This window comes from Balaenoptera musculus, chromosome 9, assembly GCF_009873245.2.
Source record: "Balaenoptera musculus isolate JJ_BM4_2016_0621 chromosome 9, mBalMus1.pri.v3, whole genome shotgun sequence".
Taxonomy (NCBI): Eukaryota; Metazoa; Chordata; class Mammalia; order Artiodactyla; family Balaenopteridae; genus Balaenoptera; species Balaenoptera musculus.
In genome coordinates this window covers 49,624,140-49,768,318 of record NC_045793.1, presented here as the reverse complement: position 1 = coordinate 49,768,318, position 144,179 = coordinate 49,624,140, and the positions used below count along the sequence as shown (strand labels likewise).

The 144,179-nt window shown below is 39.0% G+C and overlaps 1 protein-coding gene across 2 annotated transcripts; it reads right to left on the bottom strand.

Annotated features, from left to right (window-relative positions):
* Nucleotides 1-36,465: 36,465 nt before the first annotated feature.
* HIBADH (3-hydroxyisobutyrate dehydrogenase) lies at nucleotides 36,466-142,344 on the bottom strand. 2 transcript variants are annotated; one of them, XM_036863137.1, is made up of 8 exons: nucleotides 142,147-142,341; nucleotides 132,093-132,253; nucleotides 121,194-121,303; nucleotides 118,598-118,719; nucleotides 51,116-51,249; nucleotides 49,467-49,543; nucleotides 41,831-41,987; nucleotides 36,466-37,426 (listed from the first exon to the last, which is right to left on the bottom strand). In XM_036863137.1, exons 1-8 carry the CDS (start codon nucleotides 142,235-142,237, stop codon nucleotides 37,268-37,270), a joined length of 1,011 nt encoding a protein of 336 aa, XP_036719032.1. In that variant the 5' UTR covers nucleotides 142,238-142,341; the 3' UTR covers nucleotides 36,466-37,267. The 2 variants fall into 2 exon arrangements, with proteins under 2 accessions (XP_036719032.1, XP_036719033.1); XM_036863138.1 differs by lacking the exon at nucleotides 36,466-37,426 and adding an exon at nucleotides 37,469-37,754 and having other exon boundaries at nucleotides 142,147-142,344.
* Nucleotides 142,345-144,179: the final 1,835 nt, after the last annotated feature.

Here is a 144,179-nt window from a genome sequence, read left to right as displayed (position 1 = left end):
AGTTGGCCTGGCAGTTGCAGCAGGATGGGTGAATGTCGCTCCTGCAGGAAAACTATGAATTAAAATATCATTGTACCTACCTCACTGATCAATAAAACAAAATTAAAAATCTAGCTTCTCCACCTGAATGAGAGGCAATTTTCTGTGGCTTCTCACATTTGCTAGAATTTTACAAATATGTTTCCCCCAAACCACCAGATGAGAAAAATCAGTACAATACTAGTTATTTTTATGTGCTGCCTCATCCTTTATACAAAGTATCTCAGATCACTTTAAAGTGAGAGGGAAGAATGGAGAGTGTGATTTACGGAGCCTGAGGGACCAGGGCTAATGCTGCAGAAGTAGGGGATGGCCCACGGAGGACTCAGGAAGGAAGGAAGTCTAAGAGTCGGATATGAACCACAGTTACTGGCCCTTGCAGGGACAGGGAAAGAATTGTAGCAGGAGTCACAACTCTACTCTCAGAGTTGAGGAGGTCATCATGGAGGGATGGTCAGAACTAGAAGACAGGTGAACACTAACAAGGGTTGAAATGCTTATAAATCTCTCTTCACACTAATTATTTTTTAGAAAGAGCTTTATTGAGATATAATTTACCCTTCATGCAATTCACTCACTTAAAATGTAAAATTCAATGGTTTTTAATATATTTAGGGAGTTATGTAAGCATCAATCAATTTGAGAACATTTTCATCACCTCCCAATAAAACCCATACCCCTTAGCGGTCACTGTCCTGTCTCCCTCCCTGCCTGACATACAGTCGTACGCAACCACTATTCTACCTTCTGTCTCTATGGAGTTGCCTTTTCTGAACATCTCATATAAACAAAATCATACAATATGTGGTCTTCTGTGACTGGCTTCTTTAATGTAGCATAATTCTTTCAAGGTTCATCCATGTTGTAGCATGTATCAGTATTTCATTCCTTTTTATGGCAGAATAATATTACATTGTATGTATGTACCACATTTACTTGCCCATTCATCAGTTGGACATTTGGATTGTTTACACTTTTTGGCTACTATCACTAATACTTTAGAGAACGTTTATGTATCAATTTTAGTGTGAATGTGTTTTCAATTCTCTTGGATACATCTCTAGGAGAGGAATTTCTGGGTTATATGATAACTCTATGTTAAACATTCTGAGGAACTGCCAAATTTTCAAAAGCACCGTTTCACATTTCCATCAGCAACGTATGAAGTTTCTAATTTTTCCACATCCTCATCAACACTTGTTTTTACCTGTCTTTTTAATTATAGCCATCCTAATGGGTATGAAGTGGTATCTCCTTGTCCCAATAATTTCTCATCTTTAATTTCGTTCCTACACTCTCATGATATGCGGGCTTTAATGGCCAGTGGCTGTTTTATTAAAATTCCAAAATGGAAAGAAAAGGATCAATAAAGAACTCTTGAACTTCAGTGCACCTCTTAAAATTGTCCACAGACCCCAATGTTTGGAAGAAAAATTACCCCAATGCTTGGAAAGGGTAAACACAGATATTAAATAAACTATACATTATCACTATTCATTACCATCATTACTTACTGAGGACATATATACCATGAAAGGACCATGCCAAGTGCCTTAGAGGAAATGAAAAACACACAGGCTCCTGACCACCAAGGATTTGCAGAATTCTGGAACTCATAATGATGGCAATAATACTGATTGCACACAACTTAACAGATTATAAAGGGCTTTGAGATCTTAACTCTGGGTTGTTTTGGGTTTTTTCCTCAGAAGTTGAAAGTTAAAGCAGCCAGGGTCTCTGTGACCCCTCTACTCCCACAAGACAAGGGATCAGGGAGGGGCTTATCAGGAGGTAGATGTGCCATGGGGCAGCATGGCAGAGGAAATGTATCTGACAATGGCTCTGACAAGGAGCCCCACATGCAGGGAGCATGAAGAGCCAAGAAGGGCTGGTAGCCTGGGAAGGAAGTCCGATCATGTTATGACACCATGGGCAGGAGAAACCATGGGGTACAGAGACATGCACTGGGGGGCCGAGGCGCCCAGACAGGAGATTGGGGACCAAAGGGGGGGTGCCTGGGCACACATCTGCAATGGCCTCGTGAGCTGCCACTGGCTTTCCCAGGCCACCTCCACTTCCCTAGCAATACTGGCCCATTTGTGAATTTTCGAATGTGCCACCGATTCTTATCTTTGTGTGTTTCTTCTACAGGTTGTTTCCTGAAACACGTCCTCCAATTCCTACACAACCTTGCCAAAGACATTACCATTCGAGACAGCATCGGTTGCTTATTAAAAACCTTTTGCTCCCTCACCACTACTTATGTAAACGTGACCAAAACGTGGCATTCAATGCTGTTCCCAATCTGCCCCAGTCCCCCTTTCCCAGCTCCTCTGCTGCCCCTTCCCCTGGCATTTCCCGCTCTCCCCACACACTCCGCAAAGCCTTCCCTGAGGCAGAAGTGATTGCCTCTCCTAGGCAGAAGTGATTGCCCTTTGCCTGTGTTCCCTCATCCTTTGCTTTACACCATCATTGGCCTCATCATCATCTAGCGCGCTACAGACAAAGTTGTGTACGTTTCACTTCCACAGATTGTGGGGTCACTGCAAGCAGGGGCTCCGCCTCATTTATCCTTGTAGCAACAGTGCCAAAGTGGGTTATCCAAGTGGACATGTCCAAAAGGTAACGTGTGAATGAATGATGGATGAATTAATGAATAAATGAATTTACACAAAATGTTAGACCAAACCTGGCAATATTTAGGAAAAAAAGTTGCCTTGGACAAATGTTATGGTTAAGAGTTAATCTCAACATCAGATCAGAACAACTGGCAAACTGTGTTTTTGCTTATACCTTTGTTCTTAAGAAAACCGATATAAACCTGCTTTGATTAGAGCTCCTTTTTTTTTTTTTAAACAAATTTATTTATTTATTAATTTATTTTTCCCCACCAGGGAAGCCCTAGAGCTCTTTTTTGATTCGAGTTCATAAAGGATATAGAAGTGGGCTTCCCTGGTGGCACAGTGGTTGAGAATCCGCCTGCCAATGCAGAGGACACGGGTTCGAGCCCTGGGCTGGGAAGATCCCACATGCCTGCCGTGGAGCAACTAAGCCCGTGGGCCACAACTACTGAGCCTGCACTCTAGAGCCCACGAGCCACAATTACTGAAGCCCGCGAGCCTAGAGCCCGTGCTCCGCAACAAGAGAAGCTACCGCAATGAGAAGACTCCGCGCCATAATGAAGAGTAGCCCCCGCTCGCCGCAACTAGAGAAAGCAGGAGTGCAGCAATGAAGACCCAATGCAGCCAACAATAAATAAATTAATTTTTAAAAATAGGATATAGAAGTATTATTCAACCAAAAATGCAAAATGACAAAATATAAATGAAAAAGTGAAATGCAAGCATGCTTTTATTTAACAGTGGTCATTCATATCAGTGAGCTAGAAGAGTAAACAGAAGCATAGTTCCTGGGCCTGATTATTCTCCATCGTAGTAAGATGTGTATAAAAAAGGAGGGGATGGTGCTGGCCTTTGAGTTGATTTTCTAAGAAATGTAGTAGGACTTGTACATTTGTGAAACAGTTGGGCAATGTCAGAGATACATTTTGTGGTATACTGTGTCCTCAGCAAGCAAATTGATCTCTAGAGGAGAAAATACCTATAGTGCATTAAACATGGCTGCAAGTTCTTTGCCACTCCTCTCATTAAGAGGTGGATCTATAGCCTTTCACCTTGAGTCTGCGCTGGCCCTCTGACTTTCTTCATCCAATAGAAAGCAGCAGAAGTGACACTGTGTAACTTCCCAGGCTGAGCCTAGAGAGGCCTGCAGTTTCTCTTGTGTGCTAGAAATGCTCCCTTTTGGAATCCAGACTATGCTATGAGACACTCAAGCCATGTAGAAAAACCGAATGGAGAAGAACTAAGGTGCTCTGGTCAACAGTCCCAGATGAGCTTCCAGCCACCAGCCAGTGCCAACTGCCAAGCACATTGGTGAGGCAACTTAGAAGTTCCACCCTGGTGAAGTCCCCAGATGACTGCAGTCCCACCCAACACCACACAGAGCAGAAGAAACATCCAGCTGAGCCTGGTTAACTCTCAGAAATGTGAAAGACAATAAATGGCTGTTGTTATTTTAAGCCACTAAGTTCTGGTGTGGTTTGTTTTCCAGCAATAGATAACCAGAACAAACCCTGATTCGGAACCAGGCAGGCTGAATTTACTGGAAAGTGAGACCAATTCAAAATTCTGCTCAGCCCTAGGAATACCAAAGTGGGACAGAAATAAGACTTTCTGCCTCCCAGGCAATTCCTAAGAGAAAGAGCTTAGTTGGCTGTGGAAGAATTAATAAGAACAATGCAGTAAAGTGAGATAAACTGTGCTTTGTCAGCAGTGTCAGTGGCAAAGTGTACAAAACCTATCATGCCATTAAAGTAAGCAATCTAATTACTACAATATGTATGAAGTGAAATAATCAACTTGCAGTTTGATGAGAAGAGTATATAAAATCAGTAGCTGTAAACAGCACGGTGGAATCAATAAAGTTTATGAAAATGGGATTTGTTTTGTGTGAATGTGAGTAACAAATGCACATGTCTTGTTCTTAGGAAATGAGGAGAGGGCCCTCTGTGGTCTGAGGCCACATTCAGGATAAAGGGTTGATGTATACCTATCTACTGCTTGATTTATTTTGATTACATCCAGGACTGTTGGGTTTATTCTAATTTTTTAGGTTTCGCATTTGCCTAGACACCTGTCACTTGCCCGTTTTGCCTCCAACCCAGTGGACTCCTACTTATCAATGTCCAGTTAATACCACCTCTGTGAAGCCTTCCTTTATTCCTCCTACCAATAACTAATCATTTTCCTCAGTGTGTCCCAATGACACCTTTTACAAATTGTTAAAACAGCACATATCACCTTGTTTCAATTTCTCATTATGTGAGCTTATTGGGGGCGGGACTAAGCCTTATTCAGGTTGGTGTGCCCTCTAATGGGTAAGACCTGGTCCTGGGCATGTAGAAAGGCTACACAGTGGGTATTCAGTATACAAATGGATGTGGAAGGACAGAAAGAAGGTTAAATGGGGGGGTGGATTCCCCTTAAATGGTGACTTATGGAAAATCCTAAGAGTTGAAAAGATAGGAAAGGAAATTATGCGATGGCTTGAGAATTTCTCTACAGGAAGGGCCTAAGCATGAGAGTACTGTTGGAAGGAGAGGTTAGAGAGTCTGCTTAGAAGCACACATTCTTTTAAATTAGATTTCATGTTTATTTGGGGTGGATTTGGGGCTCTGTTTGAGGCTATGGAAAAGCTAAAGCCACCCCTTGGTACAACCACTGAAAAAGGTGCTTGCAAAATAAGTTTGATTGATTCTCAAGAGCTTACTGGTTGGTGGCAATATCTAATGTGCCCAAAGAAGGCAACTGGGACTGAGAACAAAATTACCTGATTGGGGTTTGAAGCTTGACCACTGGGGCAACAGCAAGAAAGCATCATCATTTCACAGCACCGGGCATAGAGGTCTCTGTAGATGGGGTCTCTGTCTTCCAAAACTGTTTCTCAACCATGCCTGGGCTTGCCCCATTCCTTGGAGACTTTGATTTGATTGATTTGAGGACAGACCCTTCAGCATTTTCTAAAATCTTTCTGGGTGTTTCTAATGGACAGTGAGGATTAGAAACCATTCATTGCTCTAGGAGCTTACATTCAGATCCAAATACAATGACAAGGACCACAGTGTTTTCAGGATACTCTGGCAACAGAATAAAAACATTGCCTGCATATGAAGAGAGCCACATTGTATATACATTAATTGAGCTGACATTTATTGAGTGACTATGATGTGCCAGGCCCCATGCCAGGGGCTGGGAAACAACCATGTGCAGCGTTCATGGCATTTACATAAGTCTATTTGGGGTATTAGACATTAAATAATAAACACATATGTAATTACGAATTGTGATAAATGTTCTGGAGGAAAGGACAAGATGCTGCGATACAGAATAATCCAATTTAGGTGGAGTGGGGCAGGAAAGGAAAGCAGAGAGCAAGTCCCATTTAGGTTGAAACCTCAGAATACAATTCAGTGATAGATGTGTTTGAGGAGATGGAGGTTAGCATTAGGTTGAACCACATGAAATTGCTGAGATTTAACCATTTATGACCTACAAAATGGCAATTTCATACGGTTCAGCCTAATATAAGCATGTAATCTGAGCAGGGACCGGGGAGAGAAGGCATGGGGTGTTCTATTTTCATCGTAGCAGGTACAGATGGCTGCAAGATTAGATACAACTGCAGCAAAGGAAGGAAAACCTGCAACCCCACATTATAAAAGTAGCACTGGAATTTGAGCAGTATATTGAATGTTTATAGCATCCTTTGATTTTAAATACCCATACTTGTTCTCAAATCACTGATTCGATGTTTGGAGAAAAATCCAAACTTCCGTTATCTCCCCTCCTTCTAAAATAGAAGTGGAGAGGGGCTGTTGTTTAAAGTTTGGTTCTTGGGGGCTGTGCATTTCTGAACAAATCAGCTGCTCCCATCACCAGGTAACCAACCACACGGCAGCACACAACGTGGTTCAGTTACCATGACTGCATAACAAACCTCCCTGAACTTAGTGGTGTAAAACAACAATCATGTAGTATGCTCATGGATCCCAGGGATCAAGTATTGGAAAGGCCACAGTGGGGATGGCTCTTCTCTGCTCTACAATGTCTGGGGCCTCATCTGGGAAGATGTGGACTACGAGGGGCTGGAATTGCTGGAATTGGAGGATCTATCTCCCACATGGGCTCTTCACTCCCTTGTCTGCTACCTGAGCTGGGATAGGTGGAAGGCTGGCTCAACTGGGACTGTGGGCTGGGCTACTGCCCTTGGGCTTCTCACAGCCTGCTAGCTAAGTTCTGAGAGGAAGGGTCCCAAGAGGGGACCTTTGAAGAGTGAGCATTTCAAGAAGACCAGATCAAAGCCAACTGTTTCAGAAGTCACAACGAATCCTTTCTGCCACACTCCATCGATGGAAACAACAACAAGCTTACTCAGATCCAAGCAGGGGGAGAGAGGGACAAAAATCCCACCTCTTGATGGGAAGACTGTCAAGGTCACATTGCAGAAGAGCATGGGGGATGGGAGATATTACTGCATCCATCTTTGAAAATACAATCTGCTGTGAAGTGATTAGACAGTAACACCCAGAGAAGCCTTCATGAAGGGCCAGGTAATGGCTTTGCATAGGATAGTTGTGCCTGGACAAAGTGAAGGTGAGGGTGAGCTACCTCTGTTACAAGAAAGAAGTGATTCCAGCAAAAGGAGTTTCCACAAACAACACTTCTATTGTCATAGTGTGCAGAGCAATGCTGGTTCTTCCTGAGAGGATGGAGACACGCACACCCAGTTTAGAGAGAGACAGAGGCCTTCTGCTGGCAGAGTCAGAATTTTGCAGAGCATGTTAGAGGGAAACAGAGTCTTCCAAAGAAATCAAAGGCTCAGTTTGAAAAGACCTCTTAAAGAGAACTGCAGAAGCAATATCTGAGATTTAGTGACTGGAGGCAAGAAGCAGATGTCAAGATTTAAGACGTCCTAGACTGCAGCCTGGAAGGAAGGAGCCAGGGGGATAAATACCCTGACCTTTCTCAACTCCTGCCCTTTGATCTCCTGCCAGTACCTCCCTTTGGCCAAAGCAAACCAGAAGCCAGAGGGCAGGAAGCCTGGGCCAGGCAGCCCCTGGAGGCCCGCTTTTCGAGGTACACAGCAGTGTGGAGAGCGGTGGAGGTGGATCCAGAGCACAAGCCCTGAATGAAAGAACACACTCAGAGTCTGTAACCCACACTATATGGACACCTGGACCTGGGAGGTCCAATCTGTAGGCCTAACCTAACTATTACATTCAAGGTTTGGCCACCAGGATGAGCAAAACTGGGATAAGCATTGTCCTTATTTTGTGTTACTGAGGCTGAACTCTGTTCACATACGGTATTTGTTGGAATGCTCCTGCAGCGTTAGTACACACAGACAGAGTGAGTGTCTTTGTGTCCCACGTTATTTATTATAAGGCAGGGCAGCGAGGGGGTTGAGATCCAAGCTCTGGAGTCACACAGCCTGGGTTCAAATCCTTGCTCTGCCACATATTAGTGTGGTAGGTGAGTTACTTAACTTCTCTGTGCTTTAGTCCCCTCATCCTGAAAGGAGGGATGAAGATTACTCTGCATGGGGTAGTCTAAGGGTAAAATGAAATCATGTGTATCAAGCACAATGCTTGACATGTAGTTTAAGGATTTGATAAATGCTGTTATTGTTTTCTTGCAACAGAAGCTTTCTGAGGGTAGTTTACATGCGGAAAGCTCCATACTTCTTCAATGCAGTGTAAAGTTGCTTTAACACCCTTTTCAATGCTATTTTAATAACATGTCTCTTAGTCATACTTTAACCCTTACCCCCGATACACTGTCAGGTGGACAAACACGTAGAACATTACAGTCACAATTTAAAATACGTATGCCTTTTGACTCAGCAATCTAAGAGTAGGATTTTAACTCACAGATATAATCACAGATACGTCTATTGTACCCAAAGAACTATGCGCAAGAATATTCTCTATAGTTTATATTTCAAAAGATTATAACACAGTTTAATCTTCTAAAAAACATCTTTAAAAACATTTAAAAAAATCTTTTACTGCTGAAAAACTGTGAGACCAACACAGTTTTTCAGCAGTAGGGGACTGGTTAAATTATGGCACACAGAATGAGGCAGATCATTCTGATATGAAACAAACTCCAAGATATACTATTGAGTGAAAAAATTAATATGCAAAAACAATGCTTACAGTGTACCACCTCTTGAGGTTCAAAAAGGATACGGTGTATATACATGCATGCGGACACACACACACACACACACACACACAAACACACACACACACACAGGCTGGTATATATGTAGACTAGCTCTGGGAGGACACAGGAAAACTAGTAACTGGGGTTGCTCCTTGTGCAGGGGAAACAAAGGCCTGGGTGGGAGAGGGGCAGAGGAAGGGAGCCTATTCTTTGTCATACATTGTTTTGGACATGTTCAGTTTCTAACTATGTGCATGTATTACTTGGTAAAATTGATTAAAAATCCCAACACAGTAAATACACAGCAAAGGATACTGCTCTATACAGTATACAGCAATGACACATTTGGGGGCTGAAGGAATAATGTGAGCACATTATTGAAAATGTAATACTTAGGTATCACATTTCTAATGATGTACAGCTAGGATTTCTAGGGATGTGGAGGAAATAGGGAGGGAGGATCCACATGAGGGAAGGTGGGCTGCAGGGGAACATTACCTTGGTTTCCTCAGCTAGGAGACGTGGCTCCGTGGTGAGGGCTCTGACGATGAGGAGGGGCCTCTCTCCGGGTGGCTTGGCCAACTGTCCACGTCAAATATCATTCTCACTCCTGCCGTCTGGCAAACTGGATGTGAATTTTAAGAGGCAAAGCATCAAACTCTGACTTGTCCCATTCATTCTTTTCCAAGATGTCAGTTGCTAACATATTTTTAGCAAAATGGGACTATCTTAAGGATGCAGAGAGAGTGAGGAAGCCTGGCAAATGCTGGGAAAGTGAAGGCCTTGCCTGGAGAGCAGGAGAGGTTTCTGAGTGACCTTCAAAAGCATGATTTACCGCCCTGCACCCAAAACCCTCCCTGTTTCTGAAGGGGAAGGCTGCCCATGCAAAAGCAATGCCTATACCGCACGGGGCTCTGTGAGCTCCACCACCGGGTTGCTGCCGGTGCAATTTAACCTTAGCCTAGGACCCAGGAGCCAACCAGAAGTGGCAGCCTTCCCGTGAGGCTCAATGGCCTCCAAGACCACACTGTATCCTTAGCAATGGCCCATCTGCAAATGACCAGGGCTCTCGGTGACCCCCCTGAAGAAGTCACAGCCCTGGACCCCCTTCCCCTTCCACCCACTCTGATGGACTGAGCCAGCACCTCCATGGCACAGGGGCAGTACTCATGCTAGAGGCTGGTCACCTAGTGGACCGTGATTAGACCCTGAATCAGGCAAAATTAAAGCACAGGCTTCTAAATTCTGGTGTGCAGAGCTTGGTGGAGTGGAAAGTTCCCTTGACTGAAATCGTGTGGACAAATAAATATATCCCATCTCGGTGCCTACATAATTGTTCACAGGCTTCCCACATAGGCCAGAATTACCACGACAGTACACACGTTTGATGCAGAGAAAATCAAGGAAACAAAGGCCTGAACCAGAGCAGCAGGGCACTAAGTAGCTGATAAAATCCAGCTCCTCTGATTTCTCTGGGGTCTGGCTTCCTCTGTTGGATACTCACCTGGCCTGGGAGTCCTACAGATGACTGCACGCTTCTCTTACCTCTGAATCCCACTTCATACTGGGCATATTTGCCCAGAAGGAATTCATCTGTCCTACATAATTTTTTTTTAAAAGAAATATATTTTTCTTTTAATGAGAAGCCTGTAATTTTCACTTGACCCCTGACTGCAGTGGAGGTCCCAACCCAGGTAGCCTTTCCCCTGGAATGTGGAGTGTGAATAAGTCCTATTTGCCCTCACTTCCTCTGGGCCAGGCCCCTACTAGATGGTGAACAGCATCAACTCACCTAATCCTCACAACAGTTTCTGAGCTGTGTTTTATTTTTAGCCCCATTTTACAGAGAGGAGACAGGTTCAAAGAGGAAAAGCAAGTCGCCTATAGTCACCTGGGCAGTGTGACTATCACTCAATACACCTCATGCTTAGTAGTTTAACAAACAACAAAAACTCGAAAGTTAAAAATCCAAGATTCCATTTCTTGACTCCCAAAGTCCTGCTTTTGAATCCAGTGACATGGCCCTGAAGTCCAGGCCACGCAGGGTGGAGATCGGGGTCAAAACCCGGCGGCCGCGCAGTACTCAGGCGCATGCAGGGAAAGGGCACCGCTGCCCGCCACTATCCCAGGGATGGCACCTTTTCCTCTGCCAGGCCAGATGCATTCCCAGGTGATCTGCCCCAGTGAGAAGCGGCTGCTTCCAGGCAGGCGGGGCGGGTGTGTGTAGGCAACTGCGGGGTCTGACTAGGCGGGCTCCTGGGAGTGGGGTCTGCCCTGGCAGCCGTCATTGGGCATCCCCTGGGGCTCAGGACGCCCAGCTGCGGGTCCCAGCGGGCGCGCATGGGGCGTCCCCTCAGGGGCAGTACTGCGCAGGTCTCCACTCAGGCTTCCTTGCACCTTCTCCCAGCGGGGAGACCGCCTGTTTTCATCAACCTCTAATGAGGTCCCTACCTGATTTAACAAGAGCCAGCGCTGTCTCGGCTATTCCTGGAGTCTTTACAAATCTTTACTTTGAAATCCCTGGAAAGAAAGAAAGGTGCCCTAAACATCTTTCTGCCTCACCTTTAAAGGGGTTCCCATCCCACACCCTCTCCACTCCCCCACTTCCCTAAACCAAATGAAAAGCATTCTTTGCAATCCCTCTAATTAACAGTTTGTTTTTATTTTTCAACATTTGGTGGCCAATTTAGTTTAAGGTCCTTGGGGAATTTAAACTACATAGATTAAATAAAAGCAGCTGAAAAATGGAGAATGTTTCAGCAGAGTTTCTTTTCTCTCTCTTTTTAATTGGTAGCAGCACAATCTGTAACAAGGTGAGTCTAATTCCGTTCTGCTGAAAGAAGAAGAAAGTTTTATTTTATTATCCTTCCAAGAATATCTAGCAAATTGGCAGTGTTGGTGGGGTTTTTTTTTTCTCCCCTAATATAATCAAAGGGAGAAAAGCCCCAATTTCTTTCCATTTCTGAGGAATCATCAAGTATGGGAGTCAAATGAGGACACGGATACATCCCTTGCATCAAGACTTTGCCTTACTCTAGAGCCCTGACCCTGGTACCCATTTTATCCAGTCCAGCACGGGCTGGCTGCCCCGCCCCCAGCCATTAAAGCCAGCCTGCTCCTGCTCCACTTGGCAGCACAAAGTGCCTTCTCCCCTCCAGCCACTCTGAGACATCTCCCCACTGGGGACAGGCGGGCCTCTGCTTCACATCAGCTGTTTCCTTGCCCTCTGGACCAGTCAATTACCTGCTTTCAAGCCTCACCTCCTCCATGAAGCTTCCCCAGACTAACACAAACTCATCAGACTACTCCCTTTCTGTGAATTCCACACAATCCTGCACTGTTGGGCATAATTCTCTAGCATGGACAGCAAGCTTCAAGCTTTCACAGACATTGTTAAAAACTATTATTTATATATTCTCAGTACTCTTATACTGGTCAATTAAAAAGCAACTAGATACAGCCTTAATGAAAGGCAGCTTAGTAATATGAATCAAAAAACTTAATATTTCATCGGCCCTTTGACCCCAATTATACCTCTAGGAATATAACCTCAGGAAAATACATGTATGAAGGAATGCTCATTAGAAATATTTATTACTTCTAAAATTTGGAAATAATCCAAGTGTCCAACAATAGGAAAATGGTTAAATAAATTATAGAGCAGCTATACAATGGACTATTCTACAGCCATTAAAAATATTATATAATAGTACTTAATGACAGGGAAAGTTATTCAGGTTATATTTTTAAGTGGAAAAACAGGCTTTAAATTAATGGCAAATTTTACTTTTAATCATCTAGCTTTAGCTCAGAAGAGCTAAAAAGGGAAATAGACAAGTCATAAGATTACAAGGCTCCCTTTATTCTCCCTTCTTCACATGTTAGATGAAGAAAAATTTAAATATAGACAAGCAAGGAAAAAATTAACCAGGTTGTTTCTATCCACATATAACCACAATTAACATTTTGATGGACCGTCCTATCTTTTTGCTATGTGTGCATGCATGTATGCATGGGGGTGATTGCATGTATCACGTTATACACTCTTTTACTATTCTTAGAGTCATTAAGAGAGACTATAATATACATCTTTGATTTTAAAAAGTCTAATGTTATTTTGTATTTTTACTCTCTTCTGATAATACAAGAACCTTAGGTCACTACTTTACCCCTCTTCCACTTCTGATCTCATGTGATATTGTTGACATGTATTTTAATTCTATATGTATTATAAATTCCACAAAGCACCTTCATAATCAATATTTATTTATGTTCCCTACATACTTACACTTTCCATTGCTCTTTATTCCTTTCTACACCTCTTATTTCCATATGTGATCATTTTCCTTATGAGTAAAGAACACTCTTTAGTATTTCCTTTAGTACATGTGACAAACTCATCCATTTTTGGCTGAAAAATCACCTTCATTCTTGACGGATATTTTCACTGAGTATAGGATTCTAAACTGGCAGTGATTTTCTGTCAATTCTTTGAAGATGTTTTGAACAATTTTACTCTGATTTGCCTAGGTCTGGTTTTTCTTGTATTAGTCCTGCTTGGAGTTTGTAGTGATTCTTGAATCTGTGGCTTGATGTCTTTCATCAATTTTTTTCAAATTCCCAGCAACTATCACTGCAATTGCTTCTGCTCAATTTCTCTCCTCCACTTTTGGGATTCCACTTACACATTATGTTAGACCTTCTCACAGATTCTCCATGTCTCTTATTCCTTCTTCTGTTTTTTCCTCATCCTTCAAAATATCATTCCAAATATTTTTTAGTGACCTTTCAGCTCATTAATTTTCTATACAGCTATGTCTAATTTTCTATTAAACCCATCCAATGAGTTCTTCAGTTCAGTTACTGAAATTTTCAGTTCTACAGTTTCCATTTCATTTTTCTCTGCCCAAAATCTCAATTTTATCTTTTATATCTTTGAACATATCAAGCATGATTATTTTAAAATCTTCATTAATACCTCTATTGTCTGGATAATACCATTGTTTCTGTGGGTCTGTTGTTTCTCTGGATTTTTATATGTGTGTTTTCTTTCCTTGTGTGTCTGGTTATTTTTGATTGAGAGTCTGAAATTGGATAGGAAAAACAGTGGAAAGGATTTGAAGTCTAGGGTGATGTTATCATTCCTTCAGAAAGGATTTATCTTTGCTTCTGGATGATAATTAGGGACATAGCAATCCAAATTAAGATATGAGAGGATCTGAAACCGGGGTTCAGACTCTTTGAGAGTTAGTTTACTTCTGGTCACCTTTACTTCCAAAATATAGATATTTAGGGGTATCACCCAAATTATGGGATGCTTACTAGGCTCCCTCACCTTGGGAAGCCTTAGACTCCAATTTTTGTCTCCCCATGTCCTACAAGGCTACCAGAGCCCTGCTTAGCTTCTCAACCTCCCAACCACCTCTTCTGTAATTGGCAGATGCGACCCTACATGCCACTGGGTTTCCATTGCTCTGGGTGTCTATCTTCTCCCAAATCTTAACCTGGTAATTCTTTTCTGCCTTATTCATTCTCTAATGCCTTCAAGTGGATTTTTTAAAAAATGAGTTGGCCCAGCTTTTCTAATTGTTCTCAACAAATAAGTTGATCCAAGTTTCCTTATCTGCCACTACTGAAAGTAAAAGTCTGTCACCTATTATGAAATTCAGTTTTTAAAGGGCTCCTATAAATATGTTTAACCCTTGTTATTGGATAATTGGCCACTGTCTGTTTCTTGTCATTATTATTGAGTTAGTTGTTCTTTGTTCCTTTGAGTATCAAAAGAATTGCCAAAAAAAAACTGTAGAAAATCACTTCTGCCTGGGGTAAAGTTGGGGTAGATAGCCATTCAAGGATCCTTTCTTTGTGGTTTATCTACTTTCCCCCACTTTACTGGTCAGAGACTGATCCATGATGTTGCCTATTTCCTAGCAAACCAAGGCCCAAGTGAGACTAAATCCTGATGTCTGAGTACACACCACACTGTCTTTTCCTCCCTGAGGTCTAATTCTGGCCGAGGGGTGGAAGCCTGTAGTGAGTCAGTTCTACTGTCCCAATTCTATTGCATGGGGCTGTGGAGAAGAAGGAAAATACAGTCTGCAATTCCACACACCAAATACCTGGGAAACCAAGCTGATGCATCCACAAGATAACATTTTAATTGCCTTTTGCCCCCCTCACTTGAATTGGTGAGATCTGCAGCTACTGGCCCCTTTTCTGAGTGACTCACACACTTCTGTGGCTAGTGCTTTCCCAGCTACCAGAAAGAGAATCTAATGTTTCTTTTTCAAAGGTCAAGTATATCAGTGTTATTAATTTCCTGTTTAAGCTAATTTTAAGAACAGCCTTTGGAAGGAGAGAGGATGAGGTGGTATTCTATAATAGCGCTTCCCTCTCCAAGGCTCCTGATGAACAGAAGTGGGTCTCGGGAGGAGGTGAGTGTAGTGGTGTTGAGGACCTCAGGGCATGGTGCTTCATGGTTTCTGGCTTCTTAAGGAAGCATCAGAAACAATGGGTTTTCTGTGCCCCATAAAGCTTATGTCAGTTAGTGACCTTTGGACACCGATTAAGGATGAGTACCATAGAAATCATGCCTTTTAGAGAACTGGGAGGTTTCTTTTTTTTTTTTTTTGCCATGCCACATGGCTCACAGTATCTCAGTTCCCTGACCAGGGATTTAACCCGGGCCATGGCAGTGAAATCTCAGAATCTTAACCACTAGGCTACCAGGGAACTCCCTAGACAACTGGGGGTTTCTAAGCCTGGCAGGGAGGGATCTATCCTAGTTCTATCACATTCCTTTCATCTTTCTATGAGAGGAAGATCTGCCAGACTCCACCTGCTCATGTGAGCACCAGCTCCCCTCATGGCTCATGCAAGATTTTAACAACACTGCTAGCCCCTCTCCCTCAGGCAAGTTCTTAGTAGCTCTTTCCCCATCCTAACCCGGCTTCCAAACCCATGGGATCTAAAGTAATAAAGGCTCTGGGTGAGCAAACTTTAGAAATTGAATTCAATTCAAATCACCTTTGTTGAATTCTTGGGGCTGAGGATATGACCAGAACACTGCATCTTTTAAAGAAACAACAGTCTTTAGTATTGATATAGTGACCTCAAGATGTCTATCATATGCTTTTGTGGGGAAAATATTTGATACTACCATTTTAGACATATAGACACATCTACATATAAGTAAATGATAGTATATACATTTAAAAAATCTAAAAGAACACAAAACATGCTGTTAATATAATTACAAAGGGAAGACTTAGTTTTTTACTTTATATACTTTTTTCCTTTTTTTTTTTTACAAGCAAGAATTACTTCTTAATAAAGATTTAAATTTTTTAAAAATAGAGGTTTTGGAAGAGTTTCTGGAAAAATAAAATTATAACAAAATACACTGGAATACTCAGAACTTTAAGTTATTTTAGATTTAAAATTCTTTTCAGTAATTGATTCATTTTTTATTCATTCCACACATATTTTTGAACATCTCTGTTCTTTGCATTTTATTACTAGGTGATTTTTAAGCTTAAAATGGATTGGGTTGGGGAGGGTAGAGGGAGCAGAAAAGAACCATGAAAGGAAGACCAAAGAACTAGAAAACAAGGTCCTCATGCTTAAACTTACATAATTTATTCATCTCATCCAAGCATCCATCCATCCATCCCCTCAATGAATATATACTCATCAGATACTTACTTCTTGCAGGACTCTATGCTAAGTACTTCAGGGGATAAAGAGATTAGAAAAATCACTCCCACCTGTAATGATTCCACAGTCATGGCCCTAGAATGTTTGTACTATGTCTTGGACATAGTAATGCACCTCCCAGATCCACCTTAAACAAAAGATCTGCTAACCCAGCTGCTGGGAGTGTTGGACAGGCAGCCTTCAGTTGTCAGTTCCTTCAGGGATGGCCTCAGCTCCAGAGAGCCACCTGGCCCAAGGTGTGGCCCCTTCCCAAGTGGCCGATATCCAATGACTGATTGTTACAGGAGCATAAAGGCCCAGACATCTCAGTACAACTTGGGAACACTCTGAGGGGATATTCTACGTCCAGAGCTCCTGTGGAATTGGCTGAGTCTATTGCTGGGCCTGCATCACAGCTTGGCTTCTCTATCTACTCCAACTCCCCCCTCCCCCATTTTCCACAGGTGATGATACCAAAGGCATTCCTTAATAAACATTCTATTCATTGAACTCCCTCTCAGAGTCTGCTTCCTAGGGAATTCAATCTGCAACACACTAGCCCTAGAAAATCGAATGGTTACAGAAAATGTTAGAATAAGTCAGGTTCATCTACTTCTTGGCATTAGTCCAGCCAGGGCTACAGAAGCAGTATTGCATAGGGCAGGGGTTGGCAAACTTTTCTGTAAAGGGCCAGATAGTCGGGCTTTGCAGGCCACATAAAGTTTCTGTTGCATATTTCGTGTGTGTGTGTCTGTGTAAGTGTTTAAGATGTAAAAATCATTCTTAGTAGATTGGCAGTAGAAAAACACAGGCAGGAGAAAACACAAGCTGCATGCCGTTGGGTCATAGTTTACTGACCCTGGTGTAGGGTATTAAGAGCAGAGACTTGTTAGGAGACCATTTTCCGTGGGTCACTCATATTTCTGCACATCTAGCAAAGCAGAGGCAGGAATAACATTGTCCCACACTACCTTTTTAAGTATTTTGTATAGCCTACAGCCTAGGAAGATACAGCCTCTCCCTCCACAGAAGAGGTCAGGCATGCTCTCTGCCCACTGTAAAAGATTGCCACTTAGGTAACATGGGAGATAGAGCCCATCTAAGTCTCTCTTGGCATCAAGCCTATTTCATGATTTTTCCAAAGTATACTGTGCCTCCTTCTCTACTCGCTTTCTGATGTGCCTTCATGAGGGAACATGTTTCCTTCCCGCCCCCACTGAGAATCTCTGATTTAATGTCAGTGGAACCTCAACAGGGTAAAGAAGTATAGACCAAGTACTGTAGAGTGTGTTCAATTTTTATTACTTAAGTGAATTCTCTGTCATTTGTAAAGTGTAGGCCTACAAATACAGAGAAAGGACGACTTTGCTAAGGGCTGAGTGCTGTACACGCCTTCCCTCAATTAACTACACAACAGCTTTCACGGACGGCAGCATCAGCACCACCCCTTTGCTGATTAAAGAAATCAAGGACCCAGGAGGTGGGGCCTCTGCCTGAGGAACTGGCAGCTGATCAGTGGTCCGGGGGGAGCCCCACGTCTGCTGGACCCCAAGGCCTGTGCTCTCTTTCATATCATGCGGTGCCCTCGCTGTTCGTTTCTGTTCGTGGGTCTCTAGTCAGGCCGAACCAGGATCACCTGGGAGTTTTAAAAAATACGGCTGCCCAGGCCCCAACCCAGACCAATTCAATAAGAAACCCCGGGGATGGAGTCTGGGCAACTGTATTTTTAAAAAACACCTCCCCGGGGCTTCCCTGGTGGCGCAGTGGTTGAGAATCTGCCTGCTAATGCAGGGGACACGGGTTCGAGCCCTGGTCTGGGAAGATCCCACATGCCACGGAGCAGCTGGGCCCGTGAGCCACAACTACTGAGCCTGCGCGTCTGGAGCCTGTGCCCCGCAACGGGAGGGGCCGCGATAGTGAAAGGCCCGCGCACCGCGATGAAGAGCGGTCCCCGCACCGCGATGAAGAGTGGCTCCCACTTGCCTCAACTAGAGAAAGCCCTCGCATGAACCGAAGACCCAACACAGCCAAAAATAAAATAAAATAAATAAATAAAGTAGCTATAAAAAAGAAAAGTGCTTTAAAAAAAAAAAAAAAAAAAACACCTCCCCGGGTGGTTCTCACGTGCAGCAGTGTTGAGAGCCACTGACCTCTCTGCCCCTGGTGGGGGGGGCGCCTGTCCCTTCAAGGCCCCGCGCTCGCCTGTGGGTTGAGGGGAGGGGAAGGCTCACTGAAGCCCGCCTGTTCCGCTTTTCCCCACACACAGAGCGAGGTCACTGGCTTCTTGGGTGCCTGGGAAGCTGCCAGCCCTGGGCCTGCCTGCTCTGGCCATGGCCCTGGAACAGAAGACTGGAGTCCCTGCACCGCCGATGGCACTCTTAGTCTGCCACTTGCCAGGAACATTCTGTGGCTGAATATTTCTGTCAAGAAGGTGATCAATAAAAATGGTACCTGCTCGAGAGAAAGAGCAGCTATTAAAACACCGGGATGCCTGGGGTGGAGGCTGGGGGCTGGGAGCTTACTCACAGGGCCAGACAGAGAGAGGAGTGACCTGGGCTTCTTTCCAGAACTCCTCCAGGACCAGAACTGCTGCTCTGACCCTGCACAGTTATTTTCTTCTCGGTGCCAGGTGGGACGGAGCACGGGGCTCCGGGATGTTAGGTTTGGCAGATTCCAGAGCTGATCATCTAGCAGAGGGTTGTCCAAGCTCCTTGCCTGCTTCTGCCTCCGCCTCCCTTACAGCCCACCTGGTGGTCATTTCACTGCTCATTAGCACCTCCTCCAGAAGGTGAGGGGTTGGGGAGGAGGTGAAGCTCAAACCCAGCAATCCTGCCTGCTAGCAGCGCTTATAAAAGCCTTGACGCTTATAAAAGCCTTCACGGAGGAGCAGGTGAATGCAGTTGGCTAGAACCCGAGCCTCCGGCATCCTGGTGCCCAGCTGCCTGGGGCCTGGCATTTGCTGAGCATCTCCTGTAACCACCAGAGCAGCAGCTGATGGTGTGAGAGGCGCCTGGGAATCTGGGAGGTGCTTCAGAAGTGAGCCTCCGCCAAGCCTGTGAGGTGGGTACAATTCTTGTCTTCCCTGACAGATCTGGAAGCTGCGTCTGGGAGAGGCCAGTGACTTGTGCAAAGCCACGCAAACCACAGCGAGTAAGTCCACCAGGAGTGTGAATTCTGGCAGAAGTCGGAGTCCGGATGCTACAGGCCTTACTCTACCCCTCTGGTTTCCTACCATGTGCGCTCCATGTGAGGCTTAAGGTCCCCACTCTGAAGGGACTTCTGACCCAACAGGAAAGGAATGTCATTTTTTTGAGTTAAAATTGAACAACCCACAAAACCCAAAAGGGAAGTGACGTGTGAGAGTCACAGCTGCTGAGAGGAAGAGAACCAGGAGGGGGATCCTAAAGGGGCAGCATCGGAGACCCACTTTGAAAGGGGGCAGCATTTGGGTAGATGAAGATCAGAGGAGATTCTAGGCAGGGACATGCGACTGGAAGCCCTTCAGAATGACAGGGGCTGTGGTCAGGTGAGCGGATGTGGGATCGCGGCTGGCCTGGGGCAGTGGAAACGCCTGCTGCTGCCTGGTAACCTCTGAAGGCTGAGAAGGTCAGGTCCCAGTTGCGGCTGTGCTCCAGGAAGGCTGTGCTCCAGGAAGGCCGCAGGGGCAACCGTGGGTGGGACAGGCGGAGGGGAGAGCGCACAGGAAGCAGGATCGGTTCTGCTGCCATCCTGGTCCAGGCTGAGCCAGGAGGGAGGAGGGGCCCGACCAGCAGAGAGATGCCCCACAAACCGAATCATCCCCGTTTTTGGAGCCTGTAACCAACTCCAGGCGGTGCCTTTAAAATGAGACTGCGGGGCTTCCACGAAGTCAGGTTACCTTGTTACGGCGTCAAATGGGTTAGTTTTTGGTCCCCAGATGGCTGATGTATCTGCTCTGGGATTTACAATTTTTCTAGAAATACTCAAGTTCCTGGAATTCTTAAAGATTTCAAATCCTTCAGTAATAATTTTTAAACATTAAAATTTTCTCCAGCAATTTCTTCCAGGCTTCATAAAGTCAGCTATGCTATTAGGCTCTTGGAAGAGATATAAGGGGGTGGCCTGTCTTCTGAATAATCACCCAGCAAATCTCAACCAGTGCGACTGTCTCTCACCAGGCTCCCATGTACATAGTTTTGTATCTTGTCGTGATATGTCTCTAAAATGAACTGGCCCACAGAAGATCTTAAAATTAATGTTCAGGGGGCTTCCCTGGTGGCACAGTGGTTGAGAGTCTGCCTGCCAATGCAGGGGACGCGGGTTTGCGCCCTGGTCTGGGAGGATCCCATATGCCGCGGAGCAACTAGGCCTGTGAGCCACAACTACTGAGCCTGCACATCTGGAGCCTGTGCCTCGCAACGAGAGAGGCCGCGACGGTGAAAGGCCAGCGCACTGCGATGAAGAGTGGCCCCGCTTGCCACAACTGGAGAAAGCCCTCGCACAGAAACGAAGACCCAACACAGCCAAAAATAAATAAATAAATAAAATGCTGGCTTAACTCCTAGAGAGTTTCATTAAAAAAAAAAAAACAAAACTAATGTTCAGTTCCCCATACACATCTTTCCCTCCTTCCTACCCTAGAACAGGTCTGGCAACAGATGAATTTAGGAAAGTTTTCTATTGTCTTGGTTCAGACTGACATTTGCCTTGGGAAGCAGGTAAGTGCTTTTTCCCAAGATGCATTCAGAATTTCATGCTGTGTTTCTTAAAATCTGTGATTAGATTGATGGGTGGTCAGGAGCCCACCTCTCAGGACTCTCTCCCTGCCTGCCGGTCAAGGAGCAGCCTTTATGCAGACCATTTGCCTCCCATTGAGCTGATCAAAGAGTCCAGTCCATAGGCTGGCCAGTGGCTATGGGTGGCTGGGAGCAGAACACTGAACTGGGCCCATCAGATTCTAGCTCTTGAGAATTTGATCTGGCAAATATGGAGGAAATCAGGCACCAATATGAGCTGAAGTTGAAAGGACGTGATGATGGAACAAAGTATTCGGAGAGGGACCATGATGGCCCAAGTGGAAGACAAAGTTATGAGGCAGAAGAAGCAGCGGGCAACCCATTCCCTAGAGCTGCCTTGGATCTTGATTTCAGATTCCAGCTCAGGTCCATGTATATCCCATCAGTAAACCTTCTGCTTTTGGAAGTGCTCTCAGTCTGTGTTTTCTGCTCCCAAAGAATACCCCTTCAAACTAAAAACTTACTAATTATAACCTAACACAGTATCCCCTAACACAGCATGGGCTGAGCCCTACTCAGTCACCAGCTCTTCTCAGACCTGAATGTGAAAAGATCCTATTATTTTGCAGATTCTGATTCAGCAGGTCTGGGCTGGGTGCGGCTGGGGTTCTGCTCCCAGGTGATGCCATTCCTGCTGGTCCTAGGTCCACAAGAGCCAGATGATAGGTAACTGTTGTTACGTACTTGGAAAGAAAGAAAAACCTAAACTAAACAAAGCCAACAAAGACTAGGTTTCCAACCTGTCCAAAAGATAGGCAGTAAAGAAGCAAAATCAGTGATACTTTCTAGCCCTTTTCCTTTCTACGGCATTTAGAAAGAGAGTGGATGTAGATGGTCAAAACTGACATGACTAAGGGCCTCTGAAGTTTCAGGATACTGTAATATTTGAGGCAATCTTTTTTTCTTTAATTTTTTTTTAGAGCAGAACTCTTGGCATCAATAAATTCCATCATTTGCTAAACGGATTGGTTTTGAATAATGTCTATGACTCTTACAAGAAACTGTTACATTTCACTAGAAGGTAGTATGATGGAAGTTGGTAATCATTCTCAACTCAGTAAGTTTCCTGCTGCGTCATTTCCAACAATGCTGCTTTCCAGTGCTGCTGAAGTTTGGGATGCATATTTTGCTATTGCAATTCGAAGGCTAATTCTTGACTGAATGCAAACATCATCTTCCTCACATGTATTTTCCTGTTCTAACTGCAAGATGGATCGAACTGCACACCCTCTTCCAACACCAAAAAGCCCCGCTGGGGTAGAGGTAATAGTGAGATGGGAAATAAAGGGAAGACAAGGGGTACGTTACTGCAAACATGAAAGCCAACCTTGGAGCTGGTTTAATGAAATCAAAAAGCATAATATAAAAGTGTGAGCTCTAAAAATATCCAGTAGACTACACACTTATCTTAAGGGAAAAAAAGGGGCTTTGCCTCGGTGGTATCTTGGGCAATGGCTCTTTTAGTCCATTACAGTTTGTGAGCCTTTACTGCCTGTGATAAGCTGGAGCCTCACCATGAATTTTTAGTGCTTCAGGTAGGGTGATCACAGCTTTCCAAACTGTAAATTACTTTAGCAAATACTCTGGACAGAAGGAAGTAAAACAGAAAACTCAAGCTGAGAGGACCGTTTTTTATACTCCCTTGACCCTGCTGCTTATCTGCATGGGACATTTGGGTAAAAGCAGGTTTTATGCCACCCCCAATCCCTAATCTGAGCAGCCTTTTTAGCTGGATTTTGAGTAAACTTCAAAGCCCTCTGTCAGTCATGCAATAGATGTGAACACAACTCACCATGATGATAAACACAAGTGCATATTGCAGGCCTAAGCACCACCTTTCATGAGATCACATTTTTAAAATGTTTCTCTTGGCCTTACTAATCTACTTCTTCACTATTCAACCAACTTCTTCTTGAATCAATCAACAACAGGGTCTTTAATCGACAAGGTTAGTACAAGGGTAAATGCTTTAAAATCTCACTAAGATAATGAAAAGTATGCAAACTATATAAACCAGACCAATCACATCTGGGACATAAAATAATTTTAAAGATGTTACACTGATCATGTCCTCTGAATTTGAAATCAACACACATTGTACAGCACACAGTTTTCTTGAGGGGACAACAGGACAAAATATTTGAAAGTGGAACTGAGTTTTATCGAGTATCTTCCATGGGTCAGATGCTTTATATATACTCTTTCATCTCATTTATTTCTCCTGAAAGCTCTATGAACTGCTTTTCCATTTCAAAGATAAGAAAACTAAACTTTAGAAATGTTAGTGTGCTAATGCCATGCTGGTGTTCAAATATAAGTCTGCCATACTCCAAAGTCACTATTCTTTCCCCTGTCTCTCTAGCTGCCAAATAAAGGCAGCTCTCTCTTTACCTCTCTCTTCTCCCCTATTCCTGACCCCGTCTTCTCCTGGCTGCGCACAGTAGCTCTATTTTATTTTCTATGGCTCTGTTATTTATCCTAGGATCATATTTGTCTGCCTATGCACAATCATTTGTACTCCCTCTCCAATAACTAGGAGGGCTATAGGTAGCTAGAAGCAAGGATGGATGGATAATTTTCACTGGCCATGCTGTGCCTCCATTGACAATTTAACAGATGTAGGGAGCATTCCGGGGTTCCTATAGTCCTGTGGTAGCTCTTCATACCTTTCTCCCGCCTCCAAAGCCAAACCTCTTCACCAGCTGACTCTGGGCCTGACAAAGCTTGGCTGGAAAGAGCCCGAGAAGGAGGCTTAAAGCGCAGAAAAGGCACCGAACCACATGTCAATACTATAAAACAAGCTAAGATGAAGGAGTACACTTGTAAATATATCTCTGTGTGCTGAATTACAAACAAATGTTTCATTATTTCTTTAAGATGCATTGCTAGGAATGAAATGACTGGGTCAAAGTGTTTACTCTGTGGCAGGCACTGTGCCACGCGCTGCACATATATTGTCTTTTTAAAGCCTTTCAACTCCCCCGTAAGGTAGGTAATGTTATCATCCCTATTTTAAGATGAGAAAACTGAGACTGAGGGAGGCTGTCACCTGTCCAAGGTCACACACTAGGAGATGGTAAAGCAGGGATTCACACTCAGGCCTGACCTCTTTATGGCCCAACGATCCTGCTTCAACGTTGCCATGTTAAAAGATGCAGGAGGTGAGTGAGGGAATGAAGGATGGCTTTCATCATTATTTTCAAAAGTTTGATTATAAGTTTGTAAAATAAAGGTGGGTTTTTAAAACTATGTCGCTCATGTATATGAACCCAGGAAAACGAGATTAAGCAAAGCTTCTGGCTTTCTGCTACGATGGGTTTCTATGTTCCCTAAGCTTGGTGATTAGCCAAGCAGCATTTCAACGAAACGGGCCTGTGAGTCCAGTCGAAGCTTTTACCTGCCAGCATCCAGATACAGCCGTACTGGGACAGGGACGTTTATTGAGCATCTGCTACAGGTCAGAGGCTGGGCTAGTGGTTTTACATGTGTAATCCTGATGCCTTGGAATTGGCCTTGGGGCCCTTAATAACAGGGGCTAAGTGTTGTTGCTAACTCAGGAGAGCTTCCAAAGCTTGGGGCAGCACCCAGATGGCGCCCCCTCAGGCTTCCTGAGACCTGGCAAACCTGCCCCACCACAGCCAGTCGCCTTCCCTCCAACCCCTCCAATCCCTCCTGCTCAGAGTCCATGGCAGCAGAGCCCACAGGAGCTTTGGCTTTGGCTCTGTTCCTGGTGTTCCAAAGGAGGGGGAGTGTCAGAGTATTACTAATAAAAACTGGGGATGCTTATAACAGAAAACTGGTATCTCATTAATTAATTCATTTATGCATTCATTCTCCCAACAAATGCAGTATCTAGTGAGTCTGTACTATGTGTCAGGCACTGCGCTGGGTGCTTGGGACACATGTAACCACAACAGACCTTGCCCGCATGGAGCTCCATCTGGACGTCTGCTCGGGGACTGGTCTTGCTGATCTGCCTCAGGCTGGCCTGAGCTGGGAAGAAGCGAGCTGGAGAGAGATGTCTATAGAAAGAGGGGGAGGAGGTGGAACAGCCAGGATTCCCACTGTTGTGCGTCTAGGAGGCAGGTGTTGCCATGTGTCGAAGACTCCTGAAAGGCAGGTTGGAGCCTTCTTGTCAGTACTCACGTAGAGGGCTCCTCCCAGGCAAGTGCACCTGCCTGAAAGACGCTGTCGGGTATATTCCCCCGTGGAAGCTGAGAGACATGTAGAAAAGGGCAAGTTGGAGGGGGATCTCGCTATGAGGAAATACTGTGTGTGTGTATGTGTGCAGGTGCGGGGGGATGGGAGTCTCAGAAAAGGGACCTGTAAAGCCCTCCAAGGCCTCATGTATGTTCCCTTGAGAGATACAGAATGCACGTGACCCGGCTTTCCTAAGGAGTACAGGTGTCTTGCCTGGTCGCAAATGGATTTCACTGGAACCCTCTCCCTAGCAATCTTCACAAGCAGGCAACTCAACAAGACCTCCTCTTCCTCCTCAGCCTAATCAAACCCATCTGGAGAAACAGAGGGCACGGCCTCCCTTTACACCCCCTATCCATCTGAATTACCTGGACAGGACCTGGAGTCCTGGCCAAGTCAGTAGGAAATTGTCCCCGGCCTTTTTTCTAACACTTACCAGAGCTGGAACTTTTTTTTTTTCAGAGTGGAATGTCTCCAAGGTGACATTTATAGGAGTGTGCTGATTTGATCTGGCTTCTAGGAAGCAGGGTAAGGTTGAGGTCCTTGGCCTTGACAAGGCCAGACACAGAGGCTGAAGGTTATTATTTAAACCCAAGTTCCCAAATGAGCAAGTTAGTGTCACCAATGTTGACAATACTTAAAAGCATCTCTCATAAGGAGAACGGTGCTGCTGCAAGCCAAAGAAATAGACCACTGCCCACCATCAATTCACTGCCCTTTTGGAAGGTCAGAGTTGAAAACTTCCGATATCATTTCATTTTCTTTAGAAACTGTTTATTTTCAAAGTTCTCAGTTGTCTCTACTGAGCTGCCCATTTGTTATCTATTCAAGGATCAGAGTAAGCAAAGGGTTTCTTTTGACATTTTCTTCACTCCAAAATTTAAGGAGAGAAGATATTCTTGATTTCTGATAGCAAGTCAATGACTAGGTATTCTGAAAATCAAAAACAAAAGTGCAGTTAGACTGATCAGAGGATCTTTTCTCTCTGGGAATACTGGTCTTGCCATCTCTCCAGCAAAGGGCTGCTGACTAGCAGAGATTTTAGAACGTGTGCTTCCCTTCCTCTGCTGTTCCCATTTCTCCATAATGGTAGGCTCTAGAAGGTAGGCTCTGTGAGGGCAAGGCTTCTGTCTGCCTTGAGCGCTGAGGGAGGGAAGCCCGGCCCATAGAACACAGCCTGGCTCCAAAGAGGTCCTCCAGAAAGTTTTGAAGGTAAATAAATATTTGTGGTCTGAGTCTGCAGCTCCATGTTACCTTTTCTGTGATAATTCAGATTAATCCTCCTTTATCTCTCAAATAACATAGAAAGGGAGGAAAGCCTTTTTGTAACCTAATTTTAAACTCATAACCTACGTCCTTCATTATATCCTTCACCATTTGGAGCAAGCAAAACAAGTCATCATTTTCCCATTAGCTGCAGACAGCAAGGGTTCACTTTATATGAATATTCTTTCCCTTTCCCACAAAGTAATTACTTAAGATTTCTAGCTAGAAAAAAAAAATGGTGTAATTTCTAACCTGAAACGGCATCGCTCATTAAGGTTGAAAAAGTGACTGGGGCTTGCTGAATCCTATGCAAATCAGTCCTGATGAGCCCTTAACTAATCTGTTTACAAACCAGACCTGCTAGACAGGCCTCAGTGATTTTCTATCAAAGCAAAGCACTGCTCTTTATGGGCATCTGGCTGTCCCTGAATGGGGAGTTTAAACATAGACTCTTTCCTTCAAAGTAAGATCAAAGGCTTTATTACTCTTAAATGAGTGCATTATTTCCACTTACTACCTTCTTGTTTGTAATCTGTGTTTATTAACAGCACTGTCTCAGGTTTACTTTGTGAATTACTAGTTTCTGAAAACAGTATGGCAGTTTTATGGACCACAGTATACATTGGTGGAGATTATGTAGCATATAATACGTAGAATGGCCCATCAGATAGGACATTACGCAAAGAAAATTCTCTGCAAAGATGACAATACCTGACCATGCAGAATTCATTTATGATTTCTTTTTTTAAGAGGAAACCATCTGGGGACTTCCCTGGTGATGCACTGGTTAAGAATCCACCTGCCAATGCAGGGGACATGGGTTCGATCCCTGGTCTGGGAAGATCCCACATGCCGCGGAGCAACTAAGCCCGTGCGCCACAACTACTGAGCCCGCGTTCTGCAACTACTGAAGCCTGTGCACCTAGAGCCCGTGCTCTGCAACAAGAGAAGCCACAGCAATAAGAAGCCCACACACTGCAACGAAGAGTAGCCCCTGCTCGTTGCAACTAGAGAAAGCCCGCGCACAGCAACGAAGACCCAACACAGCCAAAAATCAATCAATCAATCAATAAAATTAAAAAAAAAAAAAAAGAGGAAACCATCTGGCATAATAGGGCTAACATAAGAAAAGATTCCCCAACTCTAAAGAGCTGGAGATTAGGTAACTCTTTGACTGCCTTGAGGAGAATTTTCTTTGAAGTTTTATTTCTTCCGAAGAGAGCAAGTACGCCAAGGTGTACCATGGATGAGGGATACTATCAGTACTGTTCCAGGAGAAGCACAACCAGGTGTTTTCAAAAGATAACACGCAGATTGTTTTTAAAAACCAAAAATGCCAGCGTGTGACTAATATCACTAATGGAATCCTTCTTTCAGAGTCCTTCAAGCCAGCACTCTCCCCAGGGCCCGAGTGCAGGACGACAGAGGCGTCTGCCCTCCCTGGTCTTAACACGGAGATTAGAACCCTGTCCTTCACTCCCACCCTCCAATTTATCTTAGGAGAATGAAGCTGCCAAGAAAATTGCATCTTTTAAGATTTGTGGTGACACAGGTATACAAGCTCGAGGGTGTCACTGACCTACAAAAGGGACCAGACTAAACTGCTACGAGCACAGTGCAACTCAGGGAACATGCAATGTCGGAAGAGGCAGCTTTTAATGCCGCTAGTTGGACCAGCCAGAAATTAAATGGGATGGCCGGGAAAGGCCATAATCAGGGATCAAGCCACTGTTCAAAGTCATATCAGTTTTTAATAGTGTTTTGTTTTGGACACTGAAGCAAGCATAAATTCACAAGGATAAAAATACATTTGTCAGAACCCCATGGTCAGACCCCTACCAACCCAAAATGAGTTGGGCTGAAAGTGGAGAGGTGGACAACAGGGAAACTAAACCTATCGTAAATCTCTTTAAAAGTCTCTTCCTGCTTATCACTTTCTAAGCATCCTTGATGGCCCAGGTATGCCATTGCAAAATTGAAAAAAATAAAAATCAGATAATATGTATTAAAAACCATGTCAAAAAAGCATTCCTGCACACACAAACAGGATCAGAAATTACGTTACAGAGGCTGGAGAAATAAGACATTCAGACTGCAAAGTCGCAAGCACAAAAATATTTAACCTGGAGACATTATGACTCCTACAACTCAGAAGAAGAAAGTGGTTCTGCGAAACAGCACATTAGAGCATAACTGTACAATAAAATATATTCTTAATGAACGTTTGTACTGTTATCTATAACATGGTACACATATTTGTGTGCAGAGGCACAGAATACAAAGACTCTCTCCTTCTCGAGCAGTTTGCTTTATCTTTCATTCCTGGGTAGTGTCTGTCTCCTGACTGGCTTGTTAACTGTTTGCATCTCCTTTGTCTAAAATATGGACTTTTCATCTCTGAGACAAAGGGTCAATTCTAGGCAAAAGTAAAAGCCAAATAAATGAGTTAGGAGTTAACTAGTGGAGCATACTTATATTAGCACAAATAAGCTATCAGGTCTCCCCTGGTCATCTTGGCTCATTAAAGGGACAAAACTAAATCAAGCAAGGAGAATGAATCATGTTTGGCACTTATAGAGAGCAGGCTTGGGGTCAGGGTTAAGGTCATTAAGAGGAGAGAGGGATTAAAGCTACATTTGCTCTTAGGGTCTCTGAGATTGGAACTCTAATGTGAAATTTCTGGAGAAAGGCTTCAAATTGTCTAAAATTACCATAGACTATTTCAAGTTCTATCCATAAATGGAATGAAAATTAAGTTCAACAGGCATAAAACAAATGTAAAAGAATAGCGAAATTGATATCATCTGAGCTCTGCTCAGAGGGGCTGAGAAGCTCCATCTGGAGGTGAGTTAACCCTTTCAGGGCACAAAGCTATCTCTTCTTGGAGTCAGGAGGAGTAATCCACCTCCAAAAGGGCCAGACCGTACATTTTTATAAGGAGAACTGGTGACAATTATGCCCAATTTCCTATGATTTAAAGGGAAAATAATGAAGGATTTTTTATTTTCTGAGTTGACAGTGTCAGTGAGAAGTTTTCTACTGTAGGATAGCGTTTGGTCCTGAAACAATATTTGTTCTAACCTACAATAATCCCAACTCTCAAGCATTTTAGGCATTTATCATTTTTAATGACTATAGCAAATGCCAAATTTTGTCCTTTTGAAGATAAAATGCTACACTCAAAAAGTCATGGGATTTGCATATACAGCCAAGGCTGAGAAACACACCCCAAACCTGCCCTTTGATTTTATGAGTCTGGCTGTGAGGAAGGTTTCCATAGTCTCTTCCTCTGCCAATGTCATTATTTTACAGAGAGGCCTGCCAAAATGCAGCTCGGAGCTAAGCGTGTGTGTCAGGTTTATTCAAGTGGCTCATTCTAGATGAGCTCTCTTGCCATCTCTTTACCAGGCATGACGGACTATCATTAATAAAAATGTATTGATCTCTGAATCTATTCCCAGCTATATAAAAAAAAAAAACCCTAATACATGAAATGGCTATATGAGCAATAAATAATCCCTAACCAGACAGAGTCCAAAAACTGTCAGAAGCACATGCCTCACATTTTCTTAAACCCTTAACTAAGAGGAATAAGAATTTTAAGCTAAAACAAACCTCGGAGATCAGTGCAACGTCCTCATTTTAAACAGAAGGAAACTGACCCATGATATTGGACAGGTGAGTGCTGACCCAGGGCTAGAACGCAGGTCTCCTGTCTCCCAGCCAGGGGCAACTCTGGGAACCAAGACACTTGAAGTCACTCCCCACAGGCTGCTTGCAAAGTGCTTCACCTTTACTGTATTTTCCTATTAACATTCTGAGAGAGTCAAATTCTAGTCTGAATGAAAAAGTCTTCATCCCTTTTAGGTATTCTTGAATTATTAAATGATGAATACAATTAAATAGTAAAAGGTCATCTTCAATCTCTCTGCCACCGACGAGAGACGATTCCCCGTGCACATCGGCGCGATGGACGTGCTGGTTTATGGGCCTGACACCTTGCACGGAACGTTACAAATCCCTATGATGTCCTTAAGCTCCCTCTTCAATTGAACTGAAAGATGGCTAAAAACCCTACTCAGGCAGATGACTCCCCATTGGCTGGCCATCTGAGAATGCTCAAGGGGGCAGTTACTGCAGCTGAGGCTGGTGGTAACCTGTGCGCTTTTCCTGAGCAGCAGCAGGCTTTTGACAGTAGCCTGGGTAGGATTTATGCACCTGGATAACACCGCCCCCCATTCTCTGCCCGGGTTTGCCTTTCTCTCCCACCCCACCCCCACCCCCCATAGGAAGCAGACAGATCGCACACATTTCTGAGTGCTTAGAAAACAAGTCAAGATCAAAATCCCTGCAATGAGAAGAATGGCCAAAGAGTAGCCCCAAACCATTTGGGGTTCACTTAAATATGCACCCAGCTGTGCCTGAGTATATGCTCCATCAACATGGTGTCAGATCACTAGGATAGCAAAAGAGTCTCTCAAACACCTAACTATTCACAGAACCCCTTGAATAAATCAAACTTGTGTTATTATGAAATTTACCTTATGCCTCAAGGCCTAGGCAGCACGGTATAAAAGATCCCATTCGGAACTGCTGTGCTCCTTAAAGGGGAATATGTGTGCTTTATCTGCATGCAAGTTGACGTTTAAAGTACATAAAAACATGAGACTAAAGCTTGCTATCAAAAATGCATATTTTCACCCCATAAGTTTCTTCAAACAGCATAAGCTAAACTTTTGACTAAGAAACCTTTGTAAAAGATCCACACTCTGCAAGACTTCTGTGTCTAGCAAACTGCATCATTTATAACCCAAAGGAAAATAAACTTGATCTGCTAAGGAAGAATCTTTCAGGGAAAAGTTCATGCAGTTTGTAGTTGACCTAACACAAATGCAATGCCACCGCTTCCACTCACTTGGTCGTTTATTGAGCTCTTATTCAATGCCAGGTGCTGTCCTCAACAGGGAGGACTCAAAGCTGAATAAGACACATTCTGTGCCCTCAAAGAGCTCACAGTCTGTTGTAGAAGACAGATGAACATAATGCAAACATAATATAAGAAGTCCTATGATGCAGGCTGTATCAACAAAGAGCTATGGAAACACAGGGGAAGTGACTCAGCCTGAGGTGGCCGAAGAAGGCCTTTCAGATGATATGGTGCCTGAGCCAGTCGGCCAGGAGTGGAGGAGAAGGGCATTTCAGGTGAAGGAAGCAGCACGTGCAAAGGTCCTGAGGTGTGAGGAGCATGGCATGCTTGGGAAATGGCAAGTGCTGTGATTCACAACCTGTTGCCCACAGGGTACCACAGAGGAAGCAAAGGGCGACAGCGTTGGTGAAGTAAAATAGGAGCCAGAGCATGAAATTGAGGGGTTCACACTGCACCCGAGGCTAAACAGTTTCATGCAGGTGAATTTCAGCCTTCCACTTCCCTTGCAGTGGGGTGAAAAATGAATTGCGGAAGAACCAGATTGGTGCTCAAGAAGCAGCTGCGAATCTACAGAGGCAGAAAGGTCAGTGGTTGCCTGTAGCTTCGGGGTTGGGGGAGGGAGAGGATGCGAGTGACTAAATGAGACTCTTCAGGGAGGGGGTGGCAGTGATGGAAAACTGGATTGTGGTGATGACTGAAAGTCACTAAATCATACATTTAAAACAAGCAAATTTTACTGTATGTAAAACTATACCTCAGCGCAGCTCTTAGGAAAAAAAGAGAAGCAACAACAGAGACAGAAGTATTCTAGACAGGAATCCATGAGGGTGTGAAGGCACCAGAGATTTAGAATTCGCTTTGGAGAGTGGGTGGAGGAGAGAGCGGAGTCAGGGATGGCTCCTGGGAACCTGGATGGGACAGGGACCAGGAGAAGCAGGTCTGCTGGGGAGGATGCAGAGCTTGGGTTCTGATACACTGAGTTTGAGATACTTGTGGAATATACACCTGAGCAAGGTTTCTCAAACTCCCTGTTACTGACATCTGGGGCAGGATTATTCTGATTGAGGGGGCCTGTCGTGTGCACTGTAGGATGTTTAGCTCCATCCCTGGCTTCTACCCACTAGATGCCAGGAGAATCCCCTCCCCCAATGTCTCCAGACATTGCTGTATGTCACCCAGGGCAAAACCTGGTTGAGAACCACTTATCAATAGAGAAGGATCTTAACTCATGACTTTTCCTTAGCTTTTCTTTTTCAAAGTTATTTCACACACCATAAAACTCACCATTTAAAGTGTACAATTGCGTGGTTTTCAATGCATTCGCTAAGTTGTGCAACCATCACTACTAATTCCAGAACATTTTCATCACCCCAGAAACCCCATACCTAGTAGCAGTCACTTACATTTCCCCCTCTCCCCTAGTCCCTGGAAACCACTAATCTACTTTGTCCCTGCAGATTCGCCTTTTCCCGACAGTTCATATAGAATCACTGTGTGTGGCCTTTTGTGACTGGCTTCTTTCACTGGGCATCTGTTTTCACAGTTGATCCATGTTGTAGCGTGTATCAGTACTTCAACAGATTTATTTATTTATCTATTTATTTTATTTTTGGCTGCGGTGGGCCTTTGTTGCTGAGCGCGGCCTTTCTCTAGTTGTGGTGAGCGGGGGCTACTCTTCGTTGCAGTGTATGGGCTTCTCATTGTGGTGGCTTCTCTTGTTGAGGAGCATGGGCTCTAGGCTAGCGGGCTTCAGTAGTTGTGGCACGCGGGCTTAGTAGTTGTGGCGCATGGGCTTAGTTGCTCCGCGGCATGTGGGATCTTCCCAGACCAGGGCTCGAACCTGTGTCCCCTGCACTGGCAGGCGGATTCTTAACCACTGCGCCACCAGGGAAGTCCCTTCATTCCTTTTTATGGCCAACCTTCCATTGTATGGATATACCACGGTTTGTTTATGCAATCGTCAGTTGAGGGATGTTTGGATTGGTTTCCACTTTTTGGCTATTTTGAATAATGCTGCTATAAACATTCATGTACAAGTTTTTGTGCAGATGTATATTTTCATTTTTCTTGAGCACTTTCTAGGAGCAGGACTGCTGGATCATATGGTAACTCCATGTTTAACCTTTCGACGAACTGCCAAACTATTTTCCAAAGTGGATGCACCGTTTTACATTCCTGGCAGCAATGTATGAGGGTTCCACTTTCTCCACATGCTTGCCAACACCTGTGATTGTCTTTGACTCATGTTTTGTTTCAAGTTTCCAAAAGAGCACTTAATATTAGGCTACACTGTTTATGATAACTTTATAGATGAGAAAACTAATGGTCAGGAGGGTGACTTACAGGGGTAAGGCTTAGAGGTCAGTAAAGTACTTTCCAGCACTAAGATTTATTATTCTCTGTTGAAAAACTGTATAATTAATTACAATACTACTCTATCCTTCATATAAGATGCTGGCAGCTTGACACATGATGTCTGTGCTGGGTTTTAGTTTTTAAAGCTCCATCCATGCTTCTACCCTTCCTCTCTCAACTACTCAAAGATACCACTTACCAAGTATCCTCTTGTGCATCATTACTTTTTCCCTCTATGTGATCATTCCACCTCCATCATCATAACCCCATAACATCTCCCATACTAAAAATATAATTAAACTTCCCTTGACCCCAGGTTCCCTACCAGTATCTATCCCATTTGTCTGTGTTTTTTTACAGCAAAACTTGAAATTTGTCTCTCTTCACTTCTTCCAATTTCTCTCCTCCCAGTCCCAATCTCATTTCTAACACTCCACCAAAGCACCTGTCAGAGTCAACAACTATTTCACCAAATCCAAATGACTAATTCTCAGCCCTTATATTACTCAACTTATCAGTAGCTTTTGATACAAATTTGCATTCTCTCCTTAAAGAGTGTCTTAATTTGGCTTCTAGGACACTGTTCCCATTTTTTACCTACCTAACTGGTCACTGAGTCTCATCTGCTGGTTCTGCCTCATGTTCCCAACCATTAAGAGCTAGAGTAACACAGGGCTTGGTCCTTGGACCTGTTTTTCTCTACTCACATGTCTTTTAGGCACCTCAAATAAACTCCTGATTTTTTTCTCCTATACCTCCCCCAATCCTCCCTCAATTCTTCTCCTACAATCTTGCTCTCACAGAAGATGGTCACTCCTTTCTTCCACCTTCTCCACTAACCTTGGAGTCATCCTTGACTCCTCCTTTTCTCTCTCTCCCCATCCATCAGTTAGTGGCTCTATCTTTTATGTTCAGAATCTGACGACTTCTTGCCTCCCCCATCTTTATCATTCTGGTCTCAGTCACCATCACGTCTCACCTAGATTATTATAACTGCCTCCTACCTGGCCTCCTTGCTTCCACCCTTGCCCCAGGGTCTATTCTCCACACCACAGCCAGAGTGATCCCTCTAAAAAGTAGCTCAGAGCACATCAATCCTCTGAACAAAATCTTCCATGGGCTGGCTGTGATATTACGGTGTTTGCAAAACGGCCCCCCCTACTGCCCCTCTCTGTGTCCACACTCTTACGTAGTCCCCGTCCCATGCTAACTCTGGGCTTGGCTAGGTGACTTACTTTGACCAACGGGACAATACAGCCATAAAGCAAGCAGAGGCTTAAAAAGCACTTGTTCATTTGGTCTTGTCCTATGTTGCTGCTGGGAACCTTCTGCCACCAGGTCAGCAAACTTGGGTTAGCTTCCTGAAGGATGGGTGACCATGTGGACAGAAGCCCCAACCATTCCAGCTGTCCCTGCTGAGTGAGGCCAAACTAGACCCCCCCAGCTCCACATGAGTTAGCCCAGTCAGATGAATAACATAGCCCACCTTGAGAATCTTGAAAAATAATAAACGTTTGTTGTTTTAAACCACCAAACTTGGGGGTGGCAGTGTATCAGTTAGCTTTTGCTTTTGGTAACTGACACACTGCCTGTTTCACTCAGAATAAAAGCCAGCATCCTAACATGGCCTCCCTCATTTTATGACACTTCACTTACAGCCTCGTTAGTCCTCATATCTGGTGTTATCCTACCTCAGTGCCTTTGTACTTTCTGTTCCCTATGCCTACAATGTTCTTTCCCCAGGTATCTACATGGCTTGTTCCCTCACTTCCTTCCTATCTCTGCTCAAATGCCACCTTACAAAGATAACTTCCCTTACCACCCTAATAAAATACCCCAGGACCCCCCATCCATCTCCCTTACCCTGCTTTATTTCTCCTTTTAGTCCTTATTATCACCTGACATACACATTAAACATTTATTTCTTGTCTGTCACACCTCCTCACATACACACATACGAGACACCAGAATTTATGGTCTACAAGGGCAGGATTTTATCTGTTTTGCTTATCACTGCAGCCCCAGCACTTATAATAACACCTGTAATTTTTGATCACCAGGAAAATGATGGACGTAGCAGTCCTTCTGCTAAATCTGGTATCTAGGCCTATCACCTGAAGTATTTCTAGGGGCTGTGGTGGGGAAAGTGGCAACTATGCTCCCTACTGGGACATATTTCATTTTTTGCAGGCCAAATTCCTATAGCACCCACAACCCAGAAAACACTCAAACAAATTCTTGTTAACGATGCAGGCAGAGCAGCAGGATGAGGGCTGGCCACCGGTCAGTTCACACTCAGTTCCTCTTGACCGCCCCCCCTTCCCTTTCTTCTCATCCTTTCCCCATTAGTCTGCAGCACCCGTTTGTCAGATCATTTGACTGTTCACCAAATGGTTAGGAAGACACAAAAACTCCAAGAAAGTATTATCAGCATAGAAATTTATTTGAATTCAAAATAATATGGTTATATTTAGGATAATATAATAATTATCTAAAGCACGTATCATCGTAGGCTCTGAAACAGTTCTAAAGATGTCATTCTTTTGAAGTCAAAAAATATGTAGTAAGAATGTACAAGGAAGCAAAAATATAAAAAATAAGTTTGCTGAGTACTGGGAGTTGTTACAAGAGGGGCACACCAAGGTAACGTAACAGAGTCCAAATTACACAGCATGCAAGGAGTTCTCTTGCTTTATCAAGTCCTGGAAAATAAACCGGTGACCTCAGAATGCAAGAATACCACCACTGGGTTAACAGGACAAACTTTCTGAGGGACACAGGGAGTAATTCACTATACTTCCCCCTTCTCTAACTCCTTTCCTCACACCGATTTCTTTTCTTTCCTCCAGGATAGGTTTTATCCTGTGCAAAAAAAATTTGGTTTTATTTGTAAAGTGGAGTAAATAATATCCTGATTGAAGTAGGCAATGTTTTAGCTAATGATGCTCAGGAATGAAACTTTTGAAAAAGGTCAATCAGCTAGCTACTAGCAGAGACCATCAGTGGCTTGCAGAAAAAAAAAAAGTCAGATAATATGTGTTTGCTAAATAGATAAAAAGAATAAGCAGTTAAAAATGGGTGAAAAATCCCAGGGTTTATTGTGAACTAGACAAACAAAAGCAGACAGGTGACCTTTGATTCAGCCCATTTACTTGTGGAGTGAGCTATAAGAGGCTCCAAGATAGAGTTTGGTTCCCAACAGTGTCCACAGCCAAAGGGCAAACTCAGAATGTCTCCTCCTCTCGTAGAAACTGGAACACAGATGAGAAGTCTTTTTTGGAGTAGCCCTTCGCACACATAATCCTGTAGATCTGATGGGCCTGACTGCCCAGAAGGATTGGGCTCTTCGTGCTGGTAGCAGAGTCTTGTGCTAATCCCAGATCCTAAATCAAACAAGGGCGGAGGGGATACATTGAGGTTGGTAGTTAAGGCTCACTTCAGGACTGTGGCTCCTAATGCTTGGGTTTCAAAGAAGAAAAAATGAAGCCTGAAAAAATAAGATACTTACGAGCGCGATGTTAAGTTATATATATATTTTATATGTGCTTTCTTATAGCTGCAAAACTGCTCCAGAGAGAAACCTTGATTTCTGAGTGGCCTCTCCACTCCTCCACAAAACCTATTTGTTTTGTTTTGACTTCGGCCAGGTGTTCCTATCCAGGTGAGATCACACAGAGAAATGCTTTTTCAAATCTACAGAAGCCTGTAAGCCTAAGACAAACCCCATTATGAAATTAAGCATGATGAAATTATCAGTGATGAAAATATCCATTCAATCTCTTAGTCAACACATATTTAACAACTGCTGTATGCTGGGCACTGTTCTAAGTCCTGGTGATATGCAGTCATGATAATAAAACCAAGTCACTGTTCTCAGGAACTTACTATCCAGTGTGGAAGACAGACAGTAAAACAAATACTAAACTTCCAGACAATGACAAGTGCTCTGAAGAAAAATAAAGCAGGGTAAGGGGTCAGAAAGTCATACATAGCAAGGGGTGGGGTGGAAGGAAGAGAGTTCTGAGAGTTCTGATCGATGGGAAGACCTCCCGAGGCAAAGACACTTGACCGAAGATCTGAATGTGAGGGGGCACTGAGTTCTTTGGAGAGCTGGGGGAAGAGAGTTTCAGGCAGGTGGAAGAGCAAGGGAAAGGCCCCCTGGTGGGGGGGCATGGCTTGGATGCTCAAGAAACAGTAAGAAGGCCAATGAGGCTGAACTAGAGTAAGCAAGGGGCTGGGGAGGGAAATGAGACTGGGGATGGGCAGAGGTGGAACACGGAAGCTTTATGATGTCTGGAGAGGAAGTTGGATTTTCTTTCAAGTGCAACAGACAATCAGCTTCACAACAACACTTTAACATCTCCGAGAGCTAACGTTTCATTCAGAGAGTTTTGGAAAACTTATGGTTGTTTAAAAATAGACAAAAGTTAACATTATAAATCTTTTATAGTTAAACTGTAGTTAATGGTATCCTCTACTATAAGAATGGAATCTTGTCCAACCTTGAGATATCTGGGGGTAGATGGAAGACAATGAAGGCATGGTTAACTGAAACAATATTCCCCACATTTCATTTTATTTGTGATTAAATAAGTGCTGCAAACAAGTGGCAAAACCAAGACTTCCTTCTTACCATTACCATCTTCATTTCCTCCATCAATGGAAAAGCCAACAAGCAATGAAAGAGGAAGACAAGAAGCGAGAAGAGGACTATTTGTATTCTTTGAGGAACGCCCTTGATAACGGAGCAGTTATTGATTCCATCCACTCAAAGAAGGAAATGATTCAAGGAAAAAATAAGCAAAGTTTAAAGAATGGATTAAATCTCTAGCCTCTTGGATATCTATGATGCTATAGGTGTTAAGAGTATTTTGTGCTTACTTGTATAATTTTCACATGTAAACGCACAGATTTGGAAAATCTACTTAACCTTAAAGTCTTCTATAGCTTCCACTAAAAAGCAAGTTGAATTATTACCCACACACTTCACAAATGTGGACAGCTACATTATTGCTTATACCCAGACAAGAAGATAAGCCTCTTTTGTCAACATCATTTTGCTGCACATCTGCAAGATGCATTTATTTAAAAACGACAGAAAATCTACATAGAAAGACTGCCTATAATTTTTAACCTAGTAGTATAACTAGAATATAAGAACTTAGAGTAAACACAACATATCGAGGAGAAGACACTATTGAGAAGAAAAGGCTATTAGAGGTTTTCAAAGGGGCAAGTAAATATCCCAAATAAGAGCTAATAAAACCAAAAAGGGGAAGCTAAAATAGCTTTGGTGGCTGCTACCTTAAAGGGTGGACATTCTAAAAAGAGAAAGATGATTTAGTCTATAAAATCCTAAGTGGCTTGTCAATCCTGAAATGTTAGAAAAGAAGGTATCCTTTGAAGCTTGTAACATATAATTTAAAATAAACAAACACCCCACTTCACTAATCAAATACAAATATTTATGAATTCATGTGCTCAGTGGGTGGTTCAGGAAGAAAATATAAAACAATTGCAAAAGGTTTCAACAAATTAATGGAGGACCAAATTGTTACATATTACAAGGACACAGGTACGTTGGGTGAGTAATAAGAGTGGTCATAATTTTCCATAATTTGTTCCTTAGTGGCCATCAGAAACAGACTTCTAGGTTGGGGGGTTTAGAAGAATGATCTAGTTTTTGTATTGATTATGTTCTGATTATATATACACAATATATTAGAATTTTATGATGTTAAGACCTAGAAATAAATGTACAAGCCTCTATTTCAAGGACACATTAACATCATCTCCCCCAACACAATGAGATCTAATGGCAGTTGAGCAAAATATCTCCTAGTTAAGTAAAGGCCTGATCTGCCCAAGCAGGTATGATTGCTTTAATCAATGTAGCACTGATGGGGACTTCTTTAATCTCTATCAATTTCTCTACACAAGTCTAATTAGTTATGGTGGGTTTTGCTAACAGCTATCTGAGGTGATGAAAGCATTTTTTAAAAGTTCCTTTCTAAATGCTTTCATTCTAAGCAAAATTCAGAAATCTTGCTCTTTATAAGGGAAATGACAACTTATAAAGAGCAAAAGAGAACAGGAATGTCCGTATGTTTTACCACTGTACTGTCTTATGCTATCTTTTATTACCAAGAAAATAATTTTAAGGGACCTCAATAGGAGCAGATTCTTCCTGGGCAGGGACACTGGAGAAAATGATGGAAGTAAACCTGCTTACAGGTTACTTCTTAGCTGCTTCCTCTGTTGGAGCCATAAGCAGCATTTTAGGAACCAAATAAGCTAACAGGTCACAACCCACTTCACACATGTACATAAAGCAAACTGGGCATAAACGCGATTCTTTCACTCTTCTGTGTGCCCTAATAAACGACCCTGCAGCTTTGTGAAAACAATCCACTTAAGGACCTACTTTCTGTTTCCAACAAGAGCAACACAGCACAACTATAAAAGCCTGTGTGGAGGATATGCAAACCTAAATATAAGGTACAGATTGGCATTAAAATAAATATTTTCTTAAATGAAACACGAGGAGAAATAAAACTACAAAATAAGAAACATAGTTTCAAACATTGCTTCATCCAATAAATATTTAAAGTGAGCCAACCATGTGCCAGGGGCCCGGCTGGAGAGGCAACGAAGAATGAGGCAGGCTGAGGGAAGAGCGGGCGTGGAGGGCTGCCAGGGAGAGGGAACAAGAGGCCGAAACGAGTTTGGTGTGGCTGAAGCAAAGGAGGGGGGTAGGAAGGCAGAAATGAGCTGGTGAGGAGAGCAAAGGCCTTTAAGACAATGTGCAGAGATGGACTTTAATCTACAAGTAACTGGAAACCATGAAAGAGACTTAATAGGAGAGATGACATAATCAGGTTTTTACATTTTAGGAAGTCCACTCTTAACCACAGAAAATGAACTGGAGAAGAAGATGAGAATGAAAGGCAAGGAGATCAGTTAAGGGCAGATGTGGTAGAATCTAAACAAGGTTCAGCCAAGGTACTGGTAGTGGTAGAGAGGGCAAGTGGGTGAATTCAAGGCACAGTCGAGAAGTAGAATGGACGAAACATCATGGGAAATGAAGGAGAGTAAGCTGAATACGGTATACAACTGTACATAGTGTTACTTTTGTCAAAAAGTAAATGGCAGGGGTGTGGGGAGTGGGGTAGGGAACAAGCGCTACACAAGAATCTGAAAGTCTGTTTGTCTAAAAAGTATTTTCTAACGTTGAGATCGCAAATGAGAGGAGGCCAACAATTTGCTTTTCAAATGACTTTATACATAAATATATATATATATATATTCTTAAAGTAGCAAGATGTATTTAGAAATCTAGCATCATGCGAAAGGTCCTCTCTTCTTTTGTGACATGTATATCCAATGTCATTATATTATTAACCGTCAGAAAATGCTTGTTACTGCTTTCATTCTAAGGGCTTGGTAAATTAATGTAAATTTATGATGAAGAACAACATTTTACCGGCTCACGTTACAAACAAACCCAAGCACAAAAGAAAAATCCCAGCCTATTCTTCTCATCTGAAAGGCCAGGATTAAAAGTGAACAAGATAAAAGGTTTTTATCCAAGCTAAGTTTTAAATAATTTCCAGTGACTGGGTCACTATTTTAGTAACCTTGCCTTCTAGGATAGACGTATGCTTTGTTACGAGAGGAGAGAAGTGGGAGTGGGGTGAGGTGGGGGGAGAGAGAGAAGGGAGGGAAGGAGAAGAATGAGACTAAACATTTCCCCCCGCTCTCTTGGGTAGTCTCTGCATTTACCATACCTTAGCCATGAGTGTTGTTCCGAATCCACCCTGATAGTTATTAGCCGAGGGAACTCCATCCATCACTCCAGGTACAGGATTATAGGTGTCACTTGACCAACATCGTCCTGAGCTCATGTTTAGGATTTTAGCCAAGAGTTTTGGGTCAAGCCCTAACCTGTCAAAGAAGGTCAAAGAAAAGAAGTGTTAAATGTCAAGATGTACAAGCCATGCGTGACTTTTTTACGTGTGAGGATGCTCCATCTTCTCTCTCCATTTATGACATGTCTTCAAATATCTAAGCAGCCTGATGAGGGTGAAGAATCCAATCTTAAATTATAGGGTATTAAAAGCTAGTGATTAAACATTTCTGAGCCAGGACATTCTGCACTGAGAGAAAACCTTCTGCACTACCTTGCTTTTAAGAAATAACATACGACTGCATAAAAGTATTGTTGGTTTATCACACACATGGGTTTTCTAGTCTTCTGGACATTATTGCATTTATGTGTCGCATAAGAACCTTAAGCCAAGATGATCATCTAAATTCTACAGTCTTTACTCACAAGTGATGTATTTCAGAAAGAAATATTGACAGTTAAATTATGTACCATGGGAGTCCATGTGGATGCATTTATATGTATGTTTATTCCTTTAGCTCTTATGAGAGAATAAATGCAAGAGATGAGCCACGAGCAGTAAAACGAGCTTAAGGGAAGTTATCATTATAAAAGAAGACATTTCTTGCTGTAAACTTTTCCTTATTTATTAAATCTTCATTAGACATTCTTGCTTATGAAGCAAGTCTGCACAGAGTTGTGACATATGCTATCTATTCAGAGACATGCATTATAGTTCTGGGTCAACTGCTGATAAGGTTACTGATCCTGATAAAACAAAGCTTGCCCAAGCGGAAACATCATTTGTTCTATCACTGAGCTGATGGCATAAACGGCTGTTCAGTGTGGACCCAGAAAAAAAGTAGAATTAAAATGCTCTATTACTTTATTCCAAGTATCTTAGTGCAGCCTGGGAAGCACAGTTTTGCTATGTATCTTTGAATCAAGTTTCAAATAAAACTTTCTGCTTTTTCTTAAAACCAATCCCTTCCAGAATTAAAAAAAAAGATTAAACAGAGACACATGTAAATATTAAATGAACTGTGCATTTTGGGGTGCTGCTTATTACTTGTGTGTTCAAAATTGTCTGTCTATTTCCAGATCAGAATATAATGACCAGTAAAACCTTTTTCCAATGCTCGAGCAGGGTCTAGGGCTAACAGCCAGGATGTGTACGGACTTACCACATAATACAAATGTTATGTAATCAGGCTTTCAAGGAGCAGCTGTGGTTCAAGGAATACTATATGGCATGCCATGAAGATGAACTCACATGGTAGCCTGTGTTATAATGAGCAGTTTTTACTAAAGATTATAACAGATAAAGATTCCATCTAAATCAGATGTCATACATTCTGTTCAATTGTACACTGCTGGAAAGAAACCTGATGGTTTCATTCATTCTTTTATAAGGATCCAAGTTTGTTACATGTATAATTTGCTACTGATGCTTCCTTTCCCCTTTCAAATATAATTAGGCTATCAGGATGCTACGGTAACAGATGACGTAGGAAAAGATAAAGCCAATGCACTTAGGGAAAAATTGTGAAAAGTAAAATCACAAATGAACAACTAGTTAATCTGCTATAACTGCAAATATATTGTCTAAGCACAGATATGCAAGAATGTATATGTCTAATGTGCTCTATGAGCAGGGGATATTTTTAAAGACCCCAAAACACTGTCTTAACCTTCCATTTGGAATATAATTCAGGCTTCCTAATTTAGATTTTCTTTTAAAATGGCTCATCACATTCAAAGAAGCAGAGATACTCCCCCTCCTTATAACCTACCAGGTTAGACTCAACAGTGCCTCACAACACTCTTTATTGCTAAAGAACTTCATACTCTGTCTGTAATACCAAAATGGGAGCAAAGCTTATTATCCTTTGTAAAACCCTACATTTCATTTTTCTTGAATGTTCAAGGAAAAATACTGGGGCTGATTTATGGAACCCTTTTTGGTGAACATATTACTATTTAGAAGCATCCTGAGGGGCACACACAAAAATGAGGTGGCAGTTGTTATGTGCTCACTTTTCAAATCTGATGCTTCCCCACCATGCTGATTCTCTTTAGGAGATAGCTACTCCCTCTCCAGTCCTCCCCAACCCCCCAACAGCAAAGTGTATCATTAAAAAGAGCAAGTTAGAAGTGTTTTGCATTTCATCTTTCTGAGGATTCTTTCCCTGGCATATATATAACTGACAGTTAAAATTAGACATGATATTAAAATCAGTTACTGAAGTCCTCTGTCTTCCACTGTGCCCAAGGCTTGTAATGGTCTGAAACCAGCTAGAATACACAGTAATTGTCATTCAGGGAGTCTATCCTAGAACGTCATGCTTCACTGGAGAAGACTGAGTTTCATTTGAAATCAACAAATTAATCCAAGACAGGTATCTGAAAGGGCAAGTTTAATAGGAAGCAGCTACTGGGCTCTCAACCATGATAAAATGTTATTGCTGTTTCCCTGTAAATTGGCTGGGAACATATGATACTTTCTGCATAAGAGCCCCATTGCTGTTCAGGAGATATACAGCTCAAGCCATCAAAAGGATGACAGTCTGTCAGTCCCCATAATAACTTGCCACTGGATGTGGTTCGAGAGTGTGCGCATGCATGCATGTGGCTTTACAATTGCTGGAATGTTCTCTGATATAAACAGAATGAATTCATTGCTCTGACCGCATATATAATGCAATTCAAATAAACGTCACTGTGTCAAATCTACTCACCTTTAAAACACACGAATTTTAAATGAACTTTTGGGAGAAGTAAAAATGATGCATAAACTATAAGAAAAATTAAAGAGAAGCCAAGTGTTTGCCTTCACTGTAACCAAGGCTTTTAAGGGCCAAAGAAGTTTGTTCACTTTATTGTCTCTGTAAGTATCTATACTGTCTGGTTTTATGTAAGAACAAAGCAAACAATGTCCCTAAGCTGAGATGTCTGTATCACAGAAACCGATCTGGAAATGAAACATCTAAGACTATGTCAACTTAAATCAATCATTCCGTTATTCACCAATGTTTATGCAGACCTGCCATCTAAGAACAGGCTGTGCCTGCCCTCCAGCAGTGGGCCAGTTAAGACACCGCCCAGTAACGTTTACCTGAGGCAGGGGAAGAGCCCCCCGGCTCCCACCTCATTCGTCTGACAAATCTTCATTGAGTGCCTACTACGTGCCAGGGATGTTCTTAAGATACAGTGGTGAGGGACTTCCCTGGTGGCGCAGTGGTTAAGAATCCGCCTGCCAATGCAGGGGACATGGGTTCGAGGCCTGGTCCGGGAAGATCCCACATGAAGTGGAGCAACTAAGCTAGTGTGCCACACCTACTGAGCCTGCGCTCTAGAGCCCGCGAGCCACAACTACTGAGCCAGCGTGCCACAACTACTGAAGCCCGCACACCTAGAGCCTGTGCTCTGCAACACGAGAAGCCACCACAGTGAGAAGCCTAAACACCTCAACGAAGAGTAGCCCCCATTCTCCGCAACTAGAGAAAGCCCACGTGCAGCAAAGAAGAAGACCCAATGCAGCCAAAAATAAATAAATAAATTTATTTATTTAAAAAAAAAAAGATACAGTGGTGAGCAGACAAAGCTCATAGAGCCTGTATTCTAGTTGGGAAGACAGACAATAAACAAATAAATATATAATGTTAGCCAGTGAGAAGTGTTATAAAGAAAAAAACATTAACGTACAATTCAATTCAAATACAAACCACCACCACCATCACATCAATAACTACCATGTATTGAGCACCTACTGTGTATCAGGCACTGTTTTAAAAGATTTACATAGATGACTTAATTTACTCTTCACAACAGATACTACTGCTACTGTGGATAGATACTATTATTTTTGTCATTTTACAGATGAGAAAAGCTTAAGTCTGTGGCAGAGCTGGGATGTGGTCATCAAGAGACACCCACACTCACTGCCCTGAGTCTCACTGGGTCATATGGGTAGTCACTTAATCAGCCAACATGATGGCATCCTATCAGTTTAATAAGAAATTTGGCCAAACCTTTATTACAAACCTTTTCCCATATGTTATATCTACCAGGGTATATAACTAAGAGGTTTCAGTCATCACCTAAATGAAACGACAACACCTTCTTAGGGAAGTAACCAGGAAGCTAAAATTATGCTTGTGGGAAAGTTCTCATCTTGAACGGCCTTCCAGAAGTTTGACTGTTTTAAGCTTCTTTTGGTGGAAGGAGACAATACGGCTATTGCTAGAGGGGCCTGGGCCCTGTTGGCAATGCAAATAACTTGTTATACCACCCATATTGAAAAAAAAGCAAACCAAACAAAAAGCATAATTTCCGGCAGAACAAAAATGAAAACAAAAAAAACAAAACTCACATTACCAATGTTATTCTTATGTGGTGCACGGGAATAAAACCTCTCTAATGGGGCTTCCCTGGTGGTGCAGTGGTTGAGAATCCGCCTGCCAATGCAGGGGACACGGGTTCGAGCCCTGGTCTGGGAAGATCCCACATGCCGCGGAGCAACTGGGCCCGTGAGCCACAACTACTGAGCCTGCGCGTCTGGAGCCTGTGCTCCGCAACAAGAGAGGCCGCGATAGCGAGAGGCCCGCGCACCGCGATGAAGAGTGGCCCGCGCACCGCGATGAAGAGTGGCCCGCACTTGCCGCAACTAAAGAAAGCCCTCGCACAGAAACGGAGACCCAACACAGCAAGCAATCAATCAATCAATCAATCAATCAATCAATAAATGGGAAAAGATGGTTCAATTAAAAAACAAAAACCCTAACGCAAGTAAGGCCCTTTCAGTACCATAAAACTATGTTCTGAGTCCTAAATAGATCCCAATTAGAAGGCAGAAAGGTCTAGTAAAAAAGAATTTCCAGATATGTTATATACCAATATTTTTTATGCTTTACTTTTTTACAGCATTTAAAAATCTCACTAACATCCATAAACACTCATTGTAAAAGATCATAGGGTCAACAGGAGTTTAAAACTATAAGGTTTTATTCTTCTATTTAAAAAAAGGGAAACGTCAGTGTTCAAGAAAAGACACTGACTTATGAGAATGAAATTAATCAGAAACGATCACTTCATAGGAATAGGTAACTCAATTTGTAAATGTTGACATTAATTCGCTAAAAAAATTTTTACTTCAGAGTGAACAGAATATAAATGTGGCTGAACCACTTTGATGCTATACTACTTTGTGGGAATTTACTACTTGGGAATTTATGCTTGCTGATGCCAATTTTCTCTTTCACCTTGCAATGCTCAATAAATCGTGGCTGCTCTCTATACTCTATTAGAGAACATTCCTGTCATTTTAAACTATGTCTGTAAACCATGGAGAAAAGACAATAGCAGAAGCAATCATTTTTAGGACTTTCAAACCACTGAGAATCTCTGTAAGATAAACTGATAAAATCCTAATGTCATGAAAATAAGCAATTCATTAGTACAATGTAGAGCACCACAAACTTACAAATTATTGTAACAGTTAAGTAAAAACAATGAGTTCCTGCTTTGTGTTCAGACATATATATATATGTGTGTGTGTGTGTGTGTGTAAATATTTCATTTACACACATACATCAGTAACAGTAATATATAGAGTTTTGGAAAAATTAAACATTGAAAGTTTCATATTTCTAAATATTGTTTTTGCCATAGTGGATCAAGGCCAACAATAAGGGAAAATCTATTTATTGCTTCTGCTCTTAATATTGCTGTTTGGAATTTTATCACTTTCTTTTCTCTTTGATAATAAACTTACTCTAGTAGCCAATGTATACATTTCATTGTATACATTTTATTCATTTGATTCAACTGATTCTCATACTATTCTTTATTAGCTGGCTTTTGGAGTTAGACTTCCATAAGCACTTATTGTATAAAAACTTCATTTTAGAATGATCATCTAATAAGACTTTTGCTAGGAAAATTATTTGAGGAATGCTAGAGGATGCCTAAGGAACATTCTGATCCAGTGACGTTTAAAGTAAGAAGCAGAATATAAAATAAACTGGCAATACAGAGGGAAATTTCAGTATAGTATAACCTAGGCTTTTACTTTTTTTATTATATACTCATTTATATCCAGAAAAATGAAAATAAAATTCTAAAGATGCAAATGCATACTAATGCTCTAATCCTACTGTCAACACCAATTAATTTTGTATGCAATTTTGGTTCCAGAAATTTACATTTTCCTCCTCCATAACATTAACCTAGAGGATGAACATAAAAACAAGTTACTAGTAACCGGTTTTTCAATTATGATAAGTGACCCATAGCCTAAACTGGCTACAATACAGACATAACACTCTGAACAGCTTCTTATATACCACCAGTTTTATTAAGGCTTTGTACAAATATGCCTTACCATCTTACAGACATTCAATTTTAAAATGTAAATGGTACAGGATATTGATAAACCAATTAGCGCTGATGCAAAGCAAATTCCTCTTTTGTCTCAATTACAACATGACAACTTAATAGGTCAAGACAGTTTAACATCTGAGACAAGGGCAATTCAATAAAACAACAGCATCTTGATATGGTAATTAAGAGGAAATGTGAATCCATTACTGTGTTTTAAAAAATATCTCAAGCACTTTGGCTCTTTTTATTGCTTTCATCAAAAGCTATGGTATGAAACACTACTCTGATTTGTGATATATTTGGCAAGCAGTTTGGGGACGTGTGAAGAACACACCTCAGTAAAAGCATCTTTCTCATTAAGCATTTTCTAAAGTAAGAAATGTGTATTTATTATATTCATGAAATGCAAAACATCCAAAAAATTAATTAGGTGATTAATCATATGTAGCATTCCTAACCCAAAAGATTAAAGGCTAAAATTAAGACATTAACCTTAAGCATTCTAAAGGATGATCACCATCGTAGGAAAAACTGAATTCCTGAATCACTTTCAGCAGAGTATGAATGCCATTTTATTTCAATGAAAAGATATATCCTTAATGTAAAGTAACAGAACCCTAGGGAAGTTAAAATGAAAAGAGTTATGCATACGAGTTGCAGCTTTATGAATGCCATCCAGTTTATCCTGAGAATAAACAACCAAGAACCCTTTTAGTGTAGATTTTGGGGACTATATTTAAAATAGATACATAAAACCAGTCACATGGTAGCATAACACCTGAATTCATTATACATTAAAACTGTATTTTATACAAATTTGTCCTACACTGCCAGAGATTGTTTAAATTTTATAGTAATAGTGTCTCTTGCATTTCGACACAATAGAAGAAATGGAGCTCCCATATAAAAAGGATAATGTAACTTCAAATATAAAGCACAATACATTTTATGGCTTATGGCAGAGAGCATTCATGCTCTCCAGGGTCCTATTGGTCATCCAATAAGCAAAGTCTATTAAAGTTCAATAATGAAATACTTTCAAAATGTTCCTGGATCAACTGATTTATCTCTCATGAACATTTGTTTTCAACATCAGAAAATCAAAACGGAAAGCTCATAAAAACTGTTAGTATATGAAAATGTACTGTTCAACAAACCTGATTCCCAGATTCATAGCTTCAGCAGTTCCAATCATACTAATAGCTAACAGCAAGTTGTTGCAGATCTTCGCAGCCTGAAAATAAATTGAGTACATATTAAATATCTTTATTTTCAAGCTATAACTCACAGGAAGATTTCTTCACCCTATTCCACGTTTCTAAAAGTAAGAGCATTCAACTGTTGATTCTTTCAAAGGAGGAAAGGCACTTGGTGCTGCAAGCCTCCCTCTGAGCCTAACACAAGATCCCAGAGCAGACTGGGAGGGGGTCCTCTTCCCCTAGGGAAGAGCTCTGCAGTGTGGCGACTGAGCTACTCCTATGGGCGCAAGCACAACAGGGAATACTGATTGATGTGGCACAACTGCTCCTTCAGGAATGAGGCTGACATTCTAACTGGGGAAACAGGAGTAACACACCAAATGAAAAGGCAGTGAACAAGCAAACACAACTAAGTGGTAAACTGTATGGTAGAAACTGTAAGACAGAGACAGTAGGCGTTCAGAGAAACCAGATCACTGAGGGCAGGTGCAGAGAGGAAGCAGAACCTGAAACCATCTCTCAGAAGGCCAGGCAGGATTTAAATAGGCGAGAGAGGGAAAGAAGGAGAGCAGGGAAAAAAATAAATACACAAGGGCATGGGATATTCCTGAGAACAGTAAGAAAATGGACTCAAGTGCAGTGGTTTTAAGGAATGAGGAGAAGTTTGATAGTTAAGACTGGGTCAAGAGCTACGGAAGCTAGTGTCCAAATTTGACGTGGTAGGAAATAGGGATCTATGCTAAGTGTCAGAACTGGGAAACCTATGATGATACAAGCATCTTGATGGAGTTGGTTTTGGTTACAATGTTGGCAAAGTGGTAAACCTGGTATCCAGAGATCTACTAGGCCCTGTGAGCAGTAAACAAGGTGTGACATAATGAAAGACTGAACCAGGTAATGTGTGGAATGAACAAGATAGCCAACAATGAGAGCCACTGAAGCAAAAATCAATAGAACCTGGAGACTGACTGGACAAGGGAATGGAGACAACAGATATATCTAAGATCATACCAAAGTCCTGAATAAGATAAAGCTGGTACCAGTGACCAGGACAAAGCATGAAGAGGAGTGAGTGATAGTGTGTGTGTTGGGTGGGAGGGGAACAACCAGTTTGATTTCAGAGTTCATTGTAGTCATTCACCTCTACCTGATTAGAGAATCGATATAACACATTTCTTAATGAAAATGATCTGGTTTTTTAAGGAAAAGATTAAAGTGCATAGGTTACTTCTACCTGACAGTACTACAAATAGAGCTGTGGCGAGCAGTTACAAAATTAGAGGGAAGATAACAGCAAATCAGATAACACGAGCACTTCATATAGAAGCTGTTTTAAGGATAATTTCTGTGGTCACTGGGATAAATATGTCAAAGTCTGAAATGATGGAACTTTTGATGTCTTTTTAAATTATTGGCTTATCTCTGCTTACTTCCAACAGGAATGATGGAAAACTAACTCATTTCAAATTAATTTAAGAAAATCTGAGCAAACAAAGAATCCACAGATTGAACAGAGTAAGGAGGAATCAAATTGTGGTCAGAAAAGAAAAATGAACATTAGCTGATTCTACATCATCAAGTCAGTGTCACTGCTGTGCAAACATTACCTGCCCAGTCCCGACGGCTCCACAATGCACCACATTGGAGCCCATGCACCCCAGAAGCTCTTGGGCAGCAGCAAATTCTTCTTCGACTCCTCCCACCATAAACGTGAGGTTCCCAGACCGAGCAGCTCCCACACCTGAATAGTTTGGGGGGTAAAGGGATAGAAGAAGAGGGATACATTTCTTCAAGTGTTTAAGTATATCATAAAATTAGAGAAAATCCTCAAACCAAATGAAAACACCTTGCCTCCAAGTTATATTTATATCAGGCATAAGCCTCTCTTGGAATATTTTAATTGTCAAGTATCATGCAGGTTACTTATAAGCCGAAGGGGACATACAGATTCAGTCAAACTCTGCATTCATCTCAAATATTTTGGCACGATCATGGAGTACCATGGGGATTTAAAATGTGAATTTTATTATTCCCATGCATCTCTTATTCTCTTGAGAAACCTATTCAGTAATAGAAAGTATATGAAAAAGATGACCTGTGCCCTGACCAGCATGGGAGCAGCCAGAGGGGTCAGCTGCCCGAGTCTGGATCTGGGGTCTGTGGCTCACTCGCTCGCTCTCTGCACACTATGTACAGATGAGATCTACAAAGAGAGGGACTTGTCTCTTTCTCCCATAAACAAGTAGGCATTTCAGATGGAAAGATTCTTTGTAGGTAAAGAAAGATTCTTTGTAGGTAAAGATTCTTTAAGGTAAAGAAAACAGTTGCTTAGCTAGACTGATTATTCTGATGTGCACTTTCTAATATTATTTGATTTTTCTTTTCCCTCCTGCTATAAAGGCATGCATAGCTTGAAGATTTTGTGGGGTCAGTTCCAGACCACCCCCATAAGGTGAATACTGCAATAAGGTGAGAGTCACATGCATATTGTAGTCTATTACATGGGCAATAGCATTATGTCTATAAAAACAATGTATACACCTTAATTTAAAAATTCTTTACTGCTAAAAATGCTAAGCATCATCTGACACCTCAAGGTTACCACAATATTTGTCTTTTTAAAATAAATTATTGAAGTATAGTTGATTTACAATGTCATGTTAATTTCCGCTGTATAGCAAAGTGATTCAGTTATACATATATACATTCTTTTTAAAATTCTTTTCCATTATGGTTTATCACAGGATATTAAATATAGTTCCCTGTGCTATACAGTAGGACCTTGTTGTTTATCCATTCTATATACAATATAATGGAAAAACCCAATATTTGTGAAGAGCAATAAAATGAGGTATGCCTGTACACCTTTTGGGCAATTCATTCTTAGTGATATGTCAGGAAGAAGAAATAAACTTTAACATTGGTTTGGCCACTCCTTAGCAAAGGTTTGATGTATGTTCACTAACGGAAATGATTGGAGAAGCAACTTCTACTTCAGCACAGAAAATATGGCCTAGACTTGTCTTAAAAAGGAAGTGGGGGGTAACTTCACTCATCTAAATTTTTATTAACTATAAAACAAAACCGAGAGCATTATTACTACTTTTAGCATTAGAGAAATCTTCATTCATAATTTTCAAGTTAGGTTTTGTTGTTCACACCAGGAAAGTATGTGAAAGAGCTATATAACTACAATTTTTGCCTTTACAACTTATTTCTAGTACAGCTAGGAATAAAGAAACCATAATTGTACTATGTATCAAACCTGGCCATTCGAATATAGACAGCTGCAAGTAATGGCCTACTTTTGAATTTAATTTATTCAATGAAATACTCAGTTTTTAATACATAAAAAGCCAAATGAGGAGATCCTTATTTCATTCAAATTGTGAATATTTTGCTACTACCAAACCAAGTAGCCTTTCTATTTTACAGTTCATGCTATTTTTAACTAATTATTAAAAGCAAAAGAAGTCAGCATTATGTTAGCCGAACAGTGTTGGTAGAGGAAGTGCCCACATGTTATGAAAGCCTGAGATGCTTACATATGGTTAAATCACATTATTTCACAATATTTTCAGACACTGTGGAACTGATTATGTACAAAAACCCAATTATAAGAAATGCTTTTAATTAACTCATCTGTGTCATTTGAACATTCTGATAATGTTGACGTTTAAGTGACTGTCATTTCATTAGTTTCTAATTTACTTCACCAAGATGGTGGGATCATTAATGTTTTACAATTATTTTTGCTCAATTTCTATGGCCATTTTAATTCGAACCACATAACCAACCTTACTCTAAATCCTGTTGCTCTGACCTGGAGAAATTACGTAGACGACGTAAGTCAAAGCTTACAAACAAATCCAGCACTATCCATCATAGGTCAATAGCTTTGTATCTAGATTACAGGCTGCTAAATAGCTTCAGAGAGTCATTTACTAAAGGAAAATTAATGCTGACAATGGTTCTCAGCTGGTTAATCTTTTGACAGGTGTACCTTCTCACGTGTTCAAACATGTACTTCAGAAAGAAGAAATAAGTTACTTAAGAGAAGACCACAAAAGAAAGAATAATTCATCTTTTAATTCAGAAGTCTGTGGTATTTCCACTCCTTCCTCCTCTCATTATGGTGGTGTAATTATTTCCAACTTTATCATAATCTACATTCAAATGTAAGGGTCTGACTCAACTGGGTAATTCTAAAGTTTTGGCATTCCCTGGGACCAAATTCTAACTTTCCATGCATATTCAACCATATGACACTATCAAGGCTAGTCCCACTGCAAAGGCAAAATTAAGACCTAAGTTATCCCAAAATAAATGCAACAATTTTGAGTTTTGAAATAACATATAGAAAACTAGAACTCTAAAGCTGTGTAAGACATCTCATGGATTTCAGAAGACACTGTATATAAATATTTTGATGTCTATGAATAAGAAACAATAAATTACATTGCCATGCCATTTTAATTCAGGTCCACTCCCCAAAATAGGAAAATATGGAATATATAATTAGGCAGCTGAAAGAATATTGCGAGAAGTATTTATTTTACCTTATATTTTAGTAATTGTACATACAAAACCAAAATATGTCCTGTGCTTAATTTTATTACAGCATTTATACACCTTATTAAATTAAAATCTTTGACTTTCTTACCCAATTCCTCTGTGACACCATAAAGCACTCACAAGGTGAGCACTGGGTCGTGTTTATGTCAGCATTCCCTTATCTGTCTCAGTGCGTGATACATTCAATAAATAGTTGTTCAGTAAATTAATTTATGAGCATGGAACAAACAGTAAAGGATCTGGAGATGAAATATCTGGTCTTGGGATGTGCTGGCTATGTTATTTGTTATTATAAACAAATTATATTATAAACAAATTACATAACTTCTCTGAGTTTCGGTGTATAAAATAGGAAAAGCATTAATAACTTCTTCATAGAGTGGCTGTGAATATATGATGCTGTAAAATATAAAATGCTATTTAAATGTAAGGCCTTACTACTTTATAACCTGAATCTGCAAAGTGGGAGTTTTATCCTCACCTATATAATGCCTTGAGTCCTTTCCTATTTGGTTACCTAAGCCACTGTCTTTTCTAGGATAATTTCAGCCTCTCTGGCTAAACATTGGCTGGCTTGAGCCAATCCTATAAATAATGGAAGCAGGCTGGTCCAGATTAAGAAATACGGGACTTCCCTGGTGGCACAGTGGTTAAGAATCCGCCTGCCAATGAAGGGGACATGGGTTCTAGCCCTGGTCCGGAAGGATCCCACATGCCGCGGAGCAACTAAGCCCGTGCACCACAACTACTGAGCCTGCACTCTAGAGCCCGCAAGCCACATCTACTGAGCTCGCATGCTGTAACTACTGAAGCTCACGTGCCTAGAGCCCGTGCTCCGAAACAAGAGAAGCCACTGTAATGAGAAGCCCGCGCACCGCAACAAAGAGTAGCCCCCGCTCAACACAACTAGAGAAAGCCTGAGCGCAGCAGTGAAGACCCAGTGCAGCCAAAAATAAATAAATAAATCTTAAAAAAAAAAAAAGAAATACTAAAGTGGTCCATAGCCAGTGATATTAAGATTACAGTGAAGACCTCTTGTAAAACCTTTCAAAAGCATCATAGCATGGGAAAATGACAAGAATGCTGCATTTGTTTGGTTTTATTCATTCAGCAAAATTAATCTACTAAGAATCAAGCCCATGGTAAGCCCTAGGGTTACAGATGAATAACATATGTCCCTGATCCTTAAGTTACACATCTGTGATCCAGCCCCTTCTCTCCTTAGCCATCACTACCACCTGGGCTGAGCCATCACCATCTCTCACCTGAATTACTGCAATAGCCTCCTACCTGATCTCCCTTTAGCTCTTGCCTCCAAAGTCTATTCTCCATACAGCAGCCAGAAGGATCCTTTTAAAATACAGCTGACCCTTGAACAATGCAGGGGTGAGGGGCACTGACCCCCCCGCACAGGTGAAAATCTGAGTCTATTTATGGTCAGCCCTCTGCAGCTGCAGATTCAACCAACCATGGATCGTGTAGTACAGTAATATTTACTATTGAAAAAAATCTGCACGTAAGTGGATCTCCTGTTGTTCAAGGGTCAACTGTATAAATCTAGTTCATGTTCCTTCCCTACTCTCCAGACTCCAAAGTGTCCCATCACTCTCATATAAAATCCAAAGTCCTACAAATCGGTGCATGATGTGGCCCTTGGCTACCTCTCCTATCTCATTTCATACTATTCTCTTCATTGCTCTCTGCTTTCCAGCCACCCTGGCCTCCTTGCTGTTCCTGAAACAGGTCAAGTAAGTTCCCATCTCAAAGCCTTGCACTTGCTATTCCTTCTGCCTGGAATGTTCTTCTCCTAGATATTTATGACTTGTTTCCTCTATTTCATTCAGGTTTCTTCTCAAAATTCACCTCTTCAGAGAGGCCTTCCCTGACCCCTCAACCTAACAATCTAAAATGGCATCCTGCCACTCTCTATCCCCTTTTCCTGATTTAATTTTATTCACAGCATTGATTACCACCTGTTTATATTAACACCTCTATTTATTTGTTTCTGGTCTGTACTCCCTACATGAAAATTAGCTCCATGAGAGCAGTGACTCTGGCTTATTCACCCCATATTCCCAGTGTCAGGTACATAAGAGATGCTCAGTAAATACAGTATGCATTCCAAGAGAGAAGAGGAGGCAATGGTGAAGGGAAGAGCAAGGAAATGAGTGACTGCAGTATGTGCGAGAGCTGCTCTCCTAGAGACACGAACAAAGCATTTGTCGTTCTAGCAAGTTTTTTCACCTATAAAGTGAGATGATTAGACAAGATTATCACTGAGCTACTTTTAACCTTTTGAAATTCTGTAATTTGCGATTCTCAAGTTCACATACATACACTTTCCCACATCATATTAATACACAAAACTGCAGCATGTTTCATTTTATGCAAATAATATATATAAAAAGTTCCAGATTAGAGAAAAGAGATAGAAAATGAATTTTCTCATGTAATGACGGTAATTAAATCTGACAAGCCTAAAGACTTGTGGTTGCCTTTAATGTTTTATCTAACACTTTCCTGTGATGATGTCTCCTGTGTTTCTCTCCCATGACCCTAGAATCAGAAAAACTGAACTCATTTGTACAGACAAGTGAAAAGGCAAATGCCCAAACTGTTCAAAATGGGTGGCGGACTACCCTGCTTTTAAAGTGATAGACAACTATCACTTCCCTTGGTAGCAGTTTGATTTCAATCAACCTTACAGTGGAGAAGCACTTTAAATCTAATCCAAGTCTCTAAGTCTCTCCTCCCCTTTATAGAAAAGATATCACAGGGAGCCTCCATTATCTAAACTACCTTCCTTCTTTCTTTCCTGCCACTCCTACTAATAGTTGACATAAAAAATGTTGACCATTCGAAATCCATTCCTTAGTGGTTCTCAACCCTGAGAATGACAAAGAAACAGTCCTTGCCCTCAAGGAGGTTGACAACTAGTGTTTGTGGTGGTGGCAGTGTGTGGGTGTGTGTGTATGGAGATGGGAAAAGAGATAAGGAAAACACACAAATATGATGAATAATAAAAGACTGTTAATGCATGCTACAGGAGAGGTATACACATAGTTGTAAGGAGGTTCAAAGAAGAAAATAGCAGCAGCAAGTATCTATTCAGTGCCTTTAACAACCTGCTAGATCTTTGTGCTAGGTACAATGTTTCAGGGGATAAGCATATTTTCTAAATCAAAAATTAGGACCTGTTTTCTGGTATTAGGAGACTATCTGAAATACAACTATTCCAGAAAGTCCAAAATGTAAGGTCATGATAGGTATAAAACATAGTCTTTGCCCTCAAAAAGTCTAACATATAATTAGGAAAAAGAGACATATACTCAGAAATAAATGCCAAAAGGTAGTGTCGTATACCAAGTGTCAGGTGGATGAGGACAATCACCACCATATCTCGATTCCCCCTTTCCTTCTATTTTTCAAACTCTATCATCCAAAGAATAATGATTCTCAGAAAGAGAAAGGGTGAAGAAGCAAATAAGAAATTGTTCTCAGACAGTAATGGTCTTCCTGTTAACTGTCGGTAGGTTTGTGAAAACTTTGATAAGAATACAGGTATCATGAATCCACTTGTAAATTGTGTTCACAGCAGTTTCAAATAACATGAACTGAGCAAATAATTTTGTCTATTTATACAGACACTGAGTTCTGCCTGTTATCTAAATGTACATAATACCCTACCTCTCTTTACAACAGATTTGAGTTTGCTTACTAGAACAAAACAATCAGAAAACTGAAAATCAGAATTAAGAACAAATACCAAAATGAAACCATAAGATTTCACAATGAATTTCAAATACAGATCTCAGTTTTTTGGCAAAGCCTATTTGGGAGAGAAATAAAGCAGTCTCAAGGAAAACATAACTTATCCTTGAACTAAATTACATGCTTAAAATATTATTTGGAACTTTATGCAGGAGACAGTAAATGAAGTAATGGACAACGTTCTTCATATTTTTACATCAAAAGCAGTGATAATTTTTTCAAGTTAAACTGAGCTAAAACTCAGTTCCCACTTTACATCATTTTCTAGCCAATCTTAGCCTTGTACCTGTAATATAAGTCAATATTAATATTAATAATCTCATTCTAATATTTATGTTTTTCCTAATCTTTGGCATTTTTATTTGACAGAAGAACCAAAACAGGCTTAAGTCTTAAGTTATGCATTAACATGACCGTAACCAGCTGCTGAAGACATTATTCATTATTCCTCACCATTTCTATATAGTCTCACAGTTTCTATTTTTTTCCATTAAGTAAAAGTTATTTTTTCTGAACTATTTAAATGTTTATGTTTCGGCAAAAAAGAGAACTACATAATTCACTGTATCTTCCCCCCTTTTCTTGAGTTGCAGGAAGCAATAACTTTCTCTTCTTTTTCCTTAAATGGTTTCTGATATTTTCATTTTTAATATTGTTCTCAATGAATTCCAACCACTTCTCTGGTTTCCTCATCTACCCCCTGCAACAAAACCCACTATGCAGTACATACTGGAAACCCTTTACAGTGGCTGTCATGTGCAATGACTTTTCATGCATCCATGCCTTTCCTGGGCTGTTCCCTTGTAAGAAATTCCCTTCCCCTTCTTCTTTGCCTAACTCCTGCTTATCTTTCAAGACTCAACTCACGTCAACTCTGAGAAGCAGTGCATGACCATGACCCCCTTCTTCTACTCTTATAACATTCCTAGTGATATCTCTAATAAAGCACTGATACTAATCAATGATTTTTCTGGTGTCTTGATAAGATCCTTATAGGCATGAGCTGTTTGAATCTTAGCATCCAGCATGTGTCTGATAAACATTCCTTGTCTTCTTAGGAGGTAGGCAGAGAAGAAATCAATGATTAATAAAATGACCAAGAATAGTAAGACAATGTTTTCTAGCTTATCAAAAAAGCTCAACTTTGGAGCAACATGATTCTCTACATGTGATAATGGCATTTTCACTTATTGCTGAATAAACATGCGTGAGCATAAGTGCACATGTATGGAGACATTATCATGAAGACTTAAAAAATGAACTTGTGATCTGAGTTAAGTGACCTGGAGTGAAGGTCACACCACTTGGACCAGTTACAACACCTCTCAATCTTGGTTGCTCCATCTGAAAATGGTGATATAAAAACACTTGCCATACTTCATTTGAAGCTCAAATGAAAGAATACATTGGAAAGATACTTTACACAGTTATTACCCTGGTGTTATAAAAAACTTAAATATAACAAAAAGTAGATCTACTCAGCTTGAACATGTCGAAGTCTTTAGCCTAGCAGTAGCAAAGAAATGAAATATGGAATTTAGCCTTACTGAGAAGCTGAACCAAGGGTTTTGACAGAAAAACTATTATGCAAGTGCAGGTAACTTAGAATAACCATTTATAAGTCACAAATAAGGAGATCATTTTCGATCCTATGACTCTTGAAAGAAGTCTTCAAATCCAGAGAAGGAAGAGATGGAAATCTGAAAAGTACAATCGAGTTAGATCTGTCTTTAATACTGTAAAATTCCTGCCACCAAAGCACTCTCATTGATATATAGCAAAACGTAGTAAATCACTTAATTTACTCAAAAGAACTTAAATGTTTTAACCAGTCTGCCATCAAAAGAGATCAAGAAGAGGGCCAATGGGACTTGGGCTGCAATGTGAGCCGTCTTTAAAATGCAATTGTTCTAATCATTTTCTACAGATGCAGCCTCACAAGGGGCTGCTGTCACAGGGACCATTTACGACTTGTTATGGTGTCTCTATTGTTTACCAGCGACATTCGCTGAAAAAGGCGACAGCTGGGACAGAAAGCTGCTACTCAACGAACAATATAATCCCGTGAAAGTAATCAACAAATTTAAGGGTGTTAATTAACTTTACACTTTATCATGTTCAATTAGTTGTCCTTTCTAGAAAAGATTGCCGTGCACAATCAGTTTAGAGCGTGCCATGTTTGATTTGTAAGTGATCACTGTTTCTGTTTCAGAGTCCATGTCAGATGTTCTCTTGGGTTTTGGTGACACAGATGAATGGCTCTGCACATGTTAGGGGGTGATCTGGTTTAACATAAGCCAGCATAACATAACCCCTTGTTAACACTATTTCTGGCATTATCCAAGCTGGAAACAGAAAAGCAAAAACGTTCACTGCACTATTCTGGAGCCAGATAAACAAAGTTCAGTTAGTTTTTCCTGAAATAAACATGGACACAAATACATGGAGAAATAATCAATTTTTCATCATTATTTTTCAAAATAAGACTTTTCTTTCGGGGGCATGTTTGAGATCATTTCCTCTCAGCAAGATCTTGAAGCTCTGCTGCATTATGCACAAAGCACCACTGTATCCTCAGCCTTTACATAAATGCAGATAGCCTTTTCCATGGCAGGTGAACAAATGCTAGGGATGTGTTGTTAAGTACTAGCTGGTGTTAAATTCTAGAATGTGACTTTTAAATCCAGACGCTCTATTTTATAAGTGTGGGAAATCTGCAAGGGAGTATATTAATCTATGAATGCAATGTGTTTTTCTCTTACCTTTAATACACCTGTTCCTACTTGCTAATAGCATAAGGAAAAGTTCATGATGCAGTGACAATATATTCAGTACTGCATTTTAATGAAAGTCACTGCAGTTCCTCTGAACTGATAAATAGAGCTTTGTATCAAAATATTTCATAAGTCACTGATGCAGTGAACAAAACCCAAATCTGAGGTTTGGCAAAAGGTGTCCATCTATAAGAAAACAGAAGCAACGGACATGCATCTATCTCCTTAAAAAGAAACAAAACACCCATCTACATAGGATGTTGAAACATCTTCATAAAGCTGCACTTTGCTCTTTCAGGCTAGCTGTTTCCCATATAATACAAATTAAATGCATACAAATAAACTACAGCTGGTTAGCTAGTTATAGCACACACAAGGACAAAGCTGAACTTCTTCAAAATAGAAAAGTTGTTAACTCTGAAAGCTAATAATGTCCTAAGTTAAATATTAAAGAAGGAAATTATAGGCTCTATCTGAAACAGCTGAAACCACAATACACAGCAGCAGAAAACATTAGTTTTCTGCAGAAGATCTGCAGGGAGAAGGGAAGTGGTCGATAGATCCTTAAATTGGAAGCAATAGCCATTCTTCTATCCCAAGTTGGCAGCTGCTACATTTGCAGACCTGGTTCATTATTTACCCATAATGACCATCAAGCTGCAGTCAAAGTCAGATCACAACAACTGTCAGCAGCTCTTTTAATTAGCCTTGTTTGAATTCAGATAAATATCACAATAGACCTGCTTATGCTGAAAGAGCAACAGAATGTTCCGCATGGAGCTGGGCTGGTTTGAGAAGGACCAGCGCAGAAAAGAAGCCATCAGAGTGGGGTTTTTAAAGGGTGGGGTAAATCAGAGAATGAAATGGTTTGCTTTTATTTTGAAAATCACTTTTAAAAACCAATTCTCTGACATCCACCCCAGATCAAGATGGTACATAACATTGGATTTGCTATGAAACTCTAGCCTCCTAAAAGCTACATATCTGGAGCCCAAGGAGAAAGTTAATGATGTCTTGGGAGAATGTAATTTTTAAAACTCCATCTTGCAGATAATGTATCTTTCAGCTGTAAAAAAATCATTTTTAAAAGCCAAATAAGAAATCTGGTATTAAACAGCTTGCAGCCTTTACGTCCTTCTATTTTACTTTCTTTACCAGTTGCATAATTTGCAACATTCTTCTGTGATAGGAGTCAGATACTTCCCTGTACATTTTCTATACATTCCTTGCATTCAACATTAACAATCACAAAGTAGAGCAAGGCTAATAAACCAAATTGAGTAATCCAGTCACTGCCATATTCCACAAACCTCTGGGGTTCCCCTCCATCTCCAGTTTGTTTGAGAAGAACATAAGCATAATGATCATCCGCCCTCTATTTTATAGAGAACTGATTGTTCACATGAGTTCTGTTATAACTTTGGGGGAAGGTAAAAGAAGTGATGGCTGACAAAGAAGGGAGGGTAGACAATAAGGAGGAGTAAGCAAAAGGCCAGGTGATAACCTGGTAGCAAATCAGAGTAAACTCAGGATAGCAAGAAACTAAAGATTATGAAGGCTGTGCTAACAAGCTACACTCAGCTAACTGGGAATTATCATCTCCAAAACCCACTGGGGAATCCCTTGAGAATCTGGACTCTGGAATTGTGGGGCAGGCATAGTTGAAGAGGTGGCACTTCCAAATGTAAGCCAGACTTAGTCCACTCTGCCATTCTTCCCAGCCCCTTAGTTAGTCAGTACCCTTTTGCCACCATTTCTATGTTGCATGATATCATATTAAGAAAGGGTAATTATCAGATCTGCATGAGGATCAAGGACACATTACTGTTTATACAGAGTTTAGATCTCACTTACTATTTCCTTATTGAGTAGAGAAACAATCCTATAGGAAGTAATAAAAAATTATTATATTTGTGGTCAACTTCAAGTACTAAAACCTACAGAACAAAACTTTTACTGAATGCTGTGAGACCAAATATGTGGTAAAGGCAACTACTGAATGTTGACGATGTAAGTGGTATGAGAACTCTTCACCTGGTTTCATGAGAATGAATCATGGCAGAAAGGAATGTTTCTTGCCCTGCCTTTTTTTCCCCTGAAAGTAAAGAATAAGCCATATACATCATCCTATCACAGATGACAGCCTTCTCCCTCCTCACCTCTTAATACAAACTACCTCCTGACTACACTCACAGCCAGCAGCTTCATTTTGTTCAGGATGCTGAGTACAAAGTCAACTTGTCAGTTCCAAGTCTGGCTCAGTGTACTTGAACCAGGATCTATCTATTCTGTAATAATACCAAAGAAAACCTCACATCCGTTAGGATGGCAACTCTAAAACAAAACAGAAATATAACAAGCAATGGCAAGAATGTGAGAAATTAGAACCCCTATGCATTGTTGGTGGGTATGTAAAATGGTGCAGAAGTACAATGGAGTATTATTCAGCCTTAAAAAGGAAAGAAATTCTAACACATGCTACAACATGGATGAAACTTGAGGACACTGTGCTAAGTGAAACAGGCCAGTCCCCAAAAGACAAATGCTGTATGAGGTACCCAGAGTAGTCAAATTCATACAGACAGAAAGTAGATGGGCTTTCCAGGGGAGAGGGGAAGAGGGAAATAGGGAGCTACTGTTTAATGGGTACAGAGTTTCAGTTTTGCAAGATGAAAAGAGTTCCGGAGATCGATGATGGTTTAGTATTTGCAACCACTGTACGTTTAAATTAAATAAGTAAATTAATTAGAATACCAAAGAAAATTAATTTTTTAATTGGTGGCATTCTGATTCTCACATACTCCAAAAGATCAGAGTATTTCAATGAGATGCTATTAACTTCAATATAATGAATTTTACAAATCATTAATGCAGTTAGGTAGAGAAAATTGAAGACTAGAGTCTTATAACCTCCATTTAAAAAATACATAACAGTTAACGGGAAATAAGTAAGTGTACACAGTAGAGCCAAATGGCTCAAAACTAGGATCCTCTAATTTTCAATATTACGCTCATTCCACTAGGCCAAGTTGCCTCCCCAAAGAAAAATGCACAAATTCTGATGAGAGGTCAGCTAGGAGTTAAGGTGAAAAAGGAGACTGATGAAAGCACAAGGTCTAGGATCAAGAACTAGTTAAACTAAAAGCATAGGCTAAAGAGAGAAGCAAATGATCTTAAGTCCATGCAGATTGGTACTTAAATTTAAACCACAAACATGGGAGCAAGGGGAAAAATCCCAATATGTTCCACATGCCATCATACATAAAAATAACACCTAGTGGCTTGACATAGTTGGGGTGAAGGGCAGGCATGTGGAACACGAGAAAATATAAAACAAAGTGAAATGGCTTCAAGATTCAAGAGAAGGCAATAATCCCAAGATAATACTACTTGGAAACAGAGTGACGGTTGTCTGATTTGCCTAATTATGAAGCCAGATTTAGGCCAATGGATTAGGGTTATTTAATCTTCTTCTAACCCAAAGGCATGAGACATGACGGTGCCTTTGTGTGAACTGTAAAAAGGTACCCTTCAGGGCAGATGACCCAGAAAAAGGCAGCCCCTTTGGGTGACCAAATCAGAAAAAAGGCTTTACCTTAAACAGACAGAAGAAGGTGAGAACACCAAGTCTGGCATGTGGAGAGTAAACTGAATTTCACCCCCAATTCAGGTCTCCTCAGCGGGGCACAACCTGCAGAGCGTAACACCTTGAGAAGGCACACCAGGCCTATGTTCCGGCTCCAGTCCTGACAGGACAGTGTTATTTTGGGCAAATCAACTGCTTTGAGCCTTAGAGCCCTCTCCTATAAAATGAATCTCATCGCCAACTGTACTAATCTGTGGAAATGACAAGTTAATCACAGGTGATCCACACATCCATTCAGCATTACTGAACTCCTACTACGATCCGCAGCACTAGGCTAGGCAACTTCAAGACAGGGTTAGGGTCCCTGGGCCCCAAAATCTTCCAATCCAAAAATGTCCAATCTAACGAGCTCAGCACGTTTTGTCCTCCCAACCCTCCTCTCACACAGACCCCCAACTGGTTCTTCCTTCTGCACATCTTTTCTCAGTTAAGACATTACTACTACCCGCATACACTAGAAACCCCACGGCAACATTTCTCAAGGCCAGTTCCTCAGAACACTACTTCTACAGGATGTTTTTGGATATTTACAGTGATGTGGTAGCTATGTTTTGTTTGTTTCTGGCCAGTAAGGTTTCCCATTCTCCTTCTGCTAACAAATCCTGCCTCTCTGGCCAAAGGGTTGCGCTCACAGACAATAAGGGTACCCCATCCTCAGGAAAACAGCACCTAGTCCATGGGGCCAAGGAAATCCAACAAAACCAAGAGTTCTGTCCTGGGTTGCTAAGCTAAGGTTACTGAAGGCCCATGTGAACAGTGTCTGCAGTAAAAGATAATGAGGTTGACAAGCAAAAGCACAGCAGAAAACTAGCAGATAATAAAGACAAAAAAAGAGTGTTTTAGCAGCATCAGGTGCTCAATTCTAGTCACTAAAACCCTGGTTCTTGAAGCTCTTCTTTCAATTTGAGAGCTACCCCAGTAATTTCCTACCCTCCTGCCCCCAGTCTGTCAAACTGATTAAAGGTTCTGTGGTCAAATACATACTGGGTTAAACAAAGTTAAACAGATATCTAAGAATTTAAGGGCTTACTTTAATATGCAAATATGCACTTTGAATAGTTCCAAAAGGGGGACAAAGAATGCATCATTTCTCAAATTTATTTGGATACAAAAAAAGAAACCTCCTCAGAATTAGTTTTCTCAGGAGCTATGTCTCAGGAAATGTTACTTCAGTCATCTGACTTCTTTTTAACTGTCTATATCCAGCTACTAATATCTGTAGATTCTGATCTGAAATTTCTATTTTGGTTAATATTTTCTCAGTGTGCTTTCTCTCCCCTTATGTTTAATCTTTTTGTGTAGCTTTTTCTTCTTACTTTCTTTCCTTTTTTTTTTTTTTTTTTGCTATGCAGCACAGCTTACGGGATCTTAGTTCTCTGACCAGGGATTGAACCTGGGCCCTTGGCAGTGAAAGCACGGATTCCTGACCACTGGACGCCAGGGAATTACCTCTTTTCTTTTCTTAAAAGATGGTTGGTACATGACTCTTTTTGAATTATGGTTTTCTCAGGGTATATGCCCAGTAGTGGGATTGCTGGGTCGTATGGTAGTTCTACTTTTTAGTTTTGTAAGGAACCTCCATACTGTTCTCCATAGTGGCTGTATCAATTTACATTCCCACCAACAGTGCAAGAGGGTTTCCTTTTCTCCACACCCTCTCCAGCATTTATTGTTTTTAGATTTTTTGATGATGGCCATTCTGACTGGTATGAGATGATATCTCATTGTAGTTTTGATTTGCATTTCTCTAATGATTAATGATGTTGAGCATTCTTTCATGTGTTTGCTGCCAATCTGTATATCTTCTTTGGAGAAATGTCTATTTAGGTCTTCTGCCCATTTTTGGATTGGGTTGTTTGTTTTTTTTTGATGTTGAGCTGCATGAGCTGCTTGTAAATTTTGGAGATTAATCCTTTGTCAGTTGCTTCATTTGCAAAATGTTCATTGCAGCTCTATTTACAATAGCCAGGACATGAAAGCAACCTAAGTGTCCATCAACAGATGAATGGATAAAGAAGATGTGGCACGTATATACAATGGAATATTACTCAGCCATAAAAAGAAATGAAACTGAGTTATTTGTAGTGAGGTGGATGGACCTAGAGTCTGTCATACAGAGTGAAGTAAGTCAGAAAGAGAAAAATAAATACCGTATGCTAACACATATATATGGAATCTAAAAAAAAAAAAGTCATGAAGAACCTAGGGGCAAGACAGGAATAAAGACACAGACCTAATAGAGAGTGGACTTGAGGATACGGGGAGGGGGGAAGGGTAAGCTGGGACAAAGGGTAAGCTGGGACTGTTTGCTTACACTACCAAACATAAAATAGATAGCTAGTGGGAAGCAGCCGCACAGCATAGGAGATCAGCTCTGTGCTTTGTGACCACCTAGAGGGGTGGGATAGGGAGGGTGGGAGGGAGGGAGATGCAAGAGGGAAGAGATATGGGGACATATGTATAACTGATTCACTTTGTTATAAAGCAGAAACTAACACACCATTGTAAAGCAATTATACTCCAATAAAGATGTTAAAAAAAAAAAAAGATGTTTTGTTATGTCTCTTATAGGGGGTAGATAGCTGAATTTTTAAATTACAATCTCATGAGAAATGAATTTGCTTGTATTTATTGTAATTAGATTTATTCCTAACACATTTTTTGTATTCACTTTCATTTTTCCTTAAGTTTTTTTTTCCTCTTCTCTTCCCTTCTGTTGGATTGAAAAATGTTTTCTAAGATCCTTTTCTTCCCCCCTGCGGGGTTTGGAAGCTATGAATCACTTTTCTATTCTTCTGATGATAGTCCTCAAAAATTTTACAGATACAAAAGTAACTATAAAATTTTCTAATAATATCTGAAGGTTTTCAGTGTTTCTATTCTCTTCTCAATTGTGAACCTTAGCATGCTTTAAGCCAGAGGACACCACTGTACTCCCCCACCACACTCACGCCTCAAATCTTAGTGTTGTCCAGTTTTAGTTTTATCTTTTTTTAACACACAAAAACAGGTTTTTTAAAGTCAGTACTTAAAGTTTGTGACTCGATTTATAAAATCATTTCGTGTTCATGGTTGTTTCTTTTTTTAAAATTAATTTTTATTGGAGTATAGTTGCTTTACAATGTTGTGTTAGTTTCTGCTGCACAGCAAAGTGAATCAGCTATACGTATACATACATCCTTATATCCCCTCTTTTTTGGATTTCCTTCCCATTTAGGTCACCACAGAGCACTGAGTAGGGTTCCCTGTACTATACAGTAGGTTCTTGTTAGTTACCTATTTTATAGATAGTGGTGTATACACGTCAATCCCAATCTCCCAATTCATCCCACCCCCAACCCTTCCATCTCTGGTATCCATACGTCCATTCTCTATGTCTGTGTCTCTATTCCTGCTCTGTAAATAAGTTCACCTGTATCATTTTTCTAGATTCCACATATAAGCGATATTATACGATATTTGTTTTTCTCTTTCTGACGTACTTCATTCTGTATGACAGTCTCTAGGTCCAATCCACGTCTCTGAAAATTGCAGTTTCGTTCCTTTTTATGGCTGAGGGTTGTTTCTTATATTTTGTGCCTTTCTCCTTAGATTCATTTTTAATTCTTACTGAAGAATATTTAAAAATAATTTCTTAGGTAAGGTTATTATTATTATTTTTTTCTTTCTTTACATGTGTAGAATTCCAGTTTGCAGGCTCACAAGAATGAGAGCTTTTTGTTTAATCCCTACTCCCCACCCTCCCACCTCTCCCTCTGGCCATCTGTGCTCACTTCTCCCTGTATATTTTATAGTTGACTCTTTTGGCCTCCCAGGCCCCCAGTTTAAGACCAGTTCTTACACAGGTGGGGGTTGGAGCTCCTGCTCTGTGGGATATTAGGGACATTCCAGAACCAGGCATGGAGTCAGCAGGTAGCTTGGTTCAGTGCCTGGTCTTACCATTGTAATTGTGTCTTCCCATGTCCTAGGTTCAGAACTTGCTTCTGGACTCAGAGCTTAGCTGGCTGATGGCTTTAGTGCCCCCTCAATGCACTATATTTCCACTCTATTTTTGGTCCATGGAGACATGTATCTTATCTTAAAGCACAACTATATCTTACTGACTTTCTCATATATTTCATTACAATATTCTATTATTTTCATGCACTTAGAACTGGTACATCAAAACATGAAGTTATTCTACCATCTTAACAAAATACATTTTATTTTTCTCTAATTGCTCTTTTCTTTCCATTATCATCTACTACGCTGGCTATGACTCTGTTCATCTCTCACCTAGAATATTGCAAAACTTAGCTGGTCTTCCTCGGTCTGCAAACACTCCCTTGAACCCAATTCTCACCAATTCCATGAGAACCATTCATCTTATTTGTCTCCTTGAAATCTTTCAATCTCTCTAACTTACCTCAAAATTGGAGTTTTCTTAGCATGGCATGCTAGGTCCTTCAAGGTCTGGTCTCGCTCACCTTTCTAGATTAATTTCTCAGCCTCTGACACCCAACACCTGACACTCTAGCCAAACCAGATGACTCTTTCTTTTCCCCACTAGAAAAGATGAACATCTTTCTTGCCTCCCACACTCATGCTGTCTCCTCTTCCTGGTATGTTGTATCCACATGCACTCCCTACTCCAGCACCCATCTCAGGTTCTGCTTAGCCAGCAAAACTCTACTTACTCCTCAAAGTTCAGCTCAAGGGCCATATCCAACCACCATCCCCTAAAGTACTCAGTAAGCCTGTCTATGCATCCTCCTCAAGTGCTTTATTCATCCCTCTGTTCTCAATCACATCACTCTGTTATACTTGTTTACCTGTTTGCTTGCCCTAGACCATGAGCTCTTTACATAATGGCCGCTTAACAAACTGACAGAAATTTTCAGCAAAGAGAGGGAGAGGAGGTCTTATAATGTAGAAAATAATGACTAAGAGAAATAATGAAGAGCATTTTATTAAAAATTTTTTTTCTTGATTTGTCAATGAAAACAGAAGGTGAGGAAAGCCATGGAAATCTGTATGATACAATGTATAAAATACTATTGAGTTCTGGTCACTGTAATATCAGAAAGAAAGTCATTATATTACTTAAAAAGAATAAAAAAAGAGGGTTTGCTCTAGCACTGTTGGTGGGAATGTAAATTGATACAGCCATTATGGAGAACAGTATGGAGGTTCCTTAAAAAACTAAAAATAGAACTACCATATGACCCAGCAATCCCACTACTAGGCAGATACCCTGAGAAAACCATAATTCAAAAAAATCATGTGCCACAATGTTCATTGCAGCTCTATTTACAGTAGCCAGGACATGGAAGCAACCTAAGTGTCCATCGACAGATGAATGGATAAAGAAGATGTGGCACATATATACAATGGAATATTACTCAGCCATAAAAAGAAACGAAATTGAGTTATTTGTAGTGAGGTGGATGGACCTAGAGTCTGTCATACAGAGTGAAGTAAGTCAGAAAGAGAAAAACAAATACCGTATGCTAACACATATATATGGAATCTAAAAAAAAAAAAAAAAAATGGTTATGAAGAACCTAGGGGCAGGACAGGAATAAAGACGAAGACGTAGAGAATGGACTTGAGGACATAGGGAGGGGGAAGGGTAAACTGGGATAAAGTGAGAAAGTGGCATGGACTTAAATATACTACCAAATGTAAAATAGATAGCTAGTGGGAAGCAGTCGCATAGCACAGGGAGATCAGCTCAGTGCTTTGTGACCACCTAGAGGGGTGGGATAGGGAGGGTGGGAGGGAGACACAAGAGGGAGGAGATATGGGGATATATGTATATGTATAGCTGATTCACTTTGTTATAAAGCAGAAACTAACACACCGCTGTAAAGCAATTATACTCCAATAAAGATGTTTAAAAAAAAAAAAAGAGGGTTTGGTGTTCAAAAACCAACAAACAGAATTTAACTGAATAAATTTTAAAAAGCTTATTGGATTTATCCAATGCTTCATCAATCAGACAGCAACCAACCTAAAAGACAGAAAGGAGTTCTAAGGAGCTATACAAAATGAAAGACTTTTACAGAAGGAAGGGAGTGGGAACAAGGAACTTATACTAGACAAAACAGCACATTGGTTTTTGGAAGGTCATTTTCCTTTAGGTGATATCAGGGGTGTACTGGGCAGATTACCTAACTAGTGCTGATTAGGCAATTCCTGATGGACTGGTTTAAGATTACATTTCTGGGAGAGCTGAAACTGTAATTAAGGTAAGCCTCAGTTGGAGATGTGGGGCTTCGCATAAGTGACTCCATTTTTGGGCCTGTTGTCTTGTTTTTAACAATTGTTAATCGAAGGATTAAAAAAAAAAAAAAGAAAAAAAGTTTTTACTGACTAAATTTAAAAATACATACACACACACACAAACACACATATATAAATATATACAACAAGAATTAAGTACACTGTTCAGGAAAATATTTTTTACCAAAGAAAAATGATAAAGAAGCCATATGTCATAAAATAATCAATTGCATGACTCCCCATCAAGCTTCCAAAAACAAAAACAAACAAACAAACAAAACACTGGATCATCAACTGAAAGGCAATTCAATAAATATTATATACCAGGAAGTATCCACTATGCCCAAATCTAGAGACTAGATTTAAGCAGTATTCACCAAAATAAAATATAAATACATCCTTGCAAAACTCATGTTTATCTTCTCAAGTCAAATACATGTGTGTATGTGTTTGTATGTCTTGAAAGCTTGACTAGAGGGTGATACCAAGAGTCACATGATCAAAGGTGTAAACTGCATTTCTTTCCTTGCCCTCTTCAGGGACTACACTAAATTAACACCAAAAATGTATTCTGAAAATAAAACTTATATTAAAGATAATCATAAATTAGAGAATATATAGTTTCAATTCAATGGAGAAAACAGTCCACTCTCCTTCTATAAGCTGCAGTATTGGAAGAAATGTCCATCAGTAAGTTAGTTCACTAATCCTAACACTCAGTTTTCTCTTTTGTTTCTTTTTTTTTAATTGGAGTATAGTTGATTTACAATGTTTTTACTTTCTGCTATACAGCAAAGTGAATCAGTTATATATATATATATATATATACACACATATATCCACTCTTTTTTACATTCTTTTCGCATATAGGTTATTACAGGGTATTAAGTAGGGTTCCCTGTGCTATACATAGGTTCTTATTAGTTATCTATTTTATATATAGTAGTGTGTATATGTCAATCCCAATCTCCCACTAACACTTGTCATTTTGTTTTTTCCATAGTACCCATTATAATGAGTGTGAAGTGGTATCTCATTGTGATTTTAATTTGCATTTCCCTAATGATTAGTGATGTTGAGCATCTTTTCATGTGCTTACTGGCAATTTGTATACCTTCTTTGGAGAAATGTCCACTCAAGTCCTTTGCCCAATTTTAAATTGGGTTGTTTTCTATTATTGTTGTTGACTTTATTTTTCAAAATGTGTTTTATTTTTGTTTTGAAAATTAAAAAAGAATTTAGGAGCTCTTTCTTATACTCAGCTTGCTTCCTTATAATATACTTTCAAAATCTATTCAAAATTTGCATTTGCATTCTCCCAGAAGTCTTACTTTAGCTGCATCCCAGTTGAATATGTATTTTTTCCATTATTGTTGAGTACTATTCTTTTTCTCTCATATGACTTCTTTGAGTAAAGAATATGAACTCTTTAGAAATGTGATTTTAAATTTCAAATGTATAGAAGGTTATAATTGTAATTAAATTGCATTGTTGTTAGACAATGCAGTCTATAAGATATAGATTCTTTGGAGTTAGAGACTTGCTTTATAGCCCACTACGTGGTCACTTTTTAGTACTTTTTCCATATGTCTTGAGAAATACATTTCTTCTTCAATTTCTGGGTATGAGGTTCTATACACGTCCTCCAGATCAAGCTTGTTAATTGTGTTACTCAAGTCTATTGCATCTTTTTTTTTAATTGATCATCAATTGCTTAAGAGAGGTATACTGAAATCCACTCTTATGGTGGACTTTTACCAATTTCTCCCTGTGGTTCTATTCTTTTTTGCTTCATAAATTTTGGACGTTATTTTATTACGTGCAGTACATAATGTTTTTAAAGTAGTTCTGCTGGAGATAAATTCTCTTAGTTTTCCTTTAGCTGAGAATGTCTCTATTTCATCTTCATTCATGAAGGATATTTTGCCATATATAGAATTCTGGTTTCAGCACTCTAAAAATGTTGTTCTACTGCCTTCTGGGCTTCATGGTTTCTCTGAAGTCATTCAAATCATTGTTCCTCTGTAATGCATCATTTTTCTCTGGCTGCTTTCAAGATAATTTTCTTTTTCTCTGATTTTCGGCAGTTTGTTTATGATATATCTGGGCATGAATCTCTTTGAGTTTCTTCTGTTTCAGGCTCACTGAGCTTACTGGATTTGTAAGTTTGTCTTTTGTCAAATTGGGGGCACTTTCAGTCATTTTTTCAGTCATTTTTTTCTTCAAATATTTTTTTCTGCACCACACTCTCTCATCTCCTTCTGGAACACCAATGGCAAAAACATTAGACCTTTTGATGTTATTTCACAGGATCCTGAGGCTCTGTTCATTGTTTTAAAGTCTTTTTTCTCTCTGTTGTTCAGAACAAATAATTTGTATTCGTGTCATTTCTATCTTTGAATTCACTGACTCTTATCTTTGTCATATCCACTCTGCTTTTGAACACTTAGTGATTTTTTTCAAATTTCTAGTTACTGGGCTTCCCCGGTGGCGCAGTGATTGGGAGTCTGCCTGCCAATGCGGGGGACATGGGTTCGAGCCCTGGTCTGGGAGGATCCCACATGCCGCGGAGCGACTGGGCCCGTGAGCCACAATTGCTGAGCCTGCGCGTCTGGAGCCTGTGCTCCGCAACGGGAGAGGCCGCGATGGTGAGAGGCCCGCGCACCGCGATGAAGAGTGGCCCCTGCTTGCCGCAGCTGGAGAGAGCCCTCGCACAGAAACGAAGACCCAACACAGCCATGGATAAATAAATAAATAAATAAATAAATGAAATTTAAAAAAAAATACATTGAAATTAAAAAAAAAATTTTTCTAGTTACTGGTTTTTTCAGTTATAAAATTTCAATTTGGTTCTTTTTTATACCTTCTATTTCTTTACTTCTTGGAACATGGTTATGATAGCTATTTTTAAGTCACTGCTTGATATGAAACATCTGGGTAATCTCAGAGTTGGCATCTTGATTGTCTTTTCACTTGAGAATTTATCAGACTTCCCTGGTTCTTTCCATGTCAAGTAATTTTTCATCATATTACAGACATTTGGAATATTATATGCTATGGGACTTTGGGTCTTGCTCAAATTCTATGAAGAATACTGTGTTTTGGTTTTTGTCTGTCTGTTTGCTTTACCAGACAATTGGCCAGGTTAGGGTCAAGATGCAAACTGCAAACCTTTTGTGGGTTGTAGTTTCAATGTCAGTTCAGCTTTCAAAGTCTCAGTGGTGCTATCTGAATTGTACTACATATGCATTAGCAGGGGCCAGTCTGATACTTAGGAGACTGTCTACTCCATAGTTAAGTTCTTAAAGCTTTTGGTATGTTGTTTAGGGTGAGATCCATGCTGTATGGCTCTGGGATGGACCCAACAGAACCGAAAGGTAGAGATTCTTGGCAGAGAAATATAGACTATTAAAAAGGACTAAAAGGGGGGGCTTCCCTGGTGGCACAGTGGTTGAGAATCCGCCTGCCAATGCGGGGGACACGGGTTCGAGCCCTGGTCCGGGAAGATCCCACATGCTGTGGAGCAACTAAGCCCATGCACCACATCTACTGAGCCTGTGCTCTAGAGCCTGCGAGCCACAACTACTGAGCCCACGTGCCACAACTACTGAACCTCATGCGCCTAGAGCCCGTGCTCTGCAACAAGAGAAGCCACTGCAATGAGAAGCCCATGCACCACAATGAAGAGTAGCCCCTGCTCACCGCAACTAGAGAAAGCCCGTGCACAGCAACAAAGACCCAATGCAGCGAGAAAAAAAAAAATTCCACATATAAGTGAGATCATATGGTATTTGTCTTTCTGTCTGACTTATTTCACTTATCATACTGCCCTCAAGGTCCATCCATGTTGTCACAATGGCAAGATTTCCTTCTTTTCTTCAGCTGAATAGTATTCCACTGTATGTATGTATGTGTGTATGTACATATGATTAGATAGGTGGATGACAGATAGAGAGAGAGAGAGATAGATCTCCACATCTACTTAATCCATTCATCCATCCATGGACACTTAGGTTACTTCCATATGTTGGTTATTGAAAATACTGTTGAAATGAACACAGGGGTACATGTATCTTTTTGAATTAATGTTTTCATTTTCTCTGGATAAATACGCAGGAGTGGAATTGCTAAGTCATACAGGAGTTCTATTTTTAACTTTCTGAAGAACCTCCATACTGCTCTCCATAGTGGCTGAACCAACTTACATTCCCACCAGCAGTGCACGAGGGTTCCCTTTCTCCACACCCTCCCCAACACTTGTTATTTCTTGTCTTTTTTACATTAGCCATACTAACAGGCATGAAGTGATGTTCTTGTGGTTTTGATTTCCATTTCCCTAGTGATTAGTGATGTTCAGCATCTTTTTATTTGCCTGTTGGCCATCTGTATGTCTTCTTTGGGAAAATGTCTATTCAGATCCTCTGCCTACTTTTTAAAAGGACTGTTTGGTTTTTTTGCTACTGAGGTATGTGAGTTCTTTTTATATATTGCATATTAGCCCCTTATTAGATATATGATTTATAAATATTTTCTCCCATTCAGTAGGTTGCCTTTTCATTTTGTTGATGATTTCCTTTGCTATGCAGAAACTTTTTAGTTTGATGTAGTCCCACTTATTTATTTTTACTTTTATTGCCTTTGCTTTTGGAGTCAGATCCAAAAAATCACCAAGACCAATGTCAAGGAGCTTACCGCCTGTGTTTTCTTCTAGGAATTTTATGGTTTCAGATCTTATATTCAAGCCTTTGATCCATTTTGAGTTGATTTTTGTGTATGGCATAAGACAGTAGTCTAGTTTCATTCTTATGCATGTGGCTGTACAGTTTTCTCAACACCATTTATTGAAGAGACTGTCCTTTCCCCATTGTATATTCTTGCCTCCTTTGTCATATATTAATTGACCATGGCTTTATTTCTGGGCTCTCTATTCTGTTCCATGGATCTAAGTGTCTGTTTTTATGCCAATACCATACTGTTTCGATTACTATGGCTTTGTAACAGTTTGAAATCAGGGAGTGTGATGTCTCCAGCTTTGTTCTTCTCAAGATTGCTGTCGCTATTTGGGGTCTTCTGTTGTTCCATACAAGTTTTAAGATTATTTGTTCTATTTCTGTGGAAAATGCCGTTGGAATTTTGACTGGAATTGAACTTAATCTATAGATTGCTTTGGGTAATATGGATATTTTAACAATATTAATTCTTGCAATCCATGAACATGAAATATTGTTCCATTTATTTGTATCTTCTTCAATTTCTTTCATTAATGTGTTAATAGTTTTCAGTGTACAGGTCTTTCACCTCTTTGATTAAATTTATTCATAGGTATTTTATTCTTTTCAAAACAATTTTAAATGGGATTGTTTTCTTAATGTGCTTTAGGTGTAAAATGAACACCAGATTTTAAAGACTTAGTGTGGAAAAAAAGGATATAAAATACTTCCATAATTTTTATATTGATTACATGTTAAAATGATAATATTTTAGGTACACTGGGTTAAATATTATTAAATTATGTTCCCATGTTTTTAATGTGACTACTAGAAAAATTTTAATTACCTATATGGCTTGCATTATATTTCTATTGGACAGTGCTGTTCTCAGAGTTTAAACCTAAAAGTTAAAAAATTTGAAACTGTAGCACACTATAAATAGAGAATCAAGAGGAAGAACTTGTTTTATAGAAAAGATGAGCTTGACTGAGAAAATGAGTTTAATTTAAGGAGTCCAATAGATTAAAATGCAGGTCTAGAAAGTAAAAAATCTGTGATGGAAATATAGAATTAGGAAACACTTCAGAGATGAGCTACTTAAACTTTGGAAGAGTAAATAAATGCTCATAGGAAAATTTAGAGCCCACAGCTTAGAAAGAAGAGGAAGAAGCAGTAGGTAGATTTTCTCAAAGAACAGGAAGGGCTGGCATCCTGGCTGGCATTCCAAGCTGGATCTCTGAAATCACTTCCCACAGAAACATGATACTAATCGTAACTTAGGAATATTCTGTGTTGACTACATTTGAGGTAGAAAATAGGGATCTAAATATATTAGAAAATGTTTCCAAGGAAAAGTATATTCCAAATTCAAACAGGTAACACTTTACCTTTTTATAAACACTCTGCAAGTTAGTGTCTATCATAATAAAGTACATACTTTATTCCTCTAATAATATGGAATTTACATATGTATTCAGTCACTGGAAATAATAATTGAAAAGAGCTGGAGAATACAGTTCAAGTTCAAAATGCACATATCCTCCAACTTTTTAAAATTTTGATAAAAACACAAGAAATTTGTAGCTGTTATAAGCAAAAGGTTATTTTTAACTAAACTCTCAAATCTCTTTATAAGTAGAGCTATGCAAATATGAGAAACATCATTTCAAAGAATAAAATACATTTTCCTCTCCCCTAGGTGATTTAATAAATAACTATTTGTACTTAATAAGAACTGCTTGTATTTTAGTACTTTAAATTTATTTGCCAAGAATCCTTGGACTCAATGGATCTGCAGTGTAGCTGAGGAGAGAACACAGGTACACAAGCCATTACAATGCAAGATGGGATAGTAAGTGCCCTATATGTTACGGTGGTTCACAGGAAGGGTGACCTCTACCTAAGGAGAGTATCACAGGAGGTGGCATCTATGTTGGGCTTAGAATTTGACAGATAGGAAATGAGGAAGAGATTAAAATCCCAGTAAAAGAAAAGTATAAACAAGAACCGGAGAGTTGAGTAAATGAAGTATACATTTAAGAAATAGTGAAGGGTCCAGTTTGGCTAGAAGTTAAGGCATGTGAAGAGAAGTAGTAAGAAACAAGCGTGGAAGAGTTAGTTGGCTCCAGACTGTGGAGGACCTTGAATGGCAGGCTGAGAAGACTGGGCTGGCCTGGGTGAACAATGTATCAGGTGCAGACAGAAGCAACCCTGACAACACTGAGTGGATACAGGTGGCACCTCCTACCTGTGAATGCGGAAACTCGGGTACTGAGGACCGACTGTTCCATGCCTTTTATATGAGACTTGGGCACAGGTGGATTATGGTAACCTCAGGGGGTCCTGGAACAAATCCCCTGTGGATACTGAGGGCTGACTGTATAAGCACCCAGCAGTTGCCTAGGAGCAGGGATAGTAAAGGCAACAAGAAGCAGAGGAAGTCTGAGCAGCAAAGCGCTGAGGTACCTGCTTTCTGAGCAGAATGCACAGAATTGTTTTCAAGAAAAGGAAACACGTGTGCACGTGTTCCGTTTTCTTCCCTGTGATTAGGAGGCCTCCTCTTGGGCAACCAGCCTAGTCTTTAAGGAAGAAAACAAATTTTTATCACATGAGCAGGGAAATCTGCCTTTTCCTTAATGGATTCCGAGCTGGACAGGCTGAGGAGAGACATCTGCTTGGAGCAGCGGCGGCGGTGGCGGCGGCAGCAGCAACACAGCACACTTGCTCACACGCATACAGTCTTCCGTTTGCTGGTTGGCTCAGTCCAAGTCGCCCACCCTGGGATGCCTTTAACATATGCAGTAAGAGTCGCATTCTACTACTCACTGAATCAAGGCTGGAAAGCTTGAGGATAAACAGTCACTGAGTAAATAAACCAGCTGATTCATATTAAAGTAGAAAAGGAGCCCAAAGGAGGGAAGAAAGAAACCAGGTGAGACAAAACAGAGAGCAGAGATGGGATCAAGAGAAACCAAGCATGAAGCATGAAGATTTGAGACAGGGGAAAGAGGGTGGAATGGATCAGAACCATTACATCTATGATCACATAAAGGGATCTTTCATTTACAGAGAAACTTTAAGTTCAAAAGAACTTTTGGTCCATGAAAGGGCTGAAGGTGATAACAAAGTTAATTACATCTCATAATTAGTAATTAAGACTAGATAACAAAGCCTTTGGCAATACTACTCTAATGATGGAGGACCAGCATCTCAGAAATAGTATATTAGCATAAGCACATATGCAAAATACATAGAATCACTGCCACAGTTAACTTGTCATTGAATGATTAAATATGAATTCATAATTAGAAAAACCCACACTGTAATTTATTGGCTTTCCTGACTGTTCTGGTTCATTAAACGTTGATTACTAAACAGTGACCTCTAGTGGCCTGTAATTTTCTAACGCTGTGTTTCTCTTTGAGTCAGCATAGTTTCCAAGAACGTATTTATTCTAAATAAGGCTGTTACTTTAAAGATGTTAATATTCCTTTTCCCTATAAAGGGAAATATTTCTTTTACCGTCCCTCCTTAAAATACATTCTGTGTGACAAATACAAAGTGCTAAATAACTTTTTCTGCTTCTGCCCAAGTGTCACATATTCATTAACAAATCGTTACTGAGCACCCATCTATATATGACCCTGAGCTGGGTGTTTGGGGTATTTTATTAATACTTGGAAACTGACTTCATTCATTCTATACTGTCCAATCAGAAACTAAATCAACATTAATACAATAGTAATGCTACTATTCATTGCCTATACACACATGGGACATGCTGAAAACACATTTTAATTTAAAACTCAAAGAGACTAGTAACTTCAGATTCACTGCATACTGAACTACTGAAGTTTATCTTAAAAGGTAGTTGATTAGCAGCTGTTCTTTAAAAATCTAGCCCATTTCTAAAGATTTTCTTTAAAAAGAGGTTTTTCTAACAATGACACTTCTCAAGAAATCTACTTCCATAGTACATAAGTGAACTTTCCAAGTATCATCTCTCCCTTAAAATGAATACATCTTTTAAAAATACCCATATGCCTAAAATTTAAAATTAAACCCAACTAACCAGACTGTAAACATACTTGCTTTTATTAGTTGCTACCCAGGTATACTCATTCTTCAGACAAGTTTTCAGAAAGGTTCACAATATGAAGAGAAGACTTTGGGTATGTTATTAAAAGAATTCTACATCCCTTTGTCCCCTCAGATCAAAGTATTGATCCCAGTTCTCTAAAGTAGTGGCAATGCTGCAGCTTCTTTAGAGAACATGATTAAGCCTCCAATAAATTTAAGATGTATCAATAAACAAAAGAAATACATACTTCCTCATCTACTATTTCTTTTTTTTTTTTTTTTTTTTAATGCTATTCTTGTCTGCTTACATTCTTTTTATTTATGTATGTATGTATGGCTGTGTTGGGTCTTCGTTTCTGTGCGAGGGCTTTCTCTAGTTGTGGCAAGCGGGGGCCACTCTTCATCGCGGTGCGGGGGCCACTCTTCATCGCGGTGCGCGGGCCTCTCACCATCGCGGCCTCTCGTTGCCGAGCACAGGCTCCAGACGCGCAGGCTCAGTAGTTGTGGCTCACGGGCCGAGTTGCTCCGCGGCATGTGGGATCTTCCCAGACCAGGGCTCGAACCCGTGTCCCCTGCATTGGCAGGCAGATTCTCAACCACTGCGCCACCAGGGAAGCCCCTCATCTACTATTTCTACAGAGCACATTGGTGTGGGATACCAGTTGTTTTCCATGATGATTTAATATAGTAGCTGGATAATGAGTTGTACCTTCTGCAACAACCGAATCACCATTTAATGCTATTATCAACAGTTCATGACCCACCAGCAAGAAATGTCAACCTGATTAATCTAAACACTGCTGACCTCAATAAAAAAAAAAAAAGGAAAAAAACTTACTCCCCACTGTTATTAACATCTACTGTTCCTCAGTATGAAAACACAGAAAACAAATCTTTAGACGAAAATAGTATTTTTAGAGAATGTGGTATGCAAGTTTTGCTAAGTGAAAGTTAATAAGAGTTCTGAAAAGGTAGAGCTGAAGACAATACTTAAATATAAACATTTGTTACAACTAAGGGAACTATTTTTTTGGAGATACCTGTTTTTATAAGTTCAATATGTTATTTAAAATATTTGCTTTACTTTCCTTAAACAGAGAACATCATAAACCAGGGTTAGAGTAAGATGTCATTTTGGTTTTAAAGTTCACTGTTTAACTCTTACTTCTTATACACAAGTTTCAAAATTAACCAGAGATAAACTCAGAATAATCTAAAAACACCGATTTTGGAATGCCATTTGCTCCCATGAGCATAAGGTATAAGAGTGCTGGTATGAAATACTCATTTTCTTGGTATTATTGTAGTATATCCGCTTGCATTTCAGCCTGTTTGTTTTACACAATGGGCATTTTTGATGGGATGTAAACCTGAAAAGCTTGCATTTCAGAAGAATTTAATGCTGCTGTTTTAAGATTTCTATGAGGTAACAGAAAAGTACACACCCTACCATGAGGTTTCAGAAAGGCTCATTAGATCACAAATTGGACAGCTGATTTTTGCTTAAAAAAAAAAACTTTCTTTACAGTATGCCAGGTTTTCAGTATCTACAAAAAAACAAATTCAACTGCTGCTTCCTTGTACCTGATTAAGACTCTAAGGAAAGCATCTGAGAACAGGCAGAACAAGTCAAGATTCTCTACAATTGAATGACAACTTTTTTTTTTTCAAATCAAGCTCTGTATGGTAACTAAAAAGGTTTAACCTGAAACCAATAATAAAGAAATAATCAGACAAATCCAGAATGAGAAAAATTTCCATAAGATGAATTATCTGGACTCCAAAAATGTCATCATGAACGTTTTTTTAAAGGAAGAATATGGGAACTGTTCTAGATTAAAGAAGGCTGACGAAACATGACAATCAAATGTAATACATGAACCTTTATTAGAAAGTGGATCACAGAAAAGGAAAAGCCAAGTTATTTGCGGGAGTAATTGAGAAAATTTGAATATGGGCTACATATTAGATGACACTGAATCAATGTTAAATTTCTTGGATATGATAGCAGTCTTGGATTTATACAGGAGAATGTCCTCATTCTCAGGAGATTTATGCTAATGGTTTTTAGATGGGAGTGAATGCTTCAGCCAAAAAGAACAAAGTATGGAGGGAAGAGTCTACAAATTGAAATTAAAAACAACAAACACAACGTCGTAAATCAACTATACTCCAATAAAATAAAAAAACTGAACAAATAAATAGCACCGATCCACATATAAATAGCATCTCTGTATACCTATAATTTAGAAATGTTTCACAAATTCACTTTTACTGTGTCTTTTAAAAAGGCAGGGGGTGAAGGAGGAAAAATTCTGACCGGAAGACCAATGGAGGTAAATACTTGCATCTTGATTTACAAAAGATACCTTCCTAAAACATCTGAGTCAAATTTCTATAAATGGAGTAATTCTTCATTAATTTACATTATTATATTGCTGAGTTACTCTGTATCTCCATTTTTACAGTCAGGTTTACATATGTGCTTTCTGTCCCTAGTAGCTCTGAGTCTGCCCTGGCAATAGCTTCCCAAGTAAATGACTAACCACACTAATGGTATTTGTTCTAGGCTATCTACCATGGCATACATATAGAAATTACCTGAGTTCCATTTTATGTTTGTTTTACAAATAAAAATTCAACTGCCAAAAAACAAGCTAGTATCTTTATCCTAATATTATCTGACTGACATCAGTAAGTAAACAGGGCTCAGGGACGATTTCTGTAACATAGTGCCATGCTGTTGAATTACAGTCCGTGAAAATCCATAATGCTTACTTGTGTACTAAACCACACACATGTACATTGCACATGTACGTTTTCAAAATACACAGAAGTCCGAATAGCCACATTTCTATAAATTAGGATTTAGGGAAAAGAGATATAGAACAAATTGAAATATGTGTGGCTGTTTTTCCTATGACTTTTCATGAAACAGAGGTGTCAGGAAAATAAACACTCTTCTTCTGATTTAAATCAAAGAAATTCAATCAATTAGATTATGGCCACAATAGAATCTGCCTCCTTAACAGGAGAGAAAAAGGATGGAGCAGGCATTTGAACCCAGGTCTTCTGAGCAGCAGATTTATACAGATCCACTCATTTGTGAAACTGCCACCAATGAAATCCATTTGAAAAGGCTTGAGCACTTAGTTATCAGAAAAACCTCAGCTCTCAGTAACCAAAAAATATCCAAATAACTAGAATTATCTGCAAACAAATTCTAGGAAAAAATTTCAGATAAGCATATTTGTAGGAACTCAGTAGAAAACTCTTTAAAACAATTATTTTTTGGTGAACAGATCTGAACTTCTAATTATAAAACATAGGGAAAGACCATTTATTAGGTATGTATGTTTTGTCCTTTTCAGAGCTTATAATTTATCTTTTTTCTTTCTAGAAAGATTCATTCATTCACTCATTTATCCATTCAACACAAGTCTGGGTGCATAACTATTATGTGTTATGTACTGTTATAAGCACTGAACAGAACTGAACAAATCTCTGCTCTCATGGAGCTTATATTCTAATAGAGTAGTTCTTAACTGCAACTGCAAAGAACAACTGCTCGAGATTCTGATTTAATTGGGGAGAAAGCAAGAGGGGGAGAAATCAGAGCAGAAGTACAGAGGTAAACTTTAGATAGAGCCCTCAAGGTTCATCCACTGCGACAGGAGGGAAGGCAGAATATATGCATAATATGTATGTAGGTTAGTAGACGTGGTGCTGGGATCACGTGGAAGTTCTTTCAGGATTGTCTATTTTCTCAGTGAAAGTTAAGAAGGAAGCTCACGAGCTGACACTGGGGAAGGGTCCCAGAAGTCTGAAGAGAGAAGAGAAGGTATGAAAGAAGTGTTTAGGTAATGGAAAGGGTGGATGAACTAAGGAAATGAAGAACTGTCAAGCAGCCTTAAGGGCCCACTTGAGATTAGTGATAATTACTCAATAATTTAAAAGTGAAACCAGGCCAACATGGGTATCCATTTACTCCAACCATGTTCAGCTCCTCAAGGGCAAGTGAAGGGCAGAACAGTTGGATTTGGCCAGGGATGGGGTAAATTCAACAGAGGGAAAGAGGAGCAAGGGAGCTGATTGTGTAAAATCATGTATCATGGCACATGAACTGAGTAGGAAAAGAAGTGAGACTTGAGGAGGACAGGGATAAAGAATAGGCTGTTTGGGCTTCCCTGGTGGCGCAGTGGTTAAGAATCTGCCTGCCAATGCAGGGGACACGGGTTCGAGCCCTGGTCTGGGAGGATCCCACATGCCACGGAGCAACTAAGCCCATGCGCCACAACTACTGACTCTGGAGCCCGCGAGCCACAACTACTGAAGCCCACGCGCCTAGAGCCTGTGCTCCGCAACAAGAGAGGCCACTGCAATGAGAAGCCCACGCACTGCAACGAGGAGTAGTCCCCGCTCGCTGCAACTAGAGAAAGTCCACGCACAGCAATGAAGACTCAACACAGCCAAAAATAAATAAATAAAATAAATTTAAAGAATAGGCTGTTTTACTATTCTGCTTCAGTTCTTGGTTCCACCAGGCACAGCCAGCAACTATATTGTTGTCTTCTCAACATCTGAAACTCCCTTCTTTTAAAATTACTCAACTCTTTTTCTTTTACAAAAGGTAAATTTCTTGAATACTACTGTTCAGGAATAACCAAACATAGCCTATAATCTTAGTCTTTTTTACAGTTCAGGAGAATTTAGTATTTGCAGGTCTTTCAGTATTTAAAGACCAAGACACAGAATATCATTCTTCCATTCTCACCAAAAAAAGACAGAGGGAGACATTTTTTTAAGGGAGACATTCTTTTAATCATCCCAGTGTGGAAAAGGTCTTTCCAACTATGACACAAAACCCAGAAGCCACAAAAATTTATTTTACTACACTAAAAAATCTGCATAGCAAAGTTAAAATGATAAACCAAAGAAAATACTTACAATTTACATCTTGAAAGGCTATTTTTCCTTATATGTGAGTCAGGTATCAAAAATGAAATGGGGGCTTCCCTGGTGGCGCAGTGGTTAAGAAGCTGCCTGCCAATGCAGGGGACACGGGTTCGAGCCCTGGTCCGGGAAGATCCCACATGCCACGGAGCAACTAAGCCCATGAGCCACAACTGCTGAGCCTGCGCTCTAGAGCCCACAAGCCACAACTACTGAAGCCTGCGTGCCTAGAGCCCGTGCTCCGCAACAAGAGAAGCCACCACAATGAGAAGCCCACACACCACAAAGAAGAATAGCCCCTGCTCACCGCAACTAGAGAAAGCCCGCGCACAGCAACCGACCCAATGCAACCAAAAATAATTAATTTTTTTTAAAAAATGAAATGGGCAAAGACAAGGACAGTTCACAAAAAAGAAGACAAAGAGCTCTTAAACGTATGAAACAATGCTTGAGCTCTTTTGAAAGAAAAAGAAATACAAATTAAGCCTTCACCAAGACACCATTTTCTACTTAGCAGTTTGGCAAACATAAAACAATCTGGTACCTCACTGATTGGTGAGTGTTCTGGAGAACAGCCTTCACATGCCCTGCGGGAGGTTGGGGGGAAGGGCAGTACAGGCATAGCCCCAACAGAGGGACATTTGTCAAAGTTCCTCAAGATGACAATTTTGACTTGACCTTTGGCTGAACAATTCTTCTAGGAATTCACTCTGCAGGTATCTTTTCATATTTGAATAATGCTGTTCTTACAAAGTCTTAGTGACTCTCTGTAGCACTGTTTGGAATAGCAGAAGTGTGGAAACAAATGCCAATCAATAAGAAAAAAGATACATTATAGTACATCCACACAGAGAAATACTATACAGCTGTCAAAAGGAATGTGCAGACAAGGAACCATGGGGGGGAGAGGGGGATGGAGAGAGGGGGGAGGGAGAGGGGGGAGGGAGAGAGAGAGGGAGAGAGAGAGGGAGAGAGAGATTCTATTATAAGAAGAAATCTGGGGCTTCCCTGGTGGCACAGTGGTTGAGAATCTGCCTGCCAATGCAGGGGACACGGGTTCGAGCCCTGGTCTGGGAGGATCCCACATGCCGCGGAGCAACTAGGCCCGTGAGCCACAATTACTGAGCCTGCGCGTCTGGAGCCTGTGCTCCGCAACAAGAGAGGCCGCGATAATGAGAGGCCCGCGCACCGCGATGAAGAGTGGCCCCCACTTGCCGCAACAAGAGAAAGCCCTCGCACAGAAACGAAGACCCAACACAGCCATAAATAAAATAAATAAATAAATAAATAAACCCAAAGTTTAAAAAAAAAAAAAAAAGCCAAATATTTAAAAAAAAAAAAAAGAAGAAATCTGGAAAGAAGAGACCAATCCAAATGGGTTTGGTTTCTTGTGGTCTTTTGATAAAGGCAGATCCTCTACATGAAATACTGTACTTGAAGCATATTTATATGAGAGAAGATAAAAGAAGTGGTGTTTGTTTTCTTCTCTTTGGATACAACTAGTATCTGAGATTAGGGGCAAAAAAGACTTACTGCCTTTGACTTAAGATGTAGGGTCTCTTTTGAACAGAACAACCACTTGACTGTTCCTCAGTTGGTAAGGAAATCTATGCTTCTTTATTCTCCTTGAAACATTATATTGTATGCTTTGAGTCCACAATCCCATCCCTACAACTCTGTTCTACAAAACCTCTAAAAGCAAAAGGTTTTTTCTTCACTCATTTGACAGCAAAACTTTACCTGAACTGACGTGAGGTTATTTATATATTTATAGTCTTTATTTATATCTCTATATATTAATGGCACATATTATGCTTAGTGTGAATATTCATATATTTCACTGCAGAAATAATTAATGTGTTTGATTACAGAGGGTGGCCCTGCCCTGCTAGGGATGTTATGTAATATATGGTTAAGTATATAGTATTATCTTCCTAAAAATTTTAAAACAAAACTCACGGTTCCAAGAGTTTCAAGTAAGGGATTATGAACTTAAAGTGATATTATTTTCTTTTCCTATTTTATGACCAGGAACCCAAATTCTGGCTTGGCCATGGAGTTATATCAATAATAATTCACTTCCATTTACTGAATGATTATTATGTACCAGGCACTGTGTTTTATCTATGTTATTTTAATTTAATTGAACACTGGGGAATAAGTCTTTAAGACCCAGAGATCTTGAAGTTTATGAACCTTAATCCAGGTTCTCCCCACCTCAGAATCTCCCAGAGTGAGGAGCTAGGCTAGCTGTTGCTTGTGTTCATCCGGTGGTTTTCATTTCTCTTTTATCAGAGGCAGCATATTATAGGGTTCAAAGCACAAACCTTATAGGTCTGAATTTACTCCACCTCCACAAACGACTGAAGACATGTTCTGTAACTTCTTTGTTCGACCATTTCCACATCAGTAAAATGGGGGTAACAACAGTCCTTACTTCACAGAGTTGTCGTGAGGATTAAATGTGATAATGTCTGTAAAGCATCCGGCTATTTTACAAAAAAGTACCTGGCTGAGGACTTACGTAACTGCAGCTCATTAAATACTAGTTTCACTTACCTATCTTTACCAAAGGCATGTGTATGATGCTATTATAGTTATTAGTCCACAGGGTTTTTTTTTCCACAAAAATAAGATGACAGTCACCTGATATGCTCTTCTTGTTTTCAAAGGACCCTTATTTTGACTTCAAAGGAAGATTTACTTGCCACTGAATGTCACAGATACGCTGCTGGCATACAGAATTTTAGAGCTCAGAGAAATGTTAGAGGGAAGTAAATACATGGGACAACTATCATATACCAGGCATTATTACCTCACTTAATTCTTTCAACAAACTTGAGAGGTAGCTATTATTGTCCTGATTTTTAAAATAAGGGGAAAAAATTTCAGGTTAGGTAACTTGGTCAGTAAAGAACAAGATGTTTTCATCAAAAGCCAGGAGGAGGGCTTCCCTGGTGGCGCAGTGGTTGAGAATCTGCCTGCCAATGCAGGGGACACGGGTTGGAGCCCTGGTCTGGGAGGATCCCACATGCCGCGGAGCAACTAGGCCCGTGTGCCACAACTACTGAGCCTGCGCATCTGGAGCCTGTGCTCCGCGACAAGAGAGGCCGCGATAGTGAGAGGCCTGCGCACCGCGATGAAGAGTGGCCCCCGCTTGCCGCAACTAGAGAAAGCCCTCGCACAGAAACGAAGACCCAACACAGCCATAAATAAATAAATAAAATAAAATATGTATGTTATCTCTTAAAATAAATAAATAAATGGAGAGCAACAATAAATGTTAAAAAAAAAAAAAAGCCAGGAGGAAACAGTACCTCATGATGCAGCCTAACATTCCTACAACTTTTTTAGACTTTTTCTACCTTCTTTCAACTGCTTAATACGTTAGTGTTACAGAATACATTTGAAATAAACATATTATATATTCATAATAATTTTTAAATGGAATATTGTATACATTGTTTTATAGCCTGCTTTTCTTACCTAACAAAATACTGTAACATTTTTTCATGTCAAATATTTAACATTTTGATTCATATTATGTAATCTCATCAATTCTCCCCTACTGGACATCTGGGTTATTTCCAAGTAATCATTATTTTAAACCAGTGATTCTTAAACTTTCTGGCCTTAAATATTATTGAGGACCCCAAAGCTTTTGCTTACATGGATTATATCTATCAGTATTTACTACATTAGAAATTAAAATTGAGAAAATTTAAAAATATTTATTCCTTAATTCACTTAAAAACAATAAACCCATTACATGTTAACTATTTTTATGAAAAATAACAAGACTTTCTAAAGCAAACAGTGAGAAGAGTAGCACCATTTTACAATTTTGCAAATTTCTTTAAATCTGCCTTATTAGAAAGCAGCTGGATTTTCATACCAGATTGAATGCAGAAGCATACATATGTTGTTTTGGTTGAGGAATACAAAGAAAAGTGGGCTTCATATAGGTATGAAGTTAAAAAAGGGAGGAGTATTTTAAGAACCTTGTCAGATAATTGTGGACATTTTTCTTTGATAGTAAACCAAAACTTTGAAAAACATTGGCAACAAATACTTGAAGTAACAGGCTCACTTTGTTCTTTTTCTGTAAAATGTCTTATCAGTCATTCTTTTAAATAAAAACGATACTCCATGGAAAAACAGATAGTTCAGCTGGCAACTCAATCACAAAAGTACTTTTCCTTAAGACAATCACAGTACCTATTATAGCAGAAGTGTTTTATGTATGCTTTCCATTTTATCACATGGAATATTAAAAAAAAAACACATGTATTCAAAGATCAGGATTTAACAAAATTAATAATTTGTATTGCTTCATCAAGGCCATTCTTATGTGAAATTGCATGCAGGTGGCAGTGAAGAACATAATGCCAGTGTCTCGATTCATGCTGAGGGCCAGTACTTCTACCCACCATTCCTTTTGCACTGTACTATTAGTATTACTACGAAAATAATTTTGACCTCATGGCCCCCCTTGGGGTCCACGGATGGCACAATGGGAACCAGTGTTCTGAACAACACTAAACGTGCATTCTCACAGCTAAATCTTTACATACATTCTGAATTCAGGGGGATATATTCTTAGAAGCAGAATAACTAGATAAATTACTTTACATAATTTTTTTAAGCTTTTGATGCATCCAGCCAAACTGTTCTCAGAATTGGTTGAAATAATTCACATCCCCAATAGCAGTCAGTGAGGCTACATATTTCCCCTGTCTTAGCTAAGAACAGACTTTTCTATCTTTGCTAATTTGAAGGTTAAAATGGTAACCTTCTGGACTGTTTTTACTGCCATAAAGTCCAAGTTGCTCCAGTATGAACGGTGTTGTTTCACTAGAATTCGGTTGTACTGAAAGTAAATGAACTTGGGGCTAGTAACAGCAAATTTCTCATTTTACTGAAAAATGCTTCTAAGTAGAGCTTTCCTGCCCTTAAAAAAAAAATTGTATTGTCTAGTTACATGATTTTTTAGAGCAGAAGTGTTATAAGACGGCAAAATTCTCAACTTAAGAACACAGATGTAAGCTTTATTAACAGCAAGCACAGAGCTGGACTTCCTCCATGCTTGTTCTAATCTGAGAAGACAGGTGGTTATATAATTCTCCCACATAAATGCAGTCCACCTGGACACAGGACGGGGGGTGGTGTGAGCAAACTAACTTCATACCAGTTCACTCACTCTCTCTGCAGCTTATTCTTGAAACATACGGTTTTTTCCTATGAGCAATAAATTCAAGATAAATCATTAAAGTATCACCAATTTCCCCCCAAACAAATATGCCCTTGTTGCAAGTGTGCAAAGACAGAGGGAAAACATAAAAAATAATATTTTCTTCCATCTCAACTGACAGTCAACACGTGCTCCCAGGAAGGTGGCCAACTTGGTTTCAAGGTTTTAAGAATACAACATAATCCAGAATGACTGCAGTCTAGAGCACATGTGTTTTTAAAAAAAGCCTGCCCTCTTTGAAAAGGAGGGGAATCGCCCTGGGAGGCGTTAGCTTTGTGGCTGCGATGGTGACCACCTCTACTTCCCTGGGACAGATTTCTTCCGCTTAACAACCCTCACTGGTGACTTGTGACATTCTCCTGCCAGTCCCTGCAGGTCCCGTACCCTGACAGGCCATTATGAAAAGGCTCTCTAACAGGGCCACTGGCTGTCAGAAGCCACCAGCTGGCCTGCCACAGCCCTGCAGTCGCCAGGGTCCAGCTGCCAGTCTGGGCGGTGCTGTCCATGCTGAGCAGCGTGCCGCCCAGCTGCCGCGTGGTCACGTCCATCTGGAGCTCGCTAGCTAGACAAATCTCTATGCCTGTCAGATCTCCTCCGCAAGCCTTATTATGCAAATTCAATTACTCAAGTGTGCCCTATTACTGCTGGCTAACTGCTCCTAGAACCAAGCTCACACTGACAGTCAGTTCACATTTTTTGCTCACCAGAAAGTACCTCATTTATTCTTGCTTTGCTATTCCCGTGTATCATTAAAGCTGAACAGCCAAAGTCCACAGTATTCTAACCTCTCTGCAGTGGGCTACCGTTCTCCACAAAAAGCTCAGAGGAAAATTAATTACAAAAGGAAACCTTCTAATCAGACATGAAGTGGTGTTAAAGCTATAGCCTCCCTACGCTTGACAAGGATGATTTTACTACTAGAAATGTGAAATTTAAATCTTAATGACTGAAAGAAAAATCTAGTATAACAAGTTATACTGGGCCAAAAAAAAAAAAGAATTATTAGGAGAAAAATGTTGTAGTAGTACTTTTACTAATATCCACTTTCAAATAAAAAGGAAAGAAGTGACAAGAAATTTCATCAGGTATAGTTCATGTTGATGGCTCGCTGCCTTGTCTGCATTCCTCCCTCCCCAGCCAGGCACCCCCCAGACATGCACACCCTCCCTCCTTTGCCTGCACCCTCTTCACCTCCCCTTTCAATTAGGTTTCTTTCTCTTTTAACACCTCTTTTTAACCAACCAATAATCTGAAGATCATTTGGGATGTGAGTATTCAAGGGCATTTAACTATTTCTAACCCGTTCAAAAAGCACCTGAGAAAATATTCCACCAGGCTAAAGCTATAGTTCAAAGAGTCTCACCCAAGTAATGTCATGATAAAATTAGACATTTTAAACAAGTGAGAAGGTAAGAGGAAAAGATGAGTGTATCAAGTAGTTGTACTTCCAAACTAGTGGTTTCTATGCTCTGAGTATAGCAGTTTAGGAGGCAGAGGGTCTAAGTAAATGTTTGTTCATGAATCATTCAATGGTACAAATACCAACAGAAACTTAGCTAAAACAGATATTGCAGAGTGACAGAATGATATTTGGACCTCAGTCCCCAAGGAATGTTTCTGGTACAGGAATGTTTAGGGTCTTTACTCTGAAAATAACAATTTACTGTTGACTGCAAAACTGAAAGAATGAAGACACTGCTGGCCAGGCACAAGCCACATTTAAAACGTATTTCAGGTTTAAAGCCTAAAGACAAGGGAGGGAGGGTTACTGGTTTGTTTTTTTTTTTGATTTTGGGTGGGGTTTTTGCTTCATTTTCTAGCTAAGTAAGGAAATAAGGAAAGACAGTCCAAGATAAATGCAAGGCAATATTTTGGTAACTACTGATACATATATAGTATTTTTAATATCAGTTATACAGTATTTTTACATCGGTATATACATTATTTTAAATATATATAATAAAATATATAGTACTTTAAAATATATCTCAAAACTATCTTGTTATCTGATAAGATGATTTAATTCATAATTCTCTAGTTTTGCTTCTAGAAATTACTAACATTTCCTTAATTATATCTGAAGAATAAACACTCTGGAAGCATATAATAGGGAATTCCCTGGTGGTCCAGTGGTTAGTTCTCCTCGCTTTCACTGCCAAGGGCCCGGGTTCAATCCCGGCTCGGGAAACTAATTCCGCAAGCCATGTGGCATGGTCAAAAAATAAAAAAAAAATTTAAATTAAAAAATAAAAGCATATTATATTCTCTAATTATTTTTACTGCTTTACCTGTTCTTGATCAAATGGGGAAAGCACAGTGCCTATATGCTTGGCCTTAAACCCCTAAAAATGTACTGCTTAAGAATCGCTTCTCAAATGCTTCATTTGTCATGATTTTAAAAATCAAGTATCTTTTAACTTTTGAGAGACAAATTTCAAAAGAAATTTACACAAGTTAAAATTGAAATGGAAAACAAACGATTTCACTGAAGTATATAAAAGTATAAATATATTATGTATGCAAATTAGAAACCATTTGTATTTGTAAGAACAAATAGCTATCCCATAGTCATGACGTTAAAAATAAACACTGTAATGGCAATATTAGGAAATAAAGGTAATACTGAAAATGTGTATTTTTATCTTATGAAATGTTTTTAACAACATGCTATATTTCTACTTATAAATTCAAATTAATAAAAAAGGGTAAGTATATTTCTGTTACATTTAGAAATCATTAAAATGTATACACTTTGATTAGGAGAAACCTAAGATTTATTTTAGTTGTTTTAATTTTTATGGTGGTGATGGGATTCGGAACACGCTATCCCAAAATATGGCACCTTGACACACTGAATATTTTAAACTGGAGGAATATGAGAACAGCAGGTATAGGAAGGACTCTCTGACCTTCCCTCTTCCCTAAAACAGATTGTAAGACCCTCATGTGAGAGGTGCCCTCCCTATATCCAGAGGAAAGGAGCATCCTCATCAAAGACAAAGACACAGAGGAGCCGGAACGAACAGGCTTTGCTACATTTACCCCAGCTTACTATCCTTAACTCACACCCTTTTGTCCTATCATGTTTCTCTACGATTTTCCACTCTTCATGAAACTTAGTATAAAAACAATCAGGTTTAAACACTTCTTCAGGTCTTCATTTCCTTATGAAGGTTCTCTATTTCACAAAACTGATATTAAAGAAATGTTTGGGACTTCCCTGGTGGCCCTGTGGTTAAGAATCCACCTTCCAATGCAGGGGACGTGGGTTCGATCCCTGGCTGGGGAACCAAGATCCCACATGCCACGGGGCAACTAAGCCCGTGTGCCACAACTAGAGAGAAGTCTGCGCACTGCAACGAAGAGCCCACGCACCTCATCGAAAGATCCCACGTGCCACAACTAAGAACGGAGACAGCCAAAATAAGTAAATAAATATTTTTTAAAACAAATAAAGAAAGAAATGCTTATGTTTTTCTCTTGTTAATCTGTCTTCTTCAGTCTCATTTGCAGGGCCCCAGCCAGAAAACCTAGGAGGGTAAAAGGGGGAAAAAAGACATTTTTTCCCTCCTCTATAAAACCGTTTCCCCCAAATCTTTGTATACAAAGTAGAAAATCAGTAACTTGGATTCACCCTTAAACTACTCTGCTCAAATTCTTATTGACTAAATGAGAACTTCACCTTTTTCTCCTTAATACAGAAAGTTCCCAGCTTAGTATGGTTCGACTTAATATTTTTCAACTTTACGATGGTGTGAAAGCAATATGCATTCAGTAGAAACCATATTTCAAATTTTGAATTTCTATCTTCTCCCTGGCTAGCGATATGCAGTATAACACTCTCGTGGTGCTGGGCAGGGCAGCAAGCTACAGCTCCCAGTGAGCCACTCGATCACGAAGGTACACTAACAACCCTGCTGTACCCAAACCACAACTGTTTTTTAACTTTTGGTATAGTACTCAATAAATTACATGAGATATCCAACACCTTATTATAAAATAGATGATTCTGCCAACTGTAGGCTAATGTAAGTGTTCTGGGGACATTTAAGGTAGGCAAGGCTAAGCCATGATGTTGGGTAGGTTAGGTGTATTAAATGCATTTCAACTTATACTTTCAACTTACAATGGGTTTAACGGGATGTAACTCCATGTAAGAAAGATCTGTGAAAGATCTATAATTCCAACGTGATTTTAATGATAATAGGAGTAACTAACACTATTGAGCTCAACTATGGACCAGGCACCTTTCTCTAGAAGCAACCCTATGTGGTAGGTATTATTTACAACATCCATTTTATACACGAAGAAACCGAGGCACAGAGATATTAAATAACTTGCTCAAGGTCATATGGCTAGTACGCAGCAGAGAAACTGACCTTAAACTTCACTACCTCCAATTTATTGTAGAAACTAAGAGAAAAACAGAAATCAACCACTTGGTGTAAGACAATCCTAAAAACGTGATCTGGGGAAATACTCCTCAGCACGTAAATTAAATTGAAAACAGTTATGTTCTCTGAGCAGTTTTCTCTATGGCAAAGATTCTATGGTTCACTTCTGGAAATGTGTGAACTTGAAGTCCAGACATCTAGTAAGCAACCTGAACTTGAATCCTGAATCCAAATCCCATGAAATTTCCATCGCACCATGCTCCCTCTTCTCAAAGCTCTAGAAGTCCTGTTTTGTGAATCGGAGTCAGATATCTGATTTAGGATACAACACACCCAAATAAATAGTAATGTGTATCCTTCCTTCCACTCTGATTACATTAGAACATTCTGGTAAACTTGACCCTGAAGTTGGAGTTTTGGTGAGGAAAAAAAAAGGAAAGACAAAAATCTCATTATTTTATTTTCACAAGAACCACAGGCCTTAAAAATGGCATTACAGAAAGGAATATGCTCACTCTGGAAATTCAATGGTTTTATTTTTATGGACCAATAAGAGTTTTCATCTCATACAATATTTCACTTAAGCCTCAAAATAAATAACATATATAGATTCAGTATTAATACTCTCACCACTTTTATATATACCCAGAAAAGCCGAGGCTCAGAGAAGTCAAGTTATTTTCCCAAAGCTACACTACAGGTGGTGGAAACAATGGAACTTGAACCTGTCTTCAGATTCCTCCTAATATGTGTTCTTTTCACTATACCCAACTCGCTTTCATACTGTATGTAATTAAATACTCTGCCGCCCCACTATAGTAAATCAGAATTTCCTTTCTATGCAAATCTGTCTACTTTACAAAGCAAAAATACTGGTCTGCAATCATCTGAATAGTTTTTTCTTGATTCTTTCATAAGCATAAAGGTTTCCCATAGAATCAAGTCAGCAAAAAACAAGCACCATTCTTAACAGACCTCTGGTTTGAAGATTTTAAAAGGAACATCTGCTATTACTTAACTACCACCCATCTGATCCCTTTAGAGCTTTACCTCTATCTATACCTCAGTTGTAGAGCATTCTGAAAGTATCTGTTAATTCCTTCAGAGTCCTAGATAAGGATCTCACTTAATTCTGTAAACTAACAATATCACTTTCCTCAAAGTCTGGGCATAATACTAGCACCTGGAATTAGAAAAGTATTTTTCTTATCACATTTAGAAGATACTACCAGAAACAGTTAAGTGAACTTATATTTCCAGCCTTTCAGTGAAGCACTCTGCTAGTATCAGTGCTTGAAGAGCTCTTTCAAGGAACAGAGAAATGGTTAACAGGAGGAGAAAATAGCTCAGGAAAAGTGCTAATACTGCAAGAGAACTGCCTTAGTTTTCCTTTTCATAAGTGACTTACATGATAACACCATCATATTTTGGTATCAAATGGTCTCATGTAAGGTTAAATTTTTTTTTTTATAAGCTTAGCTTTCATCTTTTCTGAATAGAGGCATTATCCAATTCGATTAACTGAGTAGAGTCAAAATTATCATTTAAAAGACTCTCCACAAACCTCAAGTCTCTCCAGGCCCTGAGCCCTCTCAGCTCACTCAGATATCCCTGAGCCCACTGCAAGTTCTGACTGCGTCCAGTCAACGACACAGGCACTCTCATTATTTAGTTTTATTACCTGCAAGCATTTATAGTTAACACAGCATAAGGCATTTACAAAGATGATATTTTCTACAAAATACAACGAAATGTGCCTTCTTGAAACTCAGTTTAACAACTTACTTGTTAACTAGGTAAAAAGACATTTTTAAAAATGAAATCATGAGCTTCTAAAAACAAAATATTTTGTTATGTTAATTTCTCAGCTAGCCTTTTCTACTCCCCAGTCAACACAAATGCTTTTCTGAATGCAGTGATTCTGGAAGAACCTTCACGGTGAATGTCTTGCCAATCCGGCCCATTTCATCTCTTGCCAATTCCCCCTCCATTTACAACCAGAAATGCCCAAATCCAGAAATATCAAACTGCCATATTTCAGTAAAAACACTGTGCTATTTCAAGTTTCTGTGTCCTTGCACATGCTATATTCCCTTTGCCTGTTCTCCCCTGGCAAATTTCTATTTATCTTTTAAAATGTAATTTAGACCTCACCTATTCCAAAAAGCCAACCATGAGATCCTCCCCCCCGAAAAGGATCAATAACTTCATTTTGCATGTTTTATGTTACATTTAGTACAATGTGTTGTTTTATGAATATGCATCTGCCTCATCTAATACATTATGATGACTCTGAGGGCCCACTCATCTCTTTTCCCAGCACCCAGCAGAGAACACAGCACATGAGGTGCTCAATAAATGTTTGCCGGATGAAGAATGCTGAAGAATAAAGGAGAGAAATCTGATGAAAAGAGACTGGATTTTCAAGTCAGGAAACAAAAAGAGTAAAGATGAGAAGCAATAGAAGACAAGGATAGCAAGAAAACAAACCACTGGGATGAACATGGATATTTTTTATTCAAAAGCTGCACCTCCACCTGGCTTCCCCCATCCTGAGTTATTCTTGGTGAATTTTATACACTGACTTCTTGTAATGCCTAAATCTAAGATACTTTTAGGAACGCAACCAAATAAACAATCAATTAGGTTACCATTTTCTCTAACTCCACAACCACAACTCTAGCTCAAACTGCAATCCCCCTGTGCCTGGCCTATTGCAACAGCCTCCCAATTAGTCTCCCAGCTTTTACCCTCACCCTGCCTCTAAAATATTTTCCACACTGTAGCTATTGTGATCCTTTAGAAATCCAAATCCGATCGTGCTGCCTCCCTGCTGAAAACTTTCAATGGCTTCCCATTCTCCTTAGCATAGAGAACAAAATGAGTAGCATGACTGAAAAGGTCTTGATAGTCCAACCTAACTCCTCTCTTCAGCAGTGTCCAACACCATGCTTCCCTGCAAATGTGCCACCCTCTGCTTGGAATGTTCTTCCCCTGTGCCTAGTTAATTCATTCCCTTATCGAAGATCACAAATCAGTGGCTACTTTCTCCAACAAGAAAATCTCCCTATTTATATAGTCCTATAGCCCAATGTATCCCCACTGCACCACAGGAGTAAAAATACTGTACAGCTTTTTGTGATCATATGACTAACATCCGACTCCCCTCAACTAGATTATAAATTTCGTGAGGGCAGGAACCATGCCTATTCTGACTGCTTACTTTCCAGTACCAACGTACTATCTGACCCACACTAGAAACATAATAAATATCTGTTGAGGAAATGAATAACAAAAGCACACATTAAAATAAGAATAATGGAATACTTCCCTAACATAAGTTTTTCAATCTCCCTCAAACCAAAAGCTACCATTGTATTTACGATCAAACCCATAAAAGCATTCTCATTAACGTCAGAAACATGACAGGGGCACCTGTTACCACTACTGTTACTCAAAACTGTTCTGGAAGTATTAACCACTGTAATTAGTCAAGAAAGAAATAAGAGATCTGAAATTTGGAAAAGAAGCAAAATTATTATTTTAGAATTGGAAAACCCAAAAGAACCAACTGAAAAACCACTAGAAACAGTAAGAGAATTCAAAAGGGAAGTGGAATTCAAATTAATATATAGAAATCAATACTTCTCATATTTATAAACAAGTTAGAATTATACAAAAAGAAAGGGCTCCGTGTTTGCCAACAATAACAAAGATAAAAAGACTTTGGAGGGACTTCCCTGGTGGTGCAGTGGTTAAGAATCCGCCTGCCAATGCAGGGGACACGGGTTTGAGCCCCGGTCCGGGAAGATCCCACATGCCGTGGAGCAACTAAGCCCGTGCGCCACAACTACTGAGCCTGCGCTCTAGAGCCCGCGCCTAGAGCCCGTGCTCTGCAACTATTGAGCCTGCTCTCTAGAGCCCGTGCTCCGCAACTATTGAGCCTGCTCTCTAGAGCCCGTGCTCCACAACAAGAGAAGCCACCGCAATGAGAAGCCCGCGCACCGCAATGACGAGTAGCCCCCGCTCACCACAACTAAAGAAAGCCCGCTCGCAGCAACGAAGACCCAAGGCAGTGAGAAAAATAAAAAAAGACTTTGGAATGAACTGCACGAGAAACATTTGGTGCACAAATAGAAAACTTTAAAATCCTAATAAGAGACATAAAAGAAGAAATCAATAATGTGTAAATCTTACTCTTCAATAGTTTTGTAACTGTATCAATTTTTCATAAATTCATCCATAAACTCAGCGCAATCCCAATCAAAATATTAACAGAATGTTTTGGGAGGAACATGATAAAATGCCTCTCATGTCTATTTGGAACAATAAACAGGCAAAAGTAGTCTGGAAAATTCTGAGAGGGGAAAAAAAAGACGAATGAAAGAAGACTAACCTCCTAGACAGGAAAATAAAGCAACAGAAAGTTAAAATGTCCTACCTAGGAAAGAATCAACAATAAGGTATCAACAGAAGAGTACAGAGAGCTCGGAATAGACTCAAATACATATGGGAATTTAGTGCATGAAATTAAGAGTATTTGAAATTAATAGGGAAAGATGGATTTTTCATTAAGTGAATTAAAAAAAAAAGTAATTTGGATCTCTACCCTCATTCCCTCCACCATAATAAATTCCAAATGAATCAAAGATTTAAATTTTTTTAAAATGAAATCATAAAATAACTAAAAGAAAAATGTGAAATTTTAAAAAAAATTTTATAATCTTGGAGAGGGTAAGGCTTTTTTAAATAGGACATAGGGAATTCCCTGGCGGTCCAGTGGTTAGGACTCCACACTTTCACTGCCAAGGGCCCGGGTTCAATCCCTGGTCGGGGAACTAAGATCCCACAAGCCGCGCAGTGCAGCCAAGAGAAAAGAAAAAAGAAAAAGAAAAAGAACTAGGACATAAAACTCAGAAGCCATAAAAGGTAAGACTGACAAATTCAACTACATATAAATTCAAAACTTCCATATTTCAAAAAGTACTATAAACAAAATGAATAAAGAAAGGACAAACTGGCAGAAGATATCTGCAGAATATGTACCTCCCTACACATATTCACACTCATTAAAAATATAGCCTAAGAGCATGTGTGTGTTTTCTCATTTATGTATTCCCAGGCCTGGACTAGTACTTAATATATGGTAGATGGTCAATAAACATTTGCTGAATAAATGAATGAGCATCTGACATTCATACATATCAATTAGAAAAGATCAATGCCTAGCACAGTGCCCCGCACCCTCTAAGTACTCAACAAATAGCTGCTGAAGGAATGAATCCAATAAAAACATGCCTAAAGGACAGGAAGAAGCAATTACTGGAAAAAAGAAAAACAAATAAATGGTCAATAAACATTCTTAAAATGCTCAAACGAACTCATAATTAAAAAAAAAAAGAAGAAAGAAAATCAAGGCCACACTATGACATTTTTAAACAGATTAAAAAAGAAATGTAAAGCTAGTGTTGACAAGAGTGTGAATAAATACTTTCCTACATTGTTGGTGGAAGTACAAACTTTGGTGGAAAAACTGGCAATGTCTGGCAAAATTGAAAAGACACATACTCTTTGACCTAGCTATTCCATTTCTTAGAATTTCTCTGATAAATTTGCATATACAGGAAAAGACCTATGTTCAAGAATATTCAGAGTAGCTTTTTTGTAATAGCAGAAGTCTGTCCACGTAATAGAATACTTTGTAGTAATTAAAGTGTAAAATAAATCTATTACATATTAAAAGATATTAAATTACATTAAATAAAAAAAATAAGTTGCAAAAAAAGAATCCCATTTTTGTTTTTTTAACAAGTGTGCATATGCATATACATGCACTAAAGTATTTTTAAAATATTAAGATGCAGTCTTCAATTACAATATACAGAAGCTTTAAGAAGAAACGGGAGAGACCCTTCACTTTGTTTTAAAAAACTGAGGGGTAGGGGATTAGGAGGTACAAACTATTATGTATAAAATAAACTGTAAGGATAAATTGTACAACACAGGAAATACAGCCAATATTTCATAATAACTGTAAATGGAGTATAACTTTCAAAAATTGTGGATCACTGCATTGTATACCTATAACCTATATAATACTGTACATCAACTATATAACTCAGTAAAAAAAAGAATAAGAAAAATAAACATTTTAATTTTACCTTTAAATAAATAAATAAATAAATAAATAAATAACTGAAGAACAAAATAAGCAAAAACTAGAAAAGAGGGCAGGAATAAAAGTACACAGAGGAAGATTTTAAAAAGGGAGTGAGAGAAGTGATAAGAAAGCCTATGGCCCTGAGTCCACATTTATGACTCATATCCTTACTTCCAAAAAAGATTTTGAGATAGTTGATAAAATGACACAAACACATAGATCATAAGTACTAACAGTAGGGAAAGCAGGTCTCTCATGTTCACCATTGTATTCCCAGCGCCTAGCAGCAGACAGTACGGACTAAATAAATAAATATGCATTAAGCTAAAGCTACAAGTGAGAATGGAAACCATATGGAAGAAGGGAACATTGGGGAAAATAATGATTACTACTGGGTACCTTAGCTCTGAGTCTCCTAGCAACCTCAGTAAAAGGAAAAATATGCTGCTGCGAGTCAATAATCTTCCAACAGGTACATCACGGTGGGAAGTACTGCCAGGATCCCCCAAACCAGACTCTTTTGCATCCTATACCTCAGATGCAGTAACCATAGTCAAAGACCTGTGTGCACTCCAGACACCACTGAGACCACCTAGTATTCTTATTCTTTCCCCCAATACCAGCAAAAAGAGGGGCTTAAGACTGTGGACACCCTTACTATTATGCTTTGATATGTTGCTCCGGACTATTGAAGCTATCAATACGTTAAGAGGTAGAACATAAAAGATAAAGGAGCTGTAAGAGGGAGTTTCAGATCAAAAACTACAATCTATTTTTAACTTCCTATATTAATGTAAGGAAGGAAGTATTAATGCAAATAACTGAAATGTGAAGATAATAAAAATTTGCAAATTGCCCCCACAGACTCAGTTCAGGCTCCAACTTTACTCCCAGATGTGTCACAGCCAATCTAGAGTAAGAATCACCCAAGAAAGAAATAAGCTGTCTTCATTTTTTTTTTTTTTTTTTTGGCCAGGCCACACAGCTTGAGGGATCTTAGTTCCTGACCAGGGATCTAACTCGTGCCCTTGGCAGTGAAACTGTCTTCAAATGCCAGGTAATTTGGTTAGAATCTCCTATGTGTTTTTAGTTACAAGTTTATTTGTAAGGAGGATTCAATCAATCAAAATTTACTTCAATACAGTAGCTAGGTGGTAGACAATATCTTTCAATTCCAGTGTAGATAAACCACAGATTTGCATAAAAGCTAGAACTACACAATTTCTAAAAATACTACTAGTCTAATTAACCAGAATTAAACTAAAAAAGTTGTGGCCAAAGAGGGAAATAAATGCCTCTTAGAATATTAGAAACACGCACCAGGAAGTCTTTTTAGCCATAAAACTAAGGATAGCTATGCTATAAAGACTTCAACACTGTGTCCCATGAATAAACTTTCTGTGAACACAAGAGAACTGCATAACTGCTTTGCATTCATTCTTCTTTTATAAAACAGGGACAATCCTTCATTACAGCCATCTCTCCCTGTAGGCTCTGAGAAAAAAGGTTTGACTATTTTTACCACTTATTTTACTTCAGACAAAACTGATCATCATGTCTAGCTTTTATTCCTAAACCTTCTTTTTTAAAGGAGGGGGAAAAGTCACAAGCATCAATGAGAAGTACACATTATTACTGTTGATCTGCTGATGGGCTTGTTTGCTCAAGAGTTTGAATACTCTGATTCCATTTTCTTCAGGAAACTGAAAGAAATAGTAATCTTTCCAGATCAAACTTCCACCAAGCGGTTTTAGTACAACATTTATCATACCTAGCAAAACCACCAGAGGACAACTCCATCTGCTACAACAAAACAGAGAAAGATAAAGGTCTCCCAACACTTAATAGCACTTTCCAAAAAAAGGGCCATAAACCTAACACCACTGAAAGAGAAATGCAATCTGAACTTTGCAGACCTAGACAGGAATTGCTTCAATACTATCTTTTTCCCTCTTCCTCACCATAAAAACTACCCACCCCTAGTTGTGATGTACAAATCTACATCCCAAGGCTCTTAGGAGATTAGGAACCCGCAAGCACCAACAAAGACAGGAAACAAGGACTTCTTTCCCACACAAGCTTTATCACCATTTCATTTCAATCATTACGTAGAGTGAACATTGACAAGAAAAGCAAAAACTATGCCCACTTAGAAGCACAGCCAGGACAAAGTGGGTACAACTCAAACTGGACATACAACATAATCACCCCTGTCAAACAAAGGTTAGATGCAGAACACCTTAAGAGAATATGAGATTGATCCCATCCATTTTAGATCATTACTGAGAAGGAATCATTAAGGAGCCCTTCAGAATCCAAACACTGTATCAAAGATGTGTGTTCAGATATGAGTATATATACACCAATAAGTCAATGTTTGGGGTCCAGAGGAAAAAAGTTAATGAAATACCTTCCTTGGGTTTAATTTAAAGCACAGTTAAAAGGAAGGAAGTTTAAGAAATTTCAGTAGAAAACACAGAAAAAAACAGATGCAATTAGATAAATTTTTCATCCTAAACTTTATTTTGAATCCTTTACATTTATACTTTTAATTAGTTTTTTAAATTATGATTAAAATTAAGCAGGAGAAAGGATAATAATGCAAATAAAATTAAATAGCAATGACTCAAAAGATCAGGTGTTTTTTTGGGTTTTTTTTAGGGAAGGTTTTAGAAAAGTTTTTCCTCAAAAAAGGTTTGCATGAAAAACTCATACATAAAAAAAACAAAAACAAAAACATACATAGATGCTTGTTCCTTTCTTTGTAATTGTGTACATTGTGGTATCATCATACAAAAAAATTCAAGAACATTTAAAATTCAGACATAAGTAAAAGGAAGGTATATCACCTTCATTTTTGTTGCCAAGGGGAAAATATTCAGAGTTTAAGTTACTAAAAGATGTGGAGGACATAACAGAGAAAAATAACCTCTTATTTCTTGGACATTAGGAAATAATGTCTTAATTGTATTTTTTTGGCCAGATAGGGGAGAAGAACCAGATGAAGATGCACATCCACACAGATGCACATCTATGATTCTCAATGGAAAGTAAGTGGGAAACAGTAAATGGTTAGGGCGTGAAACCACAAACAGCTCATTTTCACAGTACCTTTTCCGGAAACTCATTCCCCAGTTGTGACTCTCATATCCACATGACACATACTACAAATTAAAAGTCAACAACTCCTTATTTTGGAATTTATTTGAAGTTTATTCTGGTGTTCAACTGTACTGCAAATATACTTAATAAGGGGCAGACATCAAAGTTACCATTACAAAGCTGTTTTTCTCCTACTGTTAACTTTACATCTACATATAATTGATAATATATACAAATTCCCTAGTTCTCTCCCTTCAACAACAAAACAGAATAGGTATTGTTCTTTTAGGTTCCATATTATTCTTTACCTCATTACTAGAGTTTTCCCATATCACCTCCCTTTCATGAAAACACTGTCATATGTTCACATTAGCATACTTCCTGAAATATCACAGTTCACTCTTTTAAAGTCACAACCTCCATCTTCAAAAAACACATCACCACTTAAAACTGATGCATAGATAAAAAACAAGAATTTCTCATTTTTTTTCCATGAAGAATCTCATTATCATAGGCCGCTTTGGTTAGAAAACATAACATCACTGAAGTCAGGCAAAGCTAATCTTGACCTTACCATGATCAGATGATCCACTAAAGGTCCCTTCCAATACAACCAACAACAGGAAAAGAGAGCAAAACCACACAAAAGTTACATTTGACTAACTTCCAGTTTTCATCACTATCCAGTCGGACAATTTTCTGACCAGCAATAATCATTATTCCCTGGAACTTCAGCCCAGTAAAGATCAGGGTCAAAATATCCTTAAGAAAAAATTTTTTCCAGAGATTTCTTGCCAGTATTCTCTACTCTGCCTTTTCTATCCTTGCTTTTCACAGCAATCCATCTAGTATGCATTTCTGGAGACAACTGGGTAATCCTTAGAATAAGAACAAACTGAAATGAGAGAAGCTTCCCATATGGCTTCCAAAATAACCTGGGAGCTGGTACAAGGCTCTTCTTTAGTGTTCTGAGCTACAGTAACAAGAATGGTGGTTTGTTTTTTCCCTGTTTAACACACCAATATAAGGGGAAGAAGGGCCTACTCATCACTCTTCTTTCCAAACTACTGCCAATCATGCTTGAAGCTAGAAATCTATGCGGATGAAACCAGACATATCACACTTGAAATTCTCACTCTTAGCATATGCAAAGTAAGAGGTTAGGCGAGGTTCAGTTTGTTTTCCAAATATATACTACCATTTCGCACTTCAGCACACTTGATCTTTACAAAATTCAGAGAAAAACTGGCAAAGCAAAATGTCATAAACATCGTATTTTCTTATGGTTTTCAATGAAACCTATGTTTTATACTTAAGCTATGAGGAGTACGGGTTTGTTCATTATTTTTTTAAACTAATCTGAATTAGGTATAGAGTTAACTTTAGAATAAAACTATCAAAAGACACAGACAAACACACACCCGACACTAATCCTAAAGGCCTTCTATAAAAGCTGTTGGGACAGATTTCTTTTAATAATATGACTGAAGAATTGTGCATATTGAGAGGGGTTAAAAATATGACAAGATAAAAACCATTAACTCCCGATACGTTACAATTCTTTCAGTAAAACACATAATGATAGTCATAATGTCAAATCAGACTAAATACTGTACTTTATTATTATTGAGCAATAAACTTTGATACACTGTTAGTCGTTAAGTCTTAATGTTGAATAATATAAACATACTAAAAAAAGTATACATGAACACTGAAACTCATTTTTGTAAAGGCCAATTTTTGGTATTTAAAAAGTTGTAAAAGTGCATTTAAATAATTTATTTTTGAAAATAAAAAATTTTAAACACAAGTTAAAAGAGTAAACATATGTGAAACTCTCCTGTGTACTCATACTTCAACTACATAGCTAAAAAGATACCCTCTGGCTCCTTTTAATCTTCCAAGGAAGTTATTTTAGAGGGTTTATAACTTCTGGTTTTCACTTCTGGTTCTGCATTTTCTTGTCCCTTTTATTCTTGTGTTGACTAGATTCAAAGCATACAAGACCAAAATCAAAATTGGTTTAAATTACCTAAGTTGGGGCTTCCCTGGTGGCGCAGTGGTTGAGAGTCTGCCTGCCAATGCAGGGAACATGGGTTCGAGCCCTGGTCTGGGAAGATCCCACATGCCACGGAGCAGCTGGGCCCGTGAGCCACAACTACTGAGCCTGCGCGTCTGGAGCCTGTGCTCCGCAACAAGAGAGGCCGCGGTAATGAGAGGCCCGCGCACTGCGATGAAGAGTGGCCCCCGCTTGCCACAACTAGAGAAAGCCCTCGCACAGAAACGAAGACCCAACAGAGCCAAAAATAAAATAAATAAATAAATTACCTAAGTTGATTTTTCAGTTGGTTAATGATTCCTCCTATATTTGGGGAGGTGGTGGTGGGGGGTCACTGAATGGTGATAGCAATGGAGCATGAAAAAGTATTTCTGTTGATTTTGTTTTTAAATTACAAAAAAAAAGAAAAAAAAAATTCAAAGCCTTCGTTATTCTAGCAACCAAAGAAATTCCAAACTTGAAGGTACTGCTCCTTTCATAATATCTTAAAATCCTCTACCTAAAATGTTTTCTTTTTTGCTACGTATCAGGCTAATTCTTATAATAATTCCATGTTGTCATATCGTCCCTTCCTAAATGAGCCTCAACTTCCACACTAAAAAAATGAGGACAATCTGCATTTCATGAAGTTGCTATAAGGATTAAATGGTTTAAAATACACAAATCACCTAGCATGACAGCCTGACACACCAAAGGTACTTAATAAATATTAGTTGCCTTCTTCTAAAAATTTCTGTACTATGAATTTTAAGGTGATTAAAGATATTTTGAATCCACTTATGGATAAGGCTATGGGCACTTTTATGCCTTCCACTCCATTAAGATTGTCAGGTTTTTTCTAAGGAAGGGGGGGAGGGGAAGCAGCAGACAAAAACTGAAACAGAAAAACAACACAGATGTTGCTGCCCTTACTTTCATTCTCATTTATTTATAAACTTGACTTTTTATCCCTCTTGTCTATTTTTTCAAGAAATAAAATTTTTCTTTGTCTTTTTGTTAAGAAATCCAGTCTACAACTAAGCTGACATTCTATGTCAAAAGTACACCTAAAAGTGAGCATGGTATATCTTGGTTGCTGAACATTTTATACTGTAAGGGCCTCATGCAGTCTCTTTAAAAAAAAAGGACACTGAAGATTACTGACGACTAAGCATTCTCTCACAGTTATGAATTATTTCACACCACTTGAAGGTTTCAGTTGATTAATTTTATATGAAACATACTTCCTCCTTCTTTACTCTCAATCCCGTTGTTTTTTAAGCCACAGAATCCACTGATGACTAAACTCTTTGCATTCCAGTTCATTTCTCAACACCCACCCGCCCCAGGAGATGCCAGCATTGTTTGTGAGGAGTTGGAAACAATACACTTCCACTGCTGGTTAATTTACATCAGATTCAGCCAGGCCTGGGGAGCAGTGTGCGGTCTTTTCCCCCTCTTCCTCCTCCCGTTCCCCCCTTCTTTTTTTTAAATTTAAATTACTCTTTTTAATTTAAAAACTTCCGGATGTTTTACTACCTTGGCAGCTTTCCTTTCTCTCTGGATAGGCTAAAAAGGTAAGCTTAAACAGTTTTTGTCAGGTTAATGTCTTTTCTTTTTTTTACACATGTATCTGACATCCAGAATCCGTAGTGTATAAAAATGCGATAATGATGTTGCATTTTCCACACTAACTCATGTTTGCCACAATTTCATTGGTTTTTATAACATAAATATCAGCAGCCTCTTTTTCAGCAGCTACACATGTGCTCCTAAAGGATATAAAAGGGATCTGATGCTTGCTTTTGCTATTTTCATTCTTTATTTTAGAAAACCATACAATATTATACATGCAAATACAGTAAGTCATTGTTTCCTTGACCAATATTTATAGAAAAGTACAAACTTCTTTAATTTTAAAAATCTAATATTAGAAATACTATGAAGTCTAAAAGCCAGCTTTTCTTTGAAAGCCACATTAACTGTCTCCTTGTCAGCAAAGTTACGGTTTTAAAAAAATTTTTTTTCAGATATCTGGAAAAAAATTATGTTAAACTCTTTAATAAAATTTATAATTAAAGCCATCTCAGAGACTGAAATCCTAACTTTCCAACCAAAAAATTTCACTGAATTAAATATTTTGTCTAAAATCAAGTAAGTTAAACATGTTCCATCAACAGTTTAAAAATACGTTATGCAAAGACTCCCCAACATATGCAAATGATACAAATAATTAAGAATCACATTTCATCCATTTAAATTTTAAAATACTTCCACCTATGAGACTCCAAAAGTATGAGTACATGGCTTTAACTCTTAATATTTACTTTCTGCACTACTTTCTCTTCCCTTCTCATCCTAGCTCCCCCTAAACCCCCAGCACATACAGAAAATAGACCATTTAGGCCAGTGGTATTTGAGTACATTGCCCCTCCTCCTCTACTTAGACAGTCTTGCCTTTTATATCTATGTGGAGGTTCCCATGGCAACACTCACTTACACCAATACTATTTCCAACTGAAATGAGAGAAGCCAAAATCTTAATGCTTCATTACTAAATTACACACACCCTAACTAGCAAGGATTTTTTTTCTATTATTTTTAATAAAAAAGCAGATTTCTAGAATTTCAGCAAAAGTCATTTAATATTTTAGAAATAAGTAGAAAAATAGTCACTGTAGGCAATTATAAATATATATGTATATTATTACATGAGATTTGCATGTGCTTATTCTTATTACATAAAAGCTGACTCAATTATAATTATAAATGGTAAGTATAATTTTTACTAATCCAGCCTACTCTACCAAATTCTTTTTTTTTTCCCCTTAATGTTGGCTACATAGCTCACAAAAACCCTGGTGAGAAATTCTAACAAAAAAAGCCAAGAAGCAATTCATGGACAGCAGGAGGCAATTCCAGAACACAGGCACAATCTTTAAAGAAAAACCACTACAGCTTTTTGATGTTAAATAAGTAGAAATATCAGCATACAACAAAGCTAAGAAGCAGACTGTTGTATCAAGTTTAAAAGTAAAATATTCAGTGTCAAATGTCACGAGCACCTTTGTCTAGACTACTTTCAAATGTGAAATTTTCCTAATTTTTAAAATGAAGTTTTCTTTGTAATACCAAAGGTTCGAATGTATTTAGTTTTAGTACAACACACATTACAATCGAGTTATTAAAAATATAGGGAAGGGGAGGGTCCTGCGTCTGTGTGTACAAAAGCGGGAACAACAAGGTGGGAGGTCAAACAGTTACTTTGAAAACATATACATTTCTTAATCAGGTTGTACACACAAAGAAGCCTCAGAGGAAGAGGTGAGAGTAAAAAATGAGCAACATTTCATAAAGCTTTTTGATAAATAATCAAAGCTAATCAAAGCTAAGCATTAAACATCTCTCTGTACAGTGAACACATTTTTTAAAAGGATAAAAATCAATAGAATGTACACTGAACCTTATTTATTCTGACAAATACTGCAGCACCTGAATACTTGTATTAAACAATTTTTTCTGTACAGAGTTTATTAACTTATATATGAGTTCATAAAATAGAACATTAATATGTATTTTAATGAAAAAAACCTTTTTTATTAAAATTTATAATGAGCCTTTTCTTCCTGCTTTTACATTATCACTTTCTTAAAATGAGCTGATTCAAAAGACTATAAAGACTTCCTCAAAACCAGTACAGGAAACTGCAAGAATTTACTTTCCCAAAAACAGCTTTTAAGACATGAACATGAACTGCCTAATGAATCTCAGAGTTAGGCTTGTGAAAAGGACCAACTTGCACCTTTCAGAGCTCTTTCCCTCTTTTTAAAAATTCCCATACAGTGAAACCTGCTGACACTTTTTTTTATAAGGACTGGGGCGGGTGTCGAGGGGAGTAGGGCAGTGATTTGCTGCACTGGGGAGTTTCTGCAACATTTGTGAGGGTTTTATAGGCAGGATCCTCTCTCGAGTGTTTAGACAAGTAAAACAAAACCAAAAAAATAACCAACTGTTAAATGTTCATTTTATTTAAAAAAAAAAAAAAAGGCAATCCTCTGCAAATGTTTCAATATTTTAATTTACTTTCATTTCAGTATTAACCACCTAAAAGCAAACACTTGCAGAGTTCAGAAATCTTTTCCAGCTCTTTGGAGAGAGACATTTAATCAACCTTGATATTAGATGTATTTTTAAGCTAACTTCAAAAGCAAAAATCTAGAAAAAGTATTATGACCTCTCCTGAACAAAAAAGAATGTATTTTAAAATCCTCCCTTTATCACAAGCAGGTTTGGATGCAATGCCACCTGGTGGCATAGAAAAAAAAAATTTTAACAAGGCTTCGGTTTGTAGAAACTGAGCTGTTCTAGGAAACACGAACCACCCCTTTTGACTACTCTGCCTTCCTCCTCAACAAGTTATTCATCCCGTAGTTTAACAATAACAGCTAATTTTTATTTTAAAACTTTAAAAATTTTAAGCAATTAACTGCATGCGACAATTTCCTTAGTGTTTAAATATCATAAAGGAAGCAAAACATTTTTTTCAAAGACCTAAATTGTACGAAAGCTTTAATTTTTAAAAGATGAAATGCTTAAGAATTGGGGATATAGGGACGGAGTAACCGAACTGCTTTGTAAAATTACACTGTATAATTAATTCCATGGTAAGAACGTTTTTATGGTGTGTTTTGGTGACCTTTTATTACCATCAAGTTCACAATGCTGGTGGGCTGCCTTTTAATCCCTCGGCAGACAAAGGCCCTAAATAAACACAGATCCCTTCCTGGGAAAAAGTCCACTCTGGTTAAATGGTAAGGAAATGAGTAAATCATTAGTAATCTTTAAAGCCAAAGCTATAAACTCAAGTTACCTTAAGTTGAAATGAAAGTGTCCTGCAAGAGTTTCAAAGTTCTGTCACAGATAGAAATCTCCAGCTCTTGACTCCAGACTAGGCGCCAGCTGATAAACAAACAATTTAAGTCAAGAGCTGGAGAATTCCCAGCTTTTTCATTTAATGGCTTTGGCCCAGAGTATTTACTGCCTCCAGTTTTATTCTCACTTAGCTCTAAGAGGAAATTTAAACTCATCATTATCTTAAAGCCCCATATGGGTAGCAGTCAGCTCACCTGATAGAGCTCCTCTTACTCAGAAGAAGTTTGAGTCTCAACTAGAAGTGATGTCATAATGTAAACTAATTAACTAGAGTTTTAGGTTGACTTTTTAACAGGCTAAATAAATTTTGTTCAATATAGTTTATATTCCCACTTGGGGTAGTAACAATTCCAAAAAATTTAATTCTGCAGTTTTAATCCAAACTACCAGCTAAAATGGAGGACAGTGTAATGGCTCTCTCACTCCCCGACAGGCGCCCACCCTGCCTCCCTCTACCGCCACTCTCACCCTTGTCCACTAGCCCTTGAGTATTATATAAAGCAACTTTTCTGCATAAAATACAGACTATTCCTATTAACTTCAAAATACCCGGTGTTGTTGGGTGTATTTCCTAACAGAGCAGTGTGTAAGATTTAAGATGTAAATGCTCGATCATGAAAAGCTGTTGATTTTATACGAGTACTAATAAGAATATAAAAGTACAGCCCAATTAAAGCCCATGAGATACCATCAAATATTTCTAAATGCTGTTTTTAAAAGTTTGCTACTAAAGATTATAGATCTCAAAGTCAGAACTATACTGTTGCTCCTATTCCTTTCTCAAAATTATCATTTACTTTTAGAGAAAAATCTCATCTCTACTCAGAATTTTATGTCAAAATAATTCTTTCAGCTATCTGAGTGTTTGCAGATATTTGACAATTACAATAAATCAACTATCCTTCCGCTAGCTGCTTATCTAAAGAAAAAATGCTGCAAGAAAATTTTTATAGCCTAAGGTAAAGGGTTAATGTGGCATTAATGCAAAGAAAAATTCTTTCCCTCTTCTTAATTTTCAGAAAGTTTTATAAACCTATCTTGGCTGGAAAAGCAAATTAACTATTTCAGTGTCTGCCAAGACTATTTTTCTACTCTTTAATATATGTACATAGTACATTAACAATGTTGGCTACTTGAGAACAAGTATTACCCTCACACATAAGACTTAGTGGAAATGAAATATAATTAATGATAAAATCACTTGTATGCCTGGCCTCATAGTATATTTCACTTTATAAAAACTCCTTAAGAACAATGCTATCTTAGAGACTGCAGTGGATAAACATTCTGATGACCACAACTAATAGTCAATAACTCAATAAAAAAAGATGTCAGATACAAATCTTAAAATTCTTAATACTCTTCTAAAAGAGTCCACCTTTCTCCATCGCTGGAGGTAACCTGAGCTAAATACAAAACAATAACAAAAACCCTCTACCTTCAGGTCAAGTTAAATTACTTAAGGCAGAAGGGAGATGGTGAGTCGGTTATCATACCTTCATTGGCCATGTGGGGAGGATAGCTGCTATGAAATGTGCACGTATATTTAAGTTTTTCACAACTAAAACACCCCAAGTAAAATAGAATTGTATGGCAAATATACACAGAGAAGGACCTAACCTCAACATACTTTTCAACTGCTAACATTATCAAACTTTCTTTAAGAAAATCAGACATCTAAAACTCTGCAAGTAAGTCTGATAATGGTTTGATTGTGATGACAAGGCCCTTGTCAAATTCTTAATTCCACTGCATCCTCCCACTTCACCCCCAATAGCTATCCAGGGATCACAAACAAAACACAATAAAGACAAGGGATACTGGAACTAATTTCACACTGCTTAGGAATCAATAGATGTTAATGAATATTAAATTATACACAATTAATCTACTTCACCTTTATATAAATACTGCTAGGCAGTCCTGAACTATGTGACCAGACCCAGTTGTGTCTGGTCTGACTTACATCCTGAATGGCAATTAAAGGACATTAAAAATACCCTGGGATTACTTGAGGCAGGACCCCTGCCTTATCCACGCACTTTCCAACAGACCCACGTGAGGAGAACCCTCCACCACAGGACAGAGCCTGGCAAGAGCAACTCTGGTAATGGTTACTTGACTGGAAATTGCAATGCAGTTAAAATCTGGCCTGCAGATTTGGAGATGAGGGAATCGCAAACTGCAAGAGAGTAAATTCTTAGAAATAAACTAGGTTCTTGTTAGCAATAATAATTATTACTAACAATAATTGATAGCAATAATACAAACACTGAGTGAAGTGATCACTTTGCCTTCTCTAACCCACTCTTCTACTATTTTCTGAGGAGACAAATTATTAAAGCTGCCTCAACCATGGTATCTTGGGCAGTGAGTCAGCAGTCTTCTCTAAACATGCTAAGAACTCATTAACACCTTACATAGGGACTCTTGTCCCTGACAACTGTTGTAAGGGAGTCTCAGGCACGCCAAAGAATGTAAAAAGAGGTTTTTATGAGCACCTCTTCTTTGGGACTAATTTCAAAGAAATCCTTGGAATTTATTTACCAAACTTTTCTGAACCACTTTGTGCAAACTGGAGAAAATCCCAGGTGAAAATGTATTCTCCAGAGACAGAAAGGATACTTAATGGATCAGGGTGATAAGTAAAATTATGGTTAAATGTAAGTGGATATCATAATTAACCCATTTCTGGGTGTACTGGTACTGATGAATCTTATGTCATTTCTGAGGAAATGGATTTGTCCATTAAATTAAGTTAAAGAAAATTTTAATTACTTGAGCTACTAACGCTTTAAATACCACAAATCAGACCAAGCAGAAGCTCACTTTAATATTTTTCAAGATAGAATAATCCAAGTCTCTGAGACAGAAGTCAATGCCACAAAGTACTTTTAAATTTTATAATAAATAATAGAATTGATCATTTTAAAAGAACTAAAAAGCATCATAGTAGTACAATTCTTTAAAGGGAAGAACCCATGAAAATGAATTATCTTAATCATGTTAAATCAACTTATTTCAAAACATTTAAAAAAATAAAATGTTACTGAGGTAACTAAACTCTAAGAATAAATACTGCACACAATACTACTGTGTAATCAAACAGCTTGTGAGAGCATCAAAGACCTATGGTGATAGCTCTTTCCCCTCCACACATTCTAAACTATGGCAAATTCAGTTATATGAAATTTGATAAAAGAATCTGCTTTTGGACAGAACTAGCAATGTTTCAGCCCAAAGCTAAGTAAAATTGCCAAGTTATAAACCTCTCTAAGAAAATGTTTTAATGGAAATGCCAACAGACCTTTAACCATAATGGTGTTAGGTGCCAAAATATAAATAATTGTTGTTTTTGTGCTCCCTTTACCATAAATTAGGTACAGGTCAAGTGGAAAAACAGTAGGTATCCAGTTCCAGTTCAGGTATCCAGCAGTAAAGGCCAAGACTTGCACACTTGATTTTAAAAACAATAATGGAGTCTATATGAGACTTTCATTGAAGAATTTAGCAAGCAAGTCTAGCTCTCTAAGAGAAACTCCTTAATAGGTTTTGTGCTTACTATTCCATATTCTAAGAATATCTCAAACAAATTACTAAAACTTAACCCAGCCAAGTAAGTAGAGTATTAAATCTGGTTTCCTGGTAGGGAACTGTTATACAAACACATAAACACAACTTCAATTATTTAATTTTGACATTAATCCCTAACCAGAGCAATATTTTAGCAAATCTATGAGGCTTGCCAGCACAGGAAGCCTTGGGCTAACTACAAGGGCCACTTCAGAGTCTCTTCAGCTCAAGGTTTCTATGCAAACCTACAGACATACTAGGCAATCAGTGAGCTTATTCTTCAATTATTCAAGCACAGTTAAGTGCTGTAATTATGCCCTTGGAGCAGACTGAACAGTACTTAGTCATTAGTCGCAAACAATAGTTTTAAATTTGCTTTATGTCTAGCATTCATTATACAAGAGAGCTAATCAAATTGGAACTAATACTGTGGTAGCAGACCCATTCCATACTAAAAAAAATGCATGTGTCCAAATTGGTGTGACTAAACAACATTTCACATTAAAGGATTACAACTTTCATAAAGATGTGATTTACACAAGACAGATAAACAGATAAGGGCATCATACTTATGAGGCCAGTGTCATGGGCTACTAAAGAGCCTGGTTAGCTTTAGTTTGATAACCACAAACGGTTAAACAAAGGCACGGTATTAGACATATGGGGAGTCAGTGTAAAGATCATTCAGTTTAACTAACTCTGAGTGAAACTACCTGCTAAATCCTAGGGATAGGAAGATAAATGTTCCACAAACATACCAAGCTTGCTCATGCCTCAGAGCCCTCACAGAGCACCTCCCTCTACTGAGAACACTCTTTCCCTTGACCTGCACATTCAGATCTCTGCTTAAATGTCACTTCCCCAGAGAAGGCATCCTGTCCACTCTATGTAAAAGGGCCCTCCCCTTAGTCTCTGTCTCCTTAACTGTTTACTCTGTGTTTTTTCCTTCATAGTACTTATCATTGAAATTATTCTTGTTCACTTGTTTATTCTCTCTATTCCTACCAAATCATAAGCTCCATGAGGCAAAAGATGTTGACTATCTTTAAAGCTCTAACTCTAGTACCTAGAACATACCTAGTATTTAAGTACTCAATAAATGTTTATTATATGAAATCAGCAATCAAGGTGCTGTCAGCATAATAGGATTAGAATGTATAATCAGAAAACAGTATATAATCTTGTAAGAATTATATAAATACAATAATTTAAGTATAAGACATTTCATTAAAGAAAAAATGAAGACCTTCATTTTTAGAGTTACTTTTAAAGTTCCAGGCTCTCCCTAATATCCAAGTAAACTTCTTTTAACTTATTAACAGAAGTACAGCAGAAAATGAAACTAAAGGTGGTAGGAGAATTATAGGAACTAACCAATTTCATTTCTTCCTTGCATAAAGAATATTTACTAAAGAACCATCAAATCTAATTCCAAATTCCATTGGTTCCCCCTCGGATATAATCGGGAATCATCTATAAGTTTTCTAGTTGATCTTCAAGGTAAATTTTCCATTTCTAGAACTAAAAATCCTTCTCTAGCCCTAGAATCAGCTGTATAAATCAGATCTGGTGTTACTCTCTCTCTTTAAATATCCATAGAGGTGAATATAAGATAAAAGTCAAATTAAGTATTAATAGAGTAGAAGAAACACACAAGGTAACAGTAAGGCTCTATTTCTTAAACTGGGAGGAGAGTACACATGGGCCTGATGTATATTTATACTTGGTACCTTTATAATTTTATAAATATTTTATATATAAATTCAATATTTAACAAAAATTGAAAGAAAAAAGTGTTACTCCCTGTACTCAAAAAGCTTAAACTCTACAGGAGGAAGTGAATCAATGCCTATAAATACACTGTAATGCGGGCTTTGATAAAAGCATGTACAGTTTGACAGCTTCAAAAGGAAGCACCAAATCGGTTGAGGCATGCCAAAGTACTTTATAAAGTAATATCTATGCTACAAAGTGTTAACTCTGCAAGTATAAAAGTTACATTGGTTTTGGATGATAATTATAGCAGTTTAAGCATCACTTGCTTTTGATTTTTTTAAAAAGTCACATGGAACTTAAATAAAATTATATTATTTGTAATAAGGATGATGTATAAAAAAGCTGCAATAATGCAACCTGAGGAAAACCTTCAATATATTACTCCATGGGCTGGTAAAATGATACAGTAAAGATTCTTTTCATTGCATTCCCCAGAATAAAAGTTAGCAGAAAGCAGAGGAAGGGGCTGGACTAAAGAAATGAATCACTATCTCAAAAATCTATATAACTTCAAATTCATCTAGGTTAAAAACAAGCTTCTCTTTAAAATGCTAACCACAGAATAAGGAGTATAATATGTTCCTATTTTAATTTTTAGAATACTACTGTATTTGTAGGTAATAGCTCTATATAAATACACAAAAATGCATTTTTTTAAGTCTAAGATAAGGAACAAACAAGGGGTGAGGGAAAAGGGATAAACATGGGGGAAATTTTTTAAGGTTTTATTCAAATTACCTCAAATAATCCATGTTTAAGACTGACAAATATAGAACCTCTATAAAATTGTGGTCCCATCTTGGGTATCTAACTTGGGTATCTATGCTTTTTCCAGGTCCCTTTTCCTTAATTTTATTTAGTTAAAATATAATGATTTTTAAACCAGCCAACTCTAACTTACAGAAAGTTTCCTCTATTTTATTTTAACTGAGGAAGTGGAGACATTTTTAATCCATCATATTAAAAATATAAAGATAATAACTATGAGAAGACAAACATAAGCTTCTATTATATACTGGCTAATCTCATAATGATCGTGTCAACCAATAAATTATCACAAACCATCTCTACTCAAAGCTTCCAGTCTATACTATAGCACAGATTCAAGTGTATTCACTATTACAAATTAACATTTTTGCATTCTAAAACTACAAAAGTGGGTTTAAAAACAGCTTGGTAAGAACAAGGAGTAATTTCAAAGTTTTATCCCAAAGAAGACTATATTATTTTTAAAAGTTAAAATAACACTTAAAAATCAAGTTGGTATTCTTCATTATCAAATGATAATTTCAGGCTATACTCTTGAAGCAAAAGAACATCAACCAACAGCAAGATCTTATGTACCAAGTGTCAATTCTTTAATTAAATCACAGAACCACTCAAAGAAGAAAGAATTGTTCAGTTTATTAAATCCATTCTATAAAAAAAATACCAACGCCAAGCTTAAAACTGCTTATTAGTATTTTATGATCAAAGATACCACATTATAAATCTTTACACCCAAAATCCTACTTAACCAAGTCAATATAACAATTATAGGGGCTAAAAATTATTTATATCTCCACCTATACTCAAAAGTGGTTTGGGATATAAGATACCTTTACAAGACCATTAGGTTCTTTATGAAAAAAAGAAACTGATTTAAATTATTATATTTTATTATTTTTTAATCCCAAAGCCAACAATCAAGTTTAATATAATAGGAATAAAATTGCTACTCCATTGTCTATTGCTATATTGCTGTAATTACATATGTATGTATGTGTATATGTATGCAAATACATATGTGTGTATGTGCATGTATGTTATATTCGATTACACAGTAATGTTGGAAAATTTGGAAATTATGGAAAGTCATAATACCCATAATCCTGCCATTCCAAAATACCCAGATACCCGCTATTAGTATTTTATATACTATTAAGCTTTTAGAATTTTATTAGTGGGTCTCCTTGTCCTCTGATTGAGATGATGATGATTTCTAAGTATGTCAATGTGGTGAATTTTATTTATTTATAGACCTTCTAATATTAAGCCATCTGTACATACATGAGATAAACCAAACTTGGTTGTAGTGTTTGATCTCTTTCATACGCAGTTGGATTTAGTTTGCTAATATACTTCATAAAGTTTTTACTTCTATATTCATGACTGATGTACACCTACAGTTTTTCTCTCTCATAATGTTTCCGTCTGGTTTAATTATCAGAGTTATACACATCTTACAGAATGAGTTGGGGAAGCATTTCCTCTTTTTGTATTGTCTGGAAAAGTTTGTATAAAATTGAGATGGGGACTTCCCTGGTGGCACAGTGGTTAAGAATCCGCCTGCCAATGCAGGGGTCACAGGTTCGAGCCCTGGTCCGGGGAGATCCCACATGCTGCGGAGCAACTAAGCCCATGCGCCACATCTACTGAGCCTGCGCTCTAGAGCCCGTGAGCCACAACTACTGACCCTGCGTGCCACAACTACTGAAGCCTGCGCGCCTAGAGCCAGTGCTCCGCAACAAGAGAAGCCACTGCAATGAGAAGCCCACGCACTGCAACGAAGAGTAGCCCCCGCTTGCCACAACTAGAGAAAACCCACGCACAGCAACGAAGACCCCACGCAGCCAAAAATAAATAAATTAAAAAACAAAAATTGAGACCATCTGCTCCTTGAAATTCTGGTAACACTCACCTGTAAAATCACCTGGGCCTAATGTTTCCTGTATGAAATTATTTTTTCTTTTGTGCCACTTCTTCAGTTTCTTTAATAGTTACAAGATTATTCAGGCTAATTATTTCTTGAATCTGTTCTGAAAAGTTAAAATTTTCTAGGAATCGATCTATCCCTACCCACAGTAATTTGGACCAAAAATTCATAGCTCTTCAAAGTTGTAACACCCTATTATCTGAATTTAGAAAAAGCATTGTATTTTGAGAGTACTAAATAACATAAGTCAGTTTTGCTTTGTTTTTATTTTTAATGAGGAAATTGAGAATCTGCAATAGCTCTAAAAATATCTGGATATATCTTGGGTACCACAAAATCATAACTGTTACTTATGACAAACGGAATAGATGTGCATATATTTTAGCTACCACTTACCACCAGAAACAGGGGCATCCATGAAAACTGCTCCCATTTTCTCAACTTCTTTCGCCAATTCTTTTGAAACCATAGGATCAATAGTACTGGAATCTATTAATAGTGAGCCTTTCTTCACTTTTCTAAGTAAATGAACAGAAATATAGTTTTAAAAAACTATAGTGTTATAATTTTAAAAATATAGTTTACAACTCTGAATAAGCATTTCATGCAACTACCTATATCAGAATCTGCTAAAATTCACCAGATATCAAGGAGGTCTTTGGTTTAATATTAAAAACATTATTAGAACTGGTTCAAAATCTCAAATGCATTTTCAGATCAATTATAGTTCAAAGTAAACTCGAACTATTTCAAAGAAATCAAAATAATCTAATAATCTATATGGTATAAATTCTGGTTTCAGGTGAAATACACACAAACCATAATAATATAGGTAGGCTAAGATGTAAGCAATTTAAAACACCTATTAACTTTAAAAGGGCTATTTAGTAGGATTTAAATTTTTGTTTGTAAAGTAGCTGGGTCTCTTTAAAAAGTAATTTACTTGTCTTTAACAAGCCATATTGCAAATTTCACATATCCATTTCATTTCCACTAGGTAGAATAAACATAAGCAGTTAAAATTTAGCCATTTGCTTTAGGATGGCATATTCTTTAATAATTGCAACTTTGTAAAGACAAAATAAAACATCAAACAGGCAGAAAGGAAAATACAGGCATGGACCTATAAATCTCACAGAGACTTTTTGTTCTTTACGGTAAATTTATATACAAACATTGGTAAAAGGGGGAAGCAGTCTTTTCATATATCATATTTTACATCAATATTTAAATGGCATTCTTAAAGTAAAACAGTTCTGTTTGCACTGTAAGTGCAGACTATATACCTATATAGTTCCCTTACAGTCTATAATCTATGCCTATCTTCACTGGCTTGGAAACCGACCTAAATTACAATTTATTTAAAGGGCTATGGCTAACCTTGAATTCAAACTTCCCAAAATTCTTACTACAGATAAACTAACCCAGAGGACATTTAATCATAACCATGATTGGAAAGTTAGAACTGAATAAATTAAAATATTGAAGGGGAAATAGAAAATCATTGCTAAAAACTATAAAAAAGAAATTTTTTTCTACAGAAAAAAACAGCACGCAAAATGCTTTAAACAACAATTTTAGACATATGAATTGATCTGGTCCAAATGCAACAGCTGGGTATGTTCCATAGAAAAGAAATGGCACACTCTGTTATAGATCACCTCAGTATGTGGAATTCCACTTTACATACCCTAAAATATAAGAATTAAGTTTACCAGTCTTCTGTGATATTAATATTTTTAAGATCTTAAAGCTTTAAGCAAATGGGAAATGGTCTCAAAAATTATACATGCACAGGGTGTGGGGAAATGATCCTGACCCAGAAGAAAATAAACAACTACCCTTGAGAAGCAAATTACAGTTCAATGTAAAGCCAAAATCTTTCAAAGCACTCCCTAAACAAAACTGCCCTGGTTGCTGGCCACCGTATTCCTAGTAAAGGATATTAATAAACGTAGGATTTTGTCTCCACAAAGTTTTTAGTAACTTTTCCTTCAGAGGTAAAACAGGGCCATAATTGGAACAGACTAGGTAATGAGACAGCTAGGTCACCTCAGGACCACACACACACTGTGGGCCTGAGGGCTCCATCCAAAATGAGTCTTTCAACTTTCCCTGAAATCTAAACATTTATCTTATCAGTTTTCTGCCTAACATTCAAGTGTCTGTTGCTTCTAAGTTTGCTAGTTTTCCAAAGCAATTCAATTTCCCAAAACCTCAAATTTCATGTATTACAGCTTCATGAAATTAAACCCTTTCTTTTAGCCCTTCATGTGTCTACAAAGCCTACCAGTTTGCTCTAGCTCTCTGCTGAACTTCAACAACAAAACAAGTTAGGAACAGGAATCAGTAAGACCAGAAAACTAAATTCAACCACTGTCATCCTAATGTAACCACAAGGGTTTGGCAATAGGTAGCAATTAACCAAAAGGTTCTCAAAGCCAGGGAAGCTAGTTACTGGGTAGGAAACTCTGACCTAAATTATATATTATTTAAAGAGCTACTGCTAATCTTTAATTCCACCTTCTCAAAGTTCTTACTACAGATGTACTAACCCAAAGGACATACAATAACTTTTTATTTTATAATAAATTTTAAATAATGGTGTTCTTTCCAACGCTTCGTTTTATTTTTCATAGAAATCTTTTCCTGAATTTCTATAAACCGTAAGAAAATTATGCTTGTAACATTTGTACAGTTTAAAATGCAAGCTTTAAAAATCTCTTAAACAGGTTACCAATGTAAGTTTAATGCAAGATTAAAGGAAAGAAACAGAAAGCAAAAAAAATTTATTCCCAAAAGTCACATACTTGACTTCAGCGAAAAAATAAACCCTTTACAATGAGAGAAACCACACCATTCACTTTTAAGACATAAGAAAACAGTACAAGAAGGTTTAACAAACATAATTGTAATTTCACAATAGTTCTAACAAATGTGAAATTCATAAACTATCATAACAAGAACATATCTACAGTTGAGAAATACATACTTTAGAATTCCATTTGCTCCAGAATAAGCTTCTATTGCATTGATGCTGGTGGGCAACATTGTAATAATTCTGTCAGCTTTTTCAGCTACATCTGCTGGGGAAGACACTACCTTTAAAAAAAAAATTGCAAAGGCACATTATTTAAATTAAATGCAAGCAGCTTCTACAGTACAAGTAGTATCCACTTTTTATGCATGCCCATAATAGTGACAGTGAATAAAAACTAATCCTTGTTTTCAAATGACAAAAACAAAAAACAAAAAACGAGCAAAAAAAACCCTTACTGCCTAAAATAGAGTCCATTCCTTCACACATACAGATGCAGTTTCTATGGAATCACATCCACTGTTTACTTTAAAAAGTGTGAAGTGAGTTGAGGGGGAAAAGGGCAAAACCCAACAGTCCTGGGAACAGACACACTTCTCATGGATTCCTCTAAGTTGGATTCTTAAACAGCATACTTTTTGGGAGATGCTTTAAGAAAAACATTCTAGTATATCAGACTTGGTAGCTGAACTACAGGATACACCAATTATTTTATGGGCAGCAAAATCCACAAGTAAATTCTCAAGCCCCCGTTACCTCTATCTTTCAGCCTCTATTTTCAAGGAAAAAAAAAAAATTAAGCCTGTTTCATAAAAAGTCAGGACAAGGACATAAGCATGTACTGCACTGAATGTGAGTACCACCATGAAACCTGAGAGCATGAGCTGTCAGGACTCCTGTGGAAACCATACATACAACAACGACATACGAACAGGCATCAAGGTACACCCTCTCTGCAACCCTGACTTCTGCTTTAATGATGACCATGAACATACTGTACGGGAAAGCTGCTCTGCCCATCCTCTGTACATATGTTTACAAGTATGGGTGTACATACCCTCACTCACATTTCCCCCACCTCCTGCTCTCTCGAATATAGACACCATGATACACCTGGCCAGCTGGTCAGCAACCAAAGAGGCCAGAAGAGACCAGGAGATCACTTCTTGACTGAAACTCTCCTTTAACAAAAAGAATCTATCACCCCAATTATCACGAAAGCTCCTTTCCAAAGCCTTTTCTCTCTTTAAAGAAAAGACAAAGAACTATCAGGAGGATAATCAAAAATTTCTCCATAGGAATATTTACATATGTATTAGAAACTGACATCTTTTCTACTAGGAAATGTGAACTGGCACATAAGCATCTTAGGAATGGGCATGGCTCTGCTTTTCATGTGGTGGAAGTATACGAAACATTTTCTTTCTGTCTTTGATGTACAGCTGATGAAAGAATGAGAAACCAAACACAGTGTGCAATCTAAATATTATGAGCTAGAAGCAATTACATTTCATTCTTCCATAAGAGACTACCAGCTTCTAAATCAAATTCTACATAAAGGCAGTTTTAACATAATTTCTTAAGTTGTATTCTAAAATTTCAGATAATCAAGTATCCTGGCACTTTGTATACTTAGTGATAACATTAAACACCTCAGACTCTAAAGCCAAAAAAAAAAAAAAAAAAAAGGACAGTCTCTCTCATCTAAAGGCAATACAGCATTTTAGAGCCTACAATGTGGCACATTCAACAACATGTATATTTTGATATATAGTGGGGATCAGCCACAAATAATCCTGGAAAAAAATTTTTTTCCATCAAATTACAAAGCAATACTTAAGTTAGGTGAAAACCTTTCCTACACTCAAACAAATACTGAGATTTGAAAAGAGGCAACTATTTCCTGGCAAACAATTCAAGTTTCCTCAAGAAAAAAAACAGCTCAGTAAGATGAGAAGAAAAGGAAAGGCTATAGGAGTCATAATTCTCTACTCTTGGACTGTGTCAAGAATATGGGTTACATAGAGAGCCCCATCTGTTCATCCTATTTAAATGAAGTAATAAAGGCATGCAAAATGGTGGCATACCTTTCAGTTGCCTTTCCTTCTATCTCAGCTCCATCTCTCTTGATCTTTCAGGGACTGTAGTAAGGCAGCCCTGAGGTCTAAGAGTCAACTTCAGACTTTCTCTTAGGAATTGAGAGTCTCTTCCACTGAAGGAAATTCAATTCCAACTAGATAACTCCTTGAGACATGCCCTCAGGGGCACCAACAATTAGCTCACAGATCTAGGAATACTTCACACCTCCAAGCTTCTTGTGCCCATGAATTGGCAGTGCCAATTCATGCAACTGCCAAGTGCATGGGGTGGCCAATCAGCCCCCTGCATCCCTAGCATCTGCTTCTTGCGATGCCTGGGTTGCCAGAGTACTGCTAACCCCTCAAATATATAGGAAAGTAGTGTCAAAGCTCACAGGTCTGGAAAAAAACACACAATGATAGTGATAGCTGGAACATCACCACTGTACTGGCCACAACTGCTCCATATGTAACAACTATATACATTTGGTACATTATAATAACAGTCTCTAATTTGCACTACAGAAGGCATGTTTATTAGACAGACACGTGTGTCCAGTTATTCAAATCATCTTGCCTTCCATGTGATGACTTCAAGACTCTGAAATAACTGACTAACAAAATTTGGCCACGACTCAAAAGCTGGCAGGAAAAAAACAAACCTTATTGCCAGTCTGACACTCACCACAAAAGCCTTTAGGAGCCAACCTAATTAGAGTCCCTTCAGTTACATTTGCTAATTGAATGGATAAGCAAAGACAGCATGGATCAGGGAAAGGAACACTAATTTGGGAAGTCAGAGACCAGGTTTAGCTCAGACACTAAATCATCTGTGCTTTTGTGCAAATCACTTAACCTCTCTGGCTTCAGTTTACGAATCTACAAAATAAGAATACTGATTTGGATTATCTTTAAGTGTTTCTATCTCCAAAGTAGAAAGGAAACTTAGGCAAGGGAATTTTTCACATTTAGTAACCTTAAATTCTAGGAAGGTACAGACCCTGTGAAAAAGGGCTGACGGTATAGGAAGCATCTGCAATGACTCAGTACAAATGTAAAGCATTAGCAGGACTCTTCTACACCTCCACAGGTGTGAACGGTCACTGACCTGGCTGACTCTGGACCATGGCTCTGCTCTGATTGTCATGGCCATCCCAGAAAAATCTCTTGATAATTCCAACTGCCTCATTCTTACACCACTGTGAATTAAGGTGACCCTACTTTTCCATTATTTTAATTTTGATTACAGGAGATTGGTTCCCTTCACAATATCTACAGTCTTTAAGAATTTCTGCAACTAGATTCATCTGTATGCTAGTAAGCACCAATGGCAGGTGTACAATATAAAGATTAGACAACTGGACAGATTAAAGACAAAATCTGCTTTGCTGGGTGGGTGGCGGGAGGAATGATGGGGGCATCAGGGCCCAGAGTAATCTGAAGTAACTGCACTTCCTTTTTACGTATCCAATGGAAGGAGACAACAGTTAACCTAGTTGTTTTACATAAAGAGAAAAATCTCACTGTCTCTGCTAGACAAAACAGTCACATAAGTGAAGCTCAGCATTGCTTCCACATAAACCAAATGGGTAAGAGAAACTTGCAAAGAAACAAGATGAACATGACCTTCGTTAAATTTGCCACTCAGTGTATTTTAATCTTTCCAAGTAGAAACGCATACTGTTGCTCCAAAATTGCACTACCCTTAAAAAACTGACCAGAACGGTTTTTGCCTACATCTTGAAACATTTGGTCAACAATGATGAAGCCCACTCAGCAAGAGACTTTTAAAGTTCTCATCTAACAAAACCTGAGTGGATGCCAGATTAGATCTCAATAGAATTACTTAACCAAACATCTTCAGCCTTATAACCCAGGAACAACAAGACGGTTCCCTTTTTAGAGAGAAAACAAGAGAATCCAATTAAGCCTAGTTCAACCAGAAAACTCACACAGAAATGGTGCATAAGTCAAGACTTTTGGCACCAATCAGAGGCATCTCCAAGGAAATTCCCAGACAATGAAAATGAAAACGAAGCACAAGTCACATGCCCTTGATGCTACCGCTTAAAAAGAGAAATTGGTATCTTCTGTAAAACAAAAGGAGGACACAAGGGACTCTGGAGAATATATTCTTAAGCAGGGATGCAGTCAAATCACTTTATCTCCTAATTTGGTTTTAACTTTTATCATCATTCTTTCATTTAAAAATATGTCTACAATTCTATTCCAAACAACTCTGGACTCAGTGACTCAGCCAACACAGTGGTGCGTTTCTATGTGTGGTGTTGGGGAATGAAGATTTGGGAGAAATATGGTATAGATACTAAAGGAACAACCATAACAGTAGTAACAGTAGTGGTAGTAGTAACAGCACTTTCTATGTGCCAGGTTCTCTAGGACTAAGAGGAAGGTACTATTACTACTGCCATTTTATAAGATGAGAAAATTTAAGTAGAAAGAAGTTAAATAATCTGTCTAAAAGTCACACGGCCAGCACATGACAGAGCTGAGATCTGAGCCCAGGCAGCCAGGTTCCTCCTGGGTTTATGCTTTTAAACCACTACATTCAAAATTTATCGATTCATGATTTCTAATACCCAAAGTCCTGATAATGATCATGGGTTACATTCTTAGAATAGATGCTAGAAGTTGAAATGATGCATTGTATGTTAAACCCGAGTTTCCAACAGAAATAAATAATAAATAATAAAGGGATACGGAGAGAGGAAATCGTAAATTTTTTATGGGAATGACCACAAGTAACATATTAAACCAATTATAAATGCCCTAATAGAATTGGTTAACGTGTAAAGGTATAAATAAGTTCACTAAATACAGTCAGGCACGTGAAGCATTTTAACATGTCCAAGTTTTTATTTCCTTCATAACCCATGTAGTATTTTTTACTACTAGGTACAGCTGGAAGGAAAACCTCCAGGGTGGTAACATCCTAAAGCACTTCACCTGGAACTGCAGGTGGACCTTGCACCTTGAGGGGAGGGAAGAGCCGGCCGGTGGAAAGCAGAGCCAAAAAGCAGACAGAAATGGATCTAATTACATCTGTGCCCAAAATTCGGCTGTGCCTGGGTTCAGGCCACTCCCCAACTCTTCAGTTACATGAAACAATAAATCCCCAGTTTTTGCTTTTAAAAAAACGAAAAAGCACTTCTTCAAGGAGATGTCCAAAGATCTTTAGAACTAGCTGATTGCTTTTTGATCCAGATATGTCTAGTTTGGTACTTTCTCTCCCTGCAAATTTCCCACTGAAAGCACAGTTGACATTTGAAATCAACTAGCCATGTTTTCTGCAAACTTTGAGGGGAAAAATTCTGCTTTCTTTGGCTGCCATCTCATCGACTTCACTTAAGATAGTAACATTAGGGAAAGGAAGGGACACCTGTCCTTAAAATGTAAGCGTCAACTCAAAAATACTCTGAATTTTTGAACGCTTAATCCATTCACTGCACTATTGTGCACAATGGCAAGAAGTTTCAAAGTCTTCACCTATATTTTTCCATCTCATCCTAAGTCTTCTCTGTCTTTTAGTAGTAAAATGAAACTCACTCTTTCCTTTATCAAACATTTTAAAACTAAATATAGCTATGAATTAGTACTACTGACATTTTAACACATCAAAAGTCACACGTCCAAATTAACATTACCTTTTAAAGTAGGGGTCTTAGGAAATTACACTTGTTCAAATGACACTGCCGCTGTTCAAAACGGTTTTTAAGCTGCCAGCATAAATCATTTATCAACAAATGTTTTCATTTTATTATGACAGAATATTTCCCCTCAGGCCCAAAGCTTTTTTACCCTTTACCCTTCTCCTGTCATTTATCTCAATTTCACATTCTCCTGCCCTCCACTGCTGTTATAATCAATACTCAGAGGACCTCTTAGAGTCAAGACTCTGAGAGGAAGCAGAGCTGTGAGGGAGATGGGACGTGGGAAAAGAGGATTCTGCCTTCCAGGCTTTGCCGTCCCAGTGTGAACCACCCACACAACTTTCCCACCGTGTGCTGGGAGCCGGGCAGGGCTGGGAGCTGCGGGCAGAAGCTAAGAGAGTCTCACGCTTCACTAATCTGGGACAGGCAGCCACCCAGAACCCATCCTCTTTCCTTCCCCACACCCACTTACGTATCTCAAGGAAGAAGAAAAGAAGGAAAATCTAATAACTGAGTCTGTGTCCTAGAACCCTCTGATTTCTATCCAGGAATCCAAGAGGTCTCGTCTCCATGACTTTCATTTCAGGCTACAACATTTCTGTTTGTAGGTGAGTGAAGATTAAGCACAATATTTATGTAGCTCTCTATCAGAAATGACATGACTCTTAAGAGTTACTTATTATTTTTCCCCTCAAAACCTGCTTCAGCACTTTATTACTGTCAAAATACAATTTTAATAAAAACTCCCTTCTATTTAGTCTTGCCACCTGAGACACATCTACTACACTGCCACATCCAACTCAACCTGCTTTATTCTCCACAGCACTAGGTGGACTGCTAGACACATGGGAGGTACTCAACCTGTACCGGTCGACCTAAAGTAGAAATCTCTAGAAACCGGGAGAGAGAGGCTTCCACTTTTAAGGAAAATTGCTCCTTTGTCCCCATTCTTCACCTGGATAAATCCTGCTTATTCTTGTGCTATCTACCTAAATGTCTAGTCTTCAGAGAACGACCCTAACTGCCCTCTCAGCCAATGTAATGCAGATTTTACTGAAAACTGAGGAGACTCTACTTTTTCTTTCCACATCACAATTTGGAATCACATATTTGTGTGATTTGATAATCTAACACCTCCTGTTGGTCCCCAAAGACAAAGACTGTAACTGTTTTGTTCTGGGCTATATTCCCAGTACCTAGCACATAGAAAGTACTCAAGAAACATCAGTCAAATTAGTAAATTAATGAACGTCCTATCTCCTGTTTTGCTAAGATATTCTAAGGTAGCCTTAACCCATAGTGATCAAAGCAATAAAAAGTAACTTTTCTTCACAAAGAAGTGAGAGACTCTGACATTGTCATGTGAATAGAAAGCATTAGAAAAGGAGTAACAGCTCTGTGGAGCAGAGGTGAAACCAAGACTTATGGGAACTTACTTAGAGCTAACACACACACTCCTTACTGTGCCAAACACGATTTTAAGTTCTTTACATATATGAATTCATTTAATCCTCCTAACAACTCCCTGAGAAAGGTTATTATTATTATCCTTATTTCACACATGAGGAAACAGATACAGAGATACTAAATAACTTGCCTGAGATTGCAGATACTAAGTGGAAAGGGCAGGTTCTAAACCCATTTTGTAGACTCTTGCTGTACTGGTTTCCAGTGGCTGCCGCAATGTTACCCCAAGCGTGGTGGCTTAAAACACAGAAATGTATTCTCACAGCTCTGGGAGCCACAAGTGTGAAAGCAAGGTGTAGGCAGCACCACGCTGCCTCCAAAGGAAGATCCTCCTTTGCCTCTACTAGCTTCTGGTTGCCCCGGTGTTCCCTGGCTTGCCACAGTATAACTCTGAAGTCTGCCTACGACTTCCCACGGCCTTCCCCTTGTGGCTCTCTGTAAGGACACTCATCATTGCCTTTAGGGCCCACCTGAAATCCAGGATGACCTCATCTCAAGATCTTAAACCTAATTACATCTGCCAAGACCCTGTTTCCAAATAAGGTCACTTTCACAAGGGTAAGAACTTGGACATTTATCTTTTTTTTAAATAGCTTTATTGAGATATAATTCACATAACATATAATTTGCCCACCTAAAGTATATAATTTGATGGTTTTTAGTGTATTCACAGATATGTGCAACCATCACAATTGTAGAACTTTTCATCACTTCAAGAAAAAAATCCCATATCCATTAGCTATCTCTCCCCTATGCCTGCCTCCCTCTTTCCCCTCCTCTCCCAGCCAGCACTAAACAGCCACTAATCTACTTTCTGTCTCTACAGATTTCTCTGTTCTGGACTTTCATGTGTGAGTGCTTCATTCCTTTTTATGGCTGAATAATATACCACTGTATGGATATACCACATTTTGCTTACCAATGATGGGACATTTAGGTTGTTTCTATCTTTTGGCTATAATGAATAATGCTGCCATTTATATAGAAGTTTCTGTGTGGGTATGTGTTTTCATTTCTCTTTCATACATACCTAGGAGTAGAATTACAATCTCATCAGCAGTGTGTGATAGTTCAATTTCTCCATACTTCTTGTTATCTGACTTTGTAATTCTAGCCAACCCAGTGGGTGTGGAAATCTCATTGTGGTTTTGATTGCATTTATCTGATAACTAATGATATTGGCATCTTTTCATGTGTTTATAGGTCATTTGTACCTTCTTTGGAGAAATGTCTATTCAGATCCTTTGTCCATTTAATTGAGTCACTTGTCTTTCTGTTTGAATTGTATGACTTCTTTATACATGCTAGATACAAGTCCTTATCAGATATATGATTTGCAAATATTTTATCCCATTCTGTGGGTTACCTTTTCACTTTCTTGCTGGTGTTCTTTGGAGCACAAAAGTTTTCAATTTTGATGAAGTCTTATTTTTAATTTTGTTGCTCATGATCTTGGGTGTCATATTTAAGAATCCTTTGCCAAATTCAAGGTCATGAAGATTTACCCCTATGTTTTCTTCTAAGAATTTTGTAGGACATCTTTTGGGGGGCCACTATTCAACCCACTGTATACCCACTCACTATACAATCCATCATAATAGATAACTATTATTTAATTCCAACAAATTTCATTGGTGCAGAACAACATATTAAATAAGGGTGTGGTATATAATCATTACTGGCCTGACATTAACTGATCCAAGAGAAATCTAGGCACTTTATTTTCTAGTAGTCTAGTTTATAAATAGGTAACAGGTAGCTACATTTCAGAATCATCAAGGAAGATGCCACACATACACTTAAAAATGTCTCATACATAAATTTCATTAATTAGTGACTACACATCATGTAATTAAAAGAGCTAGGGCTTCCCTGGTGGCGCAGTGGTTGGGGGTCCGCTTGCCAATGTGGGGGACGCGGGTTCGGGCCCTGGTCCAGGAGGATCCCGCATGCTGTGGAGCAGCATGTAGCACGTAGCCCGTGCGCTACGGCTGCTGAGCCCACGCTCTAGAGCCCGCAAACCACAACTGCTGAGCCCGTGCTCTAGAGCCCATGAGCCACAGCTGCTGAGCCCACGTGCTGCAACTGCTGAGGCCCGCGTGCCTAGAGCCCGTGCTCCGCAACAAGAGAGGCCACTGCAATGAGAAGCCCGTGCACTGCAACGAGGACCCACGCAGCCAAAGATAAAAAATAAAATTAAAAAAAAAAAAAAAAAAGAGCTAAAGCTCCAAAGTCAAAGACAGACCTTTGTTCAGATCCTGGCTCTTGCCATTCACTCACTGTGTAACCTTGGGGATGTTATTTAACTTCTCCAAGCATCAGTTCCCTGAAAATACTTCTGTTACAAAGATAAAATTAGATAATATGTACAAAATATTTAGTAAAAGACCTGACACGTAGTAGGTACTCATTAAATATTAGTTTCTTTTCTGTCTCTTTTAAAATGTAAATGTCTCCTTCACTCAAGTATAAGTCTTATTCTTAAGGTAGCCTTCCTTCACACCTACCTAAAATTAGCAACACTAAAAAAATAAGAATTTTGTTGGGAAATGGAGGTAAAAGGATAACTTCAGAGTATGAGGCAATTCAGGCAGAGCATCAGAAAGCTCCGGAAATCTGGCAAGCAGCAGAAAAGAGATTCACAAAGGGGTGATGACCATTTCAGTTCTCCATAGGCAAGTTGTTAAGTGCTACAGGAATAGAGGGAAGAGTAATGGCTTTGGTCACAATTTGAAAGGCCCTAAGCTTCTGCTTTGCCAGTCCAGGGTAAATCAGTTTCCATTCAATTTCCACCTCTGTATTACTAGAAGGGGTAGAAAGAGGAAGAGAAATTCATGTGATCTTTCATAAACACACACACACATGAAAACTTCGGGAACATTCTTCTCCAAAATGCCAGAAGAATATGCTGTTATTACTTTGATTGAATTCTGTATTTAACTGAAGATATTTCCTCTGTTTAGAGACCAAGTACCATTGTTACTCTTACAAATAAATATATAAACCAACATATATAAAGTGCCAACATCAAATAGATGTGTTATCCCAAAAAGTAATATCTTTCTCCTCAAAAAAACAATTCAAGCCAGACTGAATATCAACTTGGAACTCCTTACCATCCTTGAAGATGGTAAAGCCGCCTTTCCCAGAAAAAAGAACTGATCAAACCTCTCCAACAAGTCGAAGTCCCTAAGCTACTTAAGGTCATCAGTAAACCTGCTGCACTGGTGGTACAGTGTCAATATTCAGAGACTATATGGGCATAAGCAGTCACAACCCTACCCTGAAAAGTTCCAAGATTATACTCACACATCCTCAAACAACACTGCTGCCACCCCCAAATGGCACACAAACCATGATGGAGAAGGAGATGGAGGATATCCAGATCTGCAAGTAGCCTCTAAGTTGCTTAAACCTGTTTTTTATGTACGCATTGCATTTTCTCAGTATTTATTTCAAGTCTATTATCTAGAAGTTGACTATTTATTTGTTCTCTAACCTTTTTCTGTATTTCTCAGGAATTTTTTAGTATTCACCCAGTTCTGGGATTACATTCAGCCCTCAGTTACCACTCTACAACTTGTACAAGAAGAATTTCCTTCATATCTTGAAGAAAAACCCTAAATTCAGTTACTAGTACACGGTCTCGTGTGTGTGTGTGTGTATACATATTTTACATATCATATAATATATACATATATAATATTACATATAGAGAAATAAAATTAACAAGTTAACTTTACAAATCCATTGTGTATACTTCTAAGAAGATGTCACTCATTTGAATGTGGAACATCAAAATCTAAAAAACATTTTTAAACATCAAAATCTAAAAAAATCTTAAGAAAAGGTCTTACCTGTTCACCTGCATCTAGAAACTCTTTGCATGCATCAGGGAACACATCATAAATAATGAGTGGATAGCCATGTTTCATGAGATTTTTTGCCATTGGATTCCCCATGTTGCCTACTCCAATGAATCCAACTGGAGTCTTAGAAGCCATTGACCTAGAACACACTGATTTCAATACATTATTTTTAACAGGAGCAGATAACATGTTTTATTGTAAATAGTCACTCAATATTAAGAAGTCAATTGTTATTTTGATATTTTCTATTTAAAAAAAAACTTTTTAAAGATTAGTTTTAAACTAATGATCATTTAAAGATATCAACAATGTATAGGCAGACTAACTTCTGAGTATATAGTTCTCCAGGAAGCAATCATAAAATTTTAAGCATTCTCTCTTCTGCTTTCTATCTCTATAACATCCCTTTACTATTTTTAACAATAAACTTAATGTTATCATTTATTAAATACCTATTATATACTTTACCTGTTAAGTGAAGTATCCTAGATTCTCTTATCTATATTACCTTCTTTAATAATGTGTATTAAAAACTGGAAGTATTCAATAAAAACCTGTATCTTGGACAAGGTCCAAGAATGGGAAAACGTTTTACCTTCCCACTTCCACATTTATAGAAACCATCCCCTCCAATGGTATAAAAAACAATCTTAATAAAAATGTTAAACCCAGAAGAATGTATTTCAACCAAAAGTCACCAGTTTATAAATGGGGTCCTAGGAGAGAGCAGGGGGACACTTCCATGGGCTTTCCATGGCCAGGGTAACAGTCTCAGGACCCTGAGATAACAACTCCGTGCACTTTCAGAGAAGAGGCATCTCCATTTACAGAAAAAGAAAATTGTTCTTAAAAAGCTGTATGCAGGGCTTCCCTGGTGGCACAGTGGTTAAGAATCCGCCTGCCAATGCAGGGGACATGGGTTCAAGCCCCGGTCCGGGAAGATCCCACATGCCTGCCACAGAGCAACTAAGCCCATGAGCCACAACTACTGAGCCTGCGCTCTAGAGCCTGCAAGCCACAACTACTGAAGCCCGCATGCCTAGAGCCCGTGCTCCGCAACAAGAGAAGCCACCGCAATGAGAAGCCCGCGCACCGCAACGAAGAGTAGTCCCCGCTTGCCGCAACTAGAGAAAGCCCACGCACAGCAACAAAGACCCAACACAGCCAAAAAAAATAAATAAATTCACACACACACACACACAAAAAGCTGTATGCAGGTTCTGTTTGATTTGATTTTCTTCCTTTTTACAAAAGGCTTTTTGAAATCACACTGGGGCATACAATTCAAGGTAATGCTTTTTGCAAGAGAGCAGACAGCATTCGCATCACCATGAAAATAATATTAGACACGATTTCTCTATTTCTAGATTTAGAACTCCACTCAAGTATTTACTGCATGAAGTACTATGACACAAGCAAGATGTGGTCCTTGCCCTCCAAAAGTTCACAGTCTAGTGAGAGAACAAAGAGAAATAACTCCACTTGCCCTTTTCCCTATCATTTCCCGGCTTTATTTTTCCTTTTTCTTTCAAGGACTCCAGTTTTAAAACTGTGTAGTGCACCAACTAATCACAGTCACCCTTTTTCAGATCCTCTCAACTAACGGATCCCTGCTCTTCCTTCAACTTAATCTCAGTGTAATGAGATTTCCTAAAAGCAAATTATTTGAAGCCCTAATGCTTAAGCAATAGAGGTCTTCTTGGGTCAGAAGCACATTTAATTCCTATGAACTCCATGACTGTCTCATGGAGATGGGTGTCATTCCTGTGCATCATCGCCTTACCAGTGCTGAGTTTAACATGCTGGGTATGATAGGAGTCCTGTGCCTAACTTTCTGGTTCACAAGGGGTTTAATGACAGAGAAATGACACCTCACTGAATTTTTATTTTGATACTAAGCAGAATGAGAAGTATACTTTGTAAGAGAACTCTAATACTAACAACTGGTGTGCCTGACTACTGTGTTAAGCTTGAAAAGGTATAATTTAACTAAGAACATTAGAAACTAGGAATATCATTATTTAAATGCAGTTAATTTTAACAGGCAACTCACTCTAAGTCAAACACTTAATAACTATAGCAAGGTAGAACCATAATTCATTCACACATTCAACAAACATGAAGCAACTATCATATGTACCATGGCAGATGCCGTCAAAGACACAAATGACATACAGTCCTTGCTTTCAACCAGCTTAAAACACAAGAGGACAACTATGTACACAGACACTAAAACATGAAAGTAAAGGATAAAGTATGAAAAATAATGCTGATACTAAAGAACTCATCTGATTTGGGAACTTGAAAAAGCTAGCATTTGACCTGAGTATTCTAGGATGGATAGGCTTTCAAATGGAATTAGAGTAGGAACAAAGGGAGCTCCATATAGAAAAGGAATGAGTATGCACATGAGCATATGCAAGGAAATAGGAAAGCCAAGAAAAAATGAATAACAATAAAAGTTAATATTTGTGGCAATTTTACTACATGCCAGACACTATACTCAGTACTTTATAAACAGCACTGCCATCCCATCCCATCATTAAGCCTATCTTCCAGCTCAGGTCCCTGACACTTGGTTAGTTTAAATAAAATGCCCAAGACTTTATAAGGTTGTAATGCCAAAATTCATATTCAGCCAATCTGACTCTAGGTTCTTCATTTTTAAGTGCCCTCCACTCTTCCTACAGGACGCACAAAGAAACAAAACAGCAAGATTAAGATTGAAAGAAAAAATGCAACCATAATGTGGAAGGCTGGGAAGTATGCTCTAAACAACTTGAGTGTATTTTGTAAGCAAGTGGTGGTACCACAGACTGAATGTTTGGTTCTCCCAAAATTTCTATGTTGAAAAAATAATTCCCAGTGTGAGGGTATTTGGAGGTGGGGCCTTTGGGCAGTGATTAGATCATGAGGGGAGAACCCTCACGAACAGGACTATGCCTTTACAAAAGAGGCCGCAGAGAGCTCCCTCATCCCCTTCTACCATGTGAGGACACAGTGAAAAGACGGCCGTCTTTGAACCAAGAAGTAGGCCCTCACCTGACACTAAATATGCCAGTACCTTTATTTTCGAACTCCCAGCCTCCAGAACTGTGAGAAATAGTTCTCTGCTGTTTATAAGCCACCCAGTCTATGGTATTTTGTTATAGCAGCCCAAACAGACTAAGACAGGTAGTTACTGAAAGGTTTGGGCAAGAGAAATGACTTGACCAAACCCATGCTTTAGGACAGAAATGAGGCAGCAGTGTACAATGGATGAACTAAAGGAAGAGCCTGGAGGCAAAAAGACCAACATAAAAGTGACTGTCTAGGTCTGTCTTAGTCCATTCCAGCTGCTATAACAAATATACCATAGTATATTTGTTATGATGACTTAAACAACAAGCATTTATTTCTTACAGTTCCGGAGGCTGGGAAGACCAAGATCAAGTAGGCAACAGATCCAGTACCTGGTGAGGGCCCACTTCCTGGCTTGTAGATGACCATCTTCTTGTATCTCTGGAGAGCAGAGAGAGAGGACAAGCTCTCCTTCCTGTTTTTAGGCCACTAATCCCATTCATGAGGGCTCCACCCTCATAACCCAATTATTCCCAAAGGCCCCACCTCCTAATACTACCACAGTGGGGATTAGGATTTCAACACATGAATTTTGAAGGGTTACAAACATTCAGTCCACAGTAAGGGCAGAGTTAATAAAGAGTGGTGGCTATAGAAAAGACAGATATGGAAAATATTTCAAATACAGTAGTAAAAGGACACAGCAATAGGTTGGATTATAATATAATTACAGAAGAAAAGGATAGTGACCTTAAAAACAAAGCAACAGAAACTATCCAAAACAAAACACAGAAAAAAGAATTTAAAAAATAAAAAGAACATTAGTGAGCAGTGAGACAGCTTCAACCAGCCAAATACATAGCGAAATTGGAGTCCTCAAATGAGAGGAGAGCAAAGTGGGGACAAGAAAAATATGTGAAGAACTAATGGGAAAAACTTCCAAATTTGATGAAAACCATAAACCCCATGCATCCAAGCTCAATGAACCCCAACACAAGAAACATGAAGAAAACTATACCAAGACACATCATAATCAAAATGCTCAAAAGCAACCGGCAGAAAAAAGACATATGTACAGAGGAACAAAGATAAGATTGAAGGCAGATTTCCTGTCAGAAACAAAGCCAGTGAGAAAACAGGAGAGCATCACCTTTAAAGAACTGAAACAAAAAACAACTGTCAAGATAGGAATCTATCTAGCCAGTGGAACTGTACAATTATAGATGTATGAGTATGTAGAGAGGCATGAGGAAACTGATGGGGGAGGGGTGAATGGGTACATTCACTGTCTCGATTGTGATGATGGTTTGATGGTTTCACAGGTATATACACATCAAAACTCATCAAACTGTACACGTTAAACACGTGCAGTTTATTGTAAGTCAACTATATTGCAATAAAGTTGTTTTTAAAGAGTCAACATGTTTACAGAAAAAACAAACAAGAGAAGACATTTCTCAATCTAAAGATACTAAAGTGATATATCAACCGAATGCAACGTGTGAAGTCTGAATGGATCTGGATTTGGGGGGGAAAAAGTCTTAAGACATTCTAAGGAAAATTATGAAATTTTAAATACGAGCTGTATATTAGGATGATACCAGGGAAGTGCTAATTGTCTTAGGTAAATGGTAATTTGGTTATGTAGGAGACAGTCCTTCTTAGGAGATTCACGCTGAATCATTTAGGGTTGAAAGTGTCATAGTGTCTGCATTTTAATTTCAAATGATACAGGTGGGATATGAATATACTTGGAAAGAAATAAAGCAAATATGGCAAAAGGTTGGTTAACAACCGTTGACACCGAGCAAAGAGTACACAGATGTTCATGGCATTATTCTTTCAATACTTTGTTTGAAATTGTTCATAATAAAACAAGGGGGAAAAACTTAGCACATCTCAAAAAAAAATCACAAACATGACAAAATACAAATAACTAGGAAGATTACTTGCAACACACAATAGAAATAGGGCTACTTTACTATATATGCAAATAACTTTAAAATCTGGAAGAAAAATGTAAATAATCCATTGTTTTAAAGTACGCCAAAATCACAAAATGACAGTTAACAGAAAATATTAAAAAAAAACTTTGAAAAAATGCTCAACTTCTGTCATAACTAGAGTAATGCAAAACAAAGCAATGTAATACCATTTTCACCTATCAGCTGGACAAATGTGTTTCTTTGATAAAACTCACACCTGGTTAGAAAGGACTGATAAAACATATACTCTCATACACTGTAGAACTGTATTTTATGTCATCCTTTTAGACAGCAATCTGAAAAAAGATCTACATTTGAATTTTATTATAAAATTTAAATTTAAAATGTACATACTCTTTGACCCAGTAATTCCATTTCCAGGAATTTATACTATACGTAAGGGGTCAGCACACTTTTTCTTAAAGGGTGAGGGGGTAAACAATTTCAGTTTGGGGCCATGAGGCCTCTGTCACAACTATTCAACTCATCCACTATAGTTTTAAAACAGCCATACACAATATAAAAACAAGTGGCTGTGCTTGTTTTCCAATATAATTTTATTTACAAAAACAGGGACCCAGCTATTGGGCCACAGTTTGCTGACCTCTACTATATATAAACTCTGAACAACACAAAAATATAGTTTACTATAGGAATGTTTGTAACAACAGAAACATTAAAAATAACTAAATACACATTAACAGGGCACTTAATTTATAATAACTAAATATACATTAACAAGGTACTTGATATTTCATAGAAAATCAATACAATGAAATAGTATGTAATGTTCAAAAGAATGTGATAGGGCTTCCCTGGTGGCGCAGTGGTTGAGAATCTGCCTGCCAATGCAGGAGACACGGGTTCGAGCCCTGGTCTGGGAAGATCCCACATGCCGTGGAGCAACTAGGCCTGTGAGCCACAATTACTGAGCCTGCGCATCTGGAGCCTGTGCTCCGCAGCAAGAGAGGCCGCGATAGTGAGAGGCCCGCGCACCGCGATGAAGAGTGGTCCCCACTTGCTGCAACTGGAGAAAGCCCTCGCACAGAAACGAAGACCCAACACAGCCAGAAATATAAAAATAAATAAATAAAAGAATGTGATATATCTATCTAAAAGTATAAGGAAAAAAATCTCCAGGACATGTTATTAAGTGAAAAAAAGCAAGATGCAGAGCATTATATATAGTAACATACAGTATATGAGAAAAAAGAATACATAAGCATTAAATGTTTTCAAATTTCTGTAAGATGCTTAAGAAACAGCAGTTACAGCTAGAAAGTTGGACTGATGAGTCAGAGTTAGAGAAAAGACTCTTTTACTTTTCATTTTATAAACTTTTGAGTTTTTACCATGTGCATGTAACTTTTGTAACTACTTTTATAATGAAATGAAATAAATAAATTGGCACACAGTGAGTGTTTAATAACGTTATATGAATGAATTACTAACTAGAGAGAGTTTTCATCAAATGAGGATAAAAGTCAGTGCTGAAGCAAGAGTAAAGATAGTGATAAAGTGGATCCAGCAAAGATAATCTATATTGCAGCAACCATTAAGCAAATGCTGCAGGTTGACTCTCCAATATCCTTTCCTCCCAGACCTATGGTCAAGTTCCAAATTACCTAAACCAATTATGGTACCTCCATCTCTCTGCAGATGACTGTTCACAGATTGGCAGCCCTAAGTAAAAGATTTAGGAATGCTGTGAAAAATCAGAGTATGTAATAGGAAATGAACTAGAGATTAAAGAAAAGATTGTATCTAATCAGCAAACTCCTGTGACTCTCAGTAGCACTACTTAAGCAGCAGCCAGGAGGAGGAAGAAACTAGCCAGAAAATTTGGCAAAGTTAGTTTCTAAATTTATAGATGTAAATTTACAGATTATGACCTTTTTCTCCAATGGGACATGGACAAAGTTATCCATATCTTGGTAACATGAAGTGCCACCAAAAATCAGGCGACTCTTAAGTTTCAAAATGCAAAAATTGGTAATAGGTTATTTTACATTTCTAAAAGTTTTTTTCTCTCATCAGAGTAATTCATTGTAGAAAACTGAAAAATACGGAAAAGTATAAAGTCATAAGGGAAAAAGTTAATCTCACTACACAAAAATAATCAGTTAGCATTTTGTATAGCCCTTCTAGTCTTCTGAATGCATTTTTTCATTATAAGACTCTATATTGTATATACAACTTTGTGTCCTACTTTATCACATATTACGTCATAAGCATTCTTTTTGCTTTAATGCTAAGAGTTACTAAACTAAGGGTAGTGACTTACTCTATAAAGGCCTTTATTATTTGGGTCAAGTTATTTTAGAAATACAGTTGACCCTTGAACAATGAGTGGGGTTGGGGCACTGACGCTCCTCACAAAATCCAAGTATAATTTACAGTTGGCCCTCCACACCCATGACTCCAAATCTGCAGGTTAAACCAACTGTAGTACAAATTTACTGAAAAAAATCCATGCATAAGCTGACCCATGCAGTTCAAACCCGTTTTGTTCAAAGGTCAACTGTATTCTCCTTATGCAATTTCACAAGTTTAAGGTCAACTTTTGGTCCCCAGGGTCATGTGCAGCTTTTCAGAGTTTCATGTGCAACCCTAGAAGCTAATGTAAAGAGGAAAAAAATGGCATTATATATTTTATTTATACAACGAGTTATGCTGTTTTGAAGGCAGATTTCGTACACACACAAAGAGCCAATAATAAAAAAGAACTGTATTCCCATTTCTGTCTATAATGCTGGCTAATTTTCCCATTCCACTTTTGGTCAGATGGTCGCTTTAAGATGATCTGTTACAAATTATTTTTCCTTGTACTTGTTAGTGAATCAAATGACTGTAGAGGGTCAACATCTGTCATTTTTTTGGCTGTACAAAGAAGTCTGAAACTAAATTTAATTATCTTTTAAGATAAAACATAAAACTTACTTTTATTAAATGGTGATGAAATAGTAATGTATGAAAAAAATAGTAATGTATGTCTAGTTTAATATTTCTCATTTTTCTATTTCCTTTTCGATGCTTTAAATATTTTAAAAGTAAGACATGCTATTACCAGCAACTTTTAGATTTCATTTTTTTCAAACTGTAAATAACTGTATAGATCTTTATAATATTACCCTCCATATGATATAAACATCTTAAACATACCATGGAGACAAACATCCCACAGAATTCAGAACACTAAATAATGTTACTATTTGAACACAGTTCTTTTTCTTAATGTCCCTAGACTCCAAACTGGCACATAATTTTTCTTTTAAGACTCCAACATCAAAAAAGTTAACACTTTTGTAGTAAATTAAAATTAACAAAAATGTTTAAAACAATTCCACAGAGTAAAAACAATTACTGAAGCATTTTAAACAATCATCTCACACACACACACACACAAATTCTTAACTTGTCATAAATCTATATTCTTACAATGTCTTTGGGTCAAAGAACAAGATTATATGCCAAAGTAGTCTACCAGCATTTCAAGGTAGGCCTTTCCAGTCTACAGAAGCATTTATTATAGTCACAGGCCTCAGACTCTTCTTCCATGAATTTTAAGAACTTTCCTGTAACTCTAAAAGGTACTTCAAGGGTTCATTAAAATACGGTTAGAACACCTTGTAAAACCACTAAACAGCACGTATGTCTTCCTTGACTAATCAAAACTGAAAGAATTGTGCATTCATGTGAAAACTGGTGCTACATTTACTACTGCAGAAGAGTGATCTTTTTTTTTTTAAGTATCTCCAATGTAGGAGGCATTTTTTGTAGTTCAATACATGTAGCTCAAACAGTGGTTACACTCAAGTTTGGCAGTTTCTGTGAGTTTGTATCTCATTTCTGTGATTCTGTATCAGACATCTGTTCTCTCCCATCATATGAAGCTTTCCCTTTTCAAGCCAGAGGAAATTCACTCTTCTGCTTAGATTTTTACTGAGGGGGAGGAAGGAAGGCTGTTAAGAACTCAATTCCCAGCCTTTTTTTTTTTTTTTAAGTAAAGATCAGAAAAAATTAATACCAAGGCTTTTTCAATCTCCCAAGTATGAGAGTGCTAAATAGTGCATTTTCAAAACTAAAAATTTTACAGGAAGACAATGGCAGTTTCCCCACAAATCAACCAATTTTTCAATTGAAGAGGAATCCTGCTGTAGAAGAACAGTGCAGGAATCATAAAGAATCAAGGACTACTTTCTAGATCCTGCTGTAATATCCTAATTCACTTATCCAAGGGGCTTTAGGTTCTTCCATCTGTAAAATGAAAGATTAGTTCTCTGTGGGTCTAAAAACTGCCTCTTCCTAAATCGATGGTTAGCTTCCATAACTTATAATGATATGAGGGGTGGGAGGGGACGGAAGCAGGATAGGTTCAGGCCACAATTTTGAGAACGTTGAAAGTATTCTGGTTAATAATTTGACAGAAGTGCCATCTTCAGGTAGCACAGTTACAGAGAAGCGGTGGAAGCCCGCCTGACCGGTCAAGGGTGATTTAAAACTGCTGGAAAGACTGATCACCTGATTTGTAAGACTTCACTTGTGTAAAAACATCAGAAACAATTAAGGTGATTAAAACAAAAATCAGGGCTGCGGCCGGAGAGCGCGCCCACCCGGGGCGCTGCAAGGCCAGGGGTCGCTGGGGTGGGTAGGGGGTAGCCCCTCGGGCTGGGCCCTCCAATTGTCCTCAAAGCCCTAACTCCAAAGAAGCACGACTCGGACCCAAATACTCCTCTCTCTACCCCAAGCTCTTCCCATTCCTTCCTAAGTCCCAAAAGGACGCCGAACCCCATTCATCTAGATCTGGGTGGGGAGAATGGGGGGAAGCACTAGTGGCGCGAGCCCAGAAGAGGCCAGGCCTTGGAACCAGTCAAAATGTTGGGTTTTAAGCCCCGTTCCAACCGCAGCGCCTCCGGTGAAAAGACCTCTTCAGCAGTCAGGGCGCGCGAAGCGGGCGGCCGGAGGAGGGACGGGGGAAGAAGGCGCGAGGTCCTTACCCGCTGCAAGGCTGGCCACTGCCGGTTGCTGCCGGCGGCTCCAGTACCGGAGGCCGGAGGCGGCTCCACGGAGCCGTAAGGAGGCTGCCATGCTGCCCCCGCCCCGCCTCCCCACGGTGACCTCCGCGGCTCCCAGCTCACCCACTGACTGCTAGGGTGCGTGGTGCGGCGGGCGGGATCGGCTGCGGCGTGGGGCCGCACGCGCACGCGCTCTGCTGCTCGGGGCGGGCACCTACCCGCGAGGGGAGGAGCGCGGAGCCGAGAGGCGCGGCCCGGTGGGAAATGGGACGTCAATCCCCTTACGGACAGGGAAGCAGACCAATCAGAATTCCCATATCCTTCTCCCTTTGCGAACCACGAATAGGAGGCCTTCTCGTACTAGCACATCCGGAGCCCTGGCCCCGCCCCCAAGCTCCTCCCTCATTTGCAGACTGCGGGCTGGAGTCTCCTTGTTTACCAAACGCCAAGGGTGTGTGGGAGGCGGCGGCTGTCACTCACGACCGCCTCCTTGGAGCATCTGACCCTCAGAACCGCCCCCTTGGAGTGTTGTAACTGCATGTGTTGCTTCCTTGCAGTCAAGGGCATAACTTTGACTCGCGGCAGCTGCTGCAATAGTTAAGCAAGAGCAGAAATTCCCAGTCTTTCCAAGTACAGGGATCCACTTTTAACCTCAATAAAACGTGGGTCTCTTGATGTTAGCATTTGTATTTTTAGTGTCTGTTCGTTGAGAAACATTCACAGAAATCTACCATGAATGCAATAACTGTTTAAAATTATTTGATTTTATTTTACCCAACGGTTTCTCCATAAACTTGAAAAATTGTAGGAAAACAACTTAATATTGTTTTCTTTGAAGGATAGAATTGCTAGAAACTTGCACTCTCTATTCCAGTATATATTTCTCTAATGTTTGAAAATCCTGCATCCATTTCATAAGTAAAAACTAAAGGTAAATGAAAAATGCAGAAGGTAATGTATATGTATGTGTGTCAGAGAGAAGGAGATTTATTCATTTCTTGTATCTGTGCTTGGTGTACATATTTGAATCTTTGAACCCTTGGGCGATAGTTAGCAGGGTTCTCATCCTCTCTGAGCTCATGAAAGGGTTGGGAGCCATGGGCACACCAAAGAAAGACTTGCAGGTTTTACGGAAAGGTAGTACAGGAGGAAAGAGTGAGGAGTGGCTAGGGCAATAGGAACCACTCCCCTGAATGCATTTTATTTATTCACGTGCCTAGGTTGTTCTTAACCTTTTAATCTGAGTAGCAGAATCAACAGAGTTGACTTTAACCTTTTTTAACCTCTGCCCAGTCACTCACAGGTGTTGAAAGTACCTTAAGGAATTGGATAATTTCCAAGGAGCCTCTCTCAGTGTTCTTGACATGCTAGCAATGTTTCCAAAAACTGGTACAGAGTGCAAGATCCACATTTGTAACTGATAGAGAAACAATTCCCTTCTTTGCCTTTCTCTCCACCCTAATCCTCTACTCCACACAAACCAAAACCCGAGGAAAGGAGGAAGACAACGAAGAAAAAATTATTTCAGCTACTGGGGACAGTCTCCTAGATTTGGGTCCCCTCCCAAATCTATTTATTGCTTTCTGGAGCATTTCCTACCTGATCCTCTCTTCCTGGTTTATTGGGTTTTAGCTGGAATAGACCTCCTGCAACCAATAAATGTAGCCCTACAGGTTTCTATAATTAACTGCTGAAATGCTGTCTGCCTTTCAACTATGTGAACCTACATAGCAGAGCTATTTACAACACAGGCCGACATACCAATTGATCTCCCAGCTCCTAAGGTTTATATCCCTATCCTCTTGAGATTTTATATCCAATCAGATGGTTTTTGTCATTTTTATTGTGAGCTACTGTTTTTGTTTCTCTAGGTTGTTTATAGGGCTCTCCTCTCGAAAATGAATATTTCTTTACAAAATCTGCCTCTAATGGACAGCATTCTCCTAGGACTGGAAGGGGAGAGAAGAAGGAACTCAGAAAGAAGAGAAAGCAGAGATAAAGCTGCACATGAGGCC

Coding starts and splice junctions, on each gene's coding strand:
- HIBADH (XM_036863137.1), bottom strand. CDS start 142,237: ATGGCAGCCTCCTTACGGCTCCGTGGAGCCGCCTCCGGCCTCCGGTAC. Junction 49,544..51,115: donor GAGCCGTCGGGACTGGGCAG/GTAATGTTTGCA, acceptor ATTTATTTTCAG/GCTGCGAAGATCTGCAACAA. Junction 37,427..41,830: donor GAACAACACTCATGGCTAAG/GTATGGTAAATG, acceptor TGTTTGATTTAG/GATCTGGGATTAGCACAAGA.